Source organism: Eleutherodactylus coqui, chromosome 1 (assembly GCF_035609145.1).
Source record: "Eleutherodactylus coqui strain aEleCoq1 chromosome 1, aEleCoq1.hap1, whole genome shotgun sequence".
In the NCBI taxonomy this organism is placed as follows: domain Eukaryota; kingdom Metazoa; phylum Chordata; class Amphibia; order Anura; family Eleutherodactylidae; genus Eleutherodactylus; species Eleutherodactylus coqui.
The window spans coordinates 204,541,897-204,686,075 of record NC_089837.1 but is presented as its reverse complement, the minus strand read 5'-3'; the positions used below and the strand labels follow the sequence as shown (position 1 = coordinate 204,686,075).

Below are 144,179 nucleotides of genomic sequence, written 5' to 3'. Positions count from 1 at the left end.
GGGCTTAGCCTGCACTCATGGTACAGCAAGGTGTGTGGGGTTGGCCTACACTTTTGCTACATAAATGTAACTGGGGCCTTGTCTATACTGCAACTACTGAAATGTGAAAGAGACTGTTATCTCCCTAAACTGCTGCAACGGGAATGTTACTGTGGCCTGTTTTGACTGCTACTACTACTGAAATGGAACTAAGACTGTGCTCCCCCTATACTGCTGCTTCGGAATTGTTACTGGGGCCTGTTTTGACTGCTACTACTACTGAAATGGAACTAAAACTGTGCTCTCCGTATACTGCTGCTTCGGAATTGTTACTGGGGCCTGTCTTGACTGCTACTACTACTGAAATGGAACTAATACTGTGCACCCCCTATACTGCTGCAATGGGATACATTTATGTACCGCCGATGGGTTCCAGGGAGCCACCCATGCTGTTGGTCCACAGGGACTTCACATTACAGATTTGTACCTGCCAGTGTCTATGTATTAAAAACCCCGGTCAGACTGGGGCATGCAGTGTGGGCCGAAGCCCGCCTGCATTTAATCTGACGTTACCTCAGCTGCGCTGGGCACTGCAATGGGATTTGTTTATGTACCGCCGGTGGGTTCCAGGGAGCCACACATGCTTTGGGTCCACACGGACTTCACATTAGGGAGTTGTACCTGCCTGTGTCTACTTATAAAAAAACCCCAGTCTGACTGAGGCATGCAGTGTGGGCCGAAGCCCACCTGCGTTTAATCTGACTTTACCTCAGCCGTGCTGGGCAATGCAATGGGATTTATTTATGTAACGCCGGTGGCTTCCTGGGACCCACCCATGCTGTCGGTCCACACGGAGTTGTACCTGCCTGTGTCTACTTATAAAGAACCCCAGTCTGACTGGGGCATGCAGTGTGGGCCGAAGCCCAGCTGTATTTAATCTGACGTTAGCTCTACTATCCGGGGCACTGCATTGGGACAAACTACAGGAGCAATACAGCGCTAATGAGACGTGCACAGCTACGCTAGCATTGGAGTCTGCTGTAGGCACGCGATTGCTGAGGGTTTGTGCAGAGGCCTATGTCCTGGGTGCAGTGAAAGTCCGCTTCCAGCCTAGGTTTGCTGAATCTGTGGGCCGATGCCTATGCTGTGGGAGCACTGCAAGTCTGCCATGTTTGGCCGCTCAGATCAATTTTTTGTCTTGGGTTTCCTAGGACCCACCTATGCTGTTGGTGCAAACTTAGTTCCCATTGCGGTGTTTGACCTGTCTGGCACAAAGGCACTGACTGACTTGGGTAGGGGGTAGAGCGCTGACGGCTTTCCCCTTGCAGTGTGGATTGAGCTATGAGACACCTTGACAGAATGAATACTGTGTGACACATGGATTCCCCATTGCTATGCCCACGTTTGCAGCTCCTGACAGAGATGGCACAGGATTGGAGTTCTCATTGCTTCTGTACAGCATTGTGGGCTATCGCCCCGTCCCTTTTAAAGAGGGTCGCTACCTGGCCCTGCCAACCCTCTGCAGTGTGTGCCTCCGGTTCCTCCTCATGGCAGACGCACTTATAAATAGACATGAGGGTGGTGTGGCTATGAGGCCAGCGTGTGGCATGAGGGCAGCTGAAGGCTGCGCAGGGACACTTTGGTGTGCGCTGTGGACACTGGGTCGTGCGGGGGGGTTGGGCAGCATGTAACCCAGGAGAAGTGGCAGCGGAGTGTCATGCAGGCAGTGATTGTGCTTTGTTGGAGGTAGTGTGGTGCTTAGCTTAGGTATGCCTTGCTGATGAGGGTTTTTCAGAAGTAAAAATTGTTGGGGGGGGCACTCTTGCCGCTATTGTGGCTTAATAATGGGACCTGGGAACTTGAGATGCAGCCCAACATGTAGCCCCTCGCCTGCCCTATCTGTTTCTGTGTCGTTCCCATCACTTTCTTGAATTTCCCAGATTTTCACAAATGAAAACCTTAGCGAGCATCGGCGATATACAAAAATGCTCGAGTCGCCCATTGACTTCAATGGGGTTCGTTACTCAAAACGAACCCTCGAGCATCGCGGGAAGTTCGACTCGAGTAACGAGCACCCGAGCATTTTGGTGCTCGAGCATCTCTAATACTTACCTATTGCTCCCCAGGCAGCCTACTTACCTCTTCTTCTTCTCCCAAATCTTCTCCTGGAGCCACTTGTCACTTCGGTCACATGACCGGCAGCCACCCGATTTTCCTTTATCCGGTCATGTAGCGTACATTGCGCTACCTTCCGCTTCCTTCAGGTCAATGTATGCAGGAAGTGCGGAATGAAGGCAGCCGCGCGAGACAATGACGCAACTGCGCACGCGCGAACCCGGCGCACGACTGCGCATGCGCGAGGTAGTGGCGCACGCGCTCGCCCGGGAGCACTTTACACGTGCACACTCTCAGCCAATAGAAATGTATCCCTGACATTGTTGTCAGGCAGAATACATTTCTATTAGCCAATAGAAATCCAAGCTTCTGCTGCCATCCGGCCTTACAAATCTATATATATGTATGTATATCTATATATATAAAGCTGAAAGCCCTCACTGACTCACTGACTGACTCACTGACTGACTCACTGACTGACTCACTGACTGACTCACTGACTGACTGACTCACTGACTGACTCACTGACTGACTCACTGACTGACTGACTCGCCAAAAGTTCTCCAACTTCCCGATATTGTAGAAACATGAATTTTGGCACGAGCATAGATTATCTCCAAAATAGGAAAAGTAATTGGGTCCCAACTCGATTATTCAATTCTAGCGCAAAAGAATTGGCGTCGAAATCTTACGTACATAATCTAAATCTGTCACTTCCCAATGCCTTAGAAACTTAAAATTTGACACGGGCATTGATTATGACATAAATAGGAAAAGCTAATAGGTCCCAACTCGATTATTTAATTCTATGCGCAAAAGAATTAGCGTCCAAATTTTACGTACGGAATCTAATTTTCTCACTTTCCGGTGTCATAAAAACAGGAAATTTGGCGCGAGCATTGATTATGTCATAAATAGGAAAAGCTAATGGGCCCCAACTCGATTATTCAATTCTATGCGCAAAAGAATTGGCGTCGAAATTTTACGTGCGGAATGTAATTTTCTCACTTTCCGGTGTCATAGAAACGGGAAATTTGGCACGAGCAGTGATTTTCCGTGTGAACACCAGATAAACACCAGTACCAAATTAACTCGGGCAAAGCCGGGTATATCAGCTAGTCTATATATATAAAGCTGAAAGCCCTCACTGACTCACTCACTCACTCACTCACTCACTGACTGACTGACTCGCCAAAAGTTCTCCAACTTCCCGATGTCGTAGAAACATGAAATTTGGCGCAAGCATAGATTATCTCCAAAATAGGAAAAGAAATTGGGTCCCAACTCGATTATTCAATTCTAGCGCAAAAGAATTGGCATCGAAATTTAACGTACATAATCTAAATCACTCACTTCCCAATGTCATAGAAACGGGAAATTTGGCATGAGCATTGATTATGTCATAAATAGGAAAAGTTAATAGGTCCCAACTCGATTGTTCAATTCTATGCGCAAAAGAATTGGCGTCAAAATTTTATGTACGGAATCTAAATCTCTCACTTACCGATGTCATAGAAACGTGAAATTTGGCAGGAGCATTGATTATGTCATAAAAAGGAAAAGCTAATGGGTCCCAACTCGATTATTCAATTCTATGCGCAAAAGAATTAGCGTCCAAATTTTACATGCGGAATGTAATTTTCTCACTTTCCGGTGTCATAGAAACGTGAAATTTGGCACGAGCATTGATTATGTCATAAATAGGAAAAGCAAATGGGTTCCAACTCGATTATTCAATTCTAGCGCAAAAGAATTGGCGTCGAAATTTTATGTGCGGAATGTAATTTTCTCACTTTCCGGTGTCATAGAAACGGGAAATTTGGCACGAGCATTGGTTATGTCATCAGTAGGAAAAGCTAATGGGTCCCAACTTGATTATTCAATTCTATGCGCAAAAGAATTAGCGTCAAAATTTTACGTACACAATCTAATTTTCTCACTTTCCGGTGTCATAGAAACATGAAATTTGGCACGAGCATTGATTATGTCATAAATAGGAAAAGTTAATAGGTCCCAACTCCATTATTCAATTCTAGCGCAAAAGAATTGGTGTCGAAATTTTACGTGCGGAATGTAATTTCTTTACTTTCCAGTATCATAGAAACAGGAAATTTGGCACAAGCATTGATTATGTCATAAATAGAAAAAGCTAATGGATCCCAACTCCATTATTCAATTCTATGTGCAAAAGAATTAGCGTCCAAATTTTACGTACGGAATCTAATTTTCTCACTATCTGGTGTCATAGAAACTGGAAATTTGGCACGAGCATTGATTATGTCATAAATAGGAAAAGCTAATGGGTCCCAACTCCATTATTCAATTCTATGCGCAAAAGAATTAGCGTCCAAATTTTACGTGTGGAATGTAATTTTCTCACTTGCCGGTGTCATAGAAACGGGAAATTTGGCATGAGCATTGATTATGTCATAAATAGGAAAAGCGAATGGGTCCCAACTCGATTATTCAATTCCATGCGCAAAAGAATTAGCGTCCAAATTTTATGTACGGAATGTAATTTTCTCACTTTCTGGTGTCATAGAAACGGGAAATTTGGCACGAGCATTGATTATGTCATAATTAGGAAAAGCTAATGGGTCCCAACTCCATTATTCAATTCTATGCGCAAAACAATTAGCGTCCAAATTTTACGTACATAATCTGAATCTCTCACTTCCCAATGTGATAGAAACGTGAAATTTGGCACGAGCATTGATTTTGTCATAAATAGGAAAAGTTCATAGGTCCCAACTCGATTATTCAATTCTAGCGCAAAAGAATTGATATCGAAATTTTACGTGCGGAATGTAATTTTTTCACTTTCCGGTGTCATAGAAACGGGAAATTTGGCACGAGCATTGATTATGTCATGAATAGGAAAAGCTAAAGGGTCCCAACTCCATTATTCAATTCTATGCGCAAAAGAATTAGAGTCCAAATTTTATGTACGTAATCAAATTCTCTCACTTCCTGATGTCATTTTATATAAAGGAAACGTCGCATGGTTACCTCCCCGTGGTATTTCCTGGGTAACGCAGAGAACTATGCAAAATGTTGAACATATTTTTTTCCTCAGCATCTCTAAAGTAAGCATGACTTCATAAGATTTTCCGTGTGAACACCAGATAAACACCAGTACCAAATTAACTCGGGCGAAGCCGGGTATACCAGCTAGTCTATATATATAAAGACGAAAGCACTGACTGACTCGCCAAAAGTTCTCCAACTTCCCGATGTCGTAGAAACATGACTTTTGGCACAGGCATAGATTATCTCCAAAATAGGAAAAGTAATTGGGTCGCAACTCGATTATTCAATTCTAGCGCAAACGAATTGGCGTCAAAATTTTACGTACATAATCTAAATCTCTCAATCTTCCCAATGTCATAAAAACTTAAAATTTGGCACGCGCATTGATTATGTCATAAATAGGAAAAGTTAATGGGTCCCAACTTGATTATTCAATTGTATGTGCAAAAGAATTAGCATCCAAATTTTACGTACGGAATGTAATTTTATCACTTTCCGGTGTCATAGAAATGTGAAATTTGGCACGAGCATTGATTATGTCATAAATAGGAAAAGCTAATGGGTCCCAACTCCAGTATTCAATTCTATGCGCAAAAGAATTAGCGTCCAAATTTTATGTACGGAATCTAATTTTCTCACTTTCCGGTGTCATAGAAACGGGAAATTTGGCACGAGCATTGATTATGTCATAAATAGGAAAAGCTAATGGGTCCCAACTCGATTATTCAATTCTAGCGCAAAAGAATTAGCGTCCAAATTTTACGTACGGAATGTATTTTTCTCACTTTCTGGTGTCATAGAAACGTGAAATTTGGCAGGAGCATTGATTATGTCATAAATAGGAAAAGCTAATGCGTCCCAATTCGATTATTCAATTCAATGCGCAAAAGAATTAGCATCGAAATTTTACGTACATAATCTAAATCTCTCACTTCCCAAAGTCATAGAAACATGAAATTTGCCATAAGCATTGAATATGTCATAAATAGGAAAAGTTAATGGGTCCCAACTCGATTATTCAATTCTAGGGCAAAAGAATTAGCATCCAAATTTTAAGTATGAAAGCTAATTCTCTCACTTCCTGATGTCATTGTATATAAAGGAAATGTCGCATGGTTACCTCCCCGTGGTGTTTCCTGGGTAACGCAGGGAACCATGCAAAATGGTGAACATATGTTTTTCCGGTATCTCTAAAGTAACCACGACTTCATAAGATTTTCCGTGTGAACACCAGATAAACACCAGTACCAAATTAACTCGGGCGAAGCCGGGTATATCAGCTTGTATATATATAAAGATGAAGCCAGTGTGCACATTACTGCGTGGCCTGTGGGACTTGAGGTGAATCTCAACTGCATAGTGCACTGCAAGGCCTCAGTTCAGCCTTCAGTGTCATTTCTTGCAGGGGGCAGTTAGTGTAACGTAAGCGCACTCTGCCTCCAAGTGCACGTTTAAAAAGCACTAACATTTTTCTCCGCTCTGTTACCAGACAGCTGCCCGTGCAGTGTACGGTGCCAGACAGCCATAGAGGGAGAGTCCAATGCACGCTCCATTGCCTGCATTGCATTGGAAAAAAACTAATTTTAAAAAGGAATCCTTTTTTACGTCTGCTTGTAACCCAGTGCTCATTACTGCGTGGCCTGTGGGACTTGAGGTGAATCTCAACTGCACAGTGCACTACAAGGCCTCAGTTTAGCCTTCAGTGTCATTTTTTGCTGGGGGCAGTTAGTGTAACGTAAGCGCTCTCTGCCTCCAAGTGCACGTTTAAAAAGCACTAATATTTTTCTCCGCTCTGTGTTACCAGACAGCTGCCGGCGCAGTGTACGGTGCCAGACAGCCATAGAGAGAGAGTCCAATACACACTCCATTGCCTGAATTGCATTGGAAAAAAACTAATTTTAAAAAAGGACTTCTTTTTTACGTCTGCTTGTAACCCAGTGCACATTACTGCGTGGCCTGTGGGACTTGAAGTGAATCTCAACTGCATAGTGCACTGTTAGGCCTCAGTTCAGCCTTCAGTGTCATTTTTTGCTGTGTGCAGTTAGTGTAACGTCAGCGCTCTCTGCATCCAAGTGCACGTTTAAAAAGCAGTAATATTTTTCTCCGCTCTGTGTTACCAGACAGCTTCCGGCACAGAGTACGGTGCCAGACAGCCATAGAGGGAGAGTCCAATACACGTTCCATTGCCTGCATTTTATGGGAAAAAAGCTAATTTTAAAAAAGGACTTCTTTTTTACGTCTGCTTGTAACCCAGTGTGCACATTACTGCGTGGCCTGTGGGACTGGAGGTGAGTCTCAACTGCATAGTGCACTGCTAATCCTGCTTGCATCCTTCCTTATAATTTATCTCTGGCTTCATTTAGCGTTATATTACCGCTGGCAGCCAGCAACTGTGCGGCAATAATTAACAAACATTTTTACACCGCTCTGTCTGCTCGATTCTTAATCCAGCATGCTGAGGGGTAGGGGTAGGGGCAGAGGAGGAGGATGCGGTTGCGGTCGAGGACGCGGAGTCCCAAGTGAGGGTGTGGGCATAGGCCGAGTTCCTGGTCCAGGTGAATCGCAGCCGGCTGCTGCGGGAGTAGGAGAGAGGACAGTTTCTGGGGTCCCCAGCTTCATATCACAATTTTTGGGTCCACGTCGTAGACCTTTATTAAAAACCAAGCAGTGTGAGCAGGTCCTGTCGTGGATGGCAGAAAGTGCATCCAGCAATCTATCGACCACCCAGTCTTCTACGCCGTCCACTGCTGCAAATCTGAATCCTCTGGATGCTGCTCCTCCTTCCTCCCAGCCTCCTCACTCCATGAAAATGACACATTCTGAGGAGCAGGCAGACTCCCAGGAACTGTTCTCGGGCCCCTGCCCAGGTTGGGCAGCAATGGTTCCTCTCCCACCGAAGGAGTTTGTCGTGACCAATGCCCAACCTTTGGAAAGTTCCCGGGGTCCGGGGGATGAGGCTGGGGACTTCCAGCAACAGTCTCAAGAGCTTTCAGTGGGTGAGGAGGACGATGACGATGAGACACAGTTGTCTATCAGTGAGGTAGTAGTAAGGGCAGTAAGTCTGAGGGAGGAGCGCACAGAGGATTCGGAGGAAGAGCCGCTGGACGATGAGGTGACTGACCCCACCTGGTGTGATAAGCCAACTGAGGACCGGTCTTCAGAGGGGGAGGCAATTGCAGCCGCAGGACAGGTTGGAAGAGGCAGTGGGGTGGCCAGGGGTAGAGGCAGGGCACGAGCGAATAATCCACCAGCTGTTTCCCAAAGCACCCCCTCGTGCCAACCCACCGTGCAGAGGCCAAGGTGCTCTAAGGTGTGGCAGTTTTTCACGGAGACGCCGGACGACCAACGAACAGTAGTGTGCAACCTTTGTTGCGCCAAGATCAGCCGGGGAGCCACCACCACCAGCCTCACCACCACCAGCATGCGCAGGCATATGATGGCCAAGCACCCCACAAGGTGGGACGAAGGCTGTTCACCGCCTCCAGCTTACGCCACTGCCTCTCCCCCTGGGCCTCAACCTGCCACTGAGATCCAACCGCCCTCTCAGGACACACGCGTGACCGTCTCCTGGCCTGGCCTGGACCCACACCCTCACCTCCGCTGTCCTTGGCCCTATCCAGCAATGTCTCTCAACGCAGCGTCCAGCTGTCGCTAAGAGAATCGTTGGAGCGAAAGCGCAAATACGCCGCCACGCACCCGCACGCTCAAGCTTTAAATGTCCACATAGCCAAATTGATGCTCCCCTACAGGCTGGTGGAAACTGAGGCGTTCAAAAACATGATGGTGGTGGCAGCCCCGTGCTACTCAGTCCCCAGTCGCCACTATTTTTCACGGTGTGCCATCCCAGCCCTGCATGACCACGTCTCACGCAACATCGTACGCGCCCTCACCAACTCGGTTACTGCCAAGGTCCACTTAACAACGGACACTTGAACAAGCACAGGCGGGCAGGGCCACTATATCTCCCTGATGGCACATTGGGTGAATTTAGTGGAGGCTGGGACCGAGTCGGAGCCTGGGACCGCTCATGTACTACCCACCCCCAGAATTGCGGGCCCCAGATCGGTGCTTTTATCTGCAGCGTTGTATGCCACCTCCACTAAACCTTCGTCCTCCTCCTCCTCCTCCAACGTAACCTCTACCTCGCAATCAAGATGTGTCAGCAGCAGCACATCGCCAGCAGTTGGTGTCGCGGCAGCACAGCGATGGGCAAGCGTCAGCAGGCCGTGCTGAAGCTACTCAGCTTAGGAGAGAAGAGGCACACGGCCCACGAACTGTTGCACGGTCAGATAGAGCAGACCGACTGCTGGCTTTCGCCACTGAGCCTCCAACTGGGCATGGTCGTGTGTGACAACGGCCATAACCTTGTGGCGGCTCTGCAGCTCGGCAGCCTCACGCACGTGCCATGCCTGGCCCACGTCTTTAATTTAGTGGTTCAGCGGTTTCTGAAAGGCTACCCACACTTGTCAGACCTCCTCGGCAAGGTGTGCCGGGTCAGCGCACATTTCCGCAAGTCCAACAAGGACGCTGCCACCCTGCGCACCCTGCAACATCGGTTTAATCTGCCAGTGCACCGACTGCTTTGCGACGTGCCCACACAGTGGAACTCTACGCTGCACATGTTGTCCCGGCTGTATGAGCAGCGTAGAGCTATAGTGGAATACCAACTCCAACATGGGCGGCGAAGTGGGAGTCAGCCTCCTCAATTCTTTACAGAGAAGTGGGCCTGGGTGGCAGATATCTGCCAGGTCCTTGGAAACTTTTAGGAGTCCACCCTGATGGTGAGCGGCGATGCTGCAATCATTAGCGTCACCATTCCCCTGCTATGCCTCTTGAGAAGTTCCCTGCAAAGCATGAAGGCTGATGTTTTGCGGGCGGAAACGGAGGCGGGGGAAGACAGTATGTCGCTGGATAGTCAGAGCACCCTCATGTCTATATCTCAGCGCGTGGAGGAGGAGGAGGGGGAGGGGGAGGAGCATGAGGAGGAAGAGACAGCTGGGCCCACTGCAGAGGGTGCCCATGCAGCTTGCCTCTCATCCATTCAGCGTGTATGACCTGAGGAGGAGGAGGAGGATACTCAAAGTGATCATCCTAGTGAGGACAGCCATATGTTGCATCCAGGTACCCTGGCACACATGGCTGACTTTATGTTAGCATGCCTTTCTCGTGACCCTCGTGTTAGACGCATTCTGGCCTCTACGGATTACTGGGTGTACACACTGCTTGACCCACGGTATAAGGAGAACCTTTACACTCTCATTCCCGAAGAGGAAAGCGGTTTGAGAGTGATGCAATACTACAGGGCCCTGGTGGACAAACTCATGATAAACTTCCCATCTGACAGCGCTAGTGGCAGAAGGCTTCGCCTGCACTCATGGTACACCACTGTGTCTGGGGTGGGCCTACACATTTGCTACAGAAATGTAACTCTGTTCTGCCTACCTATACTTCTGCCACAGTAATGCTACAGGGGTCTGACTATACTTGAGCAACAGAAATGTTACTTTGGTCTGCCGATACTTCTGCTCCTGAAATGTTACCTTGGTTGGTGTATACTGTTACTACTGTAATTTTACTAATACTGGGCTCTGCCCATAATGCTTCAACGGAAATGGTACTGGGGCAGGTCTATACTGCTATAACAGAAATGTAACTAATAGTGGGCTTTGCCCATACTGCTTCTACGTTACTGTTGCTGGGGCCTGTCTATACTCCTACTACTGAAATCTTACCAATACTACGCTCTCCCTACACTGCTGCCAGGGAAATGTGAATCTGCTGCTTTGTCTCTACTGATTCTACGTTGCTGTTGCTGGGGCCTGTCTATACTCCTACTACTGAAATCGTACCAATACTACACTCTCCCTACACTGCTGTCAGGGAAATGTGAATCTGCTGCTTTGTCTCTACTGCTTCTACGTTGCTGTTGCTGGGGCCTGACTATACTCCTACTACTGAAATCTTACCAATACTACGCTCTCCCTACACTGCTGCCAGGGAAATGTGAATCTGTTGCTTTGTCTCTACTGCTTCTACGTTGCTGTTGCTGGGGCCTGTCTATACTCCTACTACTGAAATCTTACCAATACTACGCTCTCCCTACACTGCTGCCAGGGAAATGTGAATCTGCTACTTTGTCTCTACTGCTTCTACGTTACTGTTACTGGGGTCTGTCTATACTGATACTACTGAAATGTTACTGGGGTCTGTGTATAGTGCTGCAAATGAAATGTTAGTGGGGTCTGTCCTCACTGCTGCCAATGAAATGTTACAGGGTTTGTGCATACTCTTACCGCTGAAATGTTACTAATTCTCGGCTCTGCCTATTCTGCTGCTACTGCAATGTTACAGGGTAGTGGAAACGGAGGCTTCCCAAAGACATGATGGTGGCGAGGCCACGCTACTAGGTTCCACAGGCGCGACAACTTTTCAGCGACGCGGTCACTGGGAAGGTGCATATAACCACGGACACGGGGACAGGACACGTACTGCCTCAAAAACTTTCCCGTCCTCCTCCAACTATGAAAACATTCTTGGCTGAAGCCCACCTGCATTTAATCTGACGTTACCTCAGCTGTGCTGGGCAATGCAATGGGATTTATTTATGTACCGCCGGTGGCTTCCTGGGACCCTCCCATGCTGTCGGTCCACACGGACTTCACAATAGGGAGTTGTACCTGCCTGTGTCTACTTATAAAGAACCCCAGTCTGACTGGGGCATGCAATGTGGGCCGAAGCCCACCTGCATTTTATCTGACGTTAGCTCTGCTGTCCAGGGCACTGCAATGGGATATATTTATGTACCGCCGGTGGGTTCCAGAGAGCCACCCATGCTATGGGTGCACACGGAATTCCCATTGCGGAGTTGTACCTGCCTGTGACTATTTATAAAAAACCCCGGTCTGACTGGGGCATGCAGTGTGGGCCGAAGCCCAGCTGTATTTAATCTGACGTTAGCTCTACTATCCGGGGCACTGCATTGGGACAAACTACAGGAGCAATACAGCGCTAATGAGACCTGCTCAGCTACGCTAGCATAGGAGTCCTCTGTAGGCCCGCGATTGCTGAGGGTTTGTGCAGAGGCCTATGTCCTTGGTGCAGTGAAAGTCCGCTTCCTGCCTAGGATTGTTGAAGCTGTGGGTCGAGGCCTATGTCGTGGGTGCGGTGCAAGTCTGCCATGTTTGGCCGCTCAGATCAATTGTTTGTTCATGTCTTGGGCTTCCTAGGACCCCCCCCCCCATGCTGTTGGTGCAAACTTAGTTCCCATCGCGGTGTTTGACCTGTCTGGCACAAAGGCACTGACTGACTTGGGTAGAGGGCAGAGCGCTGACGGCTTTCCCCTTGCAGTGTGGATTGAGCTATGCGACATCTTAACAGAATGAATACTGTGTGGCACATGGATTCCCCATTGATATGCCCACGTTTGCAGCTCCTGGCGGAGGTGGCACAGGATTGGATGTCTCATTGCTTCTGTACAGCATTGTGGGCTATCGCCCTGCCCCTTTTAAAGAGGGTCGCTACCTGGCCCTGCCAACCCTCTGCAGTGTGTGCCTCCGGTTCCTCCTCATGGCTGACGCACTTATAAATAGACATGAGGGTGGTGTGGCTGTGAGGCCAGCGTGTGGCATGAGGGCAGCTAAAGGCTCCGCAGGGACACTTTGGTGTGTGCTGTGGACACTGGGTCTTGCAGGGGGGGGTTGGGCAGCATGTAACCCAGGAGAAGAGGCAGGGGTGTGTCCCGCAGGCAGTGATTGTGCTTAGTTGGAGGTAGTGTGGTGCTTAGCTAAGGTGTGCCTTGCTAATGAAGGTTGTCCAAAGTAAAAATTGGTAGGGGGGGGTGGCCCACTCTTGCCGCTATTGTGGCTGAATAGTGGGACCTGGGAACCTGAAATGCAGCCCAGCATGTTGCCCCTCGCTTGCCCTATCCGTTTCTGTGTCATTTCCAGCACTTTCTTGGGTTTTGCAGATTTTCACCAATGAAAACCTTAGAGAGCATCGGCGATATACAAAAATGCTCGTCGCCCATTGACTTCAATGGGGTTCGTTACTCGAAACGAACCCTCGAGCATCGCGGAAAGTTCGACTTGAGCAATGAGCACCCGAGCTTTTTGGTGCTCGCTCATCTCTACATGTGAGGCATCACAAGTGCCTTATATAGTGGAAGAATAATGTTCTCGCCCATCCTATATCTCTCTTAATGCACCCCAAGACTTTATTTGCTTTTGCAGTAACTGACTGGCATTGATTGCTTCAGTTAGGTCTACAGTCAAATAGTACCCCCAGGTCTTTTTCCATATCACTTTTCCCTAGCAGTACCCCATTTAGTGTATATTGGTGACATCCGTTTCTCCGGCCCATATGCATAACCTTAGATTTATCAATATTGAATTTCATTTGCCATTTTTCTACCCAAGCCCCCAGCTTATCTAGATACATTTGCAACTGTACATTGTCCTCCGTTGCATTAATTACTTTGTAGAATTTTGTATCATCTGCAAATATTGATATTTTACTGTGCAGTCCCTCGATCAGGTCATTGATAAATATATTGAACAGAATGGGGCCCAATACTGAAACCTGTGGCACTCCACTAGTGACCGTGGCCCAGAGTATGAACCATCTATTACCACCCTCTTCTTTCTATCTCTGAGCCAGTTCTTTACTGAGCTACACACGTTTTCGCCCAGTCAGAGCTGTCTCATTTTATATATTAGCCTTTTACGCAGCACGGTGTGAAATGTTTTAAAGAAATCCCAGTATAAGAAATTAATAGACTTTCCCAGGTCCAACCTAGAACTTACTTCATAGTAAAACTTAATCAAATTGTTCTGACAAGATCGACCCCTCATAAACCCATGCTGATGAGGGGTTATAATGTTGTTTTCCTTGAGGTATTACAGGATGGCATTTCTCAGAAAACCCTCAAATATTTTTCAATTATTGAAGTGAGACTTACCGGTCTGTAGTTACCAGGCTCCCTTCTTGACCCCTTTTTGTATATTGGACCCACATTGGCAATACGCCAATTCAGTGGTACAACCCCAGTCTCGATAGTGTAAGAAATAGCGGTCTGTCTATCATGTCACATAGTTCACTCAGAACCCTTGGGTGTATTCCATCTGGGCCCGGCCCTTTGTCGATTTTAATCTTTTTTAGCCCACTCTGCACTTCCTTCTGCGTTAAGCAAGTGACATTTTACGGGGGGTTCGTTTTATCTCCCTGCATCTCGTGTGACATTTCTTTTTCCTTTGTTAATACACTTGAGAAAAAACTATTTAAGAGATTCATCTTCTATGATTTCTCCTGCATTATTTGTTAAAGGGCCAGTGCTTTTAGTGCAAATCCTGAGTTGATCGAATTTAACCTTTACTAAGGTTTAGTGTTTTTGTCACTGCCTAATAGGGCTTCCTATTGAATGACTGCTGGAAATTAATTATATTGTGATCACTCTTTCCCAAGTGTCCCTCAACCTGTACCCCCGTAATTCAGTCCGGTTTGTTAGTTGATAAGTCCAGAGGGGCTCTCCCTCTGATTGGCTCCCGCACTAGTTGGGTAAGGTAGTTATCTTTACTTGTTCTCAAGAACTTATTTCCCTTGGGAGATTCACAGGTTTTGTCCTCCCATATTATATCTGTATAATTAAATTCCATTTGTTATTGTTTTACAGATGTAATATGGAAAGTATGCAACACCGTTACTTGGCATTAGTATATATAGACATGCTTTTACGTATGTGAAAAACTGCGTATGTCCTATTTTGGGCCATACTCACAGACCAATACAGCCCATGAAAGTCAATGAAAGCATAAAAAACACAGGGAATACGGATGGTACATGGGAATCCAGTATTATTTTACGCATGTTGCCAGGAGACAGTGTAAAGAAAAGGTGACATCAATTAGGCGTTCTTGCATTTTATTTTGTGTGTGTGTGTGTGAAAAATGCGGGGAATGTGCACCAAACATGCACAAAAACCCTGTGTTGTTCATTGATCAAGATTGCATCCGTCCTTGTGATTGAACCTGTGTGATCGTTCTGCAGGCGGATGGAGAGATCTGACACCCCGCCCTAACACCATTATTACCCGCACCAGCCTCTAGAGGTAATTACTGGCTAGGCTGGTCATCTAACGACAGGGCAGCAACCTGAGTAATGAATGGGGGACACAGGTAGATGAGGGGAAAGTAATGAATGTGACACATAGGGAGATGAGGGGACAGTTACAAATGTGAGACATGGGGAGATGAGGGGACAATGAGAATATGTCCACACAGTGGATTGCGCCTGTAAAATCTCAGTAGAAATCCACTGCTATTCTGCTGCAGTTTTCGACGTGTATCTGAGAAAAGAAGTCTCATATTACTTTCTCATGTGGATCCATGCAAAACCGCGTCGGAAACCAATGGCTCTGATTGTTTCTCACGCGCCGCGGCTCAGCCAATCACTGCAGCGCTCGATGAACCAATCAGAGCAAGCAAGTGTTTCAGGGATCTGCGAGAAGTGCAACTGAGCCGACATCGCCTGTTAGGTGATGTATTGTGGTTTTTGTTTCTCCATCCCCTCAACCTTCTTGTTTAACCTACCTTCAGAAGTTGCAGATGATGCAACTCAGCTTGCAGAAGCCAGTCTGAAGCAGCGGAAATGTAAGATTAAAACTCAAAGTGAAAAAATTGGCCTCTACCTGAATTTAAAGAAGACTAAAATTATGACAACTGCAAAAAATGGCCAAATTCAAATAAAAATCGACAATGAGGCCAAAGAATGCGTGCAAGACTTCATCTTCCTTGGCTCAAGAATTGACCAGACTGGAGAATCTATGCCAGAGATAAAGCTTAGGATAGCATTGGGGCTAAACATGGCCAAAATCTGGAAAAGTAGGGATATCAGTATAGCAACTAAACAGGATAGTGCAAACCATCGTATTCCCCATAGCCATGTATAGATGTGAAAGCTGGACTGCGGAAAAAAGCTGATAGGAGGAGGATTGATGTGTGTGAGCTGTGGTACTGGAGAAAGCTGCTGCGTATACCCTGGATGGCAAGAGTAACAAACAGAGAAGTCCTGAATTGTATAAGCCCTGCTCTATCACTGGATGCCAAGATGACCGGACTCAGACTCACGTATGTTGGCCATGTAATGCGAGCAGAGCCGCTAGAAAAATCTATAAGGCTTGTACAGATCAGTGGCAAAAGAAGACCCAGCCGCGATGGCTGATACTGTCACAGCTGATACTGGCATGAATATCACCCAACTGAAAGAAGCAGTGCAAAACCGGAAAACATGGAGGGAGGGAGCCGTTAGGGTCGCGAACGACTAAACAGCTAACACCACCACATAGGCTCTCTAAGTTATGAGGAGTCTGCAAAGAGCAAGGAGATTTTCTTACTGACCTTTGCCAATTGAATATAGATTTTAGGGATCTGCTCCCATATCTTGACATCCACTGGAGAAAAGAGAAGTCTAATCTTTAATCCCTTAATGACCAGCCGATTGCCTTTTTACTTCCTAGCTTGCTGGGCCTTAATCCCTGAGGAAGTAAAAACATGTTTCCTGCGGGGATCAAGGCCCTGCAAACTGAGGACATGACAGCTCCATGCTGCTGGTTGCCGGAGGTAGCCTGCAACCTGAAGCTGCCATTCCGGGCCACAGAACCCTTCCCCCGGTCACATGATTGCCGACATTTACCGACTGAAAGTACTCACCCGCCTCCTCCGCAATGTCCCACACTATCCTGGCCTCCCGGGTCCTGCCGGCGCCTTCAGCGGATGCGCACCAGATGTCATACGTTGGGCGCGCGCAGCCCGGGAAATTTAAAAACGCTCTGGCTCCCATGTGTAGCCGAGAGCACAGAGATGTCACCAATGTATAATAGCGATCATTTAAAGTAAAAAAAAAAAAGTTTTAAAATAAAGTTTAAAGAAAAAAAAAGAAAAAAAAGTTTACGTTTTATCTCCCCTCAAGGATCATATCCGTGAAGGGAAATGAAATAACATACCTAAGGCCCCGGATTTATCCGTGTACCTCACCACGGCTTCTGCACACGCGCCCGCCGCGAAGATATTGGATGGATGTGCAAAAGCCACAGATTGCCAGGGTAATTTAAAATCTCCCTGCTCTTGGCTACCAAACATAGCCAATAGCCTGGAGATTTCACAGGGCCCGCAGTACACGGTCCCAGGTAACATGATCGCCGTTTTCCGATTGAAACCAGCAATCACGTAATAGTAAAAATAGTTAAAGTTTCACCTCCAATCACGGATCTGATCCGTGAGGGGAGGTGAAATTACTTACCTAAGGCCTCCGGAGATGTCCCCCAACGGGATCTTTAGCCGCAGACCTTTCCCCAACTTTGGCTCATGTGCCCATAAGCAAAATGGCAGAGGGAAGCGCAGAAGCTGTGGAGGGCCCGGGAAATTTAAAGTCTCCTGGCTACTAGACGTAGCCAAGAGCCTGGCGCAGTGACCATGGGCCACAGTGAGCGGTCCCCGGTCTCGTGATTGCCGGATCCAATGGATAATGGCGAATACGTAAAAGTTAAGACAGTTAAAGTTTGATTTACCTTTCGGTTTGAGCCCCATTGTGCATACAGACATAGTATTAGGGCCACAACGGGTATGTTTCTGCACACAAGACAACGAGGAGATCCATTTTGGGGTGAAAGTCTTCATTCCTATGTATGCTATACAAAAAAAACTGTTTTAAAAGTGACATAATTGCCAAAAAAAAGGAAATCCTGAATTTTTTCCTCCTGCTTTGCTTAGATTCATTCAAAAACTGTGGGGTCAAAATGGCAGTACACCCCTAGAGAAATTCATTAAGGGGGTCTAGTTTTCAAAATGGGATAATTAGTGGGGGTTCTCCATCATTTTGGCCACTCAAGTACTCTAAAAGTGCTACAAGTGGGTAATGGGGCCTAAAACACCTTCAAGCAAAATGACTGTTCTGAAAACCACTGGCTGCTGCTTTCAGTTTGAGCCCCGTTGTGCATACGAATACAAGATTAGTGCCACGATGGGTAGGTTTCTGAACACAGGACGAACAGGGGTATCCATTTTGGGTGCAAATACTCATTTTCATGTGGACTATAGAAAAAAAAATCCACTTTTTTTAAATGGCATATTTGCAAAAATATTAAAAAAAATTCTCATAAATTGCATTAATTCCTGAAAAAAAAACTGTGGGGTAAAAATACTCACGACCCCCCTAAGTGAATACATTAAGGGGTGTATTTTTTAACCCCTTCCCGCCCCATGACGTAAGGGTACGTCATGGGAGCGGGATACTTCCCGCAAAATGACGTACCCTTACGTCATTGGGATAGCGCGAGATCATAGCAGATCTCGCGTTATCCAGTAGCGGGAGCCGGCTGTCACTAGTAGCCGGCGTCCCGCTGCGACAGCTGGTGGCATCAGAGTCCGCCCCCCCCCCCCCCACGCTGTTAACCCCTTCCCTGCCGAGATCGATCTAAGTAGATCGCGGCAGTGAAAGGGTTCACATTCACAGAGGGAGCGCGCTCCCTCTGTGACTCCAGCCGCGATATCGCGAGAGCCCGGCTGGTTGCTGTGGCAACAGGACGCCAGATACCGACGTCCTGTATTGCCATAGCCCGTGATTGCTATAGTAAGCGATAAGGCATGGCAGCAGAGAAGTCCTGCCATGCCTTATCGTAGCGATCTGCAGTCCTGCTGTGAAAGTCCCTCAGAGGGACACAGGTTGTGTAAAAAAAAAAAAAAAAAAGAATAAAAGTACAAAAAATAAAAATGTAAAAAAAAAAAAGGTAAAAACCCCTTTCTTTTATGCTTTTTCTCATATTAGCATAAAAAAAAAATTTTTAAAAATTAAAAATCCCACATATTTGGTATCGAAGCGTCCATAACAACGCATACAATAAATTGAACATGCTTTTTATCCTGCATGGTAAAAAAAAACGCTGAAAAACTGAGGCAAAAATCACAGAGGTGAGGGGAAACAGATATTATTCACAGAAAAAGCCAAAAATACAATACCTGAAGGTCTGCAAAGCAGACACGGTCGCCATGGGCACGATAGCCATAAGGTAGGCACAATCGCCACCATCACACTCGCCGTAGGGCAGGCGCAATGTGAATAAAAACTGAGGCAAAATGCTAATGTTTAGCATTTTGCCTCCCAAAAAAACGCAATAAAAGTGATTTAAAAAAAAAAGTGTGTGTACCCCAAAATGGAACCAATAAAAACTACAGCTCATTTTGCAAAAAATAAGCCCTCACAGAGCTCTGTCCATGGAAAAATAAAAAAGTTATTACACTCTGAATGCAGTGATTTTAGAAAAAAATAATAATTTCCAAAAAAAAGGTTTTTATTGTGGGAAAGTGGAAAAACCTAAAAAAAATATATATAAAAATTTTGGTATCGTTGTAACCGTACCGACCGCAGAAAAACCCCCCAAAAAATCTATGGCAGAATTGATGAGTTTTCTCTCCCTACAATCATAAAAAAAAATAAACATTTTACAATGTAGTCTATGTACCCAGAAATGGTACCAATAAAAACTACAGTTCACCATGCAAAAAACAAGCCTTTATACAGCCGCATCGACAGAAAAATAAAAAAGTTATGGCTTTTGAAAAATGAGATGAAAAAAAATACTAAAAATCGTTTGGTCCTCAACGCCAAAATAGGCCATGTGCTTAAGGGGTTAAAATGGGTTCATTTGTGGGGGTGTCTATCATTCTGACACCTACGAGCCTTTGCAATCTTGGCTTAGTGCAGGAAAAGAAAATGTTCCTTAAAAGGTTAAAAATCAATGTTAAATTTGTACGGCTCTTAAAGTTGAAAAAGTGAAAAAAGGCAATTTTTTCAAAATTTTCCCAATTTTGGAGCTTTTAATAAATATACACAAATTCTATTGACCTATTTTTACCGTCTAAATGAAGTACAATATGTGACGAAAAAACAAAGTCTGAATCACTTGGATATGCAAAACCTTTACGGAGTTATTCTATGTCAAAGTAACACGTCAGATTTCCAAAATTTGGCATGGTCATCAAGGTGCAAACAAGCTTGGTCACCAAGGGGTTAAACTCCGAGAGATAGCAACTCTTTTCTGCCTCTCCCCACTTATCCATAATCAGCTGTTTCAAGGTTTCATTCACATGAAACACCAATCTGCAACAGTATCTAAGACCCTTGAGCATCTCATTCTGAATGGATCTCAGTTGCTGGACCTCTTCAACTCTTATGGTTTCTCTCACTGCCTTGAGGAGTTCCTCCATGTCATCTGAGGAAAAGTAATATTTCTTGTTCTCATCAATCAGAGGGCCCTCTGTTACGATTGTGTGGGCAAACTAAGCACGGGGCCCACACGATCGTGACCAAGAAAAGGACTGGGTACGCACACCATAAGGGCAGCCCAGCGATCTTCGGATCTGGGCCCTAGCTGATCCTAGGAGCCACGCACCAGAACAGGACGCATTCACATGCCACATGACAGGGACTGAACAACAGGACACACAGAGCCAGAATACACAGCATACAGCAGCCAAAATGCAACCACTAGTAACAGATAAGCTGAATATAAATACCAGGTATTCTTCACAGATATAGATATAAAATTAATAATTTTTATTTATTAAGTAATTCTAAAAACGTGGGCTTACAATGACACTAACAAACATAAATCAAGACGAAACAAAAGAAAAACCAGAAAACAGAAGTACCCTGGTCTTAGATTGAATGGGGGATTAACGTCCTTTACACTTCGTGGAGACAGATGTATAGTCCCTCACAGTGTGTCTAGGGGTGTCCCTTAATGATTAGTGCACTGCTGGTACATATAGATATATAGAAGCAGGTATTATCAATTGACAAGATCCTGCTGAATTCCACTATTCAGGGTGTGGGTCCACCTCTAAGTGATTGATATAGAATCCACCAGGTGAATATGTGGTCTTCTGGTCAATCCCCAATTAAGCCACAGTGTTCATTTGCATATTCGTTATTTTGTTTGAGGATCTGGTTACAATACCATTAAGCATTTTGCATCCAGATCCTTCAAACAGGCTCTTGCACATCAATGGTGCTAGATCTAATAGCTCAAAAAGAGAGCTTGCAATAGCACTAGGTAGGTAAGAGTCTGTAGGCTCCCGCCCTGCAGTAGTGCCATGCAACAACGATCAATGATAGGCTCGACGCGTTTCCCTATCCGATTTTTGGATAGTTCCTCAGGAGCAAAGGTAAATATACCATCAGTTAATATGCCGTCCTTTTATCGTGGACCAATCGTCACCAGGGTTAGTGAAAAAGGTTTAAAAATGTGGTTTTTACGCGGTGGATACACGGTTTTTCCACCTTTTTCTGTTAAAGGAATTACGTATCAAACGGTTGTAATTTCCTTCTCTAGCTCTCAAAGTACGCACACCCACAAAACATCACTATTAGGGCTTAGTCAGACGGGCGTTTTTTGCCGCGATTTGCGCATGCGCATGCGTCCGGCGATTTTTTAAAACCATTGCTTCGCAATGGTATCGGACACATGAGCGCTTTTTATGCGCTCGTCCGAAAAATTATAGAACAAAAAATCGCAGATCGCACCTATCTGCGATCTGCGATTCCTGTTCGCTTCTGTATATGCGCTCAATGGGGCCGGCGGCAGCAGCGCCGACCCCATTGAGAACATATAGAAGACAAATCATTCTTCTCTGCCACAGCTGTAACAGCTGTGGCAGAGAAGAACGATGTTTGCCCATTGAATTCAATGGAGCGGCAATACAGCCGCTCCATTGAAAGCAATGGGCTGCCGGCGTGCGCGGGGTTAATTGTCGGGAAGGGGTTAAATATATAAACCCTTCCCTGCAATTCATGCTAAAATGTGTTAAAATAAAAAAAAATTGTATACTCACCTTTCCGCTGCAGCCGGAGTCCAGCCGCGGCCGCTGTCAGTTCTCCTGAACTGCTTCTCGGCACTATTCAGCCGGCGGGGCTTTAAAATCCCCGCCTGCTGAATGATCTGCTCTGATTGGTCACAGCCTGACCAATCAGAGGCCGGTTTCACTCACACACCCATTCATGAATTCATGAATGGGTGAGTGACTGCTGCCTCTCAGCGCTGAGCCAATCAGGGGCAGGTCTGACTCACATCCATTCATGAATTCATGAATGGGTGTGAGTGAGGCATGCCTCTGATTGGCTCAGCGCTGAGCCAATCAGGGGGCAGGTCTGACTCACACCCCCTTCACACCCACTGCAGGACGGCTGCCCGGAGCTGCAGGCAGAAGGTGAGAATGCAATTTTTTTTTATTTTAACACATTTTAGGATGGATTGCAGGTAAGGGCTTATATATTTAAGCCCTTACCGACAATTCATCCCACACTTGCCCGCAGCGCATTGCTTTCAATGGAGACGGCTGTATTGCCGTCTCCATTGAATGCAATGCGCTGGACAGCTCCGGCCCGTTTCTAATGAAACGCGGCTAGGAGCAGATTTTCGGGCGATTTGCGGGCGACTTGCGCGCACCGGTCACGCGATCCGCAAATCGCGGCAAAAAACGCCCGTCTGACTAAGGCCTTAGTCAGACCGGACAGTGTTCTGTTCTATGTCCGTACTATGTCAGATTATATAGTGAGAAGAGTTGGAGCTGAATGACCCTTAGTATGTAGTGGTCAATTTCATGCGTCTACATTCATAGTGAAGAAGTAGTTCCCCGGGTTGAACTATCTCAACAGTAAACCCGGTGTCAAGAGGGGTTTTCTGTTGTCTAGGTTCAGCCTCTCTCCAGTCTATCTTTACCCATAAGGGGCTGCATAAGCAGGTCCCCTATGAGTTTGTCGGCGTCCTTTGGTACGCCAGTGACTTTGCTGTCAGTCTATATAGAGCCGGTCGGAGGTGGTACTCCGTATAACAGTCAAAGAGTGACTTCCTTGCCCATCGGGGGATGCATAAGCAAATCCCCTATAGGTTAAATGGCGTTCTTTAGTCCGTCAATGACCTGGCTATTAGTCTATTTATAGACAGCCGGAGATGGTATTCCGTATAGCAGTCAGAGAGTGACTGTATTAGGTTAGAAAGAGGAAAAGAAGTGCACTATTGTGGGTAGTTTCTAGGGTTGAAACCCAATAGGTGCAGACAAGCCTAGAGAGAGAGGACAACAGCACCTCTAAGTAGTCCCATCCACAGTCAGATAGGACCCGGGTGTGTAGTCAAGGTTTGGAGAGCAAGAGGTCGTGCCTGCGGCTCTAATGGTGAGCGGCCGGCTATGAGGTGTTGAGGCTGATGAGGGCTAGCTCCTCCTATACAGGGAGGGGATGTTCATGAGTTGACCAATCAGCTGTATCGAGGGGCGGTCCCGTTTATTCCGTACTGTCGTTGATGTTTATTTGACTATCTCCTCCATGTGCGCGTCTTATTCATAAAGTAGGCTGTCTCCAGCGGTTCAACGTGGGAAGTATGTGTCTTTGATCATCGCAGTGCTCCCCCGATTATGCTCCCGAGGACGCTCACTGATTTCCGCGTTCCATGCTGGAACGCATAGCGCGCCGCGTGGCCACGTCACCACGTTTCCTCCCACGCATTGGGTAGTGAGTGGTGACGTAATGACGCGCCGCGTCACAAGGGAGGAGTGGCCTGGTCAATGCAATTGCTGCGGGCGGATCGATTGTGACATCCCCGTGGGACCCCGCCTCTCATAATTGGTAAGTAGATTTAGTACATGTCAAAACCCCGTGTGTGGAGTAGCCATTCGGGGGGGGTGAATACGGGGGCGCGGTTAAATAAAATGTAACATCATGAAGTCGGATCACATATATTAGGGTGCCCGCACAGCAAAGGTTCTGTAGGGGGGCGGAGTCGGGTGTAATGCAGCGCCCGGTTGCTATGGTGACCGAGGTGACTATAGGGCGCTTGTAAATCATAGTTAACCCTATAGATTGTACTGTATTGGGTTTCAGTATTTATAAAGCAGCTTCCCGATGGAGGGAGAAAAATCCCACATCCCAACTATTAACATGCCCTTCGGCAAGGGGTGTATGGAGGGGTGACGTCGGGCATAGTACATCTCCCGGTTCGTATGGGGACCAACGTATCAGGGAGATGGCGTGTGAAACACCCTTAAACTGGACAGCATATGGTTTCAATATGATTTAAGGGCAATCAAACCCCGTAAAATAAAATCTAATCTACCACAAACAGAGAGCGCTGCATTACAAAAATTAAAAAATAACCCCCAATTGGTCATAAAACAGGCCGATAAGGGAGGAAACGTGGTTGTCATGAATAGAGAGAACTATATATCGATGTGCCATCAGCTATTAAAAGATACAACTACATACAAGATACTATCCTCTGACCCTACTCTACGGTTCCAGATGGAACTAAAAAATCTTTTACAAAAGGCCCTAGAAACAAAATGCATTGATCAGAAAGAACGGGACTTCATCTACCCAAACCATCCGACGGTGGCTACATTTTACGCCCTCCCAAAAGGTACACAAGGGGACGAATCCCCTTCGTGGAAGGCCGATAGTCTCTGGCATCAACAATCTTACACAAAACCTGAGCATGTACATAGATAAAATCCTAAGACCCTTCGTGACCTCATTAAGGTCCCATGTACAAGACACAATGGACGTCCTCAAAATGATAGAGGGAATCACTGTTGACCCAGAGACTATCCTCGCCACCCTTGACGTGGAATCCCTTTACAGTTCCATCCCACACACAGGAGGCGTCAAAGCGACCCAATATTTCCTCGAACAAAGGGGATCCCAATTCTCGCAACATAACAACTATGTCCTGGAATGTCTATCATTTGTATTGACCCACAACTATTTCCTATTCGACACTAAGTACTTCCACCAGCTCAGGGGGACATCATGTGCCCCATCATACGCCAATCTCTACCTGGGCTGGTGGGAGGAAAAGTTCGTCTATACCAACTGCGAATGGTCGGATAAAATCATATTATGGCTGCGTTTCATAGATGATATCCTGATACTATGGGGAGGCACCGAAACATCTCTCCAAAGTTTCATTGATACACTCAATATTAATGATCTAAACTTGAAACTGACAGCGGAAGTGAACAGAAATTCGGTAGCCTTCCTGGATCTATGGATATCCAAAAATAAGGATGGTTTGATTTCTTCTACACTCCATCGGAAGAAAACAGCCACCATCCTTTTGCCCTAAAACGTGGCATCCCAAAAGGACAATTTCTCAGAGTCAGACGCAATTGTTCCGACGATCATGAGTTCGAACGAAATAGTTTGGGTCTGAAAAAGAGATTCCTTGATAGAGAATACCCACGTGAAATCATTGAAGATGCTTACAAACATGCCAAACAGCCGAGAAGCAATCTCCTTGTCCCTAAACAGAGAGGCGATACTTCGGTATCAAGGATAATTGGGACCTTTGATACGGGCACCCGCGAAGTGAGACAAATACTCCAACATTACTGGAGTATAATCATAAACGACCCTGATCTCACAGAAACTCTGCCACTTAACCCCATGATTACATTCCGGAGAGGACATAATATCAGGGACCACATAGTCAAGAGCCATTTAACATCGGAATCCAGTGACAACTGGCTTAGTAGCCGTAAACCATCCGGGACTTTTCCCTGCCACAATTGCGTTGCCTGTACGTTTATCCTCAAAAGCAACACCTTTACGAGCGCAAGTACACAAAAGACCTATCATAATCGGGGATTTATCAACTGTAAAACACGCAACATTGTATATATGGCCTCCTGCCCGTGCCCCAGGAACTACGTCGGAAAGACTACCCAAGAGTTCCGGCGTCGTATCCTGGGGCACGTGGGCAATATCCGTCGTGGAGAATCGACCCCTCTTGCAGATCATTTTTGGGATGTCCATAATGGTGAAGTTGAAGATCTGAAATTCCAGGGCATCGAGACATTACGAACAAACGCAAAACGTGGGGATATAGATAAAAAACTGCTGCAAAAGGAGGCCGGATGGATATTTAGACTAAATACGGTCAAACCTGAAGGGCTCAATGCAATCTTGAATTTTAATTGCTTTCTATAAGCTCTGTAGACTTCTTTCTCCTCGAAAAAACATTAGTCCCCATGGGTTATCTCCTGAGGACTCATTAACTAATCTATACGGGCATTGTCCTACGGTATTGTCCGTACATCAGGAATGCTTACTGGCACCGTTACATATGACCTCTGACATATCGGGTATTTATTATTATATGATCATATATACCACTGGACTTACATCTGACTCTACAACCCCTAGGGGTCTGATATGATGACAGAAAAATAAGAGGCTAACGATAGTTGACTTATACGTACTTTACAGTAATAGAAACCACACTGTTCCCACTGTGTGCCGACGAACCATATATTGGGAACATTCAGGATTTAACATATGTCATATTGAAACCATATGCTGTCCAGTTTAAGGGTGTTTCACACGCCATCTCCCTGATACGTTGGTCCCCATACGAACCGGGAGATGTACTATGCCCGACGTCACCCCTCCATACACCCCTTGCCGAAGGGCATGTTAATAGTTGGGATGTGGGATTTTTCTCCCTCCATCGGTGACACTAAGAAGCTGCTTTATAAATACTGAAACCCAATACAGTACAATCTATAGGGTTAACTATGATTTACAAGCGCCCTATAGTCACCTCGGTCACCATAGCAACCGGGCGCTGCATTACACCCGACTCCGCCCCCCTACAGAACCTTTGCTGTGCGGGCACCCTAATATATGTGATCCGACTTCATGATGTTACATTTTATTTAACCGCGCCCCCGTATTCACCCCCCCCCCCCCCCCCCGAACAGCTACTCCACACACGGGGTTTTGACATGTACTAAATCTACTTACCAATTATGAGAGGCGGGGTCCCACGGGGATGTCACAATCGATCCGCCCGCAGCAATTGCATTGACCAGGCGACTCCTCCCTTGTGACGCGGCGCGTCATTACGTCACCACTCACTAGCCAATGCGTGGGAGGAAACGTGGTGACGTGGCCACACGGCGCGCTATGCGTTCCAGCATGGAACGCGGAAATCAGTGAGCATCCTCGGGAGCATAATCGGGGGAGCACTGCGATGATCAAAGACATATACTTCCCACGTTGAACCGCTGGAGACAGCCTACTTTATGAATAAGACGCGCACATGGAGGAGATAGTCAAATAAACATCGACAGTACGGAATAAACGGGACCGCCCCTCGATACAGCTGATTGGTCAACTCATGAACATCCCCTCCCTGTATAGGAGGAGCTAGCCCTCATCAGCCTCAACACCTCATAGCCGGCCGCTCACCATTAGAGCCGCAGGCACGACCTCTTGCTCTCCAAACCTTGACTACACACCCGGGTCCTATCCGACTGTGGATGGGACTACTTAGGGGTGCTGTTGTCCTCTCTCTCTAGGCTTGTCTGCACCTATTGGGTTCCAACCCTAGAAACTACCCACAATAGTGCACTTCTTTTCCTCTTTCTAACCTAATACAGTCACTCTCTGACTGCTATACGGAATACCATCTCCGGCTGTCTATAAATAGACTAATAGCCAGGTCATTGACGGACTAAAGAACGCCATTTAACCTATAGGGGATTTGCTTATGCATCCCCCGATGGGCAAAGAAGTCACTCTTTGACTGTTATACGGAGTACCACCTCCGACCGGCTCTATATAGACTGACAGCAAAGTCACTGGCGTACCAAAGGACGCCGACAAACTCATAGGGGACCTGCTTATGCAGCCCCTTATGGGTAAAGATAGACTGGAGAGAGGCTGAACCTAGACAACAGAAAACCCCTCTTGACACCGGGTTTACTGTTGAGATAGTTCAACCCGGGGAACTACTTCTTCACTATGAATGTAGACGCATGAAATTGACCACTACATACTAAGGGTCATTCAGCTCCAACTCTTCTCACTATATAATCTGACATAGTACGGACATAGAACAGAACACTGTCCGGTCTGACTAATAGTGATGTTTTGTGGGTGTGCGTACTTTGAGAGCTAGAGAAGGAAATTACAACCGTTTGATACGTAATTCCTTTAACAGAAAAAGTGTGGAAAAACCGTGTATCCACCGCGTAAAAACCACATTTTTAAACCTTTTTCACTAACCCTGGTGACGATTGGTCCACGATAAAAGGACAGCATATTAACTGATGGTATATTTACCTTTGCTCCTGAGGAACTATCCAAAAATCGGATAGGGAAACGCATCGAGCCTATCATTGATCGTTGTTGCATGGCAGTACTGCAGGGCGGGAGCCTACAGACTCTTACCTACCTAGTGCTATTGCAAGCTCTCTTTTTGAGCTATTAGATCTAGCACCATTGATGTGCAAGAGCCTGTTTGAAGGATCTGGATGCAAAATGCTTAATGGTATTGTAACCAGATCCTCAAACAAAATAACGAATATGCAAATGAACACTGTGGCTTAATTGGGGATTGACCAAAAGACCACATATTCACCTGGTGGATTCTATATCAATCACCTAGAGGTGGACCCACACCCTGAATAGTGGAATTCAGCAGGATCTTGTCAATTGATAATACCTGCTTCTATATATCTATATGTACCAGCAGTGCACTAATCATTAAGGGACACCCCTAGACACACTGTGAGGGACTATACATCTGTCTCCACGAAGTGTAAAGGAAGTTAATCCCCCATTCAATCTAAGACCAGGGTACTTCCCTTTTCTGGTTTTTCTTTTGTTTCGTCTTGATTTATGTTTGTTAGTGTCATTGTAAGCCCACGTTTTTAGAATTACTTAGTAAATAAAAATTATTAATTTTATATCTATATCTGTGAAGGGTTTCGAATATTTTACATATAGATTTGCATATCACTGTGATTTCTTAAATACCAGGTATTAGTTGACATTTTGTACAAAACATGAAAGCTAGCAGGCTACTTCACGGCTCCTGGTTATACTGCTAGTCCCTACACTAACCAGGAGTCCAGCAGAACCGGGCAGAGTTCACACAGCACGCTGAAACAGGACAAGACACAGTTCGCAGGTCATACAGCTAGCCAACACAAAACTGCCAGAATTTAAACAAACAAACGGACATGAACCAGCAAGACACAGATCACACAGCAAACAAGGATTCATGACTGCTCACCCTGAACACCAGACAGACTGGCCAGGAGCTGGGTTTATATGTGAGCACAGACCCAGGAGATTGGCTAGCAGGAAGTACCACACCCAGACAGCTCAATCAATTAACCCTGAGAGTGCTGTGCTGCTGGAAGCACAGTAGTACAACATGTCTCAGCAGCACACGTAACACCCTCTCTGTCTGCTGGTTCCCCATCCAACAGATCTTGAAAGGAATCCTCAGAGTTTCTATCTCATGGGGTCTTTTAGCTGGTCTGGAGGGGCCCCAGTTGAGAAATACAGGTTTGAGATCGAAGCCTGTACTTCCTCTCTGACCATGCTCCTAAGATCATTCATCAGAGTAGCCTATTTCTCTTTTACTATGTTGGCAGTATACTCCATGCAATTGCTTTCTATAGTTTTCTTCAGGTTTCTTGGCATATAGAACACATTTTCTAGCTTTCCTCTTGGTCTTAGGCTTGAACCTCTGAGTTTCTTTGTCACCTTGAAATTACAAGAAAAACTCCTGTAATGCTATATTAACAAATACATTATAGCATTTATCCAGGACTATTCACAAATTTGCGGGGTTTCTGCATCACCTTCACAGCCATCCATGGCGCTTACTGAGGTAGGTAAGCTTTAGGCTAGGAGCAGCAGCACCAACTTTCCAAGAACTAATGAGCTCAAATGTGATACCTGGCCAGGGTGGAATGCTGCCTTCTGGATGCATGATTACATCAGGGCATGTCTCCATTCACTGAAGGACAGTCTTCATGGGATGCACACCCACGCCGGAGTGTGTGCAGAAGCGAATGTCAAGCGCATGACAGCTGGCGCTTGAGAACAGCGTTATATTTATCGGGCGTGCTCTGAAAGATCTTACGCTGGATCAGAGTTCTTGCGATCGCTTCCCTGCTCGATGTAGAGTGGGATAAGGCTAAGGGACTTGCAGTAGGTTTTAACTTGAGTTATTCGGAGGAGAAAAGAGAGCCTCTAATCAAGGCTGGTCTGCTTTTTCCACAAATGGAACTCTCCTGGAGGTGGGTGGGAAGGTGCTTTTAATCTCTCCTCCTTCCGGTCCCTACAGAGGGCAACCTTCGTGTGCGCTGTCATGAATGGACGAAGTGGAAATGTAAAATTTAAAAAAAAACAAACCTGTGATGTTATGTAAAAACCTAAATCTATTCCACAAAAAAAATATTTTTTAAAAATTATGAGTCAATTAAATATTAACCCCCTTAGTGACGGAGCCAAATTTTAGAATTTGGATATATGTCACTTTAACATAGAATAACTCTGTAAAGGTTTTGCATATCCAAGTTATTCTGACAGTTTTTTCACCACATATTGTACTTCATTTAGGTGGTAAAAACAGACCTTTAGAATTAGTGTATATTTATTAAAAGCGCCAAAATTGGGACAGTTTTGAAAAACACAGTCATTTTTTCACATTTTCCATTGCAATATGTAAAATATGTGCAAACATACTATAGAATTTTTTATAATATATTTCCATGTGTTTACTTTATTCTGGACGCACATTTGAAAAAAAAACGTTAGTTGTTTTTTAAGCATTTAGGAGACTTATAAATGTAACATTAATAACATCGAGGAACATTTTGTTTTCCTACATCAAGCCAAGATTGCAAAGGCTCATAGGTGTCAGAATGATAGACATGCCCACAAATTACCCCATTTTAAAAACGACACCCCTAATGTATTTACTGAGGGGTGGCAGGAGTATTTTGCCCCACAGTTTCTTTTCAGGAGTTAATGCAATTTAGAGGAGAAAAAATAAAATGTCATTTTTGCAGATATGTCATTTTAAAAACATTTTGTTTTGTTATAGTGCGAATGAAAATGAGGATTTGCACCCCAAAATGGATCCCCCTGTCTGTCCTGTGTTCAGAAAAATACCCTTTGTGGCCCTAATATAATGTCTATATGCACAATGAGGCCAAAAACGAAAAAAGCTGCCGATGGCTATCAGAACAGAAACTTTGCTTGAAGGCCTCTTATGCCCCCCACTTGTAGAGCCCTTAAATGGCTAAAATGGTAGAGAACCCCCACAAATGACCCCATTTTGAAAACTAGACCCCTTAACAAATTGATCTAAGGGTGTACTCCGTATTTCGACCAGACAGTTTTGAATGAATCTAAGCAAAGCAGAAGGAAAGAATTACGATTTTCATTTTTTTAAGCAATTATGTCATTTTAAAAATAGGGGTTTTTTTGTACAGCACAGATATGAATGAAGACTTGTACCCCAAAATAGATACTCCTGTTTGTCCTGTGTTCAGAAACATACCCATTGTGGCCCTAATATTATGTCCGTATGTACAATGCGGCCCAAATGGAAATAAGGATTAAACTTAAACTGTTTTTTTTTTACTTTTACGTGATCACCATTATCCGTCGGGGGACCTACATAATATTAGGCATGTAGTTTAAATTTTATGGCTAATCGATGTAGTACACCTAATAGTTTACTATAATTTTGAGACACAGGTCACATGCCATCTGGAGCAAAGGTAGCATAGGAGGCAGGGAGTAATTAAGCTGCAGTGGAACTGTGGCCTAAATCTAATACTGTGGCAAAGCCATGACGTTGCATCTTATGTGGAGGTGGTGAGGAAAAGGGCCTGAGGGCAGACTAGTAGTCCTCAGTCTACATGTGATGCCACAGTCAAACTGAAAAATCACATGTCGCTGTAAGAGTTTAGGGAGATTGCAGTTCAGTAGGCCTGAAAACGCCAGGGCTATTCAAAGTCTAGCTGTGTGGCACAGAAAATCACTCCATGGCTCCCACTTGAGGATAATCGGGGAAAACAAGTCATCATTCGCATTTCCAAACTAAAAGGGAAAAAGAAAAAAAACATTCCACGGCTGGTCTGTGTAGAAGGAAACTAAACCAATATTTTTGGTGTAGTTTCCATCTCATAGTCACAGCCACGGTCTTGTGTGTCCTCCAGTGACACAAGCGTGAAGTTTATACACTACTTGAGTTTATATTCTGTCAACTTTTCAAGTGTCAGTAAATCAAATGCAAAGTGTGTAATCCTACAGAGTTTAAAGGATTTGCAAATGGATCTAATCTCTACAAGTCGAAACAATGTGGCAATATGGCTCTTGAACTGTTCTTTGTTGCAGAAAACCTCTCTGTGACTATTTGGACCACTGTCCCATATTCAGAAGACACAAGGTGCTCACAGTACTTCTTTGTTTTGTAAGTAGCAAATGGTTTCTAGGATGACTAAGCTATTTCAGCCCTACTTTGTGAACTAAAATATTTAGAGAGCCAATTTACTTGTATATCATGGCTAATGCAAGTAGTACAAACATGCGTAATGCTAACACTCTTAGGCCTCATGTCCACGGGGAAAATCAGATCCGCTGCAGATTCTCCATGGAGAATCTGCAGCGGGTCCCTCCTGCCCCGCGGACATGAGCGCCGAAAATAAGAATTTAAAAGTATTTACCATCCGGCGCGGGCGGAGAACATCAGCTGTTCCTCACGGCCGGATCTTCATTTTCGGCCGGCGGATGAATTCCTGACGCCGGCGGCACGTCGCCGGCACGTCGCCGACGTGCCGCGCGCATGCGCCGGGCACATCCGCCGAGCCGAAGCAAGGAAGATGCGGCCGTGAGGAACAGCTGACCTTCCCCGCCCGCGCCGGATGGTAAATACTTTAAATTCCTATTTTAGGTCTCCCGCGGATCCGGACGGCTTCCATAGGCTTCAATAGAAGCCCGCGGGAGCCGTCCCCGCGGGAGACCCGCACGAAAATGGAGCATGGTCCGGATTTTTCCATGCTCCATTTTTTTTAAAATCCCTTTTATTGACGATCCGCGGGTATTTATCTACCCGCGGGTGGTCAATGCATCCCTATGGGATGCGGATCCGCACGCGGGAGATCCGCTGCGGATCCTAAATCATATTTTGCCCGTGGACATGAGCCCTAAACCAGACTGTGTACAAAGACAACTATTTTTATATAAAGACAAAGAAAACAAAAATAAAAAAAAATTCGATATTTATTGTGAAAAAGGTAAGCTTTACACAGTCAATGAAATCTATTAGCCGCCTTGCCTTTTAGTCTCGTTCTCGATATTTAGATTTGTCTTTATATTGCTTTGGACTTCTTTCTCTTCTCCTATCCCTTTCCCTTGTTTCTTCTCTTGACTTCTCTTTGGAACTGTGGCAGTAATTGCGCTCCCGAGATTGACTACGGCTTCTTCTGTGACCCTTCTTCTCACCCTTCCTCTTCTCTCTACAGTAATCGTCCTCATGTCTCCTCCGGTGGGCCTCCTTATGAAAATCACCAGAAGAGAAGATCAGGTAATTATTAGAGATGAGCGAGCACCCAAATGCTCGGGTCCGCGTTATTCGAGTCAAGCTTTTCATAAAATTCGAGAGCGCTACTCGAGTAATGAACCCCATTGACTGCAACGGGAAACTCGAGCAATTTTGTATGTGGGAAGCTGGGTCCTGAGTAGAGATGAGCGAACGTACTCGTTTCAAGTAATTACTCGATCAAACACCGCGATTTTCGAGTACTTCCGTACTCGGGCGAAAAAGATTCGGGGGCGGCGTGGCGGAGCAGGGGTAGCAGCGGGGAACAGGGGGGAGCCCACTCACCCACGGCGCCCCCCGAATCTTTTCGCCCGAGTACGGAGGTAGTCCAAAATCGCGACGCTCGGGTGAAAAAGGGGCGTGGCCGAGTAGGTTCGCTCATCTCTAGTCCTGAGCTTTTTCTTTTTTTCCCCTCGGTCTGTGTCTCTCTCTTCCTGCCAGACAAAAATTTTTCAAAAGAACGCGCGCTGCATCACGGCGGGAAAGGGCCAAAACAGGCACGTCACAGCGGGGCAGGGTCAAACACGATTTGATGCTCGTTCGAGTAACGAGCACCATCGAGTACGCTAATACTCGAACGAGCATCAAGCTCGACAGAGTACATTGGCTCAACTCTAGTAATTATGCTAATTAAAGAATCCTAATAAAAAAAATAACATCTCTATAGCTTAAGTTAAGCAAAATAACCAAATACTGTATACGTCAACTACCTAAGTGTTTGCATGTCTACAACTAGCTTTTCTTGTAGTGATCTGAAAAAGCAAAAGGAGGGGAGCTTCTCAAAACACAAATGCACAGTGGAACCAATAATTGAATCTTTACATCCCAAAGAGGCTCAAAATATATACAGTTTTTCTACTATTTTGCAGTGCCCGAGCTGCTGAATGAGTGGTTATCACAGCTGTGTTTGTGCAATCAATGGCGTGTGAACAGGAGGGCTACCACTATAACAACCAAGGTAAGAGAAATCTCACAAACAGAAATACCTTTGATTTCTTCATTCTTCTGCCATCAACATCTTCATCATCAGAGTAGTGGCGTTTCTTTTCTTTTTTGTGCTTAGAGGTATGTCGCTGATCACTGCTGTTGTCTTCTACATTGTCATCCAATACCAGCTCATATTTGCTGCTAAGAAAGTTAAGAAATGTTTTGACAAGGAAACTATTTGCTAATTAAATCTGTCACCAAAAAAAAAAAATAATAATAATTAATAGAGATGATTGAAATTGAAAAATTTCTAACATTGTGCTGACAGGCAAGTTTACAATTTAATAGTTGTAATGCCTTTTATTGCCTAAAACCAGGCAATATAGCTTTATCCCCTTAACGACACAAAACGTGCAGCACGTTCAGAGTATTATGAAGGGAGATCGCACGTCTATCCCGTTCCATACAACGCAGGTGCCAGCTGTTTCTTACAACAGGCACCCGCCCATAACAGCTCCGATAAACCACAACGCTTATTGGAGCTGTTGACCCTTTAAATGCCGCTACCAATTCTTACAGTTGCATTTAAATGCCTCGACTGATGTTAGGGGGTCCGTATGAGATCATGGGTTGCCGTGCGGGTGTCATGGCAGCTGGGGGGATTCTGAAGGACCACAGGGCTGCCATTGCAAATCGCCTAGCAAGCCATGCCTGTGGCGTGGCTTGATAGATTGCCTGTCAGATCGTGGTATAATGTAAATTAAGTTTTAAAAAGTTTTACTAATTATTAACAAAAAAAATAAAAAAGGTAATAAAAGTTAAAAAAACACAACCCTTTTGCCATATTTATAATTAAAGAAACTAAATAATAAAACAAAAGTACATATTTGGTATTGCTGCGTCCGTAAAAGTCGGATCTATCAAAGTAATGCATGATTTACCCTGCACGGTGAACGTTGCCAGAAAACAAAAATGGCAAAAGAAAACATCTGCGCTTTTTTTGGTCACCTAGTCTCCAAGAATAAAAATGTAATAAAAAGCGATCAGAAAGTCGTATGTACTCCAAAATGGTACCAATAGAAACTGCAGGACGTCCAGCAAAAAATGTGCCCTCGCACAACTATGTTGAAGCAAAAATAAAAAAGTTACAGCTGTCAGAAGAGAGCGGCAGAAAATAATCTAAAAAAAAATTATAATCGTACGGACCCATAGAATATAGCTATAATCATACTGACCCATAGAATATAGCTATCATGTCATTTTTGTTGCAGTGTGTACACCATGAAAACAAGTCGCACCCAAAGATGGTGGAATTTAGTTTTTTTTTACATTTCAATTCACTAAGAATTTTTGTAAAGTTTTTCAGTACATGTATATAGTACTATTAAAAATATAACTCGTCCTGCAAAAAACAAGCCCTCGGACATCTACGTTGATGGTTAAATAAAAGAGTTATGATTTTTATTCTGAAAGGGGGTAGGGAAAAACAAAAATTGAAAGAAAAAAAAAAGGGGGGGGGCCGCGTCCTTAAGGGGTTAATGAAAAATCCACCTAACAGCATCATCGGTACATAAGAGAAGAAATTTTTCAGGTTTACACACAAAGCTGATTAAAGTATTAGTTATCTTTGCAATCTAGCTGATTAACAAAGTTTGCCTCCCCTTTTGCTCCAGTAGCAGAGGTATCTATGTAGCACATTCCTGCAACTGAGTGAAAAGCTATGGCTATGCCAGAAATATCTTACTGGTGCAGGTCTCGGGGATGGGAATGCCACATACTCATGGAAAACGAATGGAGATGTTGACATGAATGTGTTCAGCCCTCTTCATTAACTTCTATGAGAGTTTCTGTGACTCCCATAGAAGTTAAAGGGGTTGTCCCGCGCCGAAATGGGGTTTTTTTTTTTTTTCAACAGCCCCCCCGTTCGGCGCGAGACAAACCCGATGCAGGGACCTAAAAAAAAAATCCGCACAGCGCTTACCTGAATCCCCGCGCTCCGGTGACTTCTTACTTACCGGTTGAAGATGGCCGCCAGGATCTTCTCCCTCCGTGGACCGCAGCTCTTCTGTGCGGTCCATTGCCGATTCCAGCCTCCTGATTGGCTGAAATCGGCACGTGACGGGACGGAGCTACCAGGAGCCGCTCTCCGGGACGAGCGGCCCCATTGAGAAAAGCAGAAGACCTGGACTGCGCAAGCGCGTCTAATCTGGAGATTAGACGCCGAAAATTAGACGGCACCATGGAGACGAGGACGCCAGCAACGGAACAGGTAAGTGAATAACTTTTTATAACTTCTGTATGGCTCATAATTAATGCACAATGTACATTACAAAGTGCATTAATTGGCCATACAGAAGTGTATAGACCCACTTGCTTTCCCGGGACAACCCCTTTAATGTCTACAACAACCTCTCCATTCATTCCCCACTTGGATAAAGCAGTCATCTCACAAGGCAGCACAGGGGATCAAGTGGTTTGCAGATCGCTATGGAGTTGGGACACGCATCTATCAAACATTTATGGCATGTTCTTTGGATAAGCCATTAGAGTTTACAATGCAGATAGCCCCTTTAAATGGAAGATTATAACTAGAGATGAGCAAGCATACTCGCTAAGGGCAATTGCTCGAGCAAGCATTGCCCTTAGCGAGTACCTGCCCGCTCGAGAGAAAAGGTTCGGCTGCCGGCGCGGGGGAGCGGTGAGTTGCGGCAGTCAGCAGGTGGGAGTGGGGGTGAGGGGGAGAGAGAGAGATCTCCCCTCCGTTCCTCCCCGCTCTCCCCCGCAGCTCCCTGCCTGCCGCCGGCAGCCGAACCTTTTCTCTCGAGCAGGTATTCGCTAAGGGCAATGCTTGCTCGAGTAATTGCCCTTAGCAAGTATGCTCGCTCATCACTAATTATAACCTATATGCTTCAGAACATTTGAGTTGTCAAAAGATACTCTTGTTTGGGTTTAGCATTATCTTTCAGAGTAAGCTTGGAGGATTTTCCTGCATCCTTTTCATATTCTTTAAAGTCATCCTTGGTATATTTTCCACCTGCAATTCAAAACAGAATTACTTTTTGCCGCTTATTGATCAGACACTCTGTTTGATTCTGCAGCAGCCATCAGCAGATATTTGGAAAACTTACATGGCAACCATTCAGATGAATTGCCACCCATAATATTTTCAGGTTCTAGATACAATCTGTGTATTTTCTATAACAGATAAACCTTACATTTGTAACATTAGAAATACCGTATTTCCCCCGAAAAGAAGACTCTGTCTTATCTTAATTTTTGTACCGAAAGCGGTGCTGGGTCTTATTATACTTACCTAGCAGGCTCGGTCCAGGTCCCTCCTGCTGCTCTGTGGAGCTACGACGCACTTCTTGCAGTCCTAAGCTGCCCACAGAAGATCCGTTTTGGTTACAAGATTGAGAAATCTTGCCTCTAGGAAGCGATTGCTCTGATTAGTTCTCGAACACTGCTCGTCCAATAGTGCATTGGTTCTCGAGCACTGCTCAGACAAGCAATGCAGTACTCGATGAACCAATCATAGCCATCGCTTCCTGGACGTGGGATTTATAGATCCCATAACCAGGAATGATCTTCTGTGGGCATCCGAGGACTACAAGAAATGCATCGGAACTCTGGAGAGCAGGAGGAGGGACCTGGATACAGCCTGCTAGGTAATGTATTTTTTTTTTGTTTTATGTACTGCAGCTAGGGTTTGTTTTTGGGTAGGGATTATATTTCAAGCCTCCCCGAAAAAAAATCTGAAAAATTAGGTGGTGCTTATTTTCAGGGTAGGTCTTATTTTCAGGGGAGACAGGGTAGTCTTTTTTTAATATAAAACCATTTGTATTATTTAGGACATTAGGGTTAGAGAACCGTTTTTCAATACTATCTTTAGGACTATGTTTGTTTTCGATTTTGTCTCCTAAAAACATTTGGACGTTTTTGAAAAAAATTGTAGAACACAGAATCTTATGTGGGGTGCAATGGTAGAGAAAAGGATTAAAGTTGTCTTTCCACACCATTCCCCGGTATGGAAAAACTGACAGAAGAATAATGAGCATTTGAGAATAAAAACATTTTTTGCCATAATCAGAAGAAAAGTACACTTACGGTAGATTTTAGTCAAAAAGAAATTCTCACTTTTGTAATCTTATTAAGGAGAAACATTATTTATTTCAAGAACTATAATAAAGTATTCTGACCTTATTTTTTTACCAAATTACATGAAGGTTGACATGGCCGTCAACAGTCTGTCTAGACAGCTGCAATCAGCAAGCTGTTTGCTTTCAGGAAATATGTAGGATTTAAGAGTGAACTTATTCTTCAAGGTGTGTAATTCCTGTATTTTATAGCAAGTTATTCTTTAAAATTTCCAGCGTGAAACCAAATTTTCGGCCTTTCCACTTGTGGTGAGGTTAAAAGTAGCCTATTTCTACATGCATATATCTTAAGTGATATATATCAACACCGCACGTGCTGAACTTTTATTTTTAGGAGGTGTCATGCATCTAATTTCCTGCTTGGGTTACACTTTCAAGCACCAATATCAAAATTTTTTTACTTTTTTATTTTTTTAAGAAAAATTTCATGCAATTTTGGCTTAAAGTGTAAGTACCTCTGCGTTTTTGTGCCGAATTGCATTTTTATAATGTTCCAGGTGTCTACTTTTAGAAAATATATGAGTATGTGAGTGTAGAATATTATTTTATAAATTAAGGTTTCATTTGTACATCTCAAAAATGTGAAAATTGGAGGTGCAAAATGTTGAAGAATCCCGGCTGGGAAAGGGGTAAAAATACAACACTACATTATGAGAACAATATTATACTAAAACTACACCCACAAACAAGATAAAATGTAGATAAGCATAATTCAAATCATTACACTTCTGGATATATGGTTACAAGAAAGAAAGAGTTCTCTGTATTACAAATTATTTTACAGTACCCTTTCCTTTCCATTTTATTTTCGCCACAGACTGACTGAAATCCACGTGAATGCGTCTGTCATCAATAAGTACATTATCCATCTTGAAATAGGCTTTCTCACAGTCCTCCTCCTGAAAAATAATCAGGGCTTACATTACTGATGATCTTTTAATTTCCTCATTACCAAAGGACTTTATGCAATATAAAATGTATACCTTTTCAAACTCAATAAAAGCGTAACATAGTGATTCGCCAGTCTTCCAGTCCCGTATTATTTCACAACTGGGTAATGGAAAAACAAAGGAGACAGAAATGAAATCCTATCCCTAAAGTAGCTATTTTTATATCCATAGCCATATCTCTAATCCCAATTCTGATCTGTTTTCTCAACATATAGGTAGAAGAGACCAAAAAAAAAAAAAAAAAACATTTCATACAGTTTAATGTAGAAAAGAAATCTGTATTTTCCCAATCGCCAATTACTGTATATACTCTAGTATTAGCCGACATGAGTATAAGCAGAGTCAATACGTTTTACCACACAAAAACTGGTAAAACTTATTGACTCGAGTATAAGCCTAGCTATACTCTATTATATACTAGGTAGAAAAAAAACCCTGCAATACTCACCTCCCAGTTAGCGTCTGTGTCCCCAGAGCGATGCTCCCCCCGGCGGTGCGAAAAAGCTGCTTGAGAATTCTCCCCGCTCGGCTTTGAATTACCCTGCCATCAGCGCTGTGTAAGTAAGCGCTGTGAGTGGATCGAGCGCCAGCCATTCAGTGATGTCATTCACCGAATGGCTGTGAATGATCGAGCACCAAATGGCTTCTTTCCTTTCTCCTGCCGCACAGATAGTGCCGCTGTGATACGGAGCTCCGGTGTTTCAGAGTTCTGCTGCTCCTTCTGCTCCATCACCCAGTACTATCCCCCGCACTGTCCCAGGGAGGGTTTAAAATATGTTTTCCCTATTTTTCCCCTCTAAAACAGGTGTGCGTCTTATCATCCAGTGTGTCTTATAGAGCGAAAAAACACGGTATATGAAAACAAACATGATGCTTAAAGTAAATGCTGAAATTTACTTAAGTCATACCTAATATTTCCATTGTGTCTGGCAATACGGGAAGTTTTGGTATAGCTTACCGTAAAATCTTTCTCGTCACATTCATTGGGGGACACAGCCAGACCTTGGGATATAGCTACTGCCACTAGGAGGCAACACTAAGCAGAAAGTGTTAGCTCCTCCTACTAGCTATATCCCCCCTGCAAGCACCATGCTAATCAGTTTTGTATGCAAGCAGTAGGAGTAGCCAGTGGGAGGACAATACAATAACATTTAGCCATAAATCAACACATAAATGTTCTGGTACAATTATAACGTCACAGGCGACCATAGAACAGAAATGTTCCAGCACAACGCTACATCAAAAAGAAGGGTGAGTGCTGTGTTCCCCAATGAACGTGACAAGATTTTACGGTAAATTATACCAAAAGAGGGTAAATTGAGGAACTTTATAATCAGGAGTGCATTACCCTCTGACACACAAAAAGGAACTTATCCCTGTAATGTAAGGAGCTGCAAGACCTGCTCACATGTACTGACTGCGGACAGGATACGGATCCCCAACACACAGCAGGACTATAATATCCCAGGGATATTCGCATGTTCCTCGTCCAATGTTGTGTACCTGATCATGTGCAGTAAATGTCCTGTTGGGGGTCTTTATGTTGGAGAAACAGGACAGAAACTGAAAGGAAGGATGAGATCTCATCGCCACACGATTAAACACAGAAAAAGAGAATTGCCTGTGGCCGAGCACTTCTCTAACCATGAACATAACATAGGAGATATGAGAGTTTTGATATTGAAGGATGGTTTCAAGTCACAAAACCACAGAAGAATTTGGGAATATAAATTGATAACAACCTTTGACACGCTGAATACTAGGTTAAATTATTCCCCAGGATTTATGCGTGAATGGGAGGTGTGAGACATTTATTGCACAGATAAGACCCCCATCAACAGTAATTCAGGGACCATAAACTTTCACCCCCTTATCAGTGTTTAGCTAAAAATGTCAGTGTACCTCTTGTAGCATTTCTAGCCTGCCCGACCTTTCCCCTCCCCCAACAGTAATTTAGGGACCATAAAACTTTCACTCCGCTATCAGTGCCTAGACAAAAAAAGTTTGTTTGCTGTTGCAGAATTCCTTTTAAGTGCAAACCAATCACATCCATATCTGTGCCTTGCCATAAGTATGTATGTTATGTGTGTATAAATATCATGCCTCTTCAGATCCAATCCATTAAGCCTGAAGAAGGACCCTGCGTTGGTTTGCAAGCTCGCTATTATTACATCATGTATTTTTGTTAGCCATTAAAAGGTATCATATCTACAAGATTACGTCGTTTCTCTTGCCGAGAACAATCACATAGAGCAGTCCCGGAAATAAAAAGGGGTGGGTTACTTACAACCAGTCCCGAGCAGTCAGGGGACGGCCGCCTGTAGGATTTTTCGACCTAGAGAGGCGTCCGCTGATGCGAAAGTATGAACCCTATAAAAGGGCCCAGGTCGCTGCCTTGCATACTTGAAGGGCTGAAGCCCCATTGTGAACCGCCCATGAGGCCCCCACCGCCCACGACAAGTAAGCCATCACTCGGAAAGGAGGCGACCGCCCCTTGGCGCTGTAGACCTCTGCCACGAGCATTCGGATCCACCTGGTGATGGTCACCTTGGAAGCCGCAGATCCCTTACGCGGCCCTTCTGTAATTACAAACAATGACTCTGTCCGCCGGAAGTCCTTGGTCCTGGCAACGTATATCTGCAAGGCCCGCACCAAATCCAGCCGATGCAAAGTCCGTTCCCTTGGATGTACCGGGGATGGACAAAACGACGGGAGGACGATATCCTCATTAAGGTGGAAGGGTGACACCACCTTTGGTAGAAACTGCAGTACTACCTTGTCCTGGTGGAAAATCAAAAAGGGTGGCTCGACTGACAAGGCAGCCAGTTCCGACACCCTGCGTATCGAGGTGACGGCCACAAGGAAGACCACCTTCCAACACAAAAGACGCAGTGAACCTCCTTTAGTGGTTCGAAGGGATGAGACTAATGCATCCAAGACAAGACTGAGGTCCCATGCGGGCATAGGTGACTGGAACGGAGGAGCAGCATGGGAAACCCCCTGAAGGAATGTGCGTACTGCCAACCTGGCGGCTATTCGCCTCTGAAAAAGGACCGAGAGAGCCGAGACCTGGCCTTTTAAAGAGCTTAATTTACGGCCCATATCCAACCCTGCCTGCAGAAAAGACAGGATATTAGCCAGTGAGAATCGCATTGGGTGAAAGTGGCGTTCCTCGCACCAGACAAAGAAGCGTTTCCAAACGCAGTGGTAAATCCTTAATGACGACGGCTTCCTTGCTCGCATCATAGTCGGAATGACCTCTTCCGTGAAACCTTGCTTCTTCAGTATCGCGGTAACAACAGCCAAGCTGTTAAACGAAGAACCCCTCAATTCGGGTGGAAGAGAGGACCCTGTGACAGCAGGTCTTCTCGTTCTGGTAGGCGCCATGGCACGCCGGCTAGAAGGTCTATGAGGTTCGCATACCATGCTCGCCTTCGCCAGTCCGGTGCTATTAGAATTACTGGATGCCCCTCCTTCCTGATCTTCCTGAGTACCCTCGGTATGAGAGGGAAGGGCGGAAAAATGTTCGGGAGGCGGAAGCCAGACCATGGAATCACTAGCGCATCCACCGCTAATGCCTGAGGGTCCCGGGAGCTGGCTACAAACGGCTGTACCCTGCGATTGAACCTGGACGCCATCATGTCCACATCCGGACGACCCCAGCGATGACAAATCGCCTGGAATACCTCCGGATGCAGCTCCCACTCCCCTGAGTCTACCGTTTCCCGGCTGAGAAAATCTGCTATCCAATTTTCTACCCCAGGTATGTATACTGCTGAGATTGCCAGTAGGTGCGATTCGGCCCATCTGAGTATCCTGGACACTTCGAACATTGCTCGCGCACTTGGAGTGCCTCCTTGGTGATTGATGTAAGCGACCGCTGTCGCATTGTCTGTCTGAATCCAAACATACTTGTCTCTGAGGAGAGGACCAAAGTGCTGCAGCGATTGCCAAATCGCCCGCAACTCCAGAATGTTGATCGGGAGCATAGCCTCGCATCGGGACCACTCCCCCTGGGTGGACAGATTTCCCAAGGTACCTCCCCAGCCGTGGAGACTGGCGTCCGTAGTCAGCACCATCCACTGGCTTGGGTGCAGCGAGCGACCCCCCTGAACTCTGTTGGGGGTTAACCACCATTGCAGAGAGGATCGAGTCCGAAGTGACACCACGATCCGTTGGTCCAGCAATAGTGCCGATCTGTCCCAACGCGACAGGATGAATTGTTGGAGCGTCCGAGAGTGGAATTGCACGAATGGAATGGCTTCGAATGAAGCCACCATCAACCCCAACACCCTCATGCAGTGCAAGATGGACACCGACCTCTGCTGAAGCAAGGATCGAATGCTCCTGACCAACAACTCCCCCTTGGGTTGGGGCATGAGCAGCTGATGATTCCCTGTGTCGAATATGAAGCCGAGGAATTCCAATCTCTGTGTTGGGACTAGGCACGATTTGCCGCGGTTGACGACCCATCCGAACCTTCCCAGAGTCTGCATTGTTATGTGGAGACTCTCCAGGTTGCTTACCCGACACGGTGCCTTTACTAAAATGCCGTCCAGGAAGGGGATGGCGACAACACCCCTGGTGGGAAGCAACGCCATTACCGCTGTGAGCACCTTTGTGAATACCCTTGCTGCTGTAGACAACTCGAAGGGCAGGGCCGCGAACTGGTAATGACTCCCCTGAACCTCAAAACAAAGAAAGCACTGATGGGATCCGCAAATCGGAATGTGTAGATACGCGTCCTTGATGTCCACTGATGAGAGAAACTCCCCCGGTTCCATAGAGGCGATGACTGACCCTAGAGATTCCATGCGGAAATGCTTCGTCCTGATGTAATAATTCAGTTGCTTCAAGTCGAGGATCGGTCTGACCGTGCCATCCTTTTTGGGGACCACGAAAAGATTTAAATAGAAACCCCGTCCGTGCTGAGAAGATGAAACTGGTACTACCACTCCCTGGGCAAGCAGGTGATCGATCACCACGCGAAACTGTGCTGCCTTTTCTGGAGCCCTTGACCTGAAGAAGCGATCCTGCGGGGAAAAAAAGCAAACTCTATGGCGTAGCCGGAGGAAATAATCTCTCGCACTCAGGAGTCAGACACGTGCGCTAGCCATGTGTCCTTGAACAGGGAAATTCTGCCCCCCACCCTGTTGAAAACGGGCGGGGTCTGACCTTCATGCTGGCAATTTTGTTCCCGTGGCCTTCGGCACCCGGGAGCAGGACCGCCAGGCAGACCTGGTCTTGAAAGATGGGCCCCTCCTCTGTTCCTGCGGATTTTTCCTGGCCTGTGACCATTGCCCCGCTGCGGCCCGTGGGCCAAAATGGCGAAAGGACCGGAAATAAGTTCTCTTCTTTGGCAGAACCTTCTCTCCTCTTCCCAAACCTTGAGGAAGAAATGTGCTCTTCCCGCTCGTCGAGTCCCTAATTAACTCATCCAGTTCAGCTCCAAACAGCCTGTTGCCCTCAAATGGCAGCTTGGTCAGAGCCCCTTTTGAAGATGCGTCAGCCGACCAACCCTTCAGCCATAGAGTCCGGCGTGACACCACAGAAGCTGCCGAGGCCCGGAATTTTGCCGAGTCCAGGTTTGCTGCACAGACAAATTTTACGGCCTGAATAATGTTGTCCGTGACATCCAGTAACTCATTGGCCGGAGCGCCCGCAAGAATGTCCTTGCGTAGCTGCTTTGCCCATGCGACTGAAGCCTTACTGACCCATGCGGATGCAAAGGTGGGACGTAACAAAGTGCCTACTGCCTGAAAAGTAGACTTTGCCAGTGAGTCTAGCTTCCTATGATGTGGATCCGCCAGTGATGCGACGGAAGAGCGGTGTTTTTAGACAGCCGCGACACAGGTGGGTCCACTACAGTAGGCACTGACCACCTTTTAAGAAGATCTTCCGGGAAGGGATACGTGATGTCCCAAGACTTACCCAGTACCTTAAAGCGCTTATCCGGAACTTCCCACTCTCTTTCCAGGACCTCCTCGAAGTCCCGATGGGGGGGGGGGGGGGGGGTTAATTGGCATGGGCGTTTGTGCCGTTTAAATGACACGGCCGCCGGTGGAACCGCCACGGGTTCCTCTGACACTTGAAGAGTGTCCTTCACTGCCACGACCAAGCTGTCCATCAATGCGGACAGCTTAGGCACCTGCTCCTTGTCCAAATCCGAGGGAGATAACGAAAGAGAGTGTTCCCCCTCCGACCCACTACTATCCTTAGTTGGAAAGTGTGGCTGCTGCATCTGACGTGTAGATTGGGAAGCCGATAAACATTAGGAACGTGCGGGAGCCGCATGTGACGGGGAGGATTTCCCGGAGTGACTGGACCTATGGGCGGACTCTCTGGAGCTGTGGTGTTACCGTGCAGGGCGGCGCGGGGTCCCCCGGTCAGCGCGCGCTGCTCCGGCTTCCTGGAGCTCTGACGTCAGGGCTTCCCCGGTAACGGGGGGGGGGGGGGGGGGGGGGCGGCCGATGGGCAGCGGCGTGGGCGTGTCCACCCGTAGGGTGTCGGCTGCACTCCTCCACCTCTCTTGTGCAGTAGTGGGGGAGTTGGCTCCTCACCCCTCCGCCCCTGGGCGGAGTCCTGTAGTCATAAGGCTGGCAGTGACCTGAGCTCACCGCCAGTTATTGGTTCTGTCAGCTCCTAGTCAGTCCTGTCTGCAGTTCGTCTCAGTCAGTTCCCTAGTTTGCTCGTCAGCTTCCTTTTCCAGCTTTGCCTTGTGCTCAGTATTTTCTGTTTGATCACTCCATCTGCCTTTCCTTGTCGGTACTCTGTCCCCTGTTAGTTAGGTTCATCTAGTGCAGTCGCCAGGTCCCCAGCCAGGGTAGGGACCGCCGTCCAGTTGTCCGCCTGGGGTTAGCCAGGTCGAAGCAAGTAGGCAGGGACAGTGGGGTGTGGTAAGTTCAGGGCACCCCACCTGGCGCTCGGGGGTCAGAGTGCCGTAACATGTGGGACCTATGGGCGGACTCTCTGGAGCTGTGGGACCTATGGGCGGACTCTCTGGAGCTGTGGGACCTATGGGCGGACTCTCTGGAGCTGTGGGACCTATGGGCGGACTCTCTGGAGCTGTGGGACCTATGGGCGGACTCTCTGGAGCTGTGGGACCTATGGGCGGACTCTCTGGAGCTGTGGGACCTATGGGCGGACTCTCTGGAGCTGTGGGACCTATGGGCGGACTCTCTGGAGCTGTGGGACCTATGGGCGGACTCTCTGGAGCTGTGGGACCTATGGACGGACTCTCTGGAGCTGTGGGACCTATGGACGGACTCTCTGGAGCTGTGGGACCTATGGACGGACTCTCTGGAGCTGTGGGACCTATGGACGGACTCTCTGGAGCTGTGGGACCTGAGGATTCCCTGGAATGATGAGACCTACGAAAAGATTCCTCGTGGCTGTGAGACCTACGTCTCTTACGTGACCTCCCCCGTGACCGCTGTGGAGAAAAAGTCTACGTGTCCGAATGTAGTCTGCGCAATATTGCCACAGACCTGCTAGCTAACCCAGAGACTGCCGTGGCAAGGGACCGCGCCCATTCGGGCTCGGCTGCCTGCTCCACAGGGGCGGTGGGGGGCACAGACGTTCCTGGAGCCTGCCGAGCTGAGATACAATTCGCAAAGCGGGGTTCCGTCTGACCGCACGGGAGCTTCGCATTACATAGGGCGCAAGCATAAAACTTTACTCTCCCCGTAGCCTGGCCGAAAACCCTCTGGCCTGGGGTCAGACATGGCGTTTAGCAAGAAAACAATACACATACCATACTGCTGCAAGAGATAACTGCAGGGGGGAAACAGCACAGGGAAAAGATGCCTCAGCAGAGCTTACCCTAACCCATGGCTGTCGTGTCCCAGCTGGAGCTCCTGAGTCGCAGGGGAGAGCTTCCTTCTTTGGGTACAGCACGCTGTGTCACACGCTACCAGCACTCCTGTTCCAAGCAGGAAGGAGAGTCTGAGGGGAAGGAGAGAACGGCCACCTGCTCTTTGTAGTGGGCCGTCTTTTCAATCCTCCCGCGCTGCTCGAGTGGGTGTGGCCTTACTCCGGGCCCAGGCAGCCCAAGCCAGGGAGCCGCCCACTGGATCGTGCGTCCGGAAAACACCGCCGCGCCAAAGGTAAGGCAGCCTCTACCGGCGCCGTCCCCCACAGATGGCGCTCCCCTAGGGGTCCCTCCTGAACACCCGGAGCCTGTAGCAGGAACCCACAGCCACAGCTGTGCAACGCTCAGCCCTGCTCCTCCATACCTGTGGCCGAGGGCGGGCCACAGTGCCGACCCCAGCCTGCTCTCCACCGCATACTAAATTACTCCCGCCAGCCGAACATGCTGTCAGGGAGTCAGCTGCATCGGTCACTGCTGCCTGTAGATCGCTGGCGTCGCTTGCCGCACCACAGCTCCCCCATGCCTGAGGGCTGCTGCTGCAGGCGCCCCTGTAGACACCACAAGCACTAGGGGTTAGGGGCTCGTGGCAGGAAAAGTACCTGCTTCCTTTGGACTCCCGACAGTCGTCCTTCCACAGAACCAGGGGAGGGAATTCTCATGTGCTCCAACCTCTCCCTCTGGCCATCTGAGCTCCAGCAGTGTTCCGCCCGCGCTCGCCGTCACCAGGAGGGGAGCTGCTCCAGGGAGGGGAACCCTATCGCTGGCAGACAGCGATTCTGTGCACAAGGGCAGGATCGTGTCACCTTTTCTTCCTTGGGTTGGGCGTCAGCAGTGTGGCGGAGACACCGCACTCCACGCCCTTTCCCGGGAGGACAGGAAAAGTCAGGGAATAGCCCACGACTCCCCATATTCCCGAAACTATGTCTTTCCAGACCTTAGACTAAACATGTCTGCGTCCTGCAGACACTAAGCTAAAAACTGATTAGCATGGTGCTTGCAGGGGGGATATAGCTAGAGGGAGGAGCTAACACTTTCTGCTTAGTGTAGCCTCCTAGTGGCAGTAGCTATATCCCAAGGTCTGGCTGTGTCCCCCAATAATACGGACGAGAAATTCAATTTTCTGGGGGCACTGCTCCTACACTTCCTGCTCAGGACAGGCTGTGTCGTCCTTACCATGGTCCTGAGTAGGAAGTGTAAGATCAACATGGGGCTCCCATTGATTTCAGTGGGTGTGAAGCCCGCACTCCGACTTCATCCTGACCACTGATGATTGTCAGTGGGACAGACGATCAGCTGATGGATGGGGTCTCAAGCGTCCATAGTGCTGAAAATATTAGCTTGCTGTATGTAATGTCTGATTTTATTTGTTAGTGTATCTTCTGATTTGTAAAACTAAGGGAAATCTTGGCAATATAAGAATAAAGATTAATAACACATTTACATTAGACCTTAAATTGACTGGCAGCAGATAAACACTAGATTGTGGACAGACTGTACCCAATGTCTTCTCTTCCATTTTCCACAGTTTGTTAGATAAGAGATGGAGGAAAAACAACAGACCCTGGCTACCTGCGCTGGTGATCAAGTTCGACAGAAAAAAGGCTTAGTCCCATGAGCGTATATCGACAGGCATTTTTACGGCCGTGTGCGCGCTCCCGATGGCAGCAAGAAACATGAAAAAGCAGGGTTTCCTGGCCTCGGTCAGCTCCCGTCCTAGCCCTGTCCACCTCTATTGAACTGATCTACAGTCTCTCCTCGCCCTTCTAAGTCCCTCTACAGTACACCATGTTCTGCTGTACAGTGTACTTAGAGGGGGCGGGGCCAGGAGAGACTGTCTATACACACTCATGGTTCAGGATAAAATCCTGCACAATGAGAGTTCAGTGTAAACAGCAGAGGTTCAGTGCTGAACGGCAGCTGTATAAAGTGAATGAAAAAGGGGCGGGGGAGAGCGGGGAGAGAAATCTTCTGCAGCCGGCCAGCTGTGAAACAAGTATACCCACTCGACAGGTGCTCCCCCACCCCCACCACCACCACAAGTAACACTGACAGCCCACCCCACCCCCACGACACGTAAAACAGAGCGTTAGGCCTTATTCACACGGGCTACAAAAACGCACGATTTTGTAGCACTACAAAAACACACATATGTGTAGCCCATGGTTTCCAATGGGTTCTTTCAGGCTACAAAACATATCTCATGTGAATGAATCCATTGGAAACCAGGGACTACACATGCATGCATTTTTTGTCGCGCTACAAAGTAGCGCAGTTTTGTAGCCTGTGTGAATAAGGCCTTACTTGTCGTGCTGGGAGGGTGGGGGAAGGGCTGTTAGTGTTACTTGTTGTCAGCACCCCGACCGACCCCCCCACACCCTCCGCAGCGACTAGTTGTCAGCACCCCTACCTCCTCTGCGTCGACTAGTTGTCAGCACACAGAACCCCCGCGGCGACTAGTTGTCAGCATCCCAATCATTCATAATAGTCACAGCTCACCTCCTCCCCTCCCAGCACAGGCAGGATTACACTATGTGGGTGGCTGAGTGATCACATATACTACAATACGTCAGTATTGCAATATATGCTTTTTCTGCCAGCACTCTCTAATAGGCAGAAATACACGGCAGCCTTGGGGGCCTTCAGAAGTCCCAGAGATACTATAACAACCGAACAGCACCTTGCAATCTAATCGTGGGAGGGCTGTTGAGTGACTGTCACCAGTTTTCAACAGTTAACAGCCACTGTTAATGCTCGTAATGGAAGCAAGCTTACCACAACTTCTAAGCAATTAGCAGTAACACCAATCATCTCATGCCCCCCTCTCTCCCCACAATGTGATAATGAAGTTCAAATGGGCTGCCATATTAGTCTAAGGCCTAATGAAGGCTTCCTGGGCTACTCTGCATGAATGCCTATAAAGCCCTTACTAAACAGCAAGTTGAAGTACTATAATACTTCTGCAAAATATAGAACAAGTGATCACAAGTCCAAAGTCCCTTAGTAAAACTGAGAAAAAAAAGAAAAGAAAAAAGTTTAATATATTTTTTTGTTTAAAAAAAAGCAACTTAAAAGTTCAACCCCTTATTACTCGTTTTTCTCATAAAAAAAGAGAATATATTAATAATTCATATCAACATGTTTGTTAAAGTATGAACCACTAAAATATCACGCTGTTTATCCTACATGGTAAATGCCATAAGAGGGAAAAAAAAAAAACAAATGCCAGAATTGTGGGGGCAGACAGCAAGTTTACATACTGTAGAGTTGTAATGTTCAATTTTCAATAAAAAGAAAATTGATGAAAAAAAAAATTACAACTCGTCCCACAAAATAAGTCCTCTTCTAGGTTTGTCGATGTAAAATTAAAAACACACCCCATGATTAGAATTATATAACTTCCACAGCCATCTCCAAATTAAAATGTTGTTCAAGCTGTGATATTAATAAAAGTATAGCAGCATAATTTCCAAACTATGAAACCTATAGATTTAACTTTTTGGACACTTTTCTGTTGAACAACTTGCACAAGCACACAATATCTAGATTAAGAACAGACCTCTTAATGGTTCCAAATCTAGAAAAGATGATCTCCAAATCTTCATCAGTTGTGACAGGATTCAATTTACATACAAAGAGTACATTTTCAGGTGGTTTTATATCTGCATCTGGTATATCGCCAACCTTAAAGAAATCATAATTGTTGTTGATATCTCAGTAAATTATATGGACTAACTAAAGACAACCTCATCAGGAAGTGAGGCTGTGGTCACACTAAAGTCATGCTTCTACAGATCTGTTTCAGTGGAGCAATACATAAAGCATAATTTAGTCTAATGACACAAAATAATTCCTCCTCTGTTTCATTGAATTCAATAGTGGAAATAAAGGAAACGTCTTTCCATAAACACTGTTGTGTTTAATAAACACTAAATATGAAGTAACTTTAAAAGCTATAAGATTTATAAAGTTAAGAACTTTGCAGTACATGATTACTTCTCAGATAAGAACCACCCTGTCGCGGTCGGACCAATCACGTCCCTATGTGCCCTAATAGCTCATATGGACCTCACATTGGGCTTAAGTAAGAGTGGAAAGCTGCTAAGCAAGAGAGGCTCTGGTGGTCGCTGTATGACCATGTATTACTTAGGTAACATATAATGTTTCCTTCCAGCAAACTTTGCCATGATAACAACTAGAGATGAGCGAGCGTACTCGGTTCTTTTTTTTTTTTTCACTCGAGCACCTCTTTTTCCGAGTAACTGACTACTCGGACGAAAAGATTCGGGGGGACGCCGGGGGGGGGGGGGGGGGGGGGGGAGAGAGAGAGCTCCACCACGCCGCTCCCCGAATCTTTTTGTCCGAGTAGTCAGTTACTCGGAAAGAGAGGTGCTCGAGTGCAAAAACACCCGAACCGAGTACGCTCGCTCATCTCTAATAACTGAACGCCTAGGATTACAGTGGCCGGACCCGAGGTGATCAGCTGATGGCTAGGATGGCTGCAATTAGAAAATGGGTTATACAGAAGGAACGACTCTTTTACAAAGGTTGTGTCATACTTAAGTTGAAATAACAGGACATATAAAAATCACAAATACTTGCAATTTAAGAGATCCCTTTAAGAATGTTACAATATAGTTTGCACAAGTGTAATACTTAAAAAGGTATGCTGGAACCAATATATTGATGACATATCCTCAGGGAAAATCATATCAGATTGATGGGAGCATGCTGCTCGGGAACCCACTGATCAGCTGTCTGAAGTGACCATGGCGCTCACTACTTGACTGCATACTTTTCATAGCGACTGCCTGGTATAATAGCTCAATCCCATCTACTTGAGTGGGACTAAACTGCTCTTAAGCCACATGACTGATGAGTGTGATCTTGCAGACCTGAGAAAAGACTGTCATTCACTCGAACATTGCGGCCTCATTGGCAGACGTGAGGCCCCGAGCAGCGGACCATCACTGATCTGATATTGATGACCTATCCTAAGGATATATCAACAATATTATAGTCCCAAAAAACCTCTTTAATGCAAAAGTGAACGTAAAATGCGCAACATAAGTGGTGACAACAAGTGGCTATGAATAAATCCAACCCAATACTTATTGTATAGTCCAACTCAACTATTGTGATTAGAGATGAGCGAGCACCCAAATGCTCGGGTCCACGTTATTCGAGTCGAGCTTTTCATAAAATTCGAGAGCTCTACTCCAGTAACGAGCCCCATAGACTACAATAGGAGACTCAAGCAATTTTGTATGTGGGACGCCGGGTCCCGAGCTTTTTTTTTTTTTTTCTTCTTGGTTCGTGTTTCTCTCCCCCTCTCCCTTCCTGACAGACAAAAAATTTTCGAATGATGCGCGCTACGTTGGGGAGGGGCCAAAACAGGCACGTCCCAGCGGGCAGGAGCCAAAAGCTGGGGTGGGGTCGAACACAATTTGATGCTCATCGAGTAACGAGCACCATCGAGTACGCTAAAACTCGAATGAGCATCAAGCTCGACAGAGTACGTTCGCTCAACTCTAATTGTGATGCATCTTTGTACCAGCACATTATTACATGTCAGCCGTATGACAGATTCAATTAGTCTTGAGCACTGTCCGAATCGGTTTAGCATGTGGATTATTGCTTGGTGACCACATTAGGAGAAGAACAGCAGCCAGGGTGCTTAGAGAAGCAAAGTTAAAGACAATAAAAAAAATGATTTTGCATGACCGTTCCTATTCAAAATAATGAGTATCAAATAATTATTTCCCGATAGTGCATTCTTACCATTTCCAAAAGAACAGCTCTGGTCTTAGCTTCTTTCTCAGCCAGTTGTTCTTCAATTTCCTCATTTGATTTTCCTTTGTTGTCGTCAATTTCTTCATCAGCACCTATACGACCACTCTGGGATTGTAAAAACGTAATGGTTACAATGTCATCATCATAAAGGAGCGGAGATGCAAAGTATAAACGGATGCTTTGTCCCTCATGAGTGCATTAGAACGGCACCACTTACATCCAACTGCTCTTTTGTAGGTTCTGGTGATCGATCGGGAATGGGAAGTTCTGGTGGATCATCAAATGGGTCAGCCAGAATCACAGTGTGGTTTATTCTAGCAAAACAAGTCCAAATCATCAGGCTGAAAATACACTGTATAACTGCCGGTACATTTAATAGGTCTGCCACAAAATGTGGCTAAAAGAACAGGTCGACTGAAAACATTCGTTTCAAATCACATTTGCAGATAGCTTGTTGTAAAGTCAGACAATTGATATTTTGTCTTGGAGAAAAGTTTACACACCCGTTATGTCGTAAAACTATTTTTTCTGTAACTAGTCCTAGACCTGTGTGTCCAGCATATTTGCAGCACCCACTAATCGCACTTCATTTCTACTGGTTATTGTAGGATTCTTCATTTTCTGTACCCCTCACCTCACTGAATGTCAGCAAGTAGAGATGCTGAAAACCATAACAGTTTGCTACAGAAAGTTGAAAATTGCATATCATAAAATAAAAAATCTTTATTTGCGAAAGCTATATGGCCCACCAGATAAAGGCATATCTGCAGTCATAAAGGAGTTATTATGTACTACTGTCTCTATTTTTCATTAGGTTTGTCAAGGCTTGACCAACCCATTGTGGTCATAGAAAATTTCCATTGTCAGCATTGCAATATTCAAGTTGAACATATTGAAAGAATTAGTTCAACGTACCGGATGTCTTGGAAAGGAACAAAATCTTTATCCACAAATGTCTCATTAATCTTCTTCAACACCTCCATTCCTTCAGTTACTTCCCCAAACACTGTATGCACCCCATCTAGATAGTCCAAATCTACCCCTGTAGTTATAAGGAACTGCAAACAAAGACAAGATAGAATTGGTTTACTGATAGTAGTCAATGACCTAATATAAGCTATGTCAGAGGAGCATTATGGGCAATATAATAGAATGGCTACACATATATGGCGAGTGGGTAGAAATATGGCCATACAGATTTATGGATGTGTGAATAGTTCTACATATCATGCTTCAGATTTATTTTATTTTAAATGGAAAGTATATGGCACCAATGCATATCAACAAAGCTTAAGACTGTTCACACTGACCTATTTTTCATCTGAGTAAGGTCTACGGATTTTTGTTAAAAAAAAAAAAAAAAAAAAGAGCAGATCCCATTATAAAACAGTAGGACAAGCTTCTGTTTTCAGAAAGATTTATTTGGGTCCGACATAAACCAAAATGTATAGACAAGTGAAGACAGCCTTAAAATCATACCTGGAATTTCAGGTGCCTTCAGAATAAGCTGTGCATATGAGGAATAACACTATTTCTGGCCATTACATGACATTTATCACCAGTTTTCCCCTCTGCAGGAGCTTTCTTTAATTTTCAGCTTGAGAATTCTGAGGTAGTGAGCCGAGACCAGCTGCAAGTCTTCTGTACATTGCCACACATAGAAGAGAAGATCCTGCTGTCCTCTCTGTAGCCACCCTCATAGATAACAGTAGCTAAGAAGACATTATACAGCACTACCTGAGCAATGTACCTCTGAGACCTTAATCACTTACTTTTAGCTGCAGCAGTGTGTTTGTGTGTGAAAGGGTCTCTGCTTCTCTCTACCTCTGCAGCAGCAGCTTCCCCCCTCCCCTTTCCATAGACTTCTATGGGCAGAATGAGACAACACCCACCTCCACTTCCTGTTATCTGTCTGGTTTTCTCTGTTACTAGAAATGACTACTACATGACAACAAGCCATGGACAACATATTAGAAGAAAGGGAAACCCATAGTGGTCAGCACTAAAGATGAGTGAGCATACTCGCTAAGGACAAGTGCTCGATCAAGCATTGTCCTTAGCGAGTAGCTGCCCGCTCGGAAGAAAAGGTTTGGCTGCCGGCGCGGGTGAGAGATCTCCCCTCCGTTCCTCCCCGCCCCACCCCACCCGAACCTTTTCTTCCAAGCGGGCAGGTACTCGCTAAGGGCAATGCACGATCGAGCAATTGCCCTTAGCGAGTATGCTCGCTCATCTCTAGTCAGCACTTGAGTGATTTTTTTTCTTTTAGCACAAACATATTTTAAGGAAATAAAGTGATTTGCACCTTTGCTAGTAATCACATTGGCGCTACAGGCTTGTTATATTAATCTAAACACAGCATATTTTTCTCTAAATGAACATGGTAACAAAAAACAATGAGATTTAGGGTGGTTTCATATCAGCGCAGGCAATTCCACTTTTCCTGCTCCGATCGGGGAGCATGAAAGAGAAATCTCTGTGGACGCAACCGAACAGTGCTGGGTGGACCCCATTGACTATAATGGGGTCCGCCGCTTTCCGCTCAGCTTTTGCAGTGCTTTTTCTTACAGTATTTTCAGCCGCATCTGTGACAGAAGCTCCTGCCGGAGATTCCGACGCAGATGTGACACCACCCTTATCAAGTTATATGTTTTGTATATTCATGATTATTCCATAGGGTATAATGAAGATGTGTTACGCAGGGTCTCCCTTCTGACCTGTGATCCATGCTGATCGCTGCCATTGTTCACCAACGACACAGTTCCCAATTTCTTGTGTTTTATTCTTGGCACTTTCTCAGGTTCAAAATAACGTGCCTGGTCTCCGTACAGCTTACTAAAATAATGGGTTAGAAATGAGACAAGAAGGAACTCAACATCCAGCTATGAGAAAGATTGTAATATATGAACAAGAACAATTCTAGACCTCAAAAGAGATGTATAGATATTTGCGTGATGACAAGTAAAAAGTTAAGCAGAACTTTTATGAAGGAAGGAATGATTCTCCAAGGAGATGCGAAATAAACTCTACAGCGTTTATCAGAGAATGAAAACAAAGATCTGGTACCGTGTTAGCCAGTAGAGCAAAATGTGATTGTTCTCAGCAAGAGAAACAACGTAATCTTGTAGATATGATACCTTTTAATGGCTAACAAAAATACATGATGTAATGTATTTTTGTTAGCCATTAAAAGGTATCATATCTACAAGATTACGTCGTTTCTCTTGCTGAGAACAATCACATTTTTATCAGAGAATGTTCACATCTAAACTATAAGTTTGAAAGAAGCTATCACGGACTTTAGTAGGGGGGAAAAAAAGCACCTACAAAACTGAAGTACCTACCTAAAGATAGACTCGCCTCCTCTGCCTGATCCCGAAGGGTCACCAGTCTGTATGATAAAATCTCTCTAGGGAGGAAAAAACAGCAGAATGAATAATACAAAGTTGCTTTGTGGTATCGACCCATGACAATCCTGTCCCTGATACAACCAACTCTGTGCCAGTCTCTGCTTCTCTCTTCCCGCCTGCTCTCTATACACTTCAATGAGCAGAATGTGTTTACCAAGCGTATAAATAAAATGGAAAATGTATTCTCTTGGTTGATTTGGCAATACCAAATTATATATATATATATATATATATATATAAATAATCATTTTGGGGTATATACGTATGACATTTTAAATTGATTTTTTCCCCACTTTACTAACCTGCACATTGTGGATAAGACAGTAGTTGTAATACTTGATTTTGCAGAGCTTCAAGAAATTTAAGCAAGCTAAAAAAAAAAAAAAAAAAGCCAAAGAATATATGTTACAAGATAAAAACATAACAGATAAACAATTGCTCTATGTAAATGGCCAAATATTGTATCTACCACAACAGGTATTGAGTATGAATCATCAGTCGCTTTATAGGTCGGACAGACAAGAGGCTCACGCGTGGAAAATAATCCACAGGCATGTAAGCATTCTACCGTTACTGCACTGCATACAATAAACGACGGCATTACATGTTACATGACATTTTCGCAATTGTCAGAAAAAGTCAAATTGTCTTCATCTGATTTATAAACACTGTCCTTGTCTGTGGGGTCATATTTGATGCTGTGGACTGACAATGGCAGTAGAGTTTGTCACCAGGGTCACTTGTCTTGTCACTAGGTCTTTTCCAGCCCCGCAATTAGGACATATGTAAATGACAAAGATGTGGGTTAGAAAGGGTATCGTTTCTCCCTAAGGAGACACCTAGAAGGTGAGTGAGGAGACTTATAAGACCATCCATGCTTCACTGTGAAATATGCAAATAGGGAAGATGGAACAATCCCTCTGCAGCGCCACCTATTGAAGGCAGAATTCCTGCAATTCAATGTTAGACTCTTTAGACAAGCCTTATAACAATGACTGGGAATTGTAAACCAAACCTGAATCCATGCACAGACAGCTGTTCTGGGGTTTTTGCCCCTCATCAGTGTGCAGCAGGTTTCTGGCTTCACTCAGTTATTGTTATAAGGTTTGTCTAAAAGAGTCCAACATTGACTTGAAGGAATGCTGCCTTCCAATAGGCGGCGCTGCAGAGGTATTGTTCTGTCTTCCCTATTGACAAAGATGATAAACAGGTTTCATCTCCAGTTCTCCTCGGTGCACAAGGCGGACTACATACACACGCATTAAAGGGGTTGTCCCGCGGCAGCAAGTGGGTCTATACACTTCTGTATGGCCATAATAATGCACTTTGTAATATACATTGTGCATTAATTATGAGCCATACAGAAGTTATAAAAAGTTTTTCACTTACCTGCTCCGTTGCTGGCGTCCTCGTCTCCATGGTTGCCGTCTAATTTTAAAAAAAAAACGTTTCGGCGCGGGACAACCCCTTTAATGATTTCCCATTATGTACTAAAACATGACCAGGGAAACGATGAAGATGAGGAAACAGTTGAGTTCTTTAATACATCATTTCAGTCCACACTTTCTCCCATGAACGTTGTGCCTCAGTGTAGTCCTATGTTATACCCAAATGCACTGGAGATTCAGACATATCCCAGCCAACACACAGTGCCAATTACCACTGAACGAGAGCCAACGTCCTTACTGAAATATGCATCAGTAGGTTAGCAGATTCGTGATTCCTTGTTCCTTCACATTTATTACACTGAACAGCCACTTTATTACAGACTGCCATCTAGCAGCGCATTGGACCTCACTGTGACATAGACTTCAATAGGTGTGGAAATCATTCTACAGTAATATTGGCCCATGTAGAGCATCTTAAAGTTGCTGCAAATTAGATGAAGGGACTAATGAGTGTCGGACAGCCTGTTCAACCTTGTCCCAAAAATGCTCTATGGGCTTACAGAGGTTTTCCGGGATTCCAATATTGATAATCTGTCCTTAGGATAGGTCAACAATACTCAATCATCGGGGTGTACTGCTGAGGATCGCTGCTGATCACCTGTTTGTAGAGACCACGGCTCCTTCTCAGGCCAATGACGTCACGTTCATTGATCATTTAGTCTGTGAGTAGCTCAGTCCCACTCAAATGAATGGAATTGGGCTGCTATACCAGGCGCCACTGCTATAAAATGCACGGCTCTGTGCTTGGCATGCAGTGAAGAAACTCCAGAGTGCCACAGCCTCTCCAAACAGCTGACTGGTGGGGGTCCTGGGCAGTGAACCCCAAGGATCGGATACTGAGGACTTATCCTACGAATCTGGAACTGTGAAGGCCAGGAAAGAACAGAGAACTTGCTGCCATGTCCATCACCATACGGCTCTTGTGGCTTGGTAAGGGTCCTTGTGTCACAGGGTCAATGGCAGCGCAGGTGAGCCGCAGTGGTCACTGCAGGGGCACAGCTCGCATCCGACCTGGCCATCTGCAGGAGGCCTCACTCCCATTGCTCACTTTCCCCTCTGTAGAGAGTGTTCACACCTAGCGGGAATGCTGCAGGAATTCTGCATCCAAAACCATCAGTGCAGATTTTGACTCCCAATCAGCTGTGCCTCAGTGGCTGATTTGGGCAGACACAGCACTCACCTCACCTTGTGGTGCCTTCTGCTATCAGCCCAGCCTTCTTCCCAGCATCTGACAGCCTGCAGTGAGCGCCATTAGTCAGCTGATCCCACTTGCTCACCACCAGCAGCGGATGCGCAGCGGATTTCAACTGTGTTTTGGATGCGGAAACTCTGCAACATGTCACGTGCCTAATTCCCATACAGGACACTCCAATCCTGAAGGGGCCGGTGTCTCTAATAAAGTGGCCGTATCCTCTCCCTCTATGTGAAGTACGCCGGTGATGTACAGCAGTGCCCTGCGGGGGGCGGTACCGTGCAGCCCCCCTCTACCTCGCGGTCTCTCCTCCGTGTACAAGTCTATGACGACGTCCCCCAGTGTAGTCTCCAGCAAGACGGCCATGATGCGCTGCTCCGGCCCGGCGCCTCTCGCACAGCTTGCACACTGGAGAGGACCTTCGGTGTCGTCACTGTGACGTAGTCGCAGGTCCTGCAACCATACAGGAAGGGGAGGGCGCGGCTACAGTCATTGGCACTTCCCGTGCTGGGCTCCGCCCCCCTGTGTGTTTTGGAAAATGGTGCGGTCCGGGCCGAGCGTAGGGCCCTGCTGTCGCTACCTGCCCACGGCTTCTCTGCTGCTCCTCCTGGTTCTCGTCGGCAGCGCTCAGGACAGCGGGGTGCGCACACGGCTGCAGGTAACGGCCGGCAGGGGCTCGTCCGCTGACACCGGGCTTGTAGTTCCATCATCCTCTGCGGGGCGCTGCTGCCGGGACGGTCTGGTGTCTCGTCTCCGTAGTCTGTGAATACGTGGCGTAATCATGTACCGAAATACACTGATACACTCGTGGAAAAGATGCACAAGATTCCATTGATTTTGTGTGTAAACAGGCAGTAATGCTCGGGGCTCCTCTATATATAATGCCTGTCTAGTTCAGTGCATGGTCTGCACCCAGTGTGTAAACAGGCAGTAATGCTCGGGCTCCTCTATATATAATGCCTGTGTAGTTCAGTGCATGGTCTGCACCCAGTGTGTAAACAGGCAGTAATGCTCGGGGCTCCTCTATATATAATGCCTGTGTAGTTCAGTGCATGGTCTGCACCCAGTGTGTAAACAGGCAGTAATGCTCGGGGCTCCTCTATATATAATGCCTGTGTGGTTCAGTGCATGGTCTGCACACAGATCGGACAGCTTACATTTTTTTCACGCCAGTGAAGGATGTGAAAAATCCGCAGCTGTGAGCGACGCCATTGAGATCCGTGCGCTCTACTCACTGCAGGCTCATGTTGGTGGGTAAGAGCCCCGCTGTCAGTCTGGCGCAGTGTAATAACACTGCTTGCACTGGGGGCGATCACCCATCAGCGGGGGGGATTGTCACCTGGAGGGGCTGATGGCACTCACTTCTGCCTCTTTCAGTGGTGAAAAGCAGGAAGCCTCCTATCCGGAATGCGCCGGCGACCCCCTTTACCTGTGTGCGTCTTCGTTTTTCTGTACTGCGGACGTGCTGTTCGTCGCTCCATCGCACATGCGCAGTATGGATTTTTTTTTTTAAATCTCCTGCCTTCCCACGGCCCATCCACAATCATAATCGCGACCAGCCGTGGGCCGGATGGCTTCCATTGACTGCACAGTAAAATGAAACCTGCTGCGACTTTTCATCCGAGAGCGCAAACTGCAATTGGTTTCCGCTCGTGTGCATGAAGAATCATTTTTCCATAGCATGCCATGGAGGGTTATTGCGGCGAACCCAGAGACGGACGCCAGCCCCGAATTCCACAGCAAAAATCTGCCCGTGTGCATGAGGCCTTAAGGTGCCTTTCTTTACAAGTAGAGAGGATCAGCCAAATAATCGCTCAAAGAGTAAATTCAAACAATAGTCGTTCAGCGTAGACCTCCCCACCAGCATGGTGACCGGCGAGCAGCCACCGCTTGTTTCAGCTTATCAAAAAGTAGTCTGATATAAAGTCCTGGGATTCATATTTGAGCGACTTGCGATTGGATTTGCATGGAGATCCCTCTGTGAAGGAGATCTCAGCAGACAACTAATGAGCAATCATCGCTCTGTGTAACGACTGTCATGTCACCCCCAACCACTTGTCTGCGTGACTTTGAGCGCTAGTGGCTCTGTGTGAAGGTACCTACCTGTCGTGATCACTCCCTCTAGTGTCACCCGTGCTCCCAGTCACTGCTGCCACATGTACGGGGCTCGCCAGGAATAGAGACTTTATTTAGAAAGCCCCGGTGCCCGCTGCATAGACCCCCCCCCAGCCCCCCCCCCCCCCCCCCCCCCAAGAAATGTCAGGCGTTCAGTTTGCACATGACCACTCAGCTGCTCGCAGGCTTCAGCGGTGATACTTTCATGGCTCTGAAGCCTGTGATTGGCTGAGCGGTCATGTGCCCACTGAACGGCCACCATTTCTTCCGGGTTGCGTGTGGCAGGCATCTGGGCTGCAGCAGGGATAGGTGACTATTCACTTTATTTTAACCCTTTTATAATTTTTTTTAAAACCCCTTTAACCCCTTGAGTGGCAGGTTTCCTACCACCCTGTCGTGCCCACCAGGGCAGGTTTTTTAAAATGGTCTAATCATTGAATTTCAACTAGTTTTGCAGTTGCGTCTCAAGAGCCATAACTTTTTCATTTTTCCATTGACATGGCCATATGAGGGCTTGTTTTTTGCGGGACAAGTTGTGATTTTTTAAACGGGGGAAGAAAAAAAGAAATGGGGAAAAAAGAAAAAAAGGGGCCATGTAATTAAGGGGTTAAATAATGTATTAACTTCCTTCTCTGGGTCATTACGACGCACACGGATACCACATGTGTGATTGTATTTTTGATTTTTTACAAAGTAAAGGGAGACAAGTGTTTTTTTAATTTTTTTTAATTATTTTTTTCCTTTTTTTTTTTTTTTTTTTTTTAAATTTTTTTGTCCCTTTAGGGGACTTCCACAGGGACCCATCAGGACCCCTGATCACATTCCAGGGGTCCGATGGTGACAGCCCTTTACATGCTGCAGTGACAACCCTTTACATGCTGCAGTCACATAGACTGCAGCATGTAAAGGGTTAACACAGCAGAGATCGGAGGTTTTCTCTGATCTCTGCTGTAAGAGCTAGTACCTAGCTGTCCTCTGACAGCTAACAACCAGCTCTCCCTGCCACAGAGACCATCGGCTTGCTTCTGACAAGCCGATGGTCTCTATGGCAACTTGTAAACAAAGCAGGATATTGCCGACATGTCGGCAATATCTTCTGCTGGTTTTTCAAAGCCCTTGCACTGCTCTGTGTGGGTCTGTGCAGGCAGAGCACACTGTCACAGCTTGTGGCATTGTGTTCTGCAGATCCCATAGTGATACATAGCCCGGAAATCTTCCGGGCTATGTTGCTATGAGCAGTGGAGCTCGTCCCCGCAAATTTTCCGGGCGTGCCACTCAAGGGGTTAATTGACAAAACACACTGACTTTGTATAAGGGAGGGAATTGCTGTACTAAATTAATCTAGCCGCCTTACTATTAAGTTGTCAAAAGCCTATCCTATAATTTAAATAGACATGGTGCCCCAATACCTGAAAGGCAGGGGGCACATAATATTGCACACCCTTCTTGTTCAGACTGACTGACTGCAGCGATGGGAAGCTTGTGCTCTGCCAGCTCTGCAGGACTTTGGAGGATACATACATGCCGTAGGTATTTCTTAAAGAGTCACCATGTTTCTTGCACCCCTTGTTGACCAGCACTATATCACACTCACCTGTGTGAAGTTAAGGCCCATTTAGACAACGATTATCACTCAAAAGATGTATTTTGAGCGATAATCGTTGTCATTTACATCGCAAAATGATCGCTTAAGCGTTGAGCGATCACCTTGCGCTCCGGAGGATGCAGAAGACAAGCGGGGGGGAGGTGTCCCCGCTTGTCTTCTGCATCCAGCTGTTTTCTGCACGGAGCGCAGAGCTGTTATACAGCTGAGCGCTGTGTGCGAGGTATGGAGAACAGAGCTGGACCGCTCTATTCTTCATACCCAGCCTGTCATCAGAAAGCGGGATACAGCTGAAACAATAGTATCAGCTGTATCCCGCTGTGAATCCCTGATAAGGCTGATTGCTGTCTTTCAGCACACTGAAAGACAACGATGAGCGACGGCTCAACAAAAACTGTATGATGTAAGTGCAGTTACACACAATTATCGCTCAAAAAATGTCTGTGAGCGACAATCGTTGTCTAAATGGGCCTTTAGCCTAAGGCAGTGACAGTCACACTAATTACAGTGATGTGAATCTGTGCAGTAGTTTTGGAGAAACTTGCCTTTTATCAGTAGTAGCACCTGCACAGAGGCCTGGATATTCATGAGCTGCAGGCTAGCTACACCCACAACTCCCTCCAGCCAATGATTGACTGCTGCCTGCCTATTACTGCGCATGAGAGCTGCTGAGCATTAGCTGGAGGGTGGGTGGGGTGTAGCCAGCCTGCAGCTCATGAATATGCAGGACTAGTCCTCTGTCTGGCTGCTACTACAGCGCTTCCCCGAAAATAGGACCTACCCTGATAATAAGACCTATCCCAGTTTTGGGAAGGCATGAAGTATAAGACCTCCCCTGAAAATAAGACCTAGCTAAACTGCATTTAAAAAAATCTATACTCACCTGGTCTGCAGCGTCTTGATGGTCTCTGGCGGGTCTCCGGCAAACTGCGTCCTCCCCGGCTGACAGCTGAGCTTCTTCCTGGTGACAGGGCTTTGAATACCTCGCCTTCAGCAAAGCGAGCGCTGTGATTGGCTAATTGAGCCCTAGTCAGCCAATCACAGCCATTCAGTGAATGACATCGCTGAGTGGCTGTGGTTGGCTCATCGAGCGCCGGTTCCACCGAAGACCATCGGGACGCTGCAGACCAGGTGAGTATAAGCTCCCCACCCATCCTTCTCGAAAGTAAGACACTGTGCCTCTTTTGGGGCAAAGATTAATATAAGACAGTGTCCTATTTTGGGGGAAATACGGTAGTAACATGCAGGGTTCTCCATAACTCCTGCACAGATACATACAGCAGACATATCACTGTAATCAGTGTGACAGGCACTACCTAATGGTTCTCTGAGTGAGGGCTGCAAAAGCATGGTGACAAATTCCATTTAAAGGGCTTTTCCAAATTACCAACAGTGTTGGCAGCGAAGGACGAACAAAGTTGAAAATGAAAAACCTCCTTGCCTCCCGCTGCTGCACTGCGCCCCCATGGCTGCTCCGCTCTTCTGTTTACTGCGGGCTGCAGCGGTCACGTAGGTTGCTTACCCACGTGGAACCGCTGCAGCCAATAGAATACCGAACAGGGGCGTCACTGATGATGTCCCATAAACCTGCCGGGGAACGTCTATATTGGAAGCCAATGTGACATGTCTATGGGTTGTCACCGGATCTTCTAACCCAGTGACGTCACCTGTCAAAGGCCTTGGCGCTGGGCTGCCAAACAGCGGTCCAGCACCACAGTAAGTATATTTATTTTATATACGAGAGGCCCAAAACTGTATAAAATTAATCAAAAAACCTCTTTAATACGGATGCTAAGATTGAGAAATCCCATGTGTATCGCTGCGAGGCCAGAGACTGTCTCGCACAGTAATACTGTACATATTTTATCTTTAGGAGACCGTAACGGTAAATGTGACAACCTTACATGGGGCGGAGAAGGTGACAGAACAGGTAAGCCCAGAGCTCACTGCCAAATAGTCCATCAGTGCCGTGCCAGTACAATGAATAGCTGTATGAGGCTGCGACCGTCCAGATATTCCGAGCAAAGGAAATGAAGAATTACATGGCGGTCATCCGTATGAATGTATAGATGGGGTGAGACCACCCAAGCAACAACCACCCCTCGTTAGCTCATGGAGGAGGCTACAGAATCTGGGATCCCTCGCTTTGAAATCCCTATTGATTAGTAGGGATTGTTTTTATATGATTAGTCCTTTAATGGGGTCATCTGTTTTAATTTTTTTAATGAATTTTGACCCCAAAACATAATTTGACTATACTCTCCTCCTCTGGCTCCATGCATGTCCCGCATCACCTTTCCCTGTCGGCTGCTGCAGCCAATCATGAGGCTCAGTGATAGAGCACTGGACACCGTGATTGGCTGCAACAGCCTGTGACATCTCATTTACATCACATGGGTAGCGGGGAGCTGCAGCCGGGGACATGCAGGGAGCTAGAGGAGGTGAGTATTAGCTGTCTTGTTATGTTTGGGCATGGGAAAGATAGATTTAAAGAAAAACTTTACCTCTGACACCCCCTTAAAGCTTCAAGAAGCTCTGCGTCGGGTGCGTTTGTGGCGTTTCACCTGAAGGGAATACAACATACGAAAAACTGCATGTGTGGTATCAGAGGGGTTTTCCATGGAAATACAATTGATGACCTATCCTTAGGATAAGTCATCAGTAGTTAATCTGCAGGGGTCTGCCCCTGGAGATCGGAGTTTAACGAGACCTGCGTCAGCCACCATACAAGTGTCGGTTGTGTGTTGCAGGCACCCTATCAGCTGGGATCCTGAGCAGTGCACCCCGGCCGATTAACTATTGATGCCCTATCTTGAAGATAAGTCATCCTTAGTATTTCCTTGGGAAACCCTTTTAGCATATGGGAGCTGTGACTATTTCACTAGAACTAGTTCTGGCAAGATGTCTAGGGTGTTTTCACACAAAGCACTTTTTGGAAAAATCGCCACTGCAGTCCTTCATGCAATTTTTGAGCAAAAGCCAGGAGTGGATCCAGCGCAAAGTGTAATTCCCTCCTTTTATATTTCCTTGATCTTATGAATTTCACTTCTGGCTTTGGTTCAAAAACTATATGAAAAACTGCCAAAAAATATACACTGGGGAAGACTTACTAAGACTGGCAATGCCAACGCCAGTCTCAATATAATTTCCATCGGTGCACGGTGTGACTAATATATGTAGAGGCGCACGTCTCTTGACATGTATTAGTCACATCTCAGGTCCTCCGTGCTCTGACACAGAAGTATATGCTAGCCAGGAGCTGAAGTAGATTTCAGGTATAATTTACGCAAAGCGCTGGTGTAAATTATAAATGTACGTGCCGGTCTGGGGTAACCATGCTTACAAAAGTAGCAATGGCAGCACAGAAAGCCAAAAAGTTGCTAACATTTTGGGTAAGTGGAACTTGCACCAAAATTTGTGACTTTTCTACACCAGAATTCTGGCATAAGGCCCTTTGTCAATGTCCCCCATTGTGTGGAAACTTCTTCACTGTCCATTTTTGACCCATGCTTTCCATGTATTTATTCCTGTTGATTAAAACAGTAAAGGTTCTGTGCAGGATTACAGTTAGATGCATAAGGGTGCTTTTATGTGGAACTATTTATTGTTCGTACTAGCGAACGATGATTGAGATCACTCGTGTATCCCATTTATACGGGCAGATAAATTGTAGCAGTACATGGGGCCCCGACTTAACGATCGGTATTTAAACCGAACGATTTGAGAACGAGCCAACAATGATTTTCATGTTTGCATGAAATGAACGATAAGCGAACAAATTGTTGTTTATCGTCAATCGTTGGCCATGTTATTGTTCAAATTCGAACAATCCAGCGATTCTTAAGACGCCCGAGAACCCAGCCTAGCTGAGACTTATTTATGCTCCTTTTCTAATCTCCCCACCAATCTGTGATATTACACATGCTGTATGATGTATTCTGAAACATCTGTTGCTGTCCTGCTTCTTGCTCCGAGGCAGAATAGCATTCTGTTTGCAGCGCTGGCAGTTTTTCAGAAGCGAGCAAGGATATCTCTTTGTAATCAAAATTTGTATTCTGCCATTCTGCTCCCCACCCCCCCGAAAAAAGAAAAAAAAAATATATATATATATATATCTCCTTAGGGTAGGACATCAGTATCTGATTGTGATTGGTGGTGGTCCACCATTCTAGACCCCCACTGAGCAGGCCAGTGAAGTCACATTCATTCATCACGTGGCTTGGGAGCAGCTCAGTTCCATTTAGGTGAATGGGATTGAGACGCTATACCAGGCACCACTTCTGTGCAGTTGTTTGAAGAGTCCATAGCCCCTTCACTGATCAGTGGGCGTCCCGAGTGGCAAACCCACACAGATCACATATTCATAACCTATCAAGTCAAGTTTAATCAGCTCACACCTCCAAGGAAGTCGGGGGAACACTTCTGCATTGCATCCTCCCTCTATCGTCTGGCATCCCTCGTGGTCGCATCCACTTTCAGAACGCAAGATCTCGTGTTGTGGCTGAAACTGCATTATTTTCTGTAATAATGACTGCTATAGAGGTCATCAATTAATAACTGTGCTATTAATACAGAAAATAAGGACGTTCTAGCCTGACTGTGAGGTCTCGCATAATGAGAGTCAAGGTACCCATTGGGCATGTTGGGAGGCCGCAGTCCGGAAGTCTCTTACACACTCCTTCAGAGGAGCTGGCTGATTATTACAACAGTAAAGAGTTTTTTTTTAAATGGAAGTGGGTGTGTGTGGGCGGGGGGTGTCTTATTTACCAAAATTGTGATTGTGGAGGTGACCATTGATTTAAATGACATGAAAATAGTTCCTAGTGCTGAGTTTTCTTTACATTCACCAGGCTTACTCAAGTTATACCAACTAAATTAAATAAATTCAATCCACGGATTTTCTTAATGGGAGCGTATCATCTCTACAGTGCTCTCCCAGGGATGAGTACAGGTTATTCATGAGCTGTTATTACATTGCTGAAAAAACAAACCTTTATTTTATTTTAGGCAGTAATGACTCTCTTGCTCTGTTTAGGTTAGTTCTAATATCAGCTATATAAGGGGACGAATACACCTAAATGGATTTCCCGTAAACAGAGGAGTTTCTCGAATAAGTTGCAGAATGGTCATAAGTAAGTTGCACGAATTATGTAACTTTCCATATGAAAAGCAATGAAGTGTAATTTCAAAAATGGACTCCAACTAGATGCCCATAACATTTGTTTCCAGTTTCCCATTCTAATTTAACCCCTTAACACTACAGGATGTACAGTTACGTCCTGCAGCAGCGTCGGGGTATGTATGGTGGGAGATCGTGGGGACCTTAGTACATGTGCCCAAATGTATATCATTATGGTGGTTATGTATCTCCAGCTCAATCCCCCATACCCTTTCCTTTTGATGACAGGGAATTGCCACTTCAGTGTATTTTCTGAAAGCCTATACCTGGCACACTAAGGCTGGGTTCACACGGGATGGATATGCCACGGAAATTCCGTGCGGAATTTCTGTGCGTCAAATCTGCCCGCGGCTTCTAATCCCGGGATTAGCCAGCTATGTAGACGATATTTTGCAAAAATCTCGTCCACATAGGGCGGCTAGTCTGTCACGGCAAAGCCTGGTGGAACCGGCGATGTGGCGCGGAATTCACAGTCGCAGCTTGTCAATTCTTTTTTTTTTTTCCGTTGCAGCCTCACTCCTCCCTATAGGGAAAGAAAGCCCCAACTGAATCCCGGCGGCCGAACCGCTCCAAAACCCACGGCGAAATGCCGCAAGTTTTGAAGCTGCAGGTCTTCCCCGGAAATCTCACAGCTTTTCGGTGTAGCCAAGTCGTGAGATTTCCATCCTGAGAGAACCCAGCCTAAAAATTTCACATGCTATTTTGCATTAAAGCGTTGCTTTTGTAAAATATCCATGAAAATTCATTATTGTGGCTAAATGTCTGACCCAAGACAGACTATAACATACAACATTGTCATGAAAATAACAAATCATGAAGTGCAGAATTCATACAGTTTGCAATCAAAATTATCCAACCTCCATTGAAAATTAGGTTTATTTGCCAAATTTATAAAGCTTCAGCAGTTTTTTTGCAGTTTAACAAGATCAGTTTACATAGCTCCAAACTGGTTTCTCCAAACTCGAGTGTATTTGCACTGCGAGATCTGGAGTTATGGATCCCGCAGCAAATACAGCCCATAAGACATGCATTGAAAAATGCATTTCCATGCCCGCGATCAGAATTCAACTGCAATATTCCACTCGCGGGGTGGAAATCGTGGCATGTCCTATTCTAGTGCTAGCCTTGCAGAGGTTCGCACAGCCGCGTCATCGCTGATGCATCGGCTGTGCGCCAGCCGGCACATCCACAGCGCAGAGTGAAGACATCGGACAGGTAAGCTGTAGGTCACTGCAGGGGCACAGGGTCGCATCCCGCTGCGAGGATCTTGCAGTCGGAATCCGACCCAGCCATCTGCATTCGACCTAAGTCAAGAGTGGTCCGAAAAGTGAAGACCTCGTTACCTTGTACAAACGAGGAACAGGATACAAAAAAAATAGCAAAGGCCTCTGAATGTTCCTAGAGATAAAGTTGGAAGCATATTTCGCAAGTTCAAAGTTAAATGAACTCTGGTTACACTACCTGGATATGGCAGAAAGAGGAAGCTATCATCAGGAGGCAGATGGTCAAAAACTCTTAAGTGACTGCAAAAGACCTACAGCAAGATTTGGTGGCAGCAGACACTGAGGTTTCCGTTTGCACAGTAGGGTGCCCACCCACTAGCGTTTTTTTACTGCGAAATTCGCAGCGTTTTTTTTTTTTCTGCAGGGGTCTTTGGGCTATGGGACATGCAAAGCTAAAATCGCGATCGCGCAAAATCGCGATATCGCGGTAAATCGCGATTTTTACATTACAAGTCCCATAGACCCCCTGCAGAAAAAAAAAAACCTGCGAATTTCGCAGTGAAAAAAAACGCCAGTGGGTGGGCGCCCTAAGGCGTATACTAAATGCTAAAGTATTTCATACCCAAACTCCAAGATGTACACCTCTTCTGCCTCAAAGGAAAAAGCACAAGATTATACTCGTGTGTGTATATATAAGCCACAGAAGTTTTGGGATTCTGTTCTGTAGAGTGATGAAACAAAATTGGACATTTTCAGGTCAATAGATCAATGGTGTGTCTGCAGGAGAAAGAATGAGGCTAAAAAAAAGCCCTGGCTACAGTGAAGTACGGCGGGGGCTCGGTGATGCTCTGGGGCTGCTTTGCTTCCTCTACACTGGAAACCTGCAGCATTCAGTCAAGTACACTCCTCAGCATTAAAATTGCAACATCAAGCAGGAAAAGTTGTAGAGTTATGGAAATCAAAGGATCAATAACCATGTTAATGATAAGCAAATGATGAAAAAATGGACACAATATTCAAAAATCTCAATTCCAGTATCAAGAATGAGCGCCACACACAGAATTACACACTATTACACGCACTGGCATGCTATCAGTCAGGTTACTAACGGTTACGGCATCTAGGGGCAGACTGCAGGATCGACTGATTCCCAGCTCCCTGCCTCCTGCACTTGTGCACGATGGAGCCCAAATTGCATCTAACATGGCCTAGCAAGCCCCAAAACACTTCGCTGCCACCACTGACCGTTTCTGCCAGGTAGGTCAGCCACCTAGGTTCTGTTCACTGTCTAAATATGAGCCTTCTGGGTCTCCACCAGCTGAAACACAACACAATACAACTTTGGGGTTATGGAATACGTAGAGCTCAAAGACCGGCTAATAAATTTTAGTCTTTATTCTACAAAGGTTAGTGTTAGATAAAAATGTACACCATGAGAAATTTACAGAACGGCAAGGAACAGCTGAAGACTGTAAATTTAGCAAATTAAACCTAATTTGCAATAGGGATTGAATAATTTTGCTTATAACTGTGCCTGTCACTAAGGATACATTTAGACTGAAAGATGATTGCTCAAAAATCGCTCAAACGACTCTTAATTAGCTAAGTAGCTGCTTATAGAGTTAAATTCAGGCGGAGAGGAACACTGATGATAACTCTGAGAAAAGCAGCTGTTTTGTATATGCAAACAGCTGCTTTGTTCCCGCAGTTATCAGCAGTGTTCTGCTGAGCTGATAGCTCCGAGAAACAACAGGAGCACTGACAGCTGCTTTGTTCTCTGAGCTTTCAGCTGGTATCCTGCTGGGAAGTCCCAGTGGGATACCAGCTGAAATAATACCGCTGAGAAAATCAGGGAGCGGCGCTGATAAGGGTTATTGTTGGTTTCTAGCTTGCTAAAAATCAATGATGAACAAATAGTGCGCGAAAAGTGAACGATGGCAGCGCATTTAGACACAGCGATTGTCGCTCAAAAGATAGCTTTTGAGCGATAATCGTTGTCTAATGGGCCTTAATGCTTATGTTTGTTTGCAGCTATCTTCACATAGTCAACAGAAATTAATAGACTACAAATATTCACGGTTCCAGTGTAGGTAAACATTTGGAGTCACAAAGTCAACAAATGTACTGGAGTCTGTACAGAGGGAGAGACTTCACTGTTGCACCTTGAATATTGTGCCTAGTAAATTGTATCATATGAACACAAATATTATTACGATCTTATACAATCTGTAAAGGGCCTTTTACTTGGAACAATTATCATTCAAAAGATCATTCCAATGAGCAAAAGTGGCTTACAAAACAAAACTTTTTCTTTCACAAGAATCTTTAGTGGTGATTCTAGTAATATTTCACCCCTGAATTCAAATCTGTTAGAATCTTTTCAGCAAGCAGATTTTTTTTTTGATAAGTTTTTTTTTTAATTAGTACTTATGTAAGTCAACACTATGTGAGGTACAGTTTACCTATAAAGTTATTGATGATGATTGAAGGGAATATTTTGGGATGGCCTAGCAATAGTCAGCAGCATACTGGGTACCTCTGTTCCATTGTAGAAATCTGCTGATGGAGATGCTCGTCCTGCTGGTCACTAACAGCACCAAGTTTTCGGGGAAGAAGCCCAGGTGGGACTCCAAGAAGTGAATGTTTAAGGACAAATTGCATCCCATAGCTTGGTATGATTACACAAGATCACTCACTAGATCAAATTGGTTTTCTGATTTCCAAGAAAAGAAGAGCAGGCATTTCTGAATGACAACCAGGCTGCTTTTTGCAATGGATGGAACAATTCCTGAAACTTTTCCTCATCCATCACTGATCTTATTTGTGACCCTCTATAGATTCTTTCAGTTTCGCATCACTAACTTTGGGACTTTTAGATTTCAAATGCATAAATGCTGCAGTATTTCTATCAATTGCTTTTACAAATAGTTTTATCAGTCCCAGTTTTATAAGCAGTGGAGGCAAATTCACTTTTCAGGATTCAATAAAGGTACATTCGACATATTTGTCCAGGAGTAAGAGATGCACATTCAGGTCATTGTTTTTGAATATAGTGAGACTTCCGATCCCTGCTGTCTCGTTTACATAAGAAACAGCAGAATTTAGTGTACCCAAGTTACATTCCAAGCAATGACCTTCAAATCTCCACAGATATTCGGGTTATATTTTTCATACTGGATTTCTTCTAAGTTTCATATTTTCGTATGTCTCTGTCATAGCAGCATGTGCTACAGGTATTGATGGAAATTGGTTACTGGTATGCAAAAGCATAGCCTTCAAACTAACTTTTGATGAGTCTGAACAATTGCCGCTCAACTGCATGGTGTTGACTTCCAAGGGCCTCCGCAAGAGAAAAAACGGTATTACAAAAAACTACATCTTTTATCTTCAAAAAATACAGTTTAACATAACTCTCATAGTAACATATGTTTTTTTGTTAGTATGTAAGGCCACAAAAAACAATGTCCATCCAATTCAGCCTATTACCCCCAATGTTGATCTAGAGGAAGGCAAAAAACAAAACAATGAGGGGCTATGCTATCTACATATTTGTACGTGTTTGCGGAGTAGATTCCATCCTTTGAGCCTGGAAGTTCTTATTGTTTAAACATGTTTAAATTTTGTATAAGATCATTAAGATTTTCTTGAGCTAAGATGTGAGGTCTTGATGAACAACTTGTTTGGAGGATCACTTCTCAAATGGCTGTATGTTTCCTCTCCAGTGTGAGTCAGAGCTGTCACTTACGGTCACAAAATCTGGACACTTTGGTACAGGATACTCTTCACTATGCATAGGCCTATTTAGACAGGACACTTGTCCCTGCACATACTCGCTCTCGTGCTGTTGCACGGGAGCTAATATCACTGGCTCACAGGGGGGAGGCAGCAGGAGATTTCTCGATTGCCTTAACATAGCGGCCGTTGAGTACTGAACGGCTGCTATTTACACTGCGCGATCAACGATCTGCTCATCGTCCATCATTTATGCTGTGTGAGCAGGAGCACGGGCGCAAGTGTATGCAGGGATGAATGTCGGATATCGTTTGCCCGACACTCGTCCCGTCTAAAAGGGCCTTAAGACAGGGATTTGGATAACTGGCATCAAATTGGGATAATGAATTGTATATTTTGATTTAGATATGATTCCTTTAACGTTAGTTAAGCAGAAATCGTAATCTATTAAATGGCCCTTCGGTTCCCTCCAAATCATTATAATGGCATATAATGTGAACCATTTTTCCAACCAGTAAGAAGACTCACACATGATAAACAGCATATATGTGGGGCCCGGTTCTTATCAGTGTCACCAACTTTACACAAGCAAAATATTCCCATCAATCATCATCAATAACTTTCTAGGTAACTGGATTTCACATAATGTAGACTTACATAAGTACTAATCTTATAAAATTTGAAATATGTGTCACAAAAAAACCTGCCAGATGGAAAAATTCTAACAAGATATTTGAATTCAGGAGGTGAATTATTACTAGAACCACCATTAGATATTCTGGTAAAAAAAATCATGTTGACCAGTTTAATTGTTCGGTCTAAACACAGCTAACAACCTGTACAAGATAATCGTTCACGTTTCATTCATCCATGTTATGCAGGACTAAAAATCATCGTTGGCTCGTTCACTGATCACTTGGTTTAAATACCGATCGTTTAGCCGTTCTCAGCGAATGTGAACAACTGAACGGTTTCTTGTTTATACAGGCAGATTCGTCATTGTTCAAACGGGCTAGCCGAGTGAACTGTTAACGCCATTCGCTTGTTCATACGAGAAATCTGCAGATCTAAACAGACCCTGAGCTCTATCCCTTAACTCCCTTTTACAGAGGATGACTGTCTGGTACTACAGCGGTTGATTGCTTCTTTGCTTTCAGTGAATAGAGGCGGAGCGGGCCGGAGATTGTACTGGCCGCTCTCCGTCATTCACAATATACGGGCAATCTTTCATAATAGATGAATGACGCCCTCTTTGTGTAGAATGATGCAGCTGCAGATCAGCGATGATTTTTAGGTCAGTATGAAAGACCCGATCAGCAATTTATCACTCATCGTTCTTTCATTGCACACGGTTACACCTCCAGAATAATTGTGCAAACTGCTCCATCTAACGAGCGTTTAGAATTATAATTGTGAAGTGTAAAGGGGGCTTTATATTCTCTCTGCAACAAAAATGTATAAAAACTGCAGATTCAGGGTAATATTGAGTTTTGTTTATCTGCTAAATTCCATTGTGTTACAGAAAAAAAAAATCTACAAGAAAATTGAAATCTTCAAATTTATCCTCAATCTTGGTTTAGTTCCCATTGAAAAACCTAAAGAGTTAACAAAGTGTTGAAAACTTTGAGGGATGCATTTTTTTAAATAAGGGGCGATTTTATGTGAGTTTTTAACATATAGGCCTCTGAAAGTTACCTCAGAACTGAATTGGTCCATTAAAAAATAGATTTTGTCATGAAAATTACAAAAATTGCCCCTTAATTTGCACGCTTTCTGATGTCCAAAATAAATAAATGACGCTATCAAAATTGTACCAACATACAGCGCACACATGGTAAATATTATTTATTATTAGACGTTTTGCATGATGTGATTTTGTCTTTCAAACGAAAAAAAAGTCAAAGTTAGAAAATTGCACATTTTTGTAAAAGTTCTGTAAATTCAGGATATTTTTATAAATTCAAAACATATCGACGAAAATTGACCGCTAATAGGTACAAACTCAACACTTGTATAAGTAAAAGGATTCCCAAGGTATTATCACCTAAAGTGACATGTCACATTTGAAATATGGAGCCTGATCAGGAAGGCCAAAACTGGCTGCAGGGGAAAGAGGAGTTAAAGGCAAGACAGATGACGTATTTCACTGGCAGTTAAAAGGTTAAACTTTCTTCATACACTCTCTGACTTGATAGACCTTCTTTTCTTTAAGAACTGTATGCTTACACTTTGGTCGTGGCTTTAACATTTCAATGTGTTTTAGCTGAAAGGTCATCCTTATTTCACGGACTTGCAGTCTTCAGTATTTACTGAGATGTTGCCTTGCACTTCGTTGCAGGAGACTACAACACATCTGGGGACGCACACAATGCCTTGGTGAGCGTCCGGCTGCTTGTGCTACACAACCTCTTGAATTACAGTAGAACAAGTATAACGGTTCAGCAGGAGGTGATCGCCATCGGTGGTAATAAAGTAAGCACAACTTGAACATTTTCTTTGAATACATGTAAATGTTAGAAAAACGTGAGATGGCGCGCTATGGGATGAGGGGCTTTCTGCGGAAAGTAGTACGGGTTGTTAAAGGTAGATTTACACGTAGCAGAAATGCTGCAGATTTTACATAGAAAATCCGCAGCAAAATTCATATTTCTGCATCAAAATCTGCACCAATGGTGCGCCCTATAGGTGCGTTCACACTTGGCTAATTTGCTGCAGATTTTGGTGCAGATCTGCAGTGGATTTTACCCCTTCGATTTGAATTCTATTGAGAGGGTGAAATATACTGCAGATTTGCACCAAAATCCGCAGCAAATGGGCAACATCACCGTAAAGGAATTTTCCAGGTGAAAACATATTGATCATCTGATGAGAAGATGCTGCGGATACCCAAAATGTTCAGAAAGCTGACCGCTAGGTAGTGGCCTGTTGTACTAATGCAGCTCGCTTCCACTGAGGTAAATGGGAGAGAGCTCCAATACCAAACTGATGCCATGGCCACCAACTCATGAAGAAAGAGCCTCCTTTAATATTCTTGGAATAGATACATAATCAGGGTTCATATTCATCATGGAAAACCTGGAATTTGATGAAATTCAAGAAATACCGGGAAATGCCATGGAATTTTCTGATTTGTCATGAATTTTTGTTTTTTGTCATGGAATTTTTTTCTGAGTCTTGCTTAGACTCGAATCGGTGCTTTTTTCACCCGTATCACTTAGAGATTACTTTTTCTTGTATTTAAGTTATTCACCATTTTCACGGAATAGGGGCATTCAGTATCAAACGCAGTTTCCCTAACTTCCCGTTCCCTCAGCTTTTGAGCTCAGTAATGTAGTTGGGGTTCAAAGGGGGTGACAGGTTCTCTTTTAATAATAAGACTTCATATTATCTGGGTTGTCACATTTTATGGCCTCATTCAGTTGCCAATATTTTGGTCAGTATGTTGCATTAGTATTTGTAAGCCAAAATCGGGATTGGGTCCAGAAACCCAGAAATAGGGCAGATCGTTCCATTCCAGTGTTTTGTCTGTAGGTTCTGCTCCTGGTTGTGGCTTACAAATACTGTCATCTGAATGGGGCCTAAGGGAAGGAGAACTGCAGTGAGTGATCATGAGCCATGTAGTTGTGTGTTACTCATGCTGCTACTCTGAGGGTCCACAACATTGTAGTGTAGCTTTTGCTATTGATACGTTCTTAACTCTGAGATGGAAAGGTTTCACAAAATCAGTAAATGGAAAATGTTTAATATGTTTGTTTATAATTCATAAAATACCTGTAATTCCGCTGTGTGCTGAAGCGATCCCCAGTCGTAATAGACAATACAGAACATTGCTACTTCTGTAGAATTTATGTGTACAGTTGAGTCAATGTTGGAACAATAAAAATGGATTTTTTTGTATATGCAAATGAGATGGTACTGAAACCATTGTTGTTAATAGGTTAATCAGAGTGAGATAGCAGAAGTGAAATTGGAAGTTAATAGACATATGGAAATACTTCATTACTCAAGTTCAACAATGAATCTTGAAGACTCACACCTGTACTCCATTTCTTGGGACAACGATGTCTTAGTTACTTTTCCAAACATCCCAGAATCAGGTAAGATTTAATGGATTCTTCATTTGTAGATGTGTACTATGAACCTGGATTTTTGGATCATGCATAGCTGTCTGATCAGTTTATGGGGATATCAATTTATTATTACAAGATAGTGGACACATTTTCCTGTTTTAATACTTTTTGGCCTTTTTTAACCATTTACAGTACACTAATAGGATTTCAATGTCTAGTGACATATGTTGTGCAGAGCATGTTAACTGCATGGGCTATGTTGCAGCCTCAGGAATGGAGAGCTGACTATCATTGACTGCCAGGCTCACCAAAGAGAAGTCAGAAGTAATGTCTTCATTTTCAACTACAGCGATAACATTTATATAAAAATGTATTATGGATGGGGGGTGTGGCCTGCGTTCAACATGGCTGGTCGAATGCTTTGAGTTTTCCCAGTGTTTACCTGGCTACCTATATCATGCTGACTCCATCCTGCACACAGACTTACCCACCGATCCTTTAAAACAGCACCCTGTGGTCTCCTTCAGCTGGGAGGTGACTTGTGGTGGAGATGCATGGGATGGAGGTCTGCCATCTTCTGCCATGGCCACTAAATGCACTCTGGACTTGAGGGTAGTGACCGGGAACGCACTGAGGTCCTTGTCTGGTGCATAGCTATGGGCTCCGTGCCGAGAAAGTAACTTTAAAAGTACTTGCACACTTATATAAATTGACCTCTTAAAGGGCCAGGATCCCATTTTCACAATCCCTTTCAGGAGTAAACAACGCAGGGTCCACCATACAACAGCCTTTATGAGCCTGACTAGACACATTTCCACCTTAGAGCGACTTTGATTTAACCAGGTATGAGTCTAAGCACGGGGCTTGCACACCGATCTAGCAACACTTCTGCCCTGATATATTGCAAGTTGATCCAGGACCCTCAGGGGCTGAAACTGAGATTCAAGAGTTAGCAGTTGGTCAGAGACCTGCTTTATTGTTATCTGCGATTTACTCCTCCACAGCTGCCTTAATATGTAAAATTGACAAAGTAAAAATGGGAGTTGGCCTCCTGAGACAGGATCTCCAAAATGTCTGAGGCCTCATGTCCACTTGCACACATGGATTCCGCTGCTGAATCTTGCAGTGAAATCTGTGTGTGCCTGGGGCCATGGAGAGAGAAAAGAAATTTTTCTTACCTCTCCGGACACTGTGGGACTCTCCGTCGTGCAAGCCGGATCTTGTTTTCTCTGGCCGGCGGATGCGCTGTGCACAGCTTTTTGTTTTTGTTTTTTTTTTAAACTCCTGCTCTCCCGCGTATCCGTGGCACCGTGCAAAAACAGCTGCCCCTGTGCCGCGGATACGGTCAGCTTCCATAGGCTTCATTGGAAGCCGCGGGAGCTGTCCGTACGGGAGACCCGCAGGGAAATAGAGCATGCTGCAATTTCTTCCCGTGCGTGCGACCCGCACCCTGGGAAGAAATCCCATCCGCTTGCTTTTAGCTGCCCTACGGATGCTAATGCATCCCTATGGGCAACAAGACGCACGGATTTCCCATGCTGGGGCAACGCGTGGATTTTATAAATCAAATACGCACGTGGACATTGGGTCTGGCTCTGTAAGGCCTCATGTCCACGGGAAAATCAGGCCTGCGCAGATTTCTGCTGCGGATGCACTGTAATTGTTTTTTGGGGTTTTTTGATGCGGGAAATCAATTGAGATATGAGCTCCCGCACGCGTGATCTGCACTGAAATGGAGCATGTTGCGTTTTTTTTCACGCATGTGAAATCCGCAAATCACTTAAAATACCATCTGCAGCTATTTAATTAACTGCGGATGGTCAATGCTTTCCTATGGAATGTGGGTTTGCGTTTTTTTTTCACGTGCGGATTTGCTAAATACAATTTCCCAATGGACATGAGGCCTAATGCGCACTAAAAAAGGATCTCTGCATTAGAAGACATTAGAGCTCTGCTTACATCATTCCTGCAGCATGTAGTTCGTAAGGCAGAACTCTGGCACCAAAAGGCGAATGACCTGGAAAACTGCTCAGGGAGAGAAACAATATTCTCAATATAGGCCTGCCAGAAATAATAGAAAGCCAGAGGCTGGAAAACGGAATTGAAAAATGTCTCAATGGTTTGTTTCCAGGTGCACCGTTCTCTATGGCATTAATTGTGGAACAAGCTGGGTATCAGCAAAACCTCCTATACCTGGTGTGCCACCGCATTCACTACTTGCTCTTTTATTAAAGTGCAGAGATTGCTGTACCCTGCCTGCCTGCGAGCGGTTGAAAGAGAGCGCCCCAGGATTCAACTCCCCTTTTGGCACTGTACAGAAAGGCGTTAGTCTCACCTTCTTGTATAGTCGGAGTCTATGATGGTGATCTGAGTGTATTATTTGTGGGCTATACTTTACAGAGGGCCACAGTAAGATGTAATGGGTTACTCTATACAAATTATATTGGGCTGATGATCCACTGGGCCTCCTATGGGTCTGGTTTTTATTAAATTGGTAATCCACGTTTGGGTACGATATTACTCCTTGAGGAGGGAGTCTGAGCTTATATTTTCCATAGCCAAGGTTAAAATGTACATCTTAATATGCAGTTAATGCTAATGTGGTTGGACCTTACTTAACTTTACACAAGCATCTCCCCAATTCTATGCTACAGCTTCCTATGGCTGCCCATTTTGAGGCTTGTTAGGACTATTTTTCTTCTCACGCTTCTTTTCTGGAACCCAACCACCTGGGTTCTACAGTTTGTTTGCACTGCAGAAAACAATCTAATGTGTTTGAACTAGTGGTGTCTTATGTATTTTATGCTGACAAGTGATCAATCCCCTTATTCTGTTCCTAATCATCACTCTTTAACCCCTTAAGGACATGGCCTATTTTGGGCTTAAGATTGCAATGATTTTTGGCGGATTTTCATCTCCATTTTTCAAAAGTCATAACACTTTTATTTTTTCGTTGATGCGGAAGTATAAGGTCTTGTTTTTTGTGTGGCGAACTGTAGTTTTTGATGGTGCTATTTTGGGGGACATAGACTATATTGTAAAACTTTTATTAGGTTTTTTATGATAACAGCGAGAGAAAATGCATAAATTCTGCCATAGATTTGGGGGGTTTTTTTTGGTTTTTTTACAGTGTTAATTATGCAGCATAAATGACACAATCCATTTTTTCGACAGGCCGGTACAATTACAACAAAACCAAAATTCTTACACTTTTTTAGGCTTTTCCACTTTTCTGCAATAAAACCCCTTTTTTTGGAATTTTTTTTTTTTTCTAAATCGCTGCATTCAAAGCCCAGTAACTTTTTTATTTGTCTATGTACGGAGCTCTGTGAGGGCTTATTTTTTGCGAGACGATCTGTAGTTTTTATCGGTACCATTTTGGGGTACATATGGCTTTTTTGATCACGTTTATTGCGTTTTTAGGGAGGCAAAACACAAAAAATTTGCATTTTGCCTCAGTTTTTAGTGTTTTTTTTTTTTACGCTTTTTTCCGAGCAGAGTCAAAAGCATGTGCAACTTATTGAACACGTTGTTACGGATGTGACAATACCAAATATGTGGGATTTTTTTTTTCCCTTTTTTATGCTAAGATGACAAAGCACAAAAAAGGGGGGTTTTTTACCTTTTTTTTTTTTTTGTACATTTTTTTTTTTTTTTTTTTCACTATTCGTGTCCCTCTGGGGGACTTAAGGCACAGCACTGATGATCACTGTGATAAGGCATGGCAGGACTTATACAGCGATCACAGGCTATGGCAATACAGGACGCCAGTATCTGGCGTCCTGTTGCCATGGCAACAAGCCAGGCTCTCTGCGATTTTTATCGCAAGACCCCGGCAACTTCACAGAGGGAGCGCGCTCCCTCTGTGAACCCTTCCCATGCCGCAATCTACATAGATCGCGGCAGGGAAGGGGGTTAAAGGGGTTGTCTCGCGAAAGTAAGTGGGGTTAAGCACTTCTGTATGGCCATATTAATGCACTTTGTAATATACATCGTGCATTAAATATGAGCCATACAGAAATTCACTTACCTTCCCTGCGCTGGCGTCCCCGTCTCCATGGCTCCGTCTAACTTTAGCGTCTAATCGCCCGATTAGACGCGCTTGCGCAGAAGGGTCTTCTGCCTTCGGGTCTGTCTGGCAGCAGTGGCGTTCTGGCTCCGCCCCCTTCTACGCGTCATCGCGTAGCTCTGCCCCATCGCGTGTGCTGATTCCAGCCTCCTGATTGGCTGGAATCGGCACACGTGACGGGGCGGAGCTACGCGATGACGCGTAGAAGGGGGCGGAGCCAGAACACCGCTCGTGCCAGACCGAGCCGAAGGCAGAAGACCCTTCTGCGCAAGCGCGTCTAATCGGGTGATTAGACGCTGAAGTTAGACGGCACCATGGAGACGGGGACGCCAGCGCAGGGAAGGTAAGTGAATAACTTCTGTATGGCTCATATTTAATGCACGATGTATATTACAAAGTGCATTAATATGGCCATGGACCGCAAAGAAGCCCTGCGGTACACGGAGGGAGAAGATCCCGGCGGCCATCCTCCGCAGGTAAGTAAGAAGTCACCGGAGCGCGGGGATTCAGGTAAGCGCTCTCCGGTGTTCTTTTTTAACCCCTGCATCGGGGTTGTCTCGCGCCGAACGGGGGGGGGGGGGGGGGGTTGAAAAAAAGAAAACCGTTTTGGCGCGGGACAACCCCTTTAACATACATTCTGTTGTGTAACAGTAGAGATAACATAAGATCTCAGGATAAGTTCTAGTTACTAACAATTAACATATGTTAATGCCTTAAGGTGTGTGTTACTACTAAAGTATGTGATTTCCAAGAAGCAAGGAGAATCAAAACTAACGGAAAATAAACTCAGTAATATCACTGCTTGGCTTAAGAAATGCAAAGGTGGTAAGGGTGAGCAGCTCCTCAAGAATCTAATACATACGGTACTAGTGTATAATATGAACAAGTTAACTATTTAGCTGCTGCTATTTACTAAGAAGGAAGATATATATTATATGGGCGTGTTTGCATAGGCCGATGTGAGAAACACAGGAAAAGATATATACAATAGAATTCATGTATCCTTACTATAACACCAGTATATATAATGAAGCCAAAGGTGAATTTTGAGCAATTGGAAAATAATAATTTTAAATGGCAAAGTAAACCCTTTCTATAGCCCTACTGTTGACCCTAAAATGATGTACAAATATTCTATATCAACATATACCTTCAAACCTGAGGCACATTAAGAAGTAGAAATAAAGGGGTAATCCGCTGACCTGTCAATTTGCATGGCTGAAGCAGTATCCAACCCAGAGTCTTGTTGGTCATGAAAATGATTCAGTAAATCAAGCATGGAAACTCTGCTAAAACAGCCTTTATTAAACATGCAATTGATTTAAAACATGAAAAGAACGTGCCCCAGGGAGAATAATATCCCAAGTGTTTGGTATTACGCCTTACTCATGGCATATAAAACAAAGGGACAACCATTATTCAAATAGAAGACTTGGAAAGACATGTGACTTTAAAAGCTTATGGCGATGATCGCTTCCATGCATTAGTTTGGATACTTCTTTTATACCGAAGAACGTAAGGATTAAAATCGAGCACTAAATTGGATATTTATTTTGGGTACACGTGCTGCTCAAGGCAATAGCAGGATGTGTTCTTACATATTTAATGTTATAGCTAGCTCTCATTACTATTGTATTCTAAGGACTTTGGATAAATGGTTTCTTTCTTTCAGTCGTGTGACTTTCTAGTTCTTATATTTGAATAATGCAGTCCCTTTCTTTTACACATCATGAGTATGGAGTCATCTGAAACACATAGGCTATTATTCTCCTTGTGGCACATTCTTTTCATGTTTGTAATACTTATGCTCAATAAAGGATGTTTTTAGCAAAGTCTTCATGCAGAATTTGCTGGATATTTTTCATGAAGTGCATTATTTGACCTATATATATATATATAATATTTTTTTTTTTTTTTTTTAAATGACAAATGCATCTCTTCTAGGATGCTGAAAAAATTACTTAGCTCATTAAAGGGATTATCTGGGTTTATAAATATTGATGGACTAATCACAGGATCATCAGTATCATATAGGTGGTGCGACTATTGGTATTATTACTTATCAGCTCTTTGAGGGGGTCTTGGTGATCCTGTGAAAACTGCAGCCCATACAGTGTTTTACATATGGTTGTGATTTTTTTTTTGTACTCAGACCGCCATGCTTTTATAGAGGTGTTCTGAGTATTGCAGTGTTGCCCCATTCATTTCAAAGGGACAAGACTGTAGTACACAAAACAGTGGCTATAAAAAAGTATTGTGTCCGGAGAATGCACAAGGTTACATGCAGATGTAAAAATTCAGGAAAATGTAGCACTCAAGCACAGCAGCCCTTTCAAACAGCTGTTAGGCCAACCTGATATGCTCAGAATTGGCCATCAGTTTTTAGAAATTGGATGATCCCTTTGAAATGGAAAAAAATGTATAGTTATTACAGAAGCACATATCAAAAGCCAGCACATCCTATTAGATCAGGAGTGAAAATGCATTGCTCTTGAAGTGGCAAACTACAGATGGCTTTGTTCCCCCATACAGCAGCGGATAGTGTTCCACAACAAACTACGAGAGAATACGGTATTGGACAGAACACAACGGTGGATGAAGAGCCATTTCCTGGCAAACTCCCAGAAACTCCAATTCGAGCTGTGATTCCAGCCTCCTCCTATAAGGTGATATTATAGATCTTAGGCCATGTTCACACTGTGTCTGACATATGTATGAGGAAAGCTTCCAGAGTGTAGCACAAACGTATTAAGATGCATTCACCCAACGAAGGCCAAACGTGTCCTCAATTAGGCTGGTATGCTCTTTTTGTTTTTCTTAAACTATGCCTATGGGTGACGAAGGAATACACAGCACCATAAATCACAGCCTACCTTTAGTATAAGTTGGGCAATCCTCCCAGTATATACCTTCAACACAAAGCTCAAACACTATTAATGGAGCCTTAGTAAAACCTTCTGTTTACGGTAAACCATGATCAATTTAATCCTATAATTCTGTATTGATTAATTTAATATATATTTTTAGGTTTAGGGCTCCGTCTCCTGCCATCATTTGAACTTTGGGCAGGATATATGTTCGCACCCATAACTGGAGGTACACTTTAACTCTGTGAAGGAAAGCAGGGGATTTGGAGCTCTTTTTTGGTTTTAAACTTTAGACCTGTTTCACACATGTATAATTGGTAATAAGGCCAGATGTTCATCTTTTCCAAAGCTTGGCAAAGGATCAGATCCCGAACTTGACCAACTATAAATCTTCTGTACAGAGCCATAATAATTGTGCGAAATGGGTCTTGTAAAGCTATATCAGGACCATCACTATATTGTGGATCTAAAAATGTAATGGAGTTTTTTTATAACAGGAAGGTACTGTTATTTTCTTGATACTGTCAAAGCTGATACTGGCATTGATATCACACAGCTGAAAAAAGCAGTGCAAAACGGAGAAACATGGAGGGAAGGAGCCTGTAGGGTCACTGAGGGTCGTGAACGACTAAACGGCTAACAACAACAAAACTATTATTTAAATTTAGTTTCTGTGTTAAACTTAAAAATTCTTGGTAACTATTTACTATTTATTTTTAAACTTTCCACGTAACGTTCTGTAATTTTTAATAATTCTAATATGTCCTGCAGTTTTCCTTTTGTCCACTGAGTCTCGTAATCGCCTAAATGTGATTGTTCCCAGCAAGAGAAACCACGTAATCTTGTAGATATGCTAGCTTTTAATGGCTAACAAAAATACATGATGTAATAGTGAGCTTGCGAACCAACGCAGGGTTCTTCTTCAAGCTTAATGGATTGGATCTGAAGAGGCATGAATATTTATACACACTTATAACATACATACTTATGACAAGGCACAGACATTGACACGCTGAATACTGGGTTAAATTATTCCCCAGGATTTATGCGTGAATGGGAGGTGTGAGACATTTATTGCACAGATAAGACTGCTGGCCTGGTGACAACCCCCATCAACAGTAAATGAGGGACCACAAATTTATAATTCGTTATCAGTGTCTAGTTAAAAAAGCTTGTGTACCTCTCGTAGCATTCCTGGCCTGACGAACTCCCCCCCCCCCCCCCCCCAGTAATTCAGGGACCATAAAGCTTTCACTCCGCTATCAGTGCCTAGACAAAAAAGTTTGTTTGCTGTTGCAGAATTCCTTTTTAAGTGCAAACCAATCTCATCCATGTCTGTGCCTTGTCATAAGTATGTGTATTATAAGTGTGTATAAATATTCATGCCTCTTCAGATCTAATCCATTTTTAGCCTGACGAAGAGCCCGAGAGGTTCGCAAGCTCGCTATTATTACATCATGTATTTTTGTTAGCCATTAAAAGGTATCATATCTACAAGATTACGTGGTTTCTCTTGCTAGGAACAATCACATTTTGCTCTACTGGCTAACACGGTACCAAACCTTTGTTTTCATTATTCGTAATCGCCTGACACTTTCTGTTCTGTATAGAACTTTAGTAGACCTTTCATTCTCATCACAGGCAGCATTACAATAAAAGTGAACACTTCTATATAGATAACTCAGGATCCACCATTCACAATATTTGATAGCAGTTTATCTACTCCCTATCCCTGCACAGGTCACAGAGCATGTCTAGAAAACTCTATCACAGAAATCAATTTCCAGACAACAGGATCCCATGGTTTATAAGGCTAGTGTAAAGCCGGTCTCTGAATGCTATCAACAGCAGCTCAGGAAAGATTTCTATCCCTGTAAACATGTACAAAAAAGCCCAAAAATGTAATTATCAAAAAATAAAAGCAGTTTAGCAAGAAATGTGTGTCTGGTTTTATTTAGTAAAAAAAAAAAAATTAGGGGATACATTCCCTGTAAGGTATGTTCATGTAGCCGAATTTGCATCTGATTATTTTCATTTGCGCTGTGTGAACTTACCCTGAGATGACACATGTCTTTGTATCAAGGTTTTAAACTTTGTGCGTGTTTATATATTCGCTGGCTGTTTGCAGTAAAGAAGTTTCATTTGTGAGTGTGAAAAGAACAAAAAAAACATTTGTAAGGTTTCTGTATTTCAGGTAATGTGCGAGTTTGCAGACGAACTGAGAGATAAGTTGTGCCTTATCTGGTCCTGGCTGTATCCGGTCTTGGCTAACATTGCACAGGTTCTTATTGTTGGAGTTATAGGAGCTGCTATTGTGCTTGAACTTCTCAAGATCTTCCTCCCATTGAAAGAACCAAAGTAAGTAAATCCTCATGTTCAGATTCTGCATTTTATGACCTATTTGTGCCATTTCGATACTCTGTACAGCAGTATTGATATTACGAATATTAGTACCTCACCGACATGTTACAATATGCTCGCATTTCTCTATATTCAACATTCTTTATGGAATATACTCAGGTAATTGAGTGTATGGAAGACTACAGAAAGTTTGGACATTTCTGTTTCTGCAGTTAAGGGGATGATCGTTGCTAAGAAGTATCATGGTCATAAAGTAGTCTTGCTAATGCCATCTCTGCTTTAAATTACTCAGGTTCTCAAGACCTGAAACAATGTCGTTTTTGCCTCATTACAGAAGTAGTCATGAGATGTAATCACCTTAACCGCTGCAGTATACATAGCAGAGCTTACTCAACTGTACTAACACTTCTTTGTATATACATGTGTGCTAGCAAGGGAAGCCGTGAATGAAGGGGTCACATACTCTCTTGGCCAAACTCTACAAGTTGGCTCTTTACATCTGTTGGATTCAAGTTTTGGCCTACTTTAGCAACTGGAGCTATTAGAAAGGGCATACAGCATATTATTGCAAACTAACTCTTCAAGTAATGGGACATGCCAAAAATGATTAGTCTGTTGCTAAGGAATTTTATTTATTCTGTCTTGAAAAACAGCCACTTTTACAATAGTATTAATTAACTTAATAGTATTTTTAGGGGCTTTATTTGGAGAAAATGAATAGCAAGAACTAAATTAGAAGTACTCCAAAGGCTGATGGAGTTGCAGCACCAGACCTGTGGCTGTACCATCTTGCTGCTCAGCTGTAACAGCTTTAGGGGGTTGGGGGGACCCGGAGTTGACTTAGCTCAAACGCTCTCTCCCCTCTTCTGATAGGTTCTGGCTGCAGTGGGAAAACTGTTTCACAAACAGAACCCTATGTAGGTAGGGCTGCAGGGGAAGACACAGGCAAATGGACACCAGTTTGTCATTAGCACTGATCCATTTAGGGCAAGAGGGGGCATGTTTTAGATGTTCTAACATGGCCCACCATAGAGAGCATTTTTGTGATGAAAGCTAGTGTGCAGAATGGAGCCAGGATGGATCACGAGGCGGCCATCAGGTAGATTACCTATACTACTAGAAATATAAAGTCAGATTTTCATTTTAGACACATTGCTTTTAGAAGGAACCTACCGTAACTTTTAGGAAGGACTCAATTGATGTAATTGCACCGCTGTGAACAGTCCCCGACTACAAAAAAGTTAAGTAAGGTGCACAGATTCAATACCCAAAAACGTTGCACTATTGTGTGTGTTTTCGTGCTCTTGGAATGCGGCCCTTATGCCGCTCTCACTCTGGCAGCATGAAGTAGTAGCAGACATTCTGACTTAAGCGGTCCTTCACTTACACTTACACCGCATTCAAACCCGAATGCGTACATCTGACAGCGTACGGACACCCTGACTGAGTGCTGTTTGATGTGCGGAAGAGTAGAAATGATACGTCCTACTCTCATCCATGAATAGCAAATGCAATTTTAAATTTTTTTTTGCTTACAGACCGTCTGTCTGAAAGAAACAGACCATCTATTTGCTTTTAATGGTCCAGGGTTCTGTCTGAGTTTCAGTTACAAACTTGGACAGAACTCTCATCTAGAACTCTCCTGCGTGAATAAGCCGCTTTAAGGTAATGTGCAGTGTTTTTAAATAACTTACAGCTAGTTCATGCAGCTCCCAGCAAGAGATGAGTCCAGTTTATTCATGGGGTGCTGCTTGTCTTGCCCGCTCTGTGATTAGTAGTTTTCTTAGGGTAATGGCTAGAAAATTCAGTCGAGGTGGATGGGTGGTACGAGCAGCACCTCGCTAATAAACCAGATTCCTTTCTTGCTGGGAGCTGCGGGAACAAGCTGTAAGTTTTTAAAAAACACTGCATATTACCCCATAAGTGACAGACTGAGGAAATCTCCATGTCTGTCACTTATTTATGCTGCCCTCAGTAAGTGATGTATAAGGGACATGACCAGTTTCCTTTTAAGAAAATACATCTGTATTATATTAACTTGATTTTATAAACTTTTTTCTTCTTTTTTTTTCAGCTGGACATTGCAATCCATTGATTTCAAGGATTTCCCTCTGCTTGTTCCATTAATACTAAGCGGCAGTGACAAAAAGGAGGCACCCCAAGAAGCTGGAAATATATCATGAATGTGGATTCCGCAGTTTGTTACAGTTCAATGTTTACAATTGGATTTCCTGCATCCAACTGTGATTTTTAGGCTCCTGTCTTAAAAGGCTCTCTAGTGATTGTAAGAGCTCCTCGTGGGAGACCATAGGAGAACGGACTCGTCTTACAGTGGCCATGGTTCACAGAGGCCTCTAAACACTACAAGGAAATCCCTTCTATACAGTCCTGGATTCTGTGCAGTGCACTCTTGTGTGTGTGAAACAAAAACACATTTTAAAGTGACTTTTTAAGGCAACTGTCTTTTTCGAAAGGTTAAAGGTTTCACAACTTTGTGGCACCTAAACCTGTCAGTCTTATCTAACCATTATCTAAGTATTCTATTTTAAGAAATGTTTGATTTATATTCATGATTAAAAAAAATCACATTTATGAAAGTTTTATTTATAAGTTTGAATTTTAAAAAAATCATTATTTGAATACATATTTGAGGAGTTTTAGGCTATTTTTTTTAAACAATAGGATAAATATATTAAATGCTTTTATGCCATTGATTGATTTTTTTTATTTTTACTGGAAAATTAGAAAAATACTATTGGCGTTATGTCTAAGCAATAGCGTTAATTTAATTTGCAGTACTTTAAAGGGCTTGTTCACCTCTTCACTATGGATGACCTATCCTCAAGATAGGTCCTCAATAATTGATCAGCAGGAGTCTGCATCTTGGAACCCTTGTCAAATTAGCTGCTCACTGGACTGCTGAGTGTGTACGGAACAGGAAGCTTTGTACACATTGCCCGGGTTGGTAATGCAGGATCTGAATACAGGCATTGAAATCGATGTGAACAGTTCTGTATTACCAACCTGGGCCGCTATCATGTGTATGGAGCTGTCTGCTTCCTGATACATAGACACAGTTGGCAACCTAGCGAACAGTTGATCGTAAGGGGTCCGATCTGTAGTGGAGAGGTTAGTAACTCCTTTTAAGATGCAGATTTCATCCAAGTAGGCATAGTGTTTCATATTTTATTTTTTGCATAGACTTCACATGTGCATAGACTTCATGATCACTGCAGATTTTCAGGAACCAGTTTGATTGTGTGACATAGTTAAATACCGTATATACTGGCGTATAAGACGACTTTTGAACCCCGAAAAATCTGCTCTGAAGTCGGGGGTCGTCTTATACGCCGGTAATACAAAAAAAAGAAAGTGTCAAAAAAAAAAATCATTACTCACCTCCCCCGGCGTTCTGCGGCGCTGCTGCAGGCTGTTGCTCCCTCCTGGTCCCTGGCAGAGCATTGCTTTCTGGACGCAGGGCTTGAAATCCCCGCCTCCAGAAAGCTAATACTGTGATTAGCTAACACATGCCGTTAGCCAATCACAGCCATTCAATGACATCATTGAATGGCTGTGATTGGCTGAAGGCACGTGTGTTTTCTGGAGGCGGGAGCGACATCCTGCAGCAGCGCCGCAGAACGCCGGGGAGGTGAGTAATGATTTTTTTTTTTTTTGCTCCGCTGTATTCCCGGCGTATAAGGTGAAAGTTGGGGGGTCGTCTTATACGCCCTGTCGCCTTATACGCCGGTATATACGGTATATCAGCATATTCTCTGTCAGGACAATCCTATATTCATAAACTGTACTGTTATACGCAGTAGCCACCTTTAAATATGGGTGTCCCATTCCTCAGGAACATGTAATGATGGGACACATTCCAGCGTAGACTATTCACCATAAATTGAATATGGTAAAACCATGAACATGTTGATCTGAAATCTTATAAAAGCTAAGTAACCAAACTGAATTATTTTTGCTTTTACGATGCACTTAATTATTTATGGTGTGAAACAAAATCATACAGTGACTATCCTTTAATAAAGCGTTTTGTACATACAAGGGTAATAATCTTTGTTACTTTTTGTCACTTTGTACAATGTGGTATTTCATTGAAAAGTGTTGTCTGCTTTAGAAGATCCATTTTCAGATGCCCTAGTACAGCATTCTTGGTTAATGTGATTGAGGACGTACTATCATTCCAGACTGTCTACCTAAAAGGCCTTTTTCAGTCGAGCGTGTGAAACCGCGTCCGTAATACAGATATGTATTATAGATGTGTTCTAGACGATATTGCAATATTATGACAGTATTTTCATGAGGATTTTCCAACATCTATATTTTTTTCTTGTAGTCAAATACTGATCAGTAATTACTCTGTAAAAAGAATAAGAAACAAAATCAAAAAGAAAATAGGTCAAGCTGTGTTTTTTATTTTAAAAAACCTGTAAACAATATGGGCATGTGAAAATATAAATATACCATGGTTCCATATTGCGGTGCCAGAAACAGGGACCAAATACACAGCTAAAATACGCTCATCTGAAACTGGCCTGATTCTGGTTTTATGTTGTGGTGGTGCTTCAGGTAAAATCCACATCTACAACCAGGTTTCCCCATAGGCCTCCGACACATTAGTTGTTTTAGTGTTTTTGCATTCTTGTGGCGGACGTGAAAAAAAACAACGGACAACACACAGACAGCATACAGACCCAAAATATTTAATGAGGCAAAATGCGCTAACGCGTTTTTTTTTTCCACACAGACCTTTTGCATGCCCCATTTTTGTCTATATCAGGGACTATAATGAGGACATGCAAATTCATTGTGCAGGCAGTCCATGTATTAGACCGCACACGGACAGATGTCTATGTGGTGTCTGATGTGAGTTGTGAAACTTGGGGATTCGGCAAGTGTGCCACATTCACTTTATTATGGGCTTTTTCCTTCTATTAAAAGCTAACTGGGGTATTACAGCCTAAATTTTAACCTACATTTTTTACCTATCCAGAAGTGTTCTCATCTGTTTCCATTAATGCCCAAATCTTCCCAGCTGCAGTTTAGGGAGTAGCTTTGACCAGTATGCTCCATTTTAGTGATCAATGGGACCCCACCAACTTCACATTTTGCCCCACTATAACTTATTAGGCCATATCTCAAATATGCTGCACAGTTTTTTGGCGCAGTCATGAACCACATTGATTTCTTTCCCTCACTACCTGCTGAGCTCTGATAGATTTAGGCAGGTGTGGAAAAAATGCTGCAAAGTAAGAATACTTTCAAAAATAGAAGTGTTAACCCATTAGTGACCACCCATACGTGTTTTCACGTACTGGGTGTCTGGGCTTTAATCTACAGAGCCGTAAAAACACGCTGGCCCTATAGAGTAAAGCCCCAGGGGCTGTGAGTGTTACAGCTCCCTACTATCGGCTGCCAGAGGTAGTCTATAGTTGGGAGCTGTCATCGGGGGCTGCAGTGTGCGAACCTTAGTCACGCGATCACGGTTATCCAATTAATAACTGTGATCCCATAAGAGTTAAAAAAAAATTTAAAAAGTTAAAGTTTTATCTTCCCTAATGGATCGGATCCATGAGTGGAGCTGAAACTACTCACCTCTGGCATCCGCGATGTCCCGCGGCGACCTGGTCCTGCAAGGACCTGACACCAACCTTTGCGCATGTGTCTGACATTTTGACATCTGGAGGGCCTGGGAAGTTTAAAATCTCTCTGCTCCCGGCTGTCAAAGATAGCCAAGAGCAAGGAGATGTCACCGGGGGCCGCAGTATGCGTGATCACTGTTATCCAATGGATAACAGCAATCATGTAAAGTTAAAAAGAAGTTTTAATAAAAGTTAGTTTCATCTCCCTTTCCTTGCCTAAGGCCCCTGGATTTGTCCCCCCATTGGATCCTTGTCCGTGGATCTTTCCCAGGCATGTGCCATCGGCAAAATGGCGGACGAAAACGCAGAAGCCATGGAGGGCCCGGAAAATGTAAAATTTCCTTGTTCCAAAGGTAGCCAAGAGCCTGGAGCAGTGACTGTATGCCTCGTTGAGCGGTCCCCGGTCATGTGATTGCCCTTATCAAATGGTATAAAAAGGTCTTCCATAACCGGATAGGAATTGTCGATTCCACATGCGTTTGATCCGTGGTAATACATGAATCAATCAAATGCATTGGATTACACAATTTCAATCACATTAGCAGGTCGGAATTACGTAATACGCGTTCTATTTTACTGTGGAAATCTGCGAGACGGAGATTGCGCGCTATTGTCGCTGATATACCCGCAGCCCATATGCAATTGCATTTTATATGGACTAAACTAAAAATTGTACTGCGCATGACCGCCTGCCTGAGTATTTAGTTATGCGCAGCATATTGTACTTCATTTACGTGGTAAAAATGGACCGAAAGAATTTGTGTATATTTATTAAAAAATGCCAAAATTGGGGGAAAATGTTCACATTTGCAACTGCAATATGTCAAATATGTGCAAACATACCTATGTACAACATTTTGATGAGCTATATATTTTCATTTCTTTATTCTGGAAGTACATTGGAAAAACTTTAATTTTTTTTAAACCATTTAGGAGACGTACAAATTTAACATGAATTATTAATAACATTTTGAGGAACATTTTGTTTTCCTACACCAGCCAAGATGGCAAAGGCTCATGGGTAGCAGAATGATAGATACACATACAAATGACCCATTTAAAAATTACACATCTTAATGTATTTACTGATGGGTGGTCATGAGTAGTTTGACCCCACAGTTTCTTTTCAGGAGTTCATGCAATTTAGAGGAGAAAAAATTTAATTTCACATTTAGTTACATACAAATGTCATTTTATGCTTTTTTTTCTAAGCAAAGCAGAAGGAAAAAATTATAATTTTCATTTTTTTGACAATTGTGTCATTTTAAAAGGTTTTTTTTTTTTTACAGCACACACATGAATGATGACTTTCACCCCCAAATTGACACCCCTGTTTGTTCTGTGTTCAGAAACATACTCCTTGTGGCCCTAATCTTATGTCTGTATGCACAACGGGACCCAAACCAAAAAGAGCAGCCGATGGCTTTCGGAACATAAATTTTGCTTGTAGAGCTCTTGAGCGGCCAAACCGCTGGAAAACCCCCACAAATTATCCCATTTTGAAAACTAGACCCCTTCAGAAACATACCCATTGTAGCACCAATTTGCAACTGCGTAAATTCTAGGCCCCATTGCTCACTTGTGCAGAAAAAAAAATTGACTCCCTAGTAAAAATCCCACCCGCTCACCTTTTTGGTATTCCCAAAATCTTAGATAAGAGTAATAAAAAATGAAGCCTGTGGCAGCATGGAGAGATGCAATAAATACTTGAAACTTTATTCCTCCATACAGATAGCTGCTACGTTTCGACCTATGACTAGATCTTTGTCAAGCATAGTGCACTATCACTAATATACATTGTGTGTGTGTGTGTGTGTATATATATATATATATATATATATATATATATATATATATATAATTTATAAATATATAGCATCACAGACACTTCCTCCACCACTCACAGTACATAAAAACAGCTACAATCATGAATACATAAGCCAATTAACACAGTTAAAATTGATATTTTACATGTGTTCCATCTGCCGTGTGTTAGATCCACAGCATCCCCCCATGTCTACAGCGCATGCGCGGGTGTATACACATCCCGTGAGATCACATAGTGACGTCACTGCTCGGAAGCCAGTGATGAAGCAGCGCATATGTGGCCACTCAAAGTTGCACGAGAACCTAATGAACAAATCAAGTAGGGTCATATTGTTGCTAAGCAACGTTATAGAAGCCCTGACACTATGCTACGGCTACCACCAGTGTCTATACCTATCGGGGGTGGATATGGCGAAATGATTGACACTTGACTTGAGAAAATATGCAGGAGATTTGAAGACAGAGGTTATCCAACACAGTTATTGAATGACACAAACGCAAAAGTAAGGAGGTTGACTTGAGAGTAATTGTTAGTTGAAAAGGCCCAGTCCCCAAAGGAATCGCAAATTCCCTTTATATCAATTCATAGCCCCGCAAGCCGAAAGGTCAAAAACCTCAACGATATGCCCCTACTTGATTCGTTCATTAGGTTCTCGCATGACTTTGAATTGCCACACATGCGCTGCTTCATAGCCGGCTTCCAAGTGGTGACGTCACTATGTGATCTCGTGGGATGTGTATACACCTGCACATGCGTTGTAGACATGGGGGGATGCTGTGGATCTAACACACGGCAGAGGGAACACATATGTAAACAATTTTAACTGTGTTAATTGGCTTCTTATGTATTCTATGATTGTGATTTCAGATGTCTTTATGTACTATGATTGGTTCAGGGAGTTTCTGTGATGCTATATATACTATGTATATTACTGATAGTGTACTATGCTTGACAAAGACCTAGTCATAGGTCGAAACGTAGCAGGTATCTGTGTGGAGGAATAAAGTTTCAAGTTTTTATTGCATCTATCCATGCTGCCATAGACTTCATTATTTACTCCATGTTTCCTTGGAATCGGCAATATGAGGCTTTTGCACATACGTCCACATGTGGCAGTGGGCGCATGTGCAGAAGCCGGGGATAAGTCCCGTGGATTTATCCACAGACCTTATGTACGTAATTTGCAGGGGAGATGAGACAAACTTTATAAACTTTTTTCTATTTTTTTTTTAAACATTTCATGATCGCCATTATCCATTGGGACATAGCAGAGGATGGAGGTGAGTATTTTCAGCTCCTCTCATGGATTTGATCCATTAAGGGGAGCTGTAATTTTAACTTTTTTGACTTTTTATTTACTTTTATGCGATCTCATGATCGGGGTTCGCATATCGCAGCCCCTCCCCATGACAGCTCCAGGTTGTAGGCTACATTTGACAGCAGGGAGCTGTCCCGTCCACAGCCCCTACGGTTTTAATGCACAGGGCAAGTATGTTTTTATGGCTCTATAGATTAACGCCCAGCCAGCCAGGACATGAAAACACTAAGGAAAACCACTAAGGCTAGTCACTAAGGGTGTGAGGGTATATGTACATATTGCCATATGTTCTTTATGTTTTTATACCTGTATGCAAGTTCTATTCAATGCTAAAATGAGAAAAACTTATATGTCGCCTTACATCAGATATTCCAAGGCCTCGCAAGGCGAAGACAAAATGTATCTTAAAACACCGCAAGGAAGAATCGGATACAAGGCCGTGTGCTTGGCCGTTTTCCCAGAAGCGCCATATCTAGATAACGACTGTTCAACTACGTATATAATCATCAGTGTCTCAGCCGGAAATCCGGACTTCCCATATATGGTTATGCGGTGAATTTGAGCCAATGAGCCCATCACCCATTCCTAGTGATGAGACCAAAGGGTATAAGATCCCATGTAATCTGTAATAAAGTGCGCAGTCATGTCCCCGTGTGAGGAACTATACCAGACCTCCGTGTGTGGTGTCTCTTCTTTACCGCCGGCAGTGGGGCATTGGGGTGGGCCTGATTGGTGCTGTTACGCACAATTTACCCTGACAATGGCGCCTGAAAGTGGGGCAGTAAAACCAGAGCCTACAGTGCAGTCCACCCGGATCCACGCCACGGGGAAGCCATCCTGCTGCAAACCGAGCCTGATCAACTCACAGAACTCCAGGTAAGACCAGCATATATTTATGTTGTGTTTTACGCTGAGAGTCTTGCAGCGGGAAGGACTATCTGTGTTTTGTGACCGGACGGGTTGGGTTAAGAGTTCTACACGGTAACTCGTGGGCTTCGGGTTTGCCGTCATGGACCACTGACCGTGATATGCGCACCAATCACTCACCCAGGGACTAGTCTGTAGTCTATTTGTACTTTGAAGTCCGTAGTGTTTTAATGATAGTGAAGGTTGTTTGTTGTATCTGCAGAATTTTTTTTTCTCTTCTCTTTCTTTTTCATTTGGTCTCACAGAAGAAGGAACCCTCGGTTGTTTTAGTTGTTAATGGTTTAGCTTAGCTTGAGAAGGATGCACTCTGTGAGACAGGTCCCATAGAAGAAGGAACCCTCGGTTGTTTTAGTTGTTAATGGTTTAGCAGAGAGGGATACACTCTGTGAGATAGGTTCCACAAAAGAAGAGACCCTCGGTTTTAGTTTAGTTAAGTTGTTGATGGTTTAGCTGAGGAGAGGGATGCACTCTATGGGACTGGTTCCATAGAAGAAGATGCCTTCGGTTGTTTTGCCATATATAAGGGGCTGACAATTCGGGTCAGAAGGATGCACTCTATGGAGCGTGTTATTATTATTATTGTTGTTGTTGTTGTTTTAATATGCGTAAGACCTTATTAAAGAAGACGGAGCCCTTTATGGGCCGCCGCCGTGCGGATCAATTGGTGGAGGAGAGACAAGAGTTCCAATCTGTAAAATGTAAGAAAACTCTAATGAAAATGTGTGACATCGACCCGCACGGTAGATTACAATATGGTGACTGGGAGGAGGTCTTTAGGACCAAGAAGGGCGCCTTGAAAGACCAAGGTTTGCTAGAAAGTGCTGAAGTGAGAAGCAGAGAGACAGTCAGAGAAAGTTAAGTATGTACACATTATTTGTTTAAGAAAGTATCCGTAAGTGAAATGTTGGAAAGTACAGTAAGTGATCAAGAGGGTGTCGGGAGTGTGTCTATTGACGGTTACATTGGCAGTTAGGTAGGGAGAGAAATATGGGAAACAAGCAAAGTCGAGAGGAAAGTTACAAAGCATGTGATTTGTTGGCAAAGAGAGAAGAAAAGGTGTATAATACTAGATAGATATAGATATAGATGTATGTGTATATATGTGTGCAAAGGGTTAACTGAGCTTGCTTTTAGAGGAGAAGGATTGTTTACTTAAAGCTGCAGTCTGTGTAGCTTTTCAAGGTCAAGAAGATAACAGCGAGAGAGAATGCAATAATAACCCTGAAAAATATCTGCTTGCTTAAATGGAATGGAAGTTTGAAATGAATTTAATTAATTATACTGTCTTAGTAGGCAGGAAATATAGCAATTTCTAAGGTATATTCTTACTGGGTTCTGGTCACAAATGGAGACGTCTTGGTCTCTTTCATATGGTGTAAGCTGTCAGAAGGTCCCAGCATATGTGTTAATTATGAGTTCAAATGCAGGGAATAGTTAAACTAAAACAACTCTGTTCAGTCAGTGAATGCATATTCGTAGTTATTTTGCAAAGGTGGGGACTTTCAGCTCAGGGTCAAATACACAGAAAGAAAGACAAGGGGGGCTGAAAGATACCCACGCATTCTAAAATATATCAGCGTTTAATATAGCATATAATAGCTTCAGTAAATAAGAAAAATAGAATGTCTCAGTCACTCAAACTTTTTCACATAATTTGTCAAAAATAGCGCTCATTCACAATCTCATCTCAATAGAATCATGTACTTTATAACATTATAGCACTCACCTCAATGTTTTTCAACTGGTGTATGTTTGTTTGTCACACTTTTTGTCTGTGCATCTGTATGTACTGGTACACCTTCAATAGGGGGTGACGGAGCAGACTTGAGAGCATGGATGGATGAGAGTTAGTGACCCGTGTTCGGGCTGTGGTGAGTGTGTGATGCAGATATTGACTGGGGATAAAAGTCCCCCCGCCCAATGCATAAGACTTTACTTGGTTGTGATGTGGACGTGCAGACTGTACAGCTGAAATGAAGTTGGGAAAAAAGACGCAAGCAGCCAATATCGAAGGGGTGGAGCTAGATGATGTAAAGGACGTAATGTTTCATCCCTCTTGTCCACAAGGGAAGGGGTGAGGATCTTGAGCAGCTAGTAAAAGTTTTTTTTTTTGTTTTTTTTTCGTTCTCAAATTTGATAAGACATTGCAGGCAGGAACAGATTAATAATGAATTTGCTTAAAGGATATCACATTTCCAATATTAATAGGTGTTTGTAGATTATTCTGCCCCGATGTAACTCATGTCTCTGTTATTGGTGCTAACATCTTACAGGCCTTATCTGCATCCATCAAATCTTTTTACAATATTGTACTACTTTAAACCCGGCTACTCTTCTTACAATTGAGTACCCTGGTTCAAAGGGGGGGAGGAGAAGGCATAGGTGATCTAGGTATTGCAAATCAGCCATTTTAAAAAATTTTTGCAACAAGGTTCTGATCTTTTTGAAATAGAATATCAGCCTGATTGTATAGCATTGATGCAACAAGAAAATTTAAGTTTTAAAAAGTTACTGAAAACCCTTGTTAACAATGTTACACTGACTCCCGGTATGCATTTGGCATAGCTCATGATTACGGCCCAACAGGGAAGGCCAGACAGTTTTTTACCTCAGCAGGACAGCCAATTAAGAATGGTGCAGCGGTGCAGAGTCTCACAGAGGCCCTACTTCTACCTGACAAAGTGAAGAGCTCACACCAATTCCTACACCGGAGAAAAAAGAGGCAATGCCATCACAGACCACACAGCAAAGGCAGCGGCCCTCAAGCTGTGGAAGAAAAGAAGAAAAGAAGAATTTAATAAAAACGTTGGACTTTGATAAAAACTTTGGACTTTGATAAAAACTTGGACTTTGATATGCTAAAGACTTTATAGTTACAAGCCAGCAAGGAAGAAAAGGAAAAATGGACTAAAAAGGGATGGCATATGGTGAACAGTCAACAGCACTTGCCTACCATGGTCCCTGTGCCCCATGATGGCCCAGCTGATGCACGGAAAGACGCACCTCTCAAAGCAGCAATGATGTTGACGCTTGAACGAGGACGAGTGGCTCCTGGGTTTTCTGTAGCTGCTGCATCATTTGTCCAATTTTGCATGATCTTTGCCGTAAAGCAACAGGGCAGAAGTAAAATTTGCCACATAACACTTGCCTAGACCACTCTACCCATTTCAGGGATTGCAAATTGGCTACATTTAGCTCCCACTTGTTGGGAAGTATGAATATGTGCTTGTTGTTGTTGATGTTTTTCAGGTTGGAGACCTACTCTGTTACCAAAGTAAATAAGCAGGTAACCACACAGAAGCTCATGAATGAGGTAATCTGCAGATATGGGGGATCGGAAGTGATTGAGTCAAACAAAGGTACACACTTCACAGGTGAAATAATGCAACACATCATGTCTGCTTTGGGTATATTCTAGGCTTTTCACACACCCTACCATCCGCGGAGTAGTGGGACAGTAGATACAAAAGGCAATGGAGAAAATGGTCAAATCTTGAATTGAGTGTCTTCCATTAGTTTTTCCTTTTCTCCGGAGGGTGCATGCCACAGTAGCTGAGTTTGGGAAATTATTTTCTTGTTAATGTTGTCATAGGTCTCTCCAAGGAATTGTCAATAATGCATTCTGCAGTCTCTGCTTTTCTCCCAGGTCCTACAGATGAGTGTCACAATCTGAAACCAGGTGACAGGGTCTATGTGAAAAAAGTTTGAGAGAGAAACCCGGTTTGAATGTCCCTACCAGATGTTGCTTACCACCCCAACTGCAGTCAAGCTCGAAGGAAAGCCCACTTGGATCCACACTTCGCACTGAAAGAACTCATGATCCTGCATATCCTTTACATGCTATAATGTGGTACAATTCCTCTAACACACACCTTTGACTACTGTACACTAGCCCTGTGTTTCAGGGATCAGAACAAATTAATACAATCAAATGTGCAATATGAAGAGTACACTAAGGATGAGAATCCAACACTGCATCGTGCTAAGAGAGAAGTTGACGCTCCAGGTGGTAACTTTAATCCACATGTATGCATAGATGCAATAGGAGTGCCAAGGGGGGTGCGAGATTAATTTAATTCTAAAGATCAGGTTAAAGCCGGTTTTGAGTCCTTATTTGCTCTTGTCACTGTTAATAATAATGTAGATTGGATGAATTATATCTATTACAATCAGCAGAGGTTTGTAAACTACACAGGGATGCTTTGCAAGGGTTAGCTGACCAGTTAGGGCCCACTGCATCCATGGCGTTCCAAAATAGAGTGGCCCTGGATATGATTTTAGCAGAAAGAGGTGGGGTATGTAACTTCCTGTATGTGTATTATCCCTTTGATCAAAAAGAGTATGAGTAAGGGACTGGACAATGTGACACCAACGTTTCCCTTGTTTGAAAAAGATGAAGAGCCAGTTCCGATAATGCCAACCACGTACGTTACCAGACGAATGGAGAAATGTACTAGTACTGCGCCTGCCCCGATCTCCTAAGATGGACTGTCAGTGGAATTCCCATTTGCCTAGGGATAGTGCAGAAGACCTTAGGTTCCGGCGAGGGCGCACCCTGTGGGGTGTTAACTTGTACAGATAGAGGGTATGGATGCCCGGAAATGAGCCCAGGGAATCCATGGCCTCCTTCTGAGGTGAGGTAGGGATCCGCCCTCCTAGGAGTAGGGACTTACGGGCAGTGGGGAAACCCTGACGCAAGGGAGAGGTGACCGAGGAAGAGTGCAAGGCCTGGTGCTTGATCTCCATATAAGTTTTTAGGGGGGTTTGTGAGGGTATATGTATATATTGCCATATGTTCTTTATGCTTTTATACCTGTATGCAAGTTCTATTCAATGCTAAAATGAGAAAAACTTATATGTCGCCTTACATCAGATATTCCAAGGCCTCGCAAGGCAAAGACAAAATGTATCTTAAAACACCGCAAGGAAGAATCGGATACAAGGCCGTGTGCTTGGCCGTTTTCCCAGAAGCGCCATATCTAGATAACGACTCTTCAACTACGTATATAATCATCAGTGTCTCAGCCAGAAATCCGGACTTCCCATATATGGTTATGCGGTGAATTTGAGCCAATGAGCCCATCACCCATTCCTAGTGATGAGACCAAAGGGTATAAGATCCCATGTAATCTGTAATAAAGTGCGCAGTCATGTCCCCGTGTGAGGAACTATACCAGACCTCCGTGTGTGGTGTCTCTTCTTTACCGCCGGCAGCGGGGCATTGGGGTGGGCCTGATTGGTGCTGTTACGCACAATTTACCCTGACAAGGGGTTAACCATCTTTTTCCAATTTTGATAGCATCTCTGGGTATGTCATCCCCCCATTCTATTTATTAATTTAGTTGCCCTTCTTTGAACCCCCTCAAGCACTGCAACATCCTTCCTGAGCACCGGTGTCCAGAACTGTGCGCAGTATTCCATGTGGGGCCTGACAAGTGCCTTATATAGTGGGAGGATAATGTTCTTGTCCCTCGCCCCTATACCTCTTTTATTGCACCCTAAGACTTTTTTTGCTTTTGCAGCAGCTGACTAGCATTGATTGCTTCGGTTAAGTCTACAGTCAACTATTACCAAGAGGTCTTTTCCCATCTCACTTTTCCCTAGCAGTACCCCATTTAGTGTATAGTGGTGACATCTATTTCTCCTGCCGATGTCATAACCCTCCATTTATCAATATTGAACTTCATTTGCCATTATCAACCCAAGCCCCCAGTTTATCTAGGTCCTTTTGCAGCTATATATTGCCCTCCTTTATATTTGCTTTTGCAACAGCTGACTACCATTGATTGCTCCAGTTAAAGGAGATGTCCCGAGGCAGCAAGTGGGGTTATACACTTCTGTATGGCCATAATAATGCACTTTGTAATATACATTGTGCATTAATTATGAGCCATACAGAAGTTATAAAAAGTTTTTTACTTACCTGCTCCGTTGCTGGCGTCCTCGTCTCCATGGTGCCGACTAATTTTCGCCCTCCGATGGCCAAATTAGCCGCGCTTGCGCAGTCCGGGTCTTCTCCTCTTCTCTATGGGGCTCCGTGTAGCTCCGCCCCGTCACGTGCCGATTCCAGCCAATCAGGAGGCTGGAATCGGCAATGGACCGCAGAGAAGCCCTGCGGTCCATGAAGACAGAGGATCCCGGCGGCCATCTTCAGCAGGTGAGTATGAAGACGCCGGACCGCCGGGATTCAGGTAAGCGCTGTGCGGGTGGTTTTTTTAACCCCTGCATCGGGGTTGTCTCGCGCCGAACGGGGGGGGGGTTTAAAAAAAAAAAAACCCGTTTCGGCGCGGGACATCTCCTTTAAGTCTACAGTCAACTATTACAGTCACTACTGGCAAATGTTAACCTTACATTTATCAATATTGAACTTCATTTGCCATTTTTCTACCCAAGCCCCCAGTTTATCTAGGTCCTTTTGCAGCCATACATTGCTCTCCTTTATATTACCTTGTATAATTATGTATCATCTGCAAATATTGATATTCTACTGTGCAGTCCCTCTATCAGGTCGTTGATAAATATATTGAACAGAATGGGGCCTAATACTGAACCCTGTGGCACCCAACTAGCAACCTTGGCCCCATCAGAGTGTGATCCATTTATTACCACCCTCTGCTTTTGATCTCCAAGCCAGTTCTTTACCCAGATATACACGTTTTCGCCCAGTACGAGCGGTCTCATTTTATATATCAGCCTATTCTGCATCACAATGTCTAATGCTTTAGACATTGTTTGGAAAACACTGAGTTATACCATTGTTTTCCTTGAGGCATACCAGGATGGCATCTCTCTGAAACCCCTTAAATATTTTTCTAATTACTGAAGTGAGACTTACCGGCCTGTAGTTACTAGGCCCTTTTTTAGACCTTTTTTTTTGTATATTGGAACCACATTGGCAATAAGCCAATCCAGTGGTACAACCCCGGTCTCAGTAGAGTCCCTAAATATAAGAAATAGCTGTCTATCACATTACTTAGTTCCCTTAGAACCCTTGGGTATATTCCGTCTGGGCCCGGTGATTTGTCGACTTTAATCTTCTTTAGCTGCCTCTGCACTTCTTCCTGCATTAAGCAGGTATTATTTAGCAAGGGATTTGTTTTGTCCCCCTGCATCTCGTGTGGCATTTCTTTTTTCTTTATGAATACACTCGAGAAAAACCTATTTATTAGATTTGCTTTCCCCTCATCATCTTCTATTATTTCTCCAGCATTATTTGTTAAAGGGCCAGTGCTTTCAGTGCAAATCCTTTTACAGTTTATAGAACTGAAAAATAGTTAATAGTTATTTTTGTTCTTTTTGACGATCAGTCTCTCTACCCTTTCCTTGGCAGTTTTGATCTTTTCCGTACAAGTTTTTTTTCCTGTATGTTTTTAGTGCTTCTTCACTGCCTTCTTGTTTTATTAATTTAAACACTTTCTTTTTTTTAACTTATTGCCCCCCTTACAGTCTTGTTGAGCCACATTGGTATCCAATACATCAGATAGTTGCGTATATTGGCCGGCCGTGAAAACGAGGCCGATATACGCTCGTGTGAATAAGCCCTTAATATTAAAGGGGTTGTCCCGTGAAAGCAAGTGGGTCTATACACTTCTGTATGGCCATATTAATGCACTTTGTAATGTACATCGTGCATTAAATATGAGCCAAACAGAAGTTATTCACTTACCTGTTCCGTTGCTAGCGTCCCCGTCTCCATGGTGCCGTCTAATTTTCAGCGTCTAATCGCCCGATTAGACGCGCTTGCGCAGTCCGGTCTTCTGCTTTTCTCAATGGGGCCGCTCGTGCCGGAGAGCGGCTCCTCATAGCTCCGCCCCGTCACATCACGTGCCGATTCCAGCCAATCAGGAGGCTGGAATCGGCAATGGACCGCACAGAAGAGCTGTGGTCCACCGAGGGAGAAGATCCCGGCGGCCATCTTCACCAGGTAAGTAAGAAGTCACCGGAGCGTGGGGATTCAGGTAAGCACTGTCCGGTTTTTATTTTTAACCCCTGCATCGGGTTTGTCTCGCGCGGAACGGGGGGGCTATTGAAAAAAAAAAAAAAAACCCGTTTCGGCGCGGGACAACCCCTTTAAGTTTTCGTTTTCTTCAGTTATTTTTGTTTTGGTGACCTAGTGAAAACCCCTATCAGGGTTTTATTTTTCCTACCCTGTATTTCTATCCATATAGATTCCACATGTTCATCTCCTTCACCTAAATCTTCTCGTAAACTTGGCATTAAGTAGGATTTAACATACAGACATACCCCTCCACCTTTCTGGTTGCCAGGGTCTCTTCTGAAGAGATAGTAACCCTGTAAATTCACCACCCAATCGCATTTATCATCAAGCCATGTTTCCGTTATTCCTACTATGTCGTAATTTTCTTCAGACATTCTTGCTTCAAGCTCACCCACTTTACTGTTCAGACTTCTTGCATTCGTTGCCATACAACTTATATGTTTGTTATTCTTTATACTCATTATGCTACTTATGGTCCTATTAGATGTTCTGTCAGTTCTAACTGTACTAAACCCCCACCCCCTTGTTTGTTACAGGTAGTATTTCCGAGAGAACTACCTTGAAGGTCCTCGCCCTGAGCTTAGATCCTAGGTCCCTGAAATTGTTTTTGAGGGTCCTCCATTAAACTCTAACTCAATTATTGGTGCCAACGTGTACCATTACAGCTGGATCCAATCCAGCTCCTCCCAGTAATTTATCAACCCGATCTGCGATGTGTCAAACTCAAGCGCCAGGAAGACAACACACCATTCGACAGTCCCCAGTCTTTGTGGCAGATTGCCCCGTCTGTTTTCCACCACTAGGACCTGTCTAGCCTGCCCTGTGCTCCCCTTCTTACTGGAACAGTCATCTCCCTGGCGATCAGTAGCTAGCAGTGCTAGCTCTGTAATGGCATCCCCCTTTTCTGTCAACCTAGCAAACTTGTTGGAGTGTGCGAGTTCAGGACTAGCCTCCCTAGTTTTCTTCCCTCTACCCCTCCTGTCACCCGGATAGCTACCTGCTCATCCCGAACTATCATCTGCCCCCACATCTACTCCAGCGAGTGCCTGCTCATTGAGCAGCACACTCCTTTTCACATTGCCAAGGTGTTGCAGTGTTGTAAGTCACCTACAGAGATCCAGGATCTGGGCTTCCAAATGTGCGATATACTCGCATCTCGCACAACAGTATGCACCCTCGACCGGCTGGTCAGGGACTGCATACATTACACAAGAGTTACACCAGATGGCATTACCAAGCATGGAGCACATTCTAGTGGGAATCTACAAATTAACTTAAAAAGAAACAAAAAACAACTAGTTAACACTTCTCACGTGCCTCTGTCCATTTGCAACCACTCACGTGCCTCTTTATATCTTAGCTGTTTTCTTAAAAAAGCATCAGCATTAGAAATATGTGACTGAATGAATCTTATCTTTAACCACTGTGAGCCAGCGATACTAGCTCCCATGTTAGTTTGTGCGGGGTCGAGTGTCAGGCATCGTTTGCCTGACATTCGTCCCGTCTAAATGGAGCTTTAGACAGTGTGTCCTTTTCAATTCCCCATGCAGTAATGACACTGTTGAGCCGCAATCCCGCAAAACTCTAGTCATAGCAAGCACAAAAACCAAAGAAAACAACAACTACATGCCTGTCTTCAGCCCCCCCGGGACCCAGCTGACCGGCTCCCGCTACCCTGTCGCCAGAAGTCAGGTTACCAATGGCGCCAGTCGGAGGCCACTACATCACTGTTCCGACCTCCTGGCTCCAGAGCACACATCAAGGGCGCCATGATGTTAGAAATTCAGGACAGTGACGCTGCAGCCTCTGAACGGCCGCAGGGAATGGAGTAGTGGTATCCAGTCAGCTGGACCAGGGGGGCAAAGACAGGCAAGTTTGCTGTCTTTTTATTTTATTACCTGCCTCGCCAATAAACATGTTTTTCTTTTTCTCACACAACACCTCCAAGTCCTGTGAAATCATTGTACATCTTTGGATACATAATAGCAAGAGAGGAGTGATAGAGATTTTATATATATCTTTTTTTTTCACACCGTGTTTCCCTTAAAATAAGACCTACACCAAAAATAAGCCCTGCCATAGTTTTTCAGGATGCTTGAACTATAAACCCTAGTTACAGGTGATAAACATTAGTGTTCAGGCAGCTATACATGGAAAAAAGTTAAATCATTTGGAGCAAAAAATAAAAAATAAGACCCTGTCTTATTTTTGGGGAAAGAGGGTATATATAGATTGCAGTCAGTCACGGTCTACTACATAAAACGGTTTTCAACACTTTTCATGTACACTAAAAAAATGTTGCATATACACACACAGATCGCTCAAAATTTCTCAGAAACTTACATTTTTGAGTGATCATTTTGCATTAGGTACTAATGGGTTAAATCAGTCCATTAGAAATAGAGATGAGCAAGCATACTCTTCCGAACTTGATGCTCGTTCGAGTATTAGGGTGTTCGAGATGCTCGTTACTCGAGACGAGCACCACGCGGTACTCGAGTCAATTCCATTTCCTTCCCTGAAAGTTTTGCACCATTTTCTGGCCAATAGACATGCAGGGAAGGCATTACAACTTCCTCCTGTGATGTTCCAGCCCTATCCCACCCCCCTGCAGTGAGTGGCTGGTGAGATCAAGTGACCGCTGAGTATATAAAGTGGGCTCGCCCGTGGCTCGCCTCACACACACGCTGGCAGAGATTAGGGAAGGTGCTGTTGCTCATTCAGGGACAGTGTTAGCGTCTACAAGAACCCCAACGGTCCTTCTTAGGGCCACATCTGACCTAGTGCATTACTGTTGTGGCTGCTGGTAGCAGTTTTGCTCAGTTTTTTTTTTTATATCAGGCGTGCAGGCTATAGCGTTCTCAGGCTACAGTCTGTACTACATAGTATAGGGGCAGTATTGGTCAGGCAGGGACAGTGATAGTGTGGAATCCTGTCTACAAGAACCCCAACGGTCCTTCTTAGGGCCACATCTGACCTAGTGCATTACTGTTGTGGCTGCTGGTAGCAGTTTTGCCCTTTTTTTTTTTTATATCGGGCGTGCAGGCTATAGTGTTCTCAGGCTGCAGTCTGTACTACATAGTATAGGGGCAGCATTGGTCAGGCAGGGACAGTGATAGTGTGGAATCCTGTCTACAAGAACCCCAACGGTCCTTCTTAGGGCTACCTGTGACCGTGTGCATTTAACTCCGTGGCTGCTGGGAGTTCTAGTGCCTCACCATTGCACAGCTAGGCCTGCTTGCAGGCTTCTGTATAATTTTTTTTCTGGCTGCAGTTTGCGCGTAACATAAGCGCTGTCTCCCTCCAACTGCACGCCAATAATTCAAAAGTTTTTTACATCGCTCTGTGTCTGCCATCAACTGCACGCACAGCGTATGGCGACCGCCCCGATAGAGGGAAAGTCAGATACACGCTATATAGCCTGCATTGCATTTCAAAAAAAAAATTTTTTTTAAATCCTTCGTAGGGCTACCTGTGACCGTCTGCATTTCACTGCGTGGCTGCTGGGAGTTCAGGTGCATCACTATTGCACAGCTAGGCCTGCTTGCAGCCTTCCGTATAATTTATTTCTGGCTGCAGTTTGCGTTACATAACCGCTGTCTGCCTCCAACTGCACGCAAATAATTCACAAAATTTTTTACACCGCTCAGTGTCTGCTCTATTCGTAATCCACCATGCTGAGGGGTAGGGCTAGAGGACGTAGACGCGGAATTCCAAGTGAGGGTGTGGGCATAGGCCGAGTTCCTGGTCCAGGTGAATCGCAGCCGGCTACTGCGGGATTAGGAGAGAGGAAAGTTTCTGGGGTCCCCAGCTTCATATCACAATTTTTGGGTCCACGTCGTAGACCTTTATTACAAAATGAGCAGTGTAAGCAGGTCCTGTCGTGGATGGCAGAAAGTGCATCCAGCAATGTCTCCAGCAACCTGTCTTCTACGCCGTCCACTACTGCAACTCTGAATCCTCTCGCTGCTACTCCTCCTTCCTCCCAGCCTCCTCACTCCATTACAATGACACATTCTGATGAGCAGGCAGACTCCCAGGAACTGTTCTCGTGCCCCTGTCCTGATTGGGAAAAAATGGTTCCTCTCCCACCTGAGGAGTTTGTCGTGACTGATGCCCAACCTTTGGAAAGTTCCCAGGGTCCGGGTGATGAGGCTGGGGACTTCCGGCAACTGTCTCAAGAGCTTTTAGTGGGTGGGGAGGTCGATAATGATGAGGAGACATAGTTGTCTATCAGTGAGGCAGTAAGTCTGAGGGAGGAGCGCATACAGGATTCGGAGGAAGAGCCGCTGGACGATGAGGTGACTGACCCCACCTCGTTTGATAAGCCAACTAAGGACAGGTCTTCAGAAGGGGAGGCAAGTGCAGCAGCAGGACAGGTTGGAAGAGGCAGTGGGGTGGCCAGGGCTAGAGGCAGGGCTAGACCGAATAATCCCCCAACTGTTTCCCAAAGCACCCCCTCGCGCCAAGCCACCATGCAGAGGCCAAGGTGCTCAAAGGTCTGGCAGTTTTTCAGTGAGAGCGCGGACGACCGACGAACAGTGGTGTGCAACCTTTGTCGCGCCAAGATCAGCCGGGGAGCCACCACTACCAGCCTCACCACCACCAGCATGCGCAGGCATATGATGGCCAAGCACCCCACAAGGTGGGACGAAGGCCGTTCACCACCTCCGGGTTGCACCACTGCCTCTCCCCCTGTGCCCCAACCTGCCACTGAGATCCAACTCCTCTCTCAGGACACAGGCACTACCGTCTCCTGGCGTGCACCCACACCCTCACCTCCGCTGTCCTCGGCCCCATCCAGCAATGTCTCTCAGCGCAGCGTCCAGCTGTTGCTAGCACAAGCGTTGGAGCGAAAGCGCAAATACGCCACCACGCACCCGCACGCTCAAGCTTTAAACGTGCACATTGCCAAATTAATCAGCCTGGAGATGCTGCCGTACATGATGGCAGCAGCGGCCCCGCGCTACTCGGTCCCCGGTCGCCACTATTTTTCACGGTGTGCCGTCCCAGCCCTGCACGACCACGTCTCCTGCAACATTGTACGCGCCCTCACCAACGCGGTTACTGGGAAGGTCCACTTAACAACAGACACATGGACAAGCACCGGCAAGCAGGGCCACTATATCTCCCTGACGGCACATTGGGTGAATTTAGTGGAGGCTGGGACCGAGTCAGAGCCTGGGACCGCTCACGTCCTACCCACCCCCAGAATAGCAGGCCCCAGAATAGCAGTTGCTGGTATCTGCGGCGGTGCATGCCACCTGCACTAAACCTTCCCCTTCCCCCTCCTCCTCCTACGCAACCTTTACCTCGCAATTAAGATGTGTCAGCAGCACGTCGCCAGCAGGCGGCGTCGAGCGGCGCGGCAGCACAGCAGTGGGCAAGCGTCAGCAGGCCGTGCTGAAACTAATCAGCTTAGGAGAGAAGAGGCACACGGCCCACGAACTGTTGCATGGTCTAACAGAGCAGACCGACCGCTGGCTTTCGCTGCTGAGCCTCCAAACCGGGCATGGTCGTGTGTGACAACGGCCGTAACCTGGTGGCGGCTCTGCAGCCTCACGCACGTGCCATGCCTGGTGCACGTCTTCAATTTGGTGGTTCAGCGGTTTCTGAATGGCTACCCACACTTATTAGACCTCCTTGGCAAGGTGCGCTGGGTCAGCGTACAATTCCGCAAGTCCAACACGGACGCTGCCACCCTGCGGACCCTGCAACATTGGTTTAATCTGCCAGTGCACCGACTGCTGTGCGACGTGCCCACACGGTGGAACTCTATGCTGCACATGTTGGCCAGGCTGTATGAGCAGCGTAGAGCTATAGTGGAATACCAACTCCAACATGGGCGGCGTTTGGAGGAGGGGGAGGGGGAAGAGACAGCTGGGCCCACTGCAAAGAGTACCCATGCTGCTTGCCTCTCATCTCTTCAGTGTGTTTAGCCTGTGGAGGAGGAGGAGGATCCTAAAAGTGATCTTCCTAGTGAGGACAGCCATGTGTTGCGTACAGGTACCCTGGCACACATGGCTGACTTCATGTTAGGCTGCCTTTCTCGTGACCCTCGCGTTACACGCATTCTGGCCACTACAGATTACTGGGTGTACACACTGCTCGACCCACGGTATAAGGAGAACCTTTCGACTCTCATTCCCGAAGAGGAAAGGGGTTCGAGAGTGATGCAATACCACAGGGCCCTGGTGGACAAACGGATGGTAAACTTCCCATCTGACAGTGCTAGTGGCAGAGGGTGCAGTTCCGAGGGCCAAGTAGCAGGGTGAGGCGCTGAGATCAGGCATGTTCAGCGCAGGCAGGGGAACACTCTCCAAGGCCTTTGCCAGCTTTATGGCTCCCCAGCAAGACTGTCACCACTCCCTAGTAAGGCTGAGTCGGAGGAAGCACTGTAAAAAGATGGTGAGGGAGTACATAGCCAATCGTACCACCGTCCTCCGTGACGCCTCTGCTCCGTACAACTACTGGGTGTCAAAGCTAAACATGTGGCACGAACTCGCGCTGTATGCCCTGGAGGTGCTTGCTTGCCCTGCCGCTAGCGTCTTGTTAGAGAGGGTGTGTAGTGCAGCTGGGGGAATCATCACGGATAAGCGTACCCGCCTGTCAACTGCCAGTGCCGACATGCTTACACTCATAAAGATGAACAAAGCCTGGATTTCCCCAGACTTCTCTTCTCCACCAGTGGAGAGCAGCGTTACCTAAACATTCTTTTCGCTGCAACGGCAGATGCAAGCATTGTTCTCTATCACCGTAAAAAAAAGGGACATTTACCTTTGTCAATCTGTGTATGATATTAGTCCTCCTCCTCCTGAAACATCATGTCATGACGCTGAACTGCCAATTTTTCTGCGGTCCAAAAGGCTCATAACTTTTTTCAAACAATGTTTCTACGTTTCTAACTAAAGCATTGAAACTTCAACATGAACCAATTTTTTTTAAGAGGGCTGCCTCCAGGCTCTGTTACAAATTAAGCCACAGTAAGCTAAAATATTAATGGGTTTCACCTTCCCTCTCGGTTGAGCAATTTTTCTGGGGGTACATTTGTACTGTTGGTACACTAATTTTTTGGGCCCTCGCCTACACTCATGGTACACCAATGTGTCAGGGGTTGGCCTACACTCTTGCCACAGAAATGTAACTCAGGTCTGCCTGCCTATACTTCTGCCACAGTAATGCTACAGGGGTCTGCCTATACTTCTGCAACAGAAATGTTACTTCGGTCTGCCTATACTTCTGCTCCTGAAAGGTTACTGTGGTCTGTCTATACTGTTACTACTGAAGTGTTACTAATACTGGGCTCTGCCTATACTGCTGCTATGGAAATGTTACTGGGGTCTACCTAGACTTCTGCAACATAACTGTTAGTGGGGTCAGCTTATACCTTTGCTACAGGAATATTACAGGGGTCTGTGCATAGTATGGGTGCACTAAGTTTTCCCATTGCTGTGTTCTACGTATCTGGCCCCCAAAAAAACCCCAGCCCGACTAGGGCATGCAGTGTGGGCCGAAGCCAACCTGTACTTTATCTCACGTTAGCTCAGCTCTCCGGGGCACTGCAATGGGATTTCTTTGTGTACCGTCGGTGGGTTCCAGGGAGCCACCCATGCTGTGGGTGCACACAGACTTCCCATAGAGGAGTTGTACCTGCCTGTGACTATGAAAAAATGCCAGACTGACTAGGGCATGCAGTGTGGGCCGAAGCCAACCTGTATTTTATCTCACGTTACCTCAGCTATCCGGGGCACTGCATTGGGACAAACAAGAGGAGCGATACAGCGCTAATGAGACGTTCACAGCTACGCTAGCATTGGAGTCCGCTCTAGGCCGGTGATTGCTGAGGGTTTGTGCAGAGGCCTATGTCCTGGGTGCAGTGAAAGTCCGCTTCCTGCCTACGATTGCTGCAGCTGTTGGCCGCGGCCTATGTCCCGGGGGAACTGCAACTGCCCCAGGTTGGGGCTGTGCAACTTTTTCCTGGCTAATCCAGTTATTGGAGCGGGGAAAGAAAACGTAACCGATTTACTTAGCCAGCTTGGCCTTTCTGCAGGCAAGCGTATAATTTTTTCGGCCTACAGTGTGCGTTACAGTACCGCTGTCAGCCTCCAAGTGCAGGCCAATAATCGCCTAATTTTTACACCGCTCTGTGCGTCCCGTCAACTTCCCACACAGCGTACGCCCACCGCCGCTGATAGAGGGAAAAAGACATATACACGCTATCTAGGCTGCTGTTTTGTTCAAAAACATCTGAAAAAAAATCCTCCTTAGGGCTACCTGTGTGCATGTGCAGTTTATTGCGTGGCACCTAGGAGTTGTAGTGGCTCACTATTAGCCAGCTTGGCCTTTCTGCAGGCAAGCATATAATTTTTCGGCCTCCAAGTGCAGGCCAATAATCGCCTAATTTTTTACAACGTTCCGTGTCTGCTGTATTCGAAATCCACCATGCTGAGGGGTAGGAGTAGGCCTAGAGGACGTGGCCGTGAACACGGGCGAGGACGTGGAGGTCCAAGTGAGGGTGTGGGCACAGGCCGAGTTCCTGGTCCAGGTTAATAGCCAGCTGCTGCAGGATTAGGAGAGAGGAAAGTTTCTGGGGTCCCCAGCTTCATATCACAATTTTTGGGTCCACGTCGTAGACCTTTATTACAAAATGAGCTGAGAGAGCAGGTCTTGTCGTGGATGGCAAAAAATGCATCCAGCGATGTATCGACCACCCAGTCTTCTACGCCGTCCACTGCTGCAACTCTAAATCCAATCACTGCTGCTCCTCCTTCCTCCCAGCCTCCTCACTCCCTAAAAAAATAACACATTCTGATGACCAGGCAGACTCCGAAAGAAAACGTAACTGATTTACTGAGCCCGTCGCAGATGAACTAGAATCGAAGTTCGCTTCATGGCCGTGTTTGCTGAGGGTGTGGGCTGAGACCTATGTCCCGGGGGAAGTGCAACTACGCCAGGTTGGGGCTGTGGAGCTTTTTCCTGCTAATCCAGGTCCTTGGAGCGGTGAAAGGAAAGGTAACTGATTTAATGAGCCCGTCGCAAATGAACTAGCATCGAAGTCCACTTCATGCCTACGATTGCTGAAGCTGTGGGCCGAGGCCTATGTCGTCAGCGCGGTGCAAGTCTGCCATGTGTGGCCACTCTGATTTATTTATTGTTCATGTCTTGGGTTGCCTAGGACCCACCTATGCTGTTGGTGCACACTTAGTTCCCATCGCGGTGTTTGACCTGTCTGGCACAAAGACACTGACTTGGGTAGGGGGCAGAGTGCAGATGGCTTTCCCCTTGCGGTGTCAATTGAGCTATGCAACATCTAGACAGAATGAATACTGTGTGGGCACATGGATTCCCCATAGCTATGTAACTCATGCCCACGTTTGCAGCTCTTGATGGAGGTTGCACAAGATTGGAATGAAGATTGAATGTCAATTTCTCATTGATTCTCTACAGCATTGTGGGCTATCGCCCCGCCCCTTTTAAAGAGGGTTGCTACCTGGCCCTGTCAACCCTCTGCAGTGTGTGCCTGCGGTTCCTCCTCATGGCAGACGCACTTATAAATAGACATGAGGGTGGTGTGGCATGAGGGCAGCTGAAAGCTGCGCAGGGACACTTGTGTGTGCTGCGGACGCAGGGTCGTGCGGGGGGGGGGGCAGCATGTAACCCAGGAGAAGAGGCAGCGGTGTGTTGCACAGGCAGTGCTTGTGCTTGGTTGGACGTAGTGTGGTGCTTAGCTAAGGTGTGCCTTGCTAATGAGGGTTTGTCCGAAGTAAAAATTGTTAGGAGGGGGGGGGGGGGGGAGGAGGAGGGGCTCACTCTTGCCGCTATTGTGGCTTAATAGTGGGACCTGGGAGCCTGAGATGCAGCCCAGCATGTTGCCCCTCGCCTGCCCTATCCGTTTGTGTCGTTTCCAATCACTTTCTTGGGTTTTCCAGATTTTCACAAATGAAAACCTTAGTGGAGCACCAGTCATACAAAAATGCTCAAGTTGCCCATTGACTTCAATGGTGTTCGTTACTCGAAACGTACTCTCGAGTAAAGTTCGACTTAAGCAACGAGCACCCGAGCATTTTGGTGCTCGCTCATCTCTAATTAGAAGCTAAATACATGCAAATAAAGCTATTTAGAGAACAGCTGGTGGTCTGTTCCCGAAATACATCGCTATTGTCCTCCAGCGGGAAAGCTGCTGAAAGAAAGTTATCAGCGCTGCCGTGGAGAACTCAGCTTGCGGTACCTCTTATCAGTCCTGATGGATTTTAAGCTGAGCTGAACTCAGCGAGGGACGAAAAGTGCACGGTAAGTGCATGATGGGCACACATTTACACACATCGATTATCGCTCAAAAGATGGCTTTTGAGCAAATTTTGAATGATAATCGTGTGTCAAAGGGTCTTAACTTTCTTCTCTTAGGTCTCTCAAAAAGAAAAAAACAAAAAACACTGCTGTAGGTATACATGATCCTTAATAAAGTTGGAGCAAATGTGAAGACTGGTTGGCATCTCGTACGCCAATTACCATAAAAAGTACTAAGTAGTAGAATCAGATAGCGCCTTTTTATTACTTTAAGAAACATGGCAATTTACAAAAGGATTTAAAAAAATACAGCAACCAGTGCCAGTATCTAGCAATATAAACTAAACAAACTAGTTAAGACTTCAGGCAGATGATTTTTTTTAGCACATTTAAAGGGTCAAGTTAACAGGACCCAAACTCCTCGATCCACTTTTCATATTTTTCAATGTCTGAGGCAGACACAGATTTGGATACTTTTTTCAAAGCCATCTCGAAGTCTTCCATCGTAGTGGGCATGTGCATGTCATCCCTTGATAGATTGCGAATTTCTTCTGGAGATAAACCCTCAATACGTCTTCTCATTGCCATCAAAGAAGCATCTCTGTGGAGAGATGTGCATTCATATGGTGAACTACATGCCAAGGAGTTATCCTCATCTTTATTTCATGTATATGACTATTCATAAATAAATGTATTACTATAGTTGCCTCGTCAACCACCAGGAAAAAAAAAAAAATCATCATATTAACGTAGCATACTTTGACATTTTAAATATTTCTCTACAGCCAAGGCTAGATTTACATTGCACTTGGGGGTTCCATCTCAAACTCCCATCTAAAGGGCTGAAAACAGCATCCATGCCCAGGATGGCTGCTGTTATTAAAGCTGAGACTATGCTATATTCTGTCCAGCATTTTGCAGTTTGGGCTCAGTTTTAATAACAGTAGGCTGTGGAGTCATTCAGGGTTCTGTCCGGACACAGTTTTTGCCCATCGAGACAAAGCTCTGGGACGGAACCTCAAATGCAATGTGTTCTGAGCGCAGTAGGAATCTAGACTAACGTGTGCCTGCATAACCTTACACACACAGGCTCTAGAATACATACCTGCATACATTGGTAATATCGGCACCAGAATAACCATCCATGTTCTGTGCAATAGTGTCAATGTCAACATCATCTGCCAACTCCAACTCTTTCAGATTTATTCTTAGAAGCTCTCCTCTGCCTTCAGCTTGGGAAAAAAAACAAAAAAAAAAAAACAGCACACATTAGATGCCTAGAAAACTATTGCTACACAGTGTTCCAATATGGCAACATTATTTTTCTTTTACACTTCTGTAACCTTATTAGGGACTTCAGTAGTATAACTTCTGATTCTTGACATACTAGCATAGATCCATAACTGGCATCACAGGACAACTTAAGGCCCATTTACACTGGACGAATGTCCGGCAAATGATACCCAGTCCTCGTCCACGCATGTACTCGCTCCCGTGCCATTACACAGGAGCGAGTATCGCTGCCTCGCTCACAGAGCAGCGAGCAGGGGGCCGTGGCGGCTGGAGGAGATTTCCCTCCCCGGCCCCTCTCCATTCACCTTAAGCAACACCTGATCAGTACTGAACGGCTATTGTTTACACTGAACGATCATCGTTCAGGATTTTAACCCCTTAACGACCGCCTTTTGACGGCCTCCCAAGCTGGGCCTTATTCCACACAGCTGTGAAAAAACAGCCTCCCTGTGGAATAGAGCCAGGTGTTCGGGGGTGTGTCACAGATGCAGGCTCTTACATACCAGAGGTGGGTGGGAGACTGGGGCACACACTTGGGGCAGCGGATTGAGTCCCTAGTTATCCGATTGCCGATATCTAACATATATCAGCAACCGAATGAAAGTGAATGGCAGCGCACTAAGGGTGCCCGTTTCAGCTCCCCAGATTTCCAAAAGTTGGCCTGGTCATTAAAGGGGTTGTCTCGTGAAATCAAGTGGGGTTATACGCTTCTGTATGGCCATATTAATGCACTTTGTAATATACATCGTGCATTATGAGCCATACAGAAGTTATTCACTTACCTGCTCCGTTGCTAGCGTCCCCGTCGCCATGGATCCGTCTAATTTCGCTGTCTTCTGGCGTTTAGACGCGCTTGCGCAGTCCGGTCTTCTCCCTGGTGAATGGGGCCGCTCGTGCCGGAAAGCTGGTCCTCGTAGCTCCGCCCCGTCACGTGTGCCGATTCCAGCCAATCAGGAGGCTGGAATCGGCAATGGACCGCACAGAGCCCACGGTGCACCATGGGAGAAGACCCGCGGTGCATCGTGGGTAAAGATCCCGGCAGCCATCTTAGTAAAGGAAGAAAGAAGTCGCCGCAGCGCGGGGATTCGGGTAAGTAATAAACTTTTTTTTTTTTTTAACCCATCCCTTGGGTTTGTCTCACGCCGAACGGGGGGGGCCTATTGAATTTAAAAAAAAATGTTTCGGCGTGAGACAACCCCTTTAAGGCGCAAACAGGCTCCGTCACTAAGGGGTTTAGCAGCTTAAATTCTCGAATGATGATCGTTTCGTGTAAACAGTGGTTCAGTACTGAGCAGCTGCTGCTTATAGTGAATGGAGAGGGGCGGGGGAGAGCGAGGAGTGAAAGCTCCTCCAGCCTCCCCGGCCCCCTGCTGGTCGCTCTGTGAGAGCCACAGATACTAGCTGCTGTGTGATAGCTTGGGAACGAGTACATGCAGGGACAAGTGCCAGGCATAGTTTGCCCGACATTCGTCCAGTGTAAATGGGCTTTTAGACTTTGCTAAGCCCCAGGTTAATAGTATATCAACGTGAACCACTGCAATCCGAATGCCAGAGTTCACAGTCAAGTAACAAAGGTTCCCCCTTCTCTGGGCTGTTGCTGCAAGAGTGACAGCTGCATTCTTTTGCATGATTACAGCTGTGTGATAACCATAGTGTACATATACAGTAGTGTCAAGGGGTTAATTCCTACAAAGATGGCAATAAGAAATAATGTGGTGTTTTTAAATAGGGTTTTCTCACTTTTGTTCTGTTTATGATTTATCCTCCAGACAAGTTCTCAGTAGATGATCGGGATACACGCAGATCAGCTGATTCCTGGGGCTGCTGTCACTACGGACACTGCAGAAAGGGCAATCTGTAGCACAGTGGCCTGGGTGGGTATTGCAGGCACAGCTCCCTATGAAATCAGGTGATCGGCATGGATCCAGAGTGGCAGACCTCTGCCGATCATCTATTGCTGACCTGGCCTGAGGGCAGATAGGAGACTGTATACCTACCAGATGGCAAAGGAATATAAATCCGCTTTTCCAAACGCCTCCTTAAAGCTTCATCAATATCCCATGGAAAATTGGTGGCAGCAAGGACCATTACCATTTTAGAAGGATCATCATTTTCAGAAGCACCACCAACACCTAAAAAAAAAAGTGGGTTTGAATACATTTCTTTCACATACCAAATACTACAACCATCTCAGGCATTTATGCAAAAGCTCAATTTATAATTGCCATGTGTTTTGTATTGCCAAATGGTATTTTGCAAAAAAAAACCAAAAAAAAAAAACCTGTGTGTTCCATTTGCAATTATGGCCTAAACGTCTGACCAAGCTTTCATCCTTCATAATGACCGCAGCATTTCAGAATACCCATCTCGAGTTCATGCCGCCCAGGGTTTGAGCAGCAGGAGCTTGTTGACAGGTTCCCTTTAAGGGTGAATTCATATGAGCTGCTAAAAATTAATCTGTTCTGTGCAGATCATGATAAAAAGTTCTGTTTAATCCAAGTGCAGTTCTGTATACAAGTCAATGTATTTTTCCATTTATCCAGTTTTCATATCCACATCAACTAAAACAGACCCCAAGTCATTCCCCTATCACTAAGCAACCAATTTGTGAAATACCTACAGCGTCTGCAAAACACATGAAAATAGTGCATGCCGCGTTTTGTTTTTTTCCACGCAATCCATGTATCGGTGTATAAAAACTAATGCATGAATCGGTCTGTGTGCTGTCAGTCTATTCAGTTGTTGACTCAGACACAGGCTAAAAATACAGTCTCGTTAATTAGCCCTAAAGCTGGGTCTCTACTCCTACTTTTTCCCACATGCTTCACCTGTAAAAGTTGCACAACCGAAAACCAAATCTCAGAGCTACAACGATTTGTGTTTAACATGTTTTGTTAATGCAGTTTTCACAGCAGTTAAAAAGCACATTGAAAAAACACAGCCCCCCCCCCCCCAAAAAAAAACAAAAAAAACAAAACACATCATAGAGGAAAACAAAAAGCATCATGGGAACACATTCAAAGGATGCCATTTCATGAGCTCCATTAATGTTCATATAAAAGTAGTTGTTACTGGGATGCACACGCACTTGCAAGTGCAACCCGCCAGTCACCGGGAAAATGAATGCAATTTCAGCAGCTACTGTACTCGATGTCACGTGAGCATAAGCGCATTTGCACTGTATATTTGCACAATGGAGTCGCGTACTGACGCATGCATGCGAGTTTTACTGTGCCCCTTGCTTGCGCAGATCGAGTGCACAAGCAGGAAAAAAAAACAAAAAAAAAACATGCAACCATTCTCTCATTCATTGAAATGAGCAATTAAGTTATTTAGTGTGTGATACCGGCCTAAGGGCTCCTGCACACTGGCGAGCGCGTTATCAGGCTGTGTTTCACGGCCCGATATTGCTCTCGCAAACCTTCTAAGACCGCAGCATCGCAGAAGTGAAACTTAGCAAATGAGAATGAAACCATTGAAATTCATTGGTTTCATAATCATGCGTTTTCACTCACAGCCCGATTTTCTGGCCAGTATGAAGGACCCCCAAGGGGAGTGGATGTGCTGCAGTTAACCACGGTTAATCAACTATGCTGCTTCAGAGCGATTTGCCTCAGTTTTGATGCAGTTGCAGTCAAAACCACAACAGTTTGCTGCAAAACTGCATGCAGCTTTAAGGAGTGCACTTTAACTACACTGTCTGAATACACCCCAGCGAAAATAATAGCACTTGGACTAGAGCGGCAGTTTCAGAAAAATTGCAGACTCCCTTAACTTCAGACAACCCTATAAAGTGTTCTAATCACAGTTAAAGAGCAATGGTTACCATCCATCTGAACTAGCAGCTCCGCTTTTACTCTTCTGCTGGCTTCATGCTCTTCTGAGGTTCCTCGTCGGCTGCATATTGAGTCAATTTCATCAATAAATATGGTTGTTGGGGCATAGAAACGTGCCTAAAATGAGAAGTTCTATCAGCGTTTAGCAAGAAACTTGCAAAAAGCTTCACAAAATAGGATGATGTTATTTCTTGCCCAGTCATATGTAACAAGCTTAAAGCACAAGCCCAACCTTTGTGCCGAATTCTTAACTCCCTAAGCACTGCCCAATATAAATATGGAGACAGCGTCTGATGGCTGACACCCACCTGCATCTGCAGCAATCTGAGCTAGTACCATTTTGCTGCAGCTAACTGTTTAGATGCTGTAGTCAAAGCTTACAGTATCTAAGCAGCCAAAGGGGGGGGGGGGTTACCTTCCAGCACCCAACGCTCCCCCCCCCACCACACCATTGTGGGGTGCCAATGGGTTCACAAGACAGTTCAGAGCCAAGTAAGGCTTCCAGGGCTGCCATGTATTGCAATCTATTAAAAGACTTTATCCAAGCAGCACCCACTGGGACACATCAGACTTGTAGCAGAAGCCGCTGCTCCGACCACTATATAGTGAACAGAAATGCAAGTGCAGCTCTCATTGGAATCAATGGGAGCGGTGCCACTAAATGCAGGCTAGGATCCCATTGATTTCGATGAGAGCTGCACCTGCAATAACCACTTTAAGCTACACCCGTGAAAGGGTTTAAAAGGCTAAATTGCTAAAAATGTACTGCAATGCTGAACAAGAAATTAAACTGTCCGGGAAAAAAAAAAGCATTTTTTTTTTAATTAAAAAAAAAAAAAAAAATGCACAAAAGAGTTCAAATCACACCCCTTTCCCAACTTCTCAAAAAATAAAAAACATTGGTGTAATCCAGTCCGTAAAAGTCCAAAATGGCACAATGCAAGAGTTGCTTTTTTTCCTGCAGAATTTCCGCCCGTGGCCGCTGCCATAGGATTGCATTAGATAACACAATCCTAGGCAGGCAGCTGTGATTTGTCTTCGTGAAATCACATGGGGAAAACAAATCGCGGCATGTTCTATTTCTGTGCGGGTCTCGCAGAGGCCCGCACAGAAATGTCAGTGGTAACGGGCCGGCTCCTCTCTGCGCATGCGCCAGCTGGCCGGCAGCTGGCACACAGCGCAGAGAGGAGACGCTGGGAGCGGGTAAGCCGCAGGTCTGTGCAAGGGATCCGACCCGGCCATTAGCTAATAAGGATTTCAAACGACATCTTCTATTTCTGTGCGAAAAAAAGGTGTTAATTCGTTCAGTCGTTCTAACGATAATCGTTGCGTGTAAAAGGGCCTTTAGCACGACATGATATCACAGTGTGCCGTGCTAGAAGAGTGGTTTACACTTCCAATTACTTTACAATGAGTTTTGTGTTACGATAAGATATCACTGCGCAGAAAGTTATCACGATGAAGGCAAGATGTGTCCCAGCTGTAAACTGTATGTGGTTACTAGCTGGGTTACGTATTACATACGGCTTTGATTTCTGATTTTCTCCACTAGCCAGCTTTGCTTCAGTCTCAGACTCCGGAAGGGAGGAGGAGAGGTCTGTGTAAGCCGGTCTCACATGCAGTCCCAAGACAATGCTCCTGGTGTTATCTCTTGCTTGTGTGACATCCTGTACTCCAATCACTTAGTGTATAATGTCCGGTACACCAGGCAGGGACAGAAGGGAGGGAACCTAACATCACATACCGCTTATTTCCACTGCTTCCTGCACCTCTCCGTTGCAGAATCGGAGGCTAACGCAAACACCAACCAGTGCAGTAAGTCAGAAATCAGAGTCAGACATCAACTGAGCTTGTAAGGCAGCCAGTGAACACATACATTGGGGCTTATACTTACTTAGAGCAGCATATCACACGCCAGTCTAAGTAAACCCTGCATTTGGCTACACGTAAATTAAAACAAAAACAAAACAGTAAGCCTAACATTTTTGATTGAGTCTAAAAACCGAGCAGTCAGTGTCAGGTGGAAAACGTTCATTTACATGACGTTTGACTGACCCCTAAGGCTGGGTTCACACAGTGCGGATTTGCTGCAGTTTTCCGTTCCATATCCGCACTGCGGCTAAACCGCTGCGTTTGCAGTGCAAATGTGTTTAGCCAAAAAGCTGTTCTCACAGGGTGGAATTTTTCCACGCTGCCACAGTGTGAAAATGCATCTGCGGCGCGGTTTTAGAATATGCAGCATGTCAATTCTTTTGGATTTTCCGCAGCGCTTTTTTGCCCATAGCCATCACAGATGCAACAAAATCTGCTGCGGAAAAAAATGCTTGCGGATTTTTCAAGCCAAAAAAGTGGCTAAAATCCGCAAGGAAATCTGCAAGCCAAAAAGAACCGTTGAAGCAGTTTTGCCGCAGAAGCTGTTCTTCTGCGGCAAAACCACAACGGAAAGACTGCAGCAAATTGCGGCAAATGCGCCATTTGTGAACCTAGCCTTGGGAGGTCCTTCTTCTATTTTTACCTACTCTCCACTGCTTAGATCTCCTATTTTTTCCTTTGGACATGCACTGCCACCATTATGAGCCTTGCTTGAAATACACAGGCTTCTTATATACAATATGCACTGTTTACTCTACGATTACGCACATGGAATAAAGTTATGTTCACATTCCTAAGCTGCTGGAAATTCTTCCTCATTTATAATTCTGTATCATGTGTCTTGCCACATTTAGGCGATATGTTCACAGGCGATAGGTCACTGCGTTAGCCGCACCGATAATCCGCCCGCAGGTAATGCAGTGAATGTTTCCCATAAGCTAACAATGGAAAGCGCAGCCCAACGGCCACAAGTGGAGAATCATGGCGATTCTTCGCTCGTAGGATACAAATTGCGGCATGACGCAATTTGCCACGATGAGCCTATCAGATAGGCTCATAGCAGAGACCTGTCAGTTCTCCCCCCTGCTCCCCCGCGGCAGAATATCACTAGCAATATTCTGTCACGGACGTGGACTGGCGTGAGCCACCGTCCGGGAGCAGGAGCCGGCAGACGGATCTCCACTATCAGCCTATCTGACAAATTGGCTGACCGCAGAGAATCGCGGCAAATCGCAGCATGCTGCGAATTGACGCCTGCGAGCGGAGAATCGTTGTGATTCTCCGCTCGTGGACAGAGAAAGAAAGCTTTCACTGCGTTCCCCGCGGCCTTATTATCACCGTAGGGAACGCAGTGAAAATACGCCCGTGGACAGGCAGCCTTACTGGACTGCACCAGTGGCCAGTGTGAAAGTAAAGAAGAAAAATAAAAACACACAACGCTAGAAATATGTCCAATCATACACAAAACAGACAAAAACTATTTTCCGAAGATACATTCCCTATAACCCCTTCAGAACCAATAATGTAACTGCACAATACCCCATAGCTGTCAGCTGCATCATAGGGCTGACAGCAGACAGCAACGACTAGCTCCAATCGCAGCAGTTTGGCTCAAAAGAATCCACGGTCAATGCAGTCAGAGTTGCAGGTCCATCGTCAGTGTCTTCCCCTTCCCACAGTCATGTGTATGGTCACAGGCGGGTCAGATTCCGCATGCGGAATACAACTCTGGCAGCAGCGGCGTATGCACATACTAGCTTTCTTTTCTCTTCATCTGTACTGCGGATGGTGTGCACGGCTCGCCGTTGGAAGTGTGCTGTACAGGTTTTTTCTTTTTTTTAAACTCCTGTTTTTCTCAACTGCAATTGGTTTCTGCTCGTGTGCAGGAAGAATCACTTTTCCATAGCATATTATGGATGGTATTTGCTGCGGAACTTAAAGGTGGACGCCCGCTCTGGATTCTGCAATGTAAATCCACCCGTGTGCAGGCAGCCTATTGCAGGGTGCTGCTGCATTGTCCCAGCAGACTAGGGTGTAATAGTGTAGGTTTGCAAGCCTTGCCACAGGCAGATCTTAATAAGCTGCAATTGATGGCAAGCCTAACAAACTGCCATTAGAGGTACAATGTGCTGCAAAACTGACCCCTTTGACAAGGGATCAGAGGATCACAAGTTTAAGTCCCCTAGTGGGACTTGGAACCCAAAAAAAATAAGTGTAACACACATACTAATATATATTCCAAATTTATTATTATAATTTGCATCACTGCATCCGCAAACATCTAAAATATTGAATAGGACACGGTTTATCCCGCTCAGTGAATGTCATTAACCCATTCAGTGGAGCAACAAAGAGTAAAGCTTACCATTTCAAACAAAAGGCGGACAAGCTTCTCAGATTCTCCTCTGTATTTGGATGTAAGTGTAGAAGATGATATGTTGAAAAATGTAGTCTTGCATTCTGTTGCTACAGCTTTGGCTAAAAGGGTTTTCCCTGTTCCAGGTGGTCCAACCATCAGAACACCCTTTAGAGGGCACACAAAATAAGAAATGTCAAAAAAAAGTAAAAATTACAAAATAAAATGTATATCCTTTACAGTGTTTATAGTGTGAAGAGTTTTGGCTTTTTCACATGCCTTCTACAGGCAGCTTTTAATTAGTTCAATTGTGTACAAGTGTTTATAAAGCTCTAATCATGAGAGCCTATGGAGAAGAAAAAAAAAAAGTATCTGGAAAAACACAACAACTAAAGCATGTTGTGTTTTAATAAAAATGCCACTCCACAAACTGAAATGCCATGTATGTGCAGTAGGTATTTTTTTTAAATATTTGCCACAACCATGCTTAAGGCCCCCTGCACACGGGTTAACAAACGCAATCCTATGCAGACGGCCGCGGTTTGGCCGCGCAAAATCTCGCGCGGTAAACAAACCGCGGCATGTCCGCGGCACAAGCCCCACACAGAAACAAACTGCGGCACAAGCCCCGCACAGAAACGTCACTCACCCAGCGCCGGCTCCGGTCTGCGCATGCACCGGCTGCCCGGCAGCTGGCACATGAAAGAGCCGGAGCTGCAGGGCGCGGGTGAGTACGCGCTGGTCCCTGCAGGCGCTCGGGTGGGGTCCTGCGGCCGGATCCGACCCGCCCGTCTGCAGGCGGCCTTAGTGGCGTGCTAAAGTGGATAAAGAGGCATTTTTCTGTAATAAAGAAATAAGAAAGGTTTCTTAGCTTCACTTGTATTACTGATTTATGAAAAAAATTAAAACAAACGGTTACTCTTTTACTAAATAAAAGGTTTTCCGAAATCTACCCCAGCTCGGAAAACACATTATTATATAACTGAAATTTACTGCATTTTAAAATACGTTCTGAATGCTAATCTGTACCTTCCATGGTCGCCTTATTCCCTTAAAGAATTCTGGCATCCACATTGGCAAAACCACAGCTTCCTTCAACAACTTCTTGGCTTCTTCCAAGTCTGCTATGTCATCCCTATGTAGAAAATGTCTAGGTTTAATACTAATAGTATTAAACATTCCCAGGTCCAACACACACTGCGGTCCGGTACACACAACATTTTAACCACAGTTCGCTTAATGTTTAATGAACATGAAACTGCCCATTTGCCTGTTCAATTGGCCCGTGTAAAAGGATCTTTACACTCACCATCGAACATTGGGGTTCTGCGAGATTATATCTCTTTCCAACGCTTCCACAAGATCCTTATCATATCCAGTACCATCAAATCTCTTGGGCTCATTCTCCAATTCATCAGCAGAGGACTTGTTCTACAAAATCAATCGACAAAAGAAAAAAGTTAAATGCTGATTTATGCAGAATACATAGTAATATTGTTAAATCACGTCAGCAAACCATTACAGGATAATAGGCTGAACTGGATGGATGCCTTTTTTCTTCAGCCTAGTAAACGGAGTGGCATAGCTGTAAAAGTATAAAAAGACTTGTGTGTAAAATAATAAAAAAAGACTAAACTATTGATAACCAGTTCTAAAAAAAAAAGGTCATCAATTTTTAGCTTGGTGGCGGCCTGTACCCAATCAGCAGTTTAAAGCGTTTGCAGCATTTGGGGCTACTCAAGGACAGACTAGAAGCAATGGGATGAAACTGAAAGAGAGGAGACAGTTTAGATATTAGAAAAAAAAAACAACTTTCTGACATGGAGGGTGATCAATGGGTGGAACAGGTTACCATGGGAGGTGGCGAGTTCTCCTTCAATGGAAGTGTTCAAACAAATAATTGTCAGAGGTGATTTAGTGAATCCTGCACTGAGTAGGGGGTTGGACCCGATGACAATGGAGGTCCCTTCCAACTCTATGATTCTACATAGGTTATGTGACTAATGACTATAACGTCACAAACCAGAGAAGAAGCTGCAGCACTTGTCTGAGTTCCACCACCAATCAGATATCGATGATCTAATCTGTGGACAGGTCTTCAATTTTTCAGTCCTGGAAAATCCTATTAACCACCAGACCAAACTAGCCAAACAATATAGTGTACTAGCCATAAGAGTGGATAAGCACATGAAACAAAGACACTTTTGGACACTCACACATAGCATTAGCAAAATGCTGCAATTTCGATTATGGCTTTTTGTCACGATTTTACTGTCGTTTTCGGAAGCAGGTTACTACCTCTGACAGCAGGTTCTAACACACCCCATCATTGTGATGGGTGATGAGGTGCCTTAATCACAACAAAATAAAGCAGATATCGATGGCGATTTGGAAAAAAAAAAAAAACGATTGCAGCTCTGTGAGGCCCCACTAAAATCAATGGGAGCCTTGAATAGCACAACTCGGCGCAAAGAAAAAAAGATGCTGAAGAATTGTGAGTTTTTTGCCAGCAGTTACTAAAACATGTCAAGAGAACTGAATTTCTTGGTACAATAAGACAGTGCAGACAATATTTTAACAAGTAGCTACTTTTTCTTTCACTTTGTTCAATGGATCCTTCTTCTCTCGCGCTCTGGCAGGCTTTACTTTCTGGTTATTGACATTTCTTGAAGATGAGGGATGGGCACCCTTTCCAGCCACACTTATACGGTTGTTGTGCACTCTGTTATCACTGAATTGGGCAGACTGGCGTTTCCCGAGTGCTGGTGAAGGTCTGAAAAATAAAATGCATATGTATGTAGTATATCAATAGAAATAATTATTCACATTAGGATGCATTTAAAGCCTATACGATTGTAAAGAGTAATCACAGATGTGGCAACTGCAGAATGAAGAGACGCCGCACACAAGTCACAAAATAGTGTAGCTGAGATATGTGCAGGATTAGTTACGAGTACATCTTTCGGCAAACATGTAGTATCTATTATTGGTTAGAGGTAAGCTGGAAGCTCCACTTTTTTAGTGTTTTTACAAAGCGGCTTTTTTTTCTGCTATAGGTCAATAGTAAAATATGAAAAGCCCTACAAACGCATCTTTTTGTAGTGGCTTTTTTCCCCTTACTTGTGCTGTGCTTTTTTGGGTCCATGGCGTTTTTTGCAAATTGCAGCATGCACAGGGTCTGGCATTTTTCCTGGTAGTTGCACATTAGCATCTCTATAGAAAAAAAAAAAAACGCCAAACAAAAATGCTTGTGTAAATAAAAATGCCACCAAAATAATGGCTGTTGAAGAAAAAAAAACTGGCATCATTGGTGTGGTGTCTGCTTAGTTATCAGCGACAACTCCTCCCAAACCCTTTCCCCATTGATTGGCATCAAGAAATGTCAATACAAAATTAACTTTATTCTATGTCCAATAAAAATACACACAGCGGGAAGAGCTGTTCCAGCCATCATACAGCCTTCAGAAATGCTACGTTATGGCTGAAAAGTGGCCTCCCCTTCATGTGCTTCTACAGGGCATGGGTTAACTGTATTGACACCTCGCCCAGTATACTGATAAAGTGATAAGGCACAAACACTCCTCCAGGCCAATGAAAAAACATTACTGGATATAAAAAGGAAGAAAGCATTGACACTAAACAATGGCCTACATATATTAATCAGATTACACTACTGACAACCGTCACAAAAGCTTGGCATTTTTTGAGCAAAAATGTCACAAATTCCTAAACACCAGTTCTGGAAAAAAAAGTGACAATGGTCTACAACTTTTAGCCGTGAAGTAAGCCTACTCCTAAGCCTTTGTTCTAGTGTTCTGTAGGGGGTCCAGAAGAATCCTATTTTTATTTTAGTCGCCAAAGGGGTCTTCAACCTGCAATCCCCTGATCTCACACACAATACAACATACTGCAATACTTTAGTATATCGCATTTTTACAGGCATCCTATTAAACCTTGTCTTAGGCAGGGATTAACCCCTAAACGACCTCCAATACGCCTTTTGACAGCCTGTAATCGGCGGGCTATGTAGGAAGAGAGATCGCTTGGCGATCTCCGTCCATACATCATGGGTGCCAACCATTTCTTACAGCTGAACCTGCCGGCAACAGCTCCGATAAGCAGCACGGCTCATCTGAGCCGTTAACCTTTTAAATGCCACTGTCAATTCTGACAGCGGCATTTAAATCAAGCTAGTTGTTGCCCCCTCTGGAGACTAAGAAAAAAAAAGTAAAAGTGAAAATTATTTACTTATTTTTTTAAATAAAACGAGTTTAAAAAAAAAAACCCTTTTGCCATACTTCTAATAAAAAAATCTAAACAAACAAAAATACATATTTGGTATCGCTGCGTTTATAAAAGTTCGATCTATCAAAGTAACACTATTTAGCCGGTACAATGAACTTCGTCAGAAAAAATAAAGAACGCCAGAAATGCACTTTTGGTCGCCCGGTCTCCAAACAAAAAAAATGCAATAAAAAGCTGTATGTATTCCAAAACAGTACCAACGCAAACTACAGGATGTCCCGCAAAAAATGAGCCCCCGCACAACTATGTCAATGGAAAAATAAAGTTATTGCATTCAGAAGATGGCAGAAAATAATTTTAAAAAAATTTAATGTCTTAAAAAAATAAATAAATAAAATATACAAAGCTATACAATTGTGGTATTGTAGTAATCGTACTGACCCATAGAATAAGGTTATTATGTCATTTTTGTTGCAGTGTGTACGCCATAAAAACAAGTCGTGCTGAAAGATGGCGGAATTTTGTTAGTTTTTTTTGTTACTTCACTTAAAGTTTTTCAGTACATTAAATAGCACCATTGAAAATTACAACTCGCCTCGCAAAAAACAAGCCCTGATACAGCGACGTCAATCAATAAATAAAGGAGTTATGATTTTTTAAAAGGAAGGGGGTGGAGGGAAACGAAAAAGGAAGAACAAAAAAGCTCCATCACTATGGCCCAATGTCCACGTGCGGATTTTAATTATAAAATCTGCAGGAAAGCAGGAGATTCAAAAACAAAAAAGTGAGCACTGCTCATGAGCTGGGCGCATCGCCCGATGCTTCCGTACGCACCTGTCGTGTTGAAGAAAGAAGATCCGGCCGGCTCAGAGGAGATCCGAGCTGGACCCGGAAAGGTAAGAAACATTCTTTTCCTCTCCATGGCTCCATGTTAACCAAACAGCAGTCAATGATCACATTGCGGACACGTCGGTCAAGTTCTGTAGGACCATTTAAATGATACTGTTACTACTGACAGCAGCATCTAAATTTTAAAGGCCAAGATCAGAGCCATCTCCAATCCCAGCCTTTAACAGTCAGTCAGAGTACGGAGTGCGCTTGGCTTTCGGACCCACTCCATACAATGACACCTGACTAGCGCTGTATATGTACAGCACTCATCGGTAACAGGTTAACCCCATTTACTTACTATGACCACTGAGCACCCATTCAGTGCCATGTCATTTGACCCTCTGATGTTACTAGCCCTCTACAGCAGTTCCACTGAGAATGAATGCGGTGGCGCTTGCATGTATGACCTCCACTCCATTTAATCGCCTCCTGACAGCGGCAGATGCAGTGAGGAGTGGACAATGCAGGAACCCATTCTAAGGATTAGTGATACCCTCACTGAACAGACTTATTACCTATGGATAGGTGTGTGGGTACATCCTCAAAAACCTTAAAATACCTCCAGACTAAGCAACCTAATAGGAAGCATAAAAGACTGTGAAAAAAATTCCCATTGATGTGAATACAAGCTAAGAACTGAATAATTTTAGCCATACAATAAGTGAACGTTCAGCTCACCTGCGTTCCACCGGCACGGGTAATGACCAGACCTCGCCATCCTGAACTGGAAAGTCATGTTGTGCCGCTTTCACTGGAGAGCTGTCCAATTTAAAACTTTCCAGCGTAGACATAATGTCCTTCACATGTTTGGCTTCCGTACTGATCTCGTGCCAAACCTGCCAATTGGATAAATGTTTAGTCACCATATACGTAGTACTATATATAATTGTATAGATAATACAAAAATACTAATGGATGAGCAGGGCAGAAGAAGAGGGTGCCATGTGGTAGCTATGGGCACAGGCAGCATGCGGGCATGATTATGAAACAGTTGAGTAGTTTTGGAAAGAATTTCAAAATAAAACACAATTTAGACCACACAGGATTAGGCCGGTCTCATACAACCGGATTTGGATTGAGTCATCCGCGGTATTCCGCATCCATTAACAAGAATAAAACATTGGTATGTCTGCTCACATGAGCGGACAGCGATTGCGATTTCCCCTTGCAATTCCGCACGGACGGCTCATCCACAATTGACATTGTGTAAGTTTGCGAGTACCCGTGCCGCTGTAGTGGAAAGGCAAAAAAAAAAAAAAAACCATTTAAAATATGCGACCAGTCATCCGCAATTATAGATTTAAACAAATCCACACGGACCCTAGCCACGGATGGAGACGGATTCTGCTGCGGGCTCCTGCATGCAAAATCCGACCCGTCCATGTGAGACTGGCCTTTGGAATGTATAATTTCAGCAGATGTGTCCAAAGATATGTATATATTTATTTAAGGCCTCCCATATCGTAAAAGCGTACAGAGCAAAACAAACTGTAATAAATTTGTATTGAGGGAAATTATGTTATCTTAAAGAATTATGTTAATACTTTATTCTGTATGCTGAACCCTGTAAATGGAAATAGAAGGAAAAAAAATAAATAAAAATAGTGGAATGTCTCACCCCCCAAAAAGTTATACAATACATTATATACACCCCAAAATGTCGTTGTCATGAAAAGGGAATCTGTCAGCTCAAACATGACACTCACATACCATGTGATGTTTCCCATTGATTTCAATGGGAAACACTTACAATCCTGTGATGCAAGTAAAATGCGCCTGAGGACAGCAGTTTCACAGAAGTGACGCGGGGGGTTTTTGATCCATTTGCTGTTCCCAACGTTACTATATTTTTAAGGGATCCTGAAATACAATGTTTAGTAACTGACAAGACTCATGAAATTACTGTGTATTTTTATCCTTTCAAAACAAACAAATTCACCAGAAACCCATGCTACAAAATGCGGTAAACTCAAAAAAAAAAAAAAAAAAAAAAAAAGGGGGGGGGGGGAAATGATAAAAAGCAACAAAGCATGCAAGTACAAAATATTTGGAAGATGTACTACACTCTTACCTACATCTCACACCTCCAATGGTGCCGTGTTGGAGGATTTAATTTAAAAAAAAAAAAAAAAAAGTCTATTTAGTTGCTCTGAAATTATTGCAAAGAAGAAATGCACACAAGGCTCTTTAAAAGGCAACTGAACAGTTTCTGTAGTTTCAGGACCTGTTTTTGTCTCACAACTTGCGACTCTAATTTTCTGCCACTAGCAGGGAATATTTGTTTGAGGCCTCATGTCCACAGCACGTGTGGATGTTTCATGCGGATGCACAGCAGGTCAACTTAAAATAGATTTTTTTTTCCCCCCTTGTGGAAGATTGCAGATATTTCCGCATGGATGTACGTGGATGCACTGCAGATCATCCACAACCCCACCTCCCAGCTTTTACCCTACCTCCCTAATTGCTTCTAACCTTCAAATCCGAAAATGTATTTGCAGATGCACCGCAGATCGTAAGCTCCCATCTAGATGAATGAAGCCAGATCTGCACATGATCCGTGGTAAAAAATAGAGCATGCTGGGATTTATTATCCACGCATGGCATCCGCAAATCCTTTAAATTAAAATCCGCAGGACTTAAAGGGTTTGTCTCGCGGCAGCAAGTGGGTCTTCTGTATGGCCATATTAATGCACTTTGTAATGTACATCGTGCATTAATTATGAGCCATACAGAAGTTATTCACTTACCTGCTCCGTTGCTGGCGTCCCCGTCGCCATGGTGCCGTCTAATTTCAGCGTCTAATCTCCCGATTAGACGCGCGTGCGCAGAAGGGTCTTCTCCCTTCTCTTTGGTCTCGGCACGAGCGGCGTTCTGGCTCCGCCCCCTTCTACGCGTCATCGCGTAGCTCCGCCCAGTCACGTGTGCCGATTCCAGCCAATCAGGAGGCTGGAATCGGCAATGGACCGCACAGAGCCCACGGTGAACCATGGGAGAAGACGCGCGGTGCATCGTGGGTGAAGATCCCGGCGGCCATCTTGGTGCAAAGAAGAAAGAAGCTGCAGAGACGGGATTCGGGTAAGTAAAAATTATTATTTTTTTTTTTTTTTAATCACATCCCTTGGGTTTGACCCGCGCTAAACAGGGGGGGGGGTCTATGAAAAAAAAAAAAAGTTTCGGCACAGGACAACCCCTTTAAGTGAAGTGCGGAAGCCCAATACTTCTCTATGGCCGGGTACAGCTGCGGGAAACCGGAGCGGATTCAATAAATAAGATCCACCGGTGGATATTGGGCCTGAAGTCTGGTATTTATCGGTAAGCAATCCTTCAGTAGTGCTCCCCATACAACCCTGTAAATCTATTTAGTGATGCCAGCCGACTCACCTGTGTGTATGGTTACTGCATATTACATGCAGTTTTTGCAGTGCTGATATCCCACACACTCCATATTGCCGCTCACATGAGCTGCGTGAAATACACGCTGCATGTTCTATTTAGTGCATGTGGATTTGGCAGACAACTATTTGAGTGGTTAGATCCTTGTTTCATAAAACAACTGTGCAGCAACACCGCAGTTTAGAAAGGTTTACGTGTAAAGCGTTATAGTGCGATGGTCAGACAATACCTCCCTTAGATCAGCTGACAGAATTGGCCGGCGTTTCTTTAACACTTTGTGAATATCCCAAGCTTGGGCATCAAAGATTTTTACACTTACATCTTTTCTAGAGTATTAATAAGAGGCTTTACCAAAAGGTTTTTTTTCAGGTAACTTCTTCCTTTGTTGGGCAACCCCTTACCTTAGTTTGGGGATTATAATCTTCATCAATCCAAATGGACAAACCCCCAAAAATTTAAAAAAAATTATTTTGAAGGTAAATCTCAGCCCCAGGGTTTTCTGATTCCTAATTTGATCGAAATATTGCCAACTCATAAAAGCAAAATGTTGTCTGTATACTGTGCTAAAAAATATATATATTATGGAGAGTATATAAATAATCAAATTAGGCCTCATGCACACGGGCGGATTTGCATTGTGAAATCAGGAGCGAGACACCGCCTCCGGATTTTGCAGCAAATCCAGCCCATAGCATGCTATGGAAAAGCATGATTTGCGATTTGCAGCGGGATATGCACACCTGACTTCTATTGAAGTCTATGGAAGCTGTCCGTGCCGCGGCCATTCCGTAATGGCCACAGGAGCCACATCATCGCTATAGTGATGGCGTGGCGTCTTCTCAACTGCTCATGCGCCAGCTGGCACATTCGCAGCACAGGAGTCCACGGCGGCCCCTGTACTGCGCATGTATCACCTGGCACATTGACAGCACAGGAGAAGACGCTGGACAGGTAGGCAGGCTGGGCACCGGGTTGAACTCCACTGCGGGAATCTACTGGACAATTACCTCTTTTAAATTCAGTCACCTCAGGCTCTATTTTTCCATTAATTAAATAAAAAGTTATATTTTAGAGCCCATTACAGCGAGACTTGGTTGCTAGCGGGTACTGCGGCATGCGTAAACAAAACCTTGAGCCAAGTAATGTTGTAGAAACTTAGTGGAACTGAAATATAGATTGCAAAGAGAAATGTCAAAACACAAGCCTACGCCTCACCTGCTGCCATTTCTGCTGTAGGAAGGCGTCTTTAACATATAGATATTTGTTCATCTGATCCAGCACACCTTGATAGTAAACCATGGCCGAGTCGTAGTTACCCAGAAGAGCGTACTCTCGGGCTAGTTTCATGTTTTCACTTATCATAATAAGGCTCATTTTGACTGCAGAAGAAAAAGACATAATATTTTTAAATTGTTTTCATACCTCTATGCAGTGAAATGCGATTCTGCAACCCCTAAAATATCCCACTGATAGCGTCTTGTGAACAGATTTATTTTGCGTGCAGCCATCAGTAGAGTAAACATTGCGCATGCATGGTTACTATATACTGGGTCATGGCGCATGTCGTAAGATACTTATGAAAAAACCCCTAGGTCTTCCTCACACTTGCCTGTTTAATGCAGTTCTTTAAAGGTAACATGTCAGCTCCTATTAGCCCCATACATAAAAGGTTTATAGAAGCCAAAATCCTGAATCCATGGAAGTCACTTAGGTCGCCTGCACACGGCCGTATTTGCAGTGCAGAATCCAGAGCGGGCGTTCGCCTCTGGATTCTGCAGCAAATACTGTCCACAGCATGCGTGGAAAAGGGATTCTTTTTACACGAGCGGAAACCAATTGCAGTTTCTGCTCGCGGCTGAAAAATCGCAGCATGCTTCATTTTTGCACGGATTCCGCACGTAAGGTTTCCATTGAAGTCGATGGAAGCAGTCCAATCCATAATACTTCCGCAATCAACATTGCGGAAAGGTCGCGGATTCCACATCATCGCTAGGCGAAGACGCGAGAAAAGCAGGAATTAAAAGAAAAAAAAAAAATCTGGACTGCGCATGCTCGACGTGCGGACCATCCGCAGGACAGGGACAGGGACAGGGACAGGGACAGGGACAGGGACAGGGAAAGGGAAAGGAGGTACGCGCAGATGTGGCTGCTGCCAGGTCCAGATTCCGCATGCGCAGTCCAACCCGCCTGCGTGCAGCCGACCTTATACTCGCCCTCCTTGGCGTTCCCCCCACTGTCCGGTTTTCATAGTTGTGTCTGCATGCGGATGACAGACTACAAAACTGTGCACAGAGACTGCCAGGACTAGTCCTCTCATTCCATACGCATGCCTTGAGGCTGACGGAGTAGTTCTGGTAGACACTAATGTGACAGCCCTCACAAACTGCTGAGTAACAACTCATAAATCACTAGCAATAACATGCATATATTATAAGATAGAATGACTCCGTGAAAAACCAGGAAGAAGTACATTCTATAAGCGCACAGCAGTCATATGTGCACGTGCACCGTGTGTGCTGGTAACAATGCACTGCTGGCAGCAGATGTACTTGGCAGTACTCCGCACGCTGTGCACCACATGTTGCATCTGATGATCAGGATTATGGAACAAGTCACATTGTGCACTGGAAACAAATTGTGCCTACTCAATGGAAAACTGCATGCAAAATAGCTACAGTCAGGCCTGGCTGCCCTGTGCTGAAGTCCAGGCTGCTCCGCTCAGAGGATTACAATGGGCACAATCTTATAAACCATCACCTGTGAGAGGGATTATGTAATACTGCATGACTTCATTAGGCCAAGTTCAGACATTGTGTATTTTGATGCGTTTTCCATGTTTATATTTTACATACGCCGAAGAGATTTGTAACAAGAATTCACATGGCTTGCGAATTTATCAGATAAGTAGATTTTAGGTTTTCAAGAGATTTTTTTTTAAATCTTATATTCTTATATTATCAGCGTAAGGCCGCCTGCACACGGGCGGAAATCCCGCCACTGAAAGTTTGCATAGGAGTGCATTACAATACGCACTCCTATGCAGACGGCCGCGGTTTGGCCGCGCGAAATCTCGCGCGGCAAACAAACCGCGACATGTCCTATTTTTGTGCGGGGCACGCACTCACCCGGCCGCCGGCTACGGTCTGCGCATGCGCCGGCTGCGCCACAGCCGGCACATGAAAGAGCTGGGGCCGCCAGGCGCGGGTGAGTACGTGCTCGTCTCTGCAGGCTCTCGGGTCGAGTCTCGCGGCGAGAATTCTCGCTGCCGGATCCGACCCGCTCGTGTGCAGGCGGCCTTAGGGTGCCTGCACACGAACGGAATTTCCAGCGTGTTATTTTAGGCACATTATCTGACCCAGACCGCAGCCAATATACTCCTATGAGGATCCGCAGTTGTCCCCAGACGGACGAATTTGTATCGCGTTTTTTCAAAAATCTGCGACCTGTTCTAATTTGGGTCGGATTCTGCGCGTGAAGCCTCCAATACAAGTGAATGGGTGCGTTTTTTCACGCAGTACATCCGCAGTGCAGCTGCAGATGGAGTCACTGATTGCTATGACTACAGGAAGTAGGCATGGTAGGAGGCGTCCCAACACACAGCACAGAGCTTCACAGGCAAATTTGTAGAGGGAGATAGGTAGTATTTCTTGCCAATGCAGGATGTAAGAATGCAAAATCTGTAGTAATGAATTCCTCTTGTGAATTTTTTTGCAGTAAAGTCACGCTGGAGAAGCGCCTGAAAAAAGTTACATGGATCAACCATGCCCACAAAGACATCTGCTCACCGGGTGAAAGCATGTTGCCAGAATAATTTAACGGTGCTCGCACAAGCAAGAGGGACAAAACGGAGTCTGGGTGTTGGTTTTTAAGCTGTTTTCCAAGGAATGGGCAGTTCTCTAGGGGTTGGGTTTACAATAAGGGGTGTCTGCTGGTTTTTCTGCGCGTTTTTTTCCGCAACGCATCCACACCTATCCGCAAGCACATTTAGGTACCATACGCGCGTGAAAATCCGCTAGCGGAATCCGGAACGCTCGTGTGCAGACGGCCTTATGGAATGGAAATGGTTAAAGCCCGTTTGCATCCAGTACAGCATTGAAAATAAGCAAAACCCAAACACACCGGTGATAAAAATTAAAAAATATATTTTGTTTTGAATATATAATTGTTCTTTTTTAATAATAGATCATTTTAAAAAAAAAAGATTTTTCTCTTCAAATTGCATCAGAAGAAAAAAAAAAAAATATATATATATATATATATATATATATATATATATATATATATATATATATATATCAACATTAGATCAGCAGGTATAAGTACAGCATTTTACTGGCTAGTAACATGATGTGTGAACACCTGGAATACAAGGATCAGGGTATACCTTGTTTCCCTGAAAATAAGACACTGTCATATTAATTTTTGTCCCAAAAGAGGCAAAGTGTCTTATTTTCGAGGGGTCTTATACTCACTTGGCCTGCGGCATCTGGGTCCCCTTATACTGGTCTCTGGGGGTTCAGCAGGCTGCCATGTCCTCCGCGCTGACAACACTATCTTTCTGGTGACGAGGCTTTTAATACCACACCCCCAGCAAGCGAAGGCTATGATTGGATCATGAGCGCTGCTGGCTCAGCCAATCAGTTAGCACCCGATGAACCTATGACAGCCATTCAGTGATGTCATTCACTGAGTGATTGAGCGCCAGATCCAATCACATTGCTCGCTTGCTGGAGGCAGGGTATTCAAAGCCCCATCACCAGAAAGAGAGCACTGTGTGAACGCTAAGAACACTGCAGTGCCGGAGACCAGCACGAGGGACCCAAACGCAGCCGGTGAATATTGCTGTTTTTTTATGTAGTGTAGCTAGGGCTTATTTTGAGGGGAGGACTTATATTTCAAGCCCCCCCCACACCACCCGCTCCGAAAATCGGGGAAACATGGTAACATGCAGTGTGTATGGATGCCGCTGTCATCCTGACCAGACTGTCTAGGACTAAGATCTGTGTCCTTGCCTCATTCTGCAAGCATTTACAAGCATCCTCTGTAACTAGATGATGACAATGATAATTCACACCTATTGTGACGGCATCATGGCATTTAGCATCCCTCCCAGTAAACATGCATGAACAGGATCAGGGAGGCTTGTACACAGGAGGTTTATGGGGATGGCGCTCGCCCGCCTTTACATAAAGCTTCCCACAAAGCAAATAAATAGGTTGATGAAAAGAATTCCCCTCATAGCGGGATTCCTTTGTTCACAAGTACCTGACAGGTCACACCACAAACACACCAGCATATAGATGTGCTTGTACGGCCATTAAGGAGGTTGACTAGTTTAGAAATCCCATTTTCACATGCCCCAATTCTGGGTTAATAAAGGGGGTCCCCTCATCTTCTAGGTAGAACAGAGAGCGCCTCTGGAGGACTGATCCTGTATTACACAGACAATCCAGAGTCTAGAGATGCCACTCTTATATTTACCTTCCTCACTGTTCCCTTTCTGCCCACCTGTGAAACTGCTCCCTCCCCCTCCCCTCTGCATCCCACGGACTACTTATGTGCGCACATAATGACATCTAGTACTTGCATTATAAGCGCACGCCTAAGAGAGACATCTCCAGACTCTGTGCCGCATCTCTTATGAGCCCATGACTTTAGTCCAGGCTACACAACACACAGTCAGCGGGCCACATGTGGCCTGGCAGAGGATTTCTAGTGGCCTGTGACATGACTATGATGTCAAGACTTTAGTTGCTAGCCTCGACATCATAGTTATGTTACAGTCCGCAGCACAGTCACGTCACGCTAGTCGCTAGAACTAAAGGCTAAACTTTACTGCTAGTGGCCAGCAGGGGAAGCGACTAGCATTATGTGACTGTGCAGACAGGGACCTAGCGTAGGGGATGTACAGCCATCCTCCTGCCCCCCCCTGAGGGGTAACTGAGGAGGGTCACGTCCATCCTCCTGCCCCCCCCTGAGGGGTAACTGAGGAGGGTCACGTCCATCCTCCTGCCCCCCCCTGAGGGGTAACTGAGGAGGGTCACGTCCATCCTCCTGCCCCCCCCCTGAGGGGTAACTGAGGAGGGTCACGTCCATCCTCCTGCCCCCCCCCCTGAGGGGTAACTGAGGAGGGTCACGTCCATCCTCCTGCCCCCCCCCCTGAGGGGTAACTGAGGAGGGTCACGTCCATCCTCCTGCCCCCCCCCCTGAGGGGTAACTGAGGAGGGTCACGTCCATCCTCCTGCCCCCCCCCTGAGGGGTAACTGAGGAGGGTCACGTCCATCCTCCTGCCCCCCCCCTGAGGGGTAACTGAGGAGGGTCACGTCCATCCTCCTGCCCCCCCCCTGAGGGGTAACTGAGGAGGGTCACGTCCATCCTCCTGCCCCCCCCCTGAGGGGTAACTGAGGAGGGTCACGTCCATCCTCCTGCCCCCCCCCTGAGGGGTAACTGAGGAGGGTCACGTCCATCCTCCTGCCCCCCCCCTGAGGGGTAACTGAGGAGGGTCACGTCCATCCTCCTGCCCCCCCCCTGAGGGGTAACTGAGGAGGGTCACGTCCATCCTCCTGCCCCCCCCCTGAGGGGTAACTGAGGAGGGTCACGTCCATCCTCCTGCCCCCCCCCTGAGGGGTAACTGAGGAGGGTCACGTCCATCCTCCTGCCCCCCCCCTGAGGGGTAACTGAGGAGGGTCACGTCCATCCTCCTGCCCCCCCCCTGAGGGGTAACTGAGGAGGGTCACGTCCATCCTCCTGCCCCCCCCCCTGAGGGGTAACTGAGGAGGGTCACGTCCATCCTCCTGCCCCCCCCCTGAGGGGTAACTGAGGAGGGTCACGTCCATCCTCCTGCCCCCCCCCTGAGGGGTAACTGAGGAGGGTCACGTCCATCCTCCTGCCCCCCCCCTGAGGGGTAACTGAGGAGGGTCACGTCCATCCTCCTGCCCCCCCCCTGAGGGGTAACTGAGGAGGGTCACGTCCATCCTCCTGCCCCCCCCCTGAGGGGTAACTGAGGAGGGTCACGTCCATCCTCCTGCCCCCCCCCTGAGGGGTAACTGAGGAGGGTCACGTCCATCCTCCTGCCCCCCCCCTGAGGGGTAACTGAGGAGGGTCACGTCCATCCTCCTGCCCCCCCCCTGAGGGGTAACTGAGGAGGGTCACGTCCATCCTCCTGCCCCCCCCCTGAGGGGTAACTGAGGAGGGTCACGTCCATCCTCCTGCCCCCCCCCTGAGGGGTAACTGAGGAGGGTCACGTCCATCCTCCTGCCCCCCCCTGAGGGGTAACTGAGGAGGGTCACGTCCATCCTCCTGCCCCCCCCTGAGGGGTAACTGAGGAGGGTCACGTCCATCCTCCTGCCCCCCCCTGAGGGGTAACTGAGGAGGGTCACGTCCATCCTCCTGCCCCCCCCTGAGGGGTAACTGAGGAGGGTCACGTCCATCCTCCTGCCCCCCCCTGAGGGGTAACTGAGGAGGGTCACGTCCATCCTCCTGCCCCCCCCTGAGGGGTAACTGAGGAGGGTCACGTCCATCCTCCTGCCCCCCCCTGAGGGGTAACTGAGGAGGGTCACGTCCATCCTCCTGCCCCCCCCTGAGGGGTAACTGAGGAGGGTCACGTCCATCCTCCTGCCCCCCCCTGAGGGGTAACTGAGGAGGGTCACGTCCATCCTCCTGCCCCCCCCTGAGGGGTAACTGAGGAGGGTCACGTCCATCCTCCTGCCCCCCCCTGAGGGGTAACTGAGGAGGGTCACGTCCATCCTCCTGCCCCCCCCTGAGGGGTAACTGAGGAGGGTCACGTCCATCCTCCTGCCCCCCCCGAGGGGTAACTGAGGAGGGTCACGTCCATCCTCCTGCCCCCCCCTGAGGGGTAACTGAGGAGGGTCACGTCCATCCTCCTGCCCCCCCCTGAGGGGTAACTGAGGAGGGTCACGTCCATCCTCCTGCCCCCCCCTGAGGGGTAACTGAGGAGGGTCACGTCCATCCTCCTGCCCCCCCCTGAGGGGTAACTGAGGAGGGTCACGTCCATCCTCCTGCCCCCCCCTGAGGGGTAACTGAGGAGGGTCACGTCCATCCTCCTGCCCCCCCCTGAGGGGTAACTGAGGAGGGTCACGTCCATCCTCCTGCCCCCCCCTGAGGGGTAACTGAGAAGGGTCACGTCCATCCTCCTGCCCCCCCCTGAGGGGTAACTGAGAAGGGTCACGTCCATCCTCCTGCCCTCCTAAGGGGTAACTGAGGAGGGTCACGTCCATCCTCCTGCCCTCCTAAGGGGTAACTGAGGAGGAAGAGGTCGGTTACATGCACGGATATGGCTGGTGGGAACAGCGCAGAACACACATAGTCCACAAACTGCCGGCCGTATAGTGTGGCGGGTGATGCCAGCTGTGCGCGGCCCCATACAGTACACAGCGCCCGGCTATAGGAAGCCCTCATGGAGCCGACGGAACACACCTCCCGCCGGCCGGGTCCATACATCACCTGCACCTCCGCGTCCTCTCCGGCGGCTCCTGACTGACGTGACCGGGAAGTAACGCCGGCAGCTTCTCCTCTCCGCCTCCTCTTCGCACATTCAAACCCTGTCACGTCACTTCCGCTCCTCCCGCTGCCCGACTGCCCTGACACCCGATATCACGACTCCTCACCGAGCTCTCCCAGCGCTGCTATTAGAACAGAGGGCTACATGTCCGCCCAGTAATTTATGTGTGGGAAAAGCCAAGGAATAAGAAAAAATAATGAAAATAAAAGTAGCTGCATTGGCCGGGAATCGAACCCGGGCCTCCCGCGTGGCAGGCGAGAATTCTACCACTGAACCACCAATGCTTACTGACATCAATATTATTGTATGAGGGCTTGGTTTTTGTGGGACGAATTGTACTACTGATTGTATCATATAACGTACTGAGAAACTTAAAAAAAAATTTGTGAGTGAAGAGAAATGGAAGAAAAATGACATTCCGGCATTGTTCAGTGCGTCTTGTTTCTACGGCATACAAGCTGCAACAAAAACGAGATGATAACTTTATTCTATGGATCAGTGCGATTACTACTTTCTGTCTCCATCTTTTGTGAACAATACGTTTTTTTATTTTTCTGTCGATCTAGTAGTGTGACGGTTCATTTTGTGCGGTACGTCCTGTAGTTTTCGTTGGTACTATTTTGACATACATAGGACTTTTTGATCGCTTTTGATTCGTTTTTTTCTTGGCAACAGGGTGACCAAAAAAGCGCATTTCTGGCTTTTTAAATTTTTTTTTTCAGACGATGTTCAACGTGCGCGGTAAATAATGTGCTACTTTGACAGATCGGACTTTTACGGATGCAGCAATACCAAATATGTATTTTTGTTTTATTATTTTGATTCTTTTATTGTAAATATGGCAAAAGGTTTTTTTTTACTTTTTTTCTTTTTAAATAATTAATAAAACTTTACTGTTCTTATTTTTACATTTTCTTTTAGTCCCACTGGATGGCTTGATAGGCAATCTGCCATGACAGCCCTGGGGCCTTTCAGAAGGACCCTGGCTGCGATGACACCCGCATGGCTCCCCCGATCTCATCGCAGGGAGGGGCTCACAGGTGCCAGCTGTAATAAACAGCTTACACCCGCGCTGTATGGAGGGAGATAGCAGTGCTATCCCCCTCCATAGACGTCCTGCAACCGCAGGACGTAACAACACAATAGGGTGGTCACTAAGATTAAAAACTGTATTATCTTCAATTATTTTTTTTCATTAATTTATTTCGTTTTTTTTAATCTTTGCTCATATTTGCTGGTATTTGTAGGTTATCTGTCACCACTTTTTAAATTAATATCACAAATGTTTCACAGATTGATATGCGTAAAAAAAAGACTATTTCTTAACCTCTTAAGGTTGGATTCCCACGAACGTATATCGGCTGGGTTTTCACTCCGAGCCGATATACGTTGTCTGTCTCTGCAGGGGGGGAGCCTGGAAGAGCCAGGAGCAGGAACTGAGCTCCCGCCCCCTCTCTGCCTCCTCTCCGCCCCTCTGCACTATTTGCAATGGGGAGAGGCAGGATGGGGGTGGGGCTAATTCTCTGAACTTAGCCCCACCCCATCCTGCCTCCTTTCATTGCAAATAGTGCAAAGGGGCGGAGAGTGGGTGGAGAGGAGGCAGAGACTGGGCGGGAGCTCAGTTCCTGCTCCTGGCTCATCCATCCTCCTGCCCCTGCAGATAAGGACACCGTATATCGGCTCAGCGTTAAAACCGAGCCGATATACGTTCGTGTGAATCCAGCCTAAGGACCAGGCTGCTTTGTACCTTAAAGACCAGATACTTTTTAGGGATTTCACCCATGTGGTGGTTTTACTGTCCTATTTTTTTCCTTCAGCAACCAAAATTATTTTTGCTGCGTTTTTTTTCCGCGACATTTAGGGCTTAATCAGGCGTGTCTATATCGGCCAAGCTTTCACGCCCGGCCAATATACGCTGTCCCTCCCACTCACACTCACCCGCTCTCTGCTTCTCTCCTGCCCTCCGAGCAGTTTGTAATAGGAGTTGGCTGGATGGGGGCGGAGCTAAGCTCCCACCCCCTCCCCTTGTCAATAGCCAGCAATTGGAGTGGGCGGGACAAAGCAAAGCTTAGCCCCGCCCCACCCCCTCCCATTGCAAACGCAGGAGTGGAGAAGAGAATCAGAGAGACAGTGAGGGGGAGGGAACTGCTTAGATAGAAGCGTATATCGGCCGGCCGTGAAAATGCCGGCCGATATATGCTAGTGGGAATAAGGCCACACAGCTTAAACCGAACTACCAGTGGGAACAGACAGACCTGGATCACAAGCGGTTTAATGGCTATAGCAAATAGGGCTGGAGATAATGGACATCCTTGTTGTGTGCATTCAGAAGGAACTGTGCAGATATATGGCTATTAGTGGCTATAGGAAAATTCTATAAAACATGCACTTACTTTATAAAGGTTGGCCCAAACCCGAAACTGATCATTACTGCCCCTAGGTGCCTCCACTCCACTGAGTCAGAGGCCATAGCTTGAACAATGAATACATAGTATGTTCCCCCCAGTAAGGGCCCCTGCACACCGGCAGATTTGATTTGTGGAATCTGAAACCAGCGGCTGCCCCCGTTTTCCGCAGCAAATACCGCTCATAGCCCCCTATGGAGAACTGCAGCTTCCTGCACACAAGTGGAGACTTCCGCTCATGGCCCCAGAAAAATCGCAGCATGCTCCCTTTTGTGCGGTTTCATAAATATAGTCCTCGCAGGACTATTTTTGGGTGATCTTGGAATCAATGGACTATAGACACCTCTGTTGTGGGGGAGGGGTGTGTGGGAGGGGTGTTGCATGATATTGAGTTGCTTGTGATTTACAAAAAAAAAAGTTTCTATAAAATCAATAAAGATATTTGATTTTAAAAATGACTTGATGACCCAAATTCTATGCCTCCACAGGGGAATACGAAGACCCAGGTGATATGAATTTGCAGCTGATAATTTATGTTGTTTAGTGTAAATCCAGTGATTTAGAAATGTTATATTTTGGGACTTATGCAGAACAAGGCGGCGTTTGTTCCCTTTTGCCTGGCACAAGTCTGCACCAGCTATTTATGGAAGCTGAGATGGAACGGCAGCTTTTCATTTTGAAACTAAACCCACGGGCAATTTTACTTGAGATTATAAAATGTAACAAAACCAGCATTCAGCCATTGTTTTATTCACATCTCATAAATTTGACATTCAAGCAATGGAAGCATGATATAAGGCATTTGTCATCTGTC

General features: G+C 45.1%; 3 protein-coding genes and 1 non-coding gene across 7 annotated transcripts; 1 reads left to right on the top strand and 3 right to left on the bottom strand.

Moving 5' to 3' along the window:
* Positions 1–33,240: 33,240 nt before the first annotated feature.
* On the bottom strand, positions 33,241–59,742 carry PPIL4 (peptidylprolyl isomerase like 4). Of its 2 annotated transcripts, none has more exons than XM_066605438.1 (13): positions 59,615–59,742; positions 56,981–57,048; positions 56,613–56,677; positions 55,986–56,103; positions 54,187–54,329; positions 53,489–53,585; positions 53,260–53,376; positions 51,038–51,162; positions 39,645–39,711; positions 39,449–39,560; positions 37,442–37,538; positions 34,564–34,705; positions 33,241–33,532 (listed from the first exon to the last, which is right to left on the bottom strand). In XM_066605438.1, the coding sequence occupies exons 1-13, from the start codon at positions 59,682–59,684 to the stop codon at positions 33,317–33,319; spliced, it is 1,437 nt and encodes a 478-aa protein (XP_066461535.1). In that variant the 5' UTR covers positions 59,685–59,742; the 3' UTR covers positions 33,241–33,316. The 2 variants fall into 2 exon arrangements, with proteins under 2 accessions (XP_066461535.1, XP_066461536.1); XM_066605439.1 differs by having other exon boundaries at positions 34,564–34,702.
* Positions 59,743–59,817: 75 nt separating this feature from the next.
* On the top strand, positions 59,818–90,596 carry GINM1 (glycosylated integral membrane protein 1). The gene is made up of 8 exons (XM_066605440.1): positions 59,818–59,976; positions 64,910–64,966; positions 68,072–68,168; positions 75,509–75,642; positions 77,108–77,267; positions 83,842–83,975; positions 86,371–86,534; positions 88,612–90,596. Exons 1-8 carry the CDS (start codon positions 59,857–59,859, stop codon positions 88,718–88,720), a joined length of 975 nt encoding a protein of 324 aa, XP_066461537.1. The 5' UTR covers positions 59,818–59,856; the 3' UTR covers positions 88,721–90,596.
* Positions 90,597–114,794: 24,198 nt separating this feature from the next.
* Positions 114,795–141,060, bottom strand: KATNA1 (katanin catalytic subunit A1). 3 transcript variants are annotated; one of them, XM_066605435.1, is made up of 12 exons: positions 140,903–141,060; positions 133,655–133,818; positions 129,725–129,882; positions 127,031–127,123; positions 126,500–126,683; positions 125,220–125,341; positions 124,940–125,045; positions 123,920–124,078; positions 119,673–119,799; positions 117,844–117,978; positions 115,659–115,785; positions 114,795–115,154 (listed from the first exon to the last, which is right to left on the bottom strand). In XM_066605435.1, the coding sequence occupies exons 1-12, from the start codon at positions 140,991–140,993 to the stop codon at positions 114,956–114,958; spliced, it is 1,665 nt and encodes a 554-aa protein (XP_066461532.1). In that variant the 5' UTR covers positions 140,994–141,060; the 3' UTR covers positions 114,795–114,955. The 3 variants fall into 3 exon arrangements, with proteins under 3 accessions (XP_066461532.1, XP_066461531.1, XP_066461534.1); XM_066605434.1 differs by having other exon boundaries at positions 140,876–140,995; XM_066605437.1 differs by lacking the exon at positions 127,031–127,123 and having other exon boundaries at positions 140,876–140,994.
* A 113-nt stretch (positions 141,061–141,173) lies between these two features.
* On the bottom strand, positions 141,174–141,244 carry TRNAG-GCC (transfer RNA glycine (anticodon GCC)). Its single transcript has one exon. It is a non-coding gene; the product is annotated as a tRNA-Gly (tRNA).
* Positions 141,245–144,179: the final 2,935 nt, after the last annotated feature.

Bases quoted from the DNA above. Each gene is read 5' to 3' on its own strand.
- GINM1 (XM_066605440.1), top strand. From the start codon at position 59,857: ATGGTGCGGTCCGGGCCGAGCGTAGGGCCCTGCTGTCGCTACCTGCCC. The intron at 59,977-64,909 runs GTAACGGCCGGC...TTTTATCTTTAG, and splicing joins GGGTGCGCACACGGCTGCAG to GAGACCGTAACGGTAAATGT. The intron at 86,535-88,611 runs GTAAGTAAATCC...TTTTTTTTTCAG, and splicing joins CTCCCATTGAAAGAACCAAA to CTGGACATTGCAATCCATTG.
- KATNA1 (XM_066605434.1), bottom strand. From the start codon at position 140,993: ATGTGCGAAGAGGAGGCGGAGAGGAGAAGCTGCCGGCGTTACTTCCCG. The intron at 129,883-133,654 runs GTGAGGCGTAGG...TCCAATTGGCAG, and splicing joins TACAGCAGAAATGGCAGCAG to GTTTGGCACGAGATCAGTAC. The intron at 117,979-119,672 runs GTAACCATTGCT...TTTTTTTTTTAG, and splicing joins GCTGCTAGTTCAGATGGATG to GTGTTGGTGGTGCTTCTGAA.
- PPIL4 (XM_066605438.1), bottom strand. From the start codon at position 59,684: ATGGCCGTCTTGCTGGAGACTACACTGGGGGACGTCGTCATAGACTTG. The intron at 54,330-55,985 runs GTCAGAAGGGAG...CTTTGTTTGCAG, and splicing joins GCGATCAGCATGGATCACAG to TTCCTTATAACTACAGGGGT. The intron at 53,586-54,186 runs GTACGTTGAACT...TTGTTTTGCTAG, and splicing joins GTTCCTTTCCAAGACATCCG to AATAAACCACACTGTGATTC.